The following is a 144,179-nucleotide window of genomic DNA, read 5'->3' as shown; positions in this document are numbered from 1 at the left end:
TTTTCATCGAGGATCAATGATGGAAAATGTTACCATGATGGTCTCTTGCAGGTTTTGTGCAGATATCAAATCTCTGATAATATAATATTACTCATATCATCAGCTTTAGTAATTTCTGTTATTTTAACCTCTTGACATGCTGTATCACTGTAGGTTAGACAATTTTGGTTATACATGTGGCGTCGGTACACAGAAGTACAGGACTGTTCACATGGTTTGTATACAGCATTTGCAGATTATGTTAACAACAGAAATATTTAGATACTTTAAAATAGTTTCAGGCTTCATTCGTACCATATCCTGAAAAACAAAGCAAAGACTGCAGAAAGGAATCGTTTAAAAGATCGTTAACATTTTTCAGGTAGATCAAATTATCTAATACTGGGAGTACTAGCTAAGAATGATGAATATAAAATTAAAAAATGTAAGAAGAAGTAGGTATTCTGCATCAAATTAATTAATTAATTGCAATTACCACTTCTTCATATGGACTGAATTATACAAGGAAGAAGAAAGAAAGCCGCTGTTTAATACGATTTAACACCAGATCCTCACAAAGCATGATTCAATTAGTAATGGCAACTATCGCGAATTTACAAAAAATTACGCTTATGTCAAAACTTTCTTCAACACTGTCAGTAATGTGTCATATTCATTATCTGTCTACCGCCTTTGCTAATTGTTGGCTGTCGTGTTACGGCTCATATGCTGATTCACGTTGTCATAATTTGTTAATTATACGTTTTAGCAAATTTCGCCATTTAATTAACCAATTTGTAAAATTTTGATTTCTATAACGATGTTATTCGGTGACCCTCCTGTGGGGCTTTCGAATGACAGCCTCATTACTGTGACTGAAGCGTACCATTCTAACCATATATTTTACTCTGTATTTATTAAGTACCTGAAGTTAGTTTACTGCTGGTTTTATAAGGGAGATTTTTTGATCAAAACAATCCGTTTGTGATATCTTTATCATCATTCGCACTGCGAAGAATTTCTAGGTTGTACAGTATTTTAGTATCCCAAGCCTTACTACGACAGTAAACATTATTTTACACATTAACAGTTGTTTGGCGAAATTCTAGAAAATCCTGTTGTAGACTGATCTCGTAATCTCTAGACTACGGATAGTATCGCCAAAGGCAAACTCTGCTTTGCTGCTCTACGCGACCAACTATTCAAGAAATGAGTATGCCTGGTATGTTCCACTGTTCCATCTTGAAATTTACTTACTGGTCTTATATTACGAATAGATTATCTATTAGTATGTAAATAAATGAACACGTTTGCCCCATAATTTTGTTAAGGAATGTAGTCAACTGAAAAAGGGCTAATAAATACTGTGCTATAATGTTTAGATGATGTTACTGCCGGTGCTTTATCTTTTAGAAGTGAGGGACTCTACCTCAACCTACGTAACGAATAGAGTAGAAATTCAGGGTTCCTTTATGCCTCCATTTGTCCTTGCCTAAGTGTTCAGGATTTGCTATTCCATCTCACTCTCAATGCCTCATTGCCGTTAACTAATTCAATATTTTTCTGTTTCTTCCTGCTCAGTCTCTAAATATTGCCGAAAAGGATCAATAATCATTTTCCAGTGCTTCTAATGGTTCCTTGTGCAGTGTCAAATTTCTTCGTTATTCACTTGTCAGAACATCTACTGTCTCGTATGGTCCCCTTTGATTTATAACTTATAATCTATTGTTAAGTGTTGGCATGTACATAAACACATTGGTGTGGCCACTGCTATTATTTAATTTTTTGTATTTCAATACATATGTTTCATTTTAGAGAGGTTACTGGTTATACTCTTTCGATTGCTTGCTTTTTTCTTCTATTGCGCATATTTGTTAATAATTTTCTTCTTAGATTTCTCCAGGAATTTTGAAGTAACTTGTTGCTATACTGGGCCAGTTCCCCTACTGAAGCATTCGTTTTTAGATTTTCAGTAGCCACAACGAACTTCATGTTCTAGCAAATGTTCTTAGGCTAACTGTAACTTTACCTCTCTAAAACTTTTATTGGATAACTAATTTAGTTACATTTTCCATAGGCTACATAAAACACTAGGCTGATAGTTAAAATTAGTTAAAATTTTTGAGGATTAATTGGATTTTTAACGTTCTGGACTCAACTGTACCTTATAATTCACACAATAATGGTGTTAATCCATGAGCCTACCTGAAACATGTTCTCCTCTAAATTTCGCATGAAGTGTGATATTTGTTTACTTGTCACTAGATGAGATGTACAAATTTCTTCTAAGACCAAATTCCAGTTTGAATTTCATATCGTCACGTTTAGAAAAGTAAAAATGATGACTCCAGTGTGTCTCTTTACCAATGATAATATCGGTTGATGACTAGTGTGGTCTGGAATATGTACGAGTGCAAGAAATTTTCAAATAAAATAAGATGCAGAGTGCTGGACAATAAATCATTTCGTATACGTTCCATTGGCTTCACACATAACGTTTTGCCATCAACAGTTAAGAGCTTATATTTCTAGAGTATAATTGATACCGACAGATGTGGAGGGTTAGGAATTCGTATCTGGCTAATTTATCCAACAACACTTTTCAGTGCCGATGTTAGGTCACTCTATCGACAGTAATCTTATGTATGTGCACTGTCGCAATGAGCCTGACAGCATTTAGGCCAGGAAATGTCATAGGATGTATCCATGGCGGTCACAACACCACAGGAACTGTTAAGCAAAGAGTCACTGCACAAATTCATTCTAACTGCCGAAGGGGTTTCCTAGAGGAAAATGTTACCCCTTAACTGGAATTATGTTCCCACCTAAGGGTTCCAAACTTGATTGATTGCTCCGGTCACCCTCTACAGCCCCTTCAAAGTTTATTGGCATCGGTTTGTTACACATGGTCTAACTTCAGTGTATGTGAACGCTGTTCACAGGAACCATTGTAGACATTTTGGTATGGTTTTCCATAATACATAGATTGATTCACGATGAGCGTTTGTATGTATCACTATAAATTACAAAGCTCTCGTCTGGCCGTAGATACAGAACACGGAAAGTGCTATAACACAATTTCCTGGGAACTTTGATCACTGGAAAGGAGGTCCAAATGCACGAACACGTGTTTGGATTATCCACAGGTACTCAGCTATTTCCGAGAAAATGACGCTCACAGTTTCTGAGGTACTTCATGTGCCTTTTAGAAAGTAAATGATTCATTCAAAGCAGGGGCATAGTGGCGGCTTCAAATGTTTGCGTCCCCTGTTAGAAACCCGATTACTTATTTTATTTTTGATTTCATTTATCTACCCACGTCCGTAAATGATTATTGCAGGTATGTTTTCAAATTTATGTTGAAGCAAAGTTGTCCTTATTTGTCTACTAGTTGTATATTTGCTGAATGAATTTGGGAAAAATAATAAACGAATGAGACAATTATTCGAAATTACTTCCTGTGAAATTGCTTTAGTTTATTTTGATTAATAATTAACTGCAAGTGCCAGTTTTCGCGAAAGTGAAACATTATGTGTGGTCACCCGTGAAATTCTTTGCAATGCATGAAATCTTCAGCAATTTTAGCGACGTTTCTTTCGCGGGAGAGAAATGTCACTGTGGCAAACCTGACTTCAAGCGATTCACGTGCTGTTCGGGATTTCGGTGTGTGACATGTTTCTACGATCGGCTTCATTCAAGGCAAAGCACCAAATCTTCCTGAAAAATAAACATAAGAATAAAATATAAGAATACAAAAACTGATATAAGAATGAAATATAAGAACATGAGAATTTAAAAAGATTGTAACCGCTGAAAATTTCACACACAAATATATTACATAATATTTATATGACTCTTATTGTGAAATCCATCAGCATTTTACAATTAATATAATTCCTTTGTATCCCCTAACATGATAAGAAACGTTCGTAGAGTAACATTGTTGCATGTTCGGAATTATGAAAAAAACAGGGGTAAGCAAACGAGTAGTATACAAGAGCTAAGAGGGAAAAATTAGAGAAGACGGAGAACCAAGTGCTCGGATTAAAAGGTACCTTAGGGGGCCACACTGCCCAAACAAAAAGTTCTTTGAAGGACTGTAAAATGCTGTTGGAAAATAGTACACACGAATAACGAAAAATAAAGACGCCATAAAAAAAGCTCAAAAATGAGGTAAATCGGAATGGAAATAGTTGGATGCTCGAATTAGCCTGTGGAAATGAAAATTCGTACTTTTGGACTTGCGTAGATAAACGAAAAAATTAAAAATAAAATAAAGCAGACAAACATGGAAATCGGGTTTCGAACACAGTGCCCAAAAGTGAGAAACCACAATGCTAGCCACTATGCCACCATTTCGACTGAGATTGTCGTACGCTAAAAAACAGATGCAGTACCTCAAAAAATTTCAGCGTCGTTTGCTCAGAAAAAGTCGAGGTTCTATGGAAAAGCGGAGATACGTGTTCACTTATTTTGACTCCTCACTCGGTATAATTGGGTTATTGTGCTTGCCATATTTTCGTCAAGAACGGTATGCGTCTGACGGTAGGGCGGACCGTTAGTCTCCATATGTATAAAACTGCCGCAGTTTCTGTTTGTTTGTTCGGGTTCATGGCAAAAATTACCTTAGCGATTATGATACGGTTTACCAATAGACTCATTCATAAGGAAGGTTTGTGTATATAATTTACAAACATTTCTGGCGAACTGACTGAACTATGATGAACTGAAGCCCCTGTGAAAACGATGCCATGACCATCTTGAGGTGAATATAAACTCTCATTAGAATTATCCACACGTGCTATAAATTGTAGTCGCCTACCACATCTTTTCCATCTGTATGTGAATGTTAATCGCTGGAAATACTGTAGAGGTTTTCATTCATAGCTGCGTTTGTGGGTACAGCAGGTAGCCTAAGACCTTGTGGGTGCAGCACAAGGCTAGTACTAGGTGAGCGTGAGCTCCCACCGACCTTCTAAAGAACCTGAATTGCAGGACGTATCAGACACTACGCTGATACGAATACCTTTCTTGATGTTTAAGGCATGTTTAGGGAAGAGTGGGAAATGCTCACAATGAATATGTAGATCACACCATATTGGTGCTGCAGTTAGGCAGCCGCCATGTGACCATAGCTCCCTCTGTAATGGTCCCTGAGTTGGGAGAATCGGGTAGTGTGGTAGCTTGCGGTTTCCATCACTGCCATACGACGTCATTCCAAACTTCAATTAAAAGCGGAACAGATATGCTGAGCACATTAAATTAAGTATGTTATACGGAGGAGACAATATTCAGTTACCTGATGTTGTTCTCTGAATTTTAATCATAACTTTACCCAGTGACCCGTGAAAAAAGTTACCTCTCCCAAGACATGTCGTTCGGCCGGACATACCCATATAGTGTAACCTGTACAAAGCTGGGCTGGGTCAATAGTATATAGTAATGTTTCTCTGTTTCGGTAACTTATTTTAAAGCACAATGACACATTCACATAATTAGAAATTTCTATGGATGGAACGTACTTAAGTAACAGTATATACTGCAGAATTTAATTTGGCTCCGTGACTCAATCTGTGAGAAGGGACTCTAATATACTCAAGAGCCAAAGAAGCAGGTAATCCTGCTTATTATCGTGTATCGTCCCCGCGAGCACGCAGAAGTGCCGCAACACGACATGGCATGGCCTCGAATAGTGTCTGAAGTAGTGCTGGAGGTAACTGAAATCATGAATCCTGGAAGCCTGTCCATAAACTCGTAAGAGTGCGACGTTGTGGAGATCACTTCTGAACAGTACATTGCAAGGCATCCCATACATGCTCAGTAATGTCCATGTCTGGGGAGTCTGGTGGTCAGCGGAAGCGTTTAAGCACAGAAGATTATTCCTGGATCCACTCTGCAGCAATTCTGGACGTTTGGGGGTGGCCCACTGCCCTGCTGGAGTTGCCCAATTCCTTCGGAATGCACAATTGATCGTGACCGGGCCAAATATCTCACGAAATAAGCGTCAAAAGAAAAAACTACAAAGAACGATACTGGTCTAGCTTGAACGGGGAAACCACTTGGCGCTGCCATAGGTCAACCGGATATCAACTGGATTTTTTGAAATAGGAACCCGATTTTTATTACGTATTCGTGTAGTACGTAAAGAAATATGAATGTCTTAGTTGGACCACTATTTTCGCTTTGTGATAGATGGCGCTGTAAGAGTCACCAACATATGGCTCACAATTTTAGACGAACAGTTCGTAATGGGTAGGTTTTTTAAATTAAAATACAGAACGTAGGTATGTTTGAACATTTTATTTCGGTTGTTCCAATGTGATACATGTCCCTTTGTGAACTTATCATTTCTGAGAACTCATGCTGTTACAGAGTGATTACCTGTAAATACCACATTAATGCTATAAATGCTCAAAATAATGTCCGCCAACCTCAACCTCTCTACAGCGAGTAGTTCGCCTACCGTAATTTTCGCACATGCATTGACAATGTGCTGACGCATGTTGTCAGGCATTTTCGGTGGATCACGATAGCAATTATCCTTCAACTTTCCCCACAGAAGGATATCCGGGGACGTCAGATCCGGTGAACGTGCGAGCCATGGTATGGTGCTTCGACGACCAATCCACCTGACATAAAATATGCTATTCATACTGGTTCATCTGCCGGACATCCATCATGTTGGAAGTACACTGACATTCTGTTATGCAGTGAAACATCTTGTGGTAACTTCGGTAGATCATTACGTAGGAAATCAGCATACATTGCAACTTTTAGATTGCCATCGATAAAATGGGGGCCAATTATCCTACCTCCCATAATGCCGCACCATACATTAACCCGTCAAGGTCGCTGATGTTCCACTTGTCACAGCCATCGTGGATTTTCCGTTGCCCAATAGTGCATATTATGCTGGTTTACGTTGCCGCTGTTGGTGAATGACGCATCGTCGCTAAATAGAACGCGTGCAAAAAATTTGTCATCGTCCCGTAATTTCTCTTGTGCCCATTGGCAGAACAGTACACGATGTTCAAAGTCGTCGCCATGCAATTCCTGGTGCACAGAAATATGCTACGGGTGCAATCGATGTTGATATAGCATTCTCAACACCAACGTTTTTGATATTCCCGATTCTCGCGCAATTTGTCTGCTACTGATGAGCGGATTAGCCGTGACAGCAGCTAAAACACCTACTTGGGCATCATCATTTGTTGCAGGTCGTGGTTGACGTTTCACATGTGGCTGAACACTTCCTGTTTCGTTAAATAACGTAACTATCCGGCGAACGTTCCGGACACTTGGATGATGTCGCCCAGGATACCGAGCAGCAATCATAGCACAAGCCCGTTGGGCATTTTGATCACAATAGCCATACATCAACACGATATCGACCTTTTCTGCAATTGGTAAACGGTCCATTTTAACACGGGTAATGTATCATGAAGCAAATACAGTCCGCACTCGTGGAATGTTACGTGATACCACGTACTTATACGTTAGTGACTATTACAGCGCCATCTATCACAAAGCGAAAAAAGTGGTCCAACTAAAACAGTCATATTTCTTTACGTACTATACGAAAATGTAATAGAAAATGAGGGTTCCTATTTAAAAAAACATACTTGATATCCGTTTGAGCCGGCCGCGGTGGTCTAGCGGTTCTAGGCGCTCAGACCGGATCCGCGCGACTGCTACGGTCGCAGGTTCGAATCCTGCCTCGGTCATGGATGTGTGTGATGTCCTTAGGTTAGTCAGGTTTAAGTAGTTCTAAGTTCTAGGGGACTGATGACCACAGATGTTAAGTCCCATAGTGCTCAGAGCCATTTGAACCATTTTTATCCGTTTGACCTATGGCAGCGCCATCTAGCGGGCCAACCATAGCGCAATCTGGTTTCCCCCTTCAAGCTAGACGAGTTTCGTTCTTTGTAGTTTTTTCGTTTGATGCTTATTTAGTGAGATATTTGGCCCAGTCACTATCAATGGACCACCCTGTAGAGAAATGGATGCAGGTGATCAGACATAATGCTTATGTTCGTGTCACCTGTCACCTGTCACCTGTCACCTGTCACTGCAATTGCACGTGCTCCACACCATTACAGAGCATCCACCAGCTGGAAAGGTCCCCTGCTGATATACAAGATCCATGCATTTATGAGATTGTCTCCATACCCGTACACGTCCTTCCACAAATATACAATTTGAAATGAGATTCGGCCGGCAAAGCAACACGTTCTCAGTCAGCAACAGTACAGTTTCGGTGTTGACGGCCCCAGGCGAGACGTAAAGCTTTGTGTCGTGCAGTCATCAAGAGTGCACGAGTGGGCCTTCGGCTCCGAAAGCCCACGTTAATGATATTTCACTGAATGGTACACGCGGTGACATTTGTTAATGGCCCAGCTTTGAAATCTGCAGAAGTTTGCCGAAGAATTGCACTTCTGTCACGTTGAAAGATTTTCTTCAGTCGTCGTTGGTCCCGTTTTTGCAGGACCTTTTCCTGGCCGCAGCGATGTCGGAGGTTGGATCTTTTACCGTATTCCTGATATTCACGGTACATTCGTGAAATGGTCGTACGGGAAAATATGCACTTTATCGCTACCTCGGAGATGCTGTGTCCCATAGCTCGTGCGAACTATAAGCCACGTTCAAATTCATTTAAATCCTGATAACCTGCCTTTGTAGCAGTAGTAACGGATCTAACATCTGCGCCAGACACTTGTTGTCTTACGTAGGCGTTGCCGAGCGCAGCGCCGTATTTTGCCTGTTTACGTATCTCTGTATTGGAATACGCATTCCTATATTAGTTTCTTTGGGGCTTCAGTGTAGGATCCCATTGTCGGCCGTCTGAATGTCTGTCTGTTTGCCGGTTCGACTGCTTGTAACCCTTTTTTTTCAGGAACTGGTAGACATTTAAATTTATGTCACGTTAACGTCTATTGTCCCGTGTCGGTGTAAGAGTTTTAAGCTTCTCACTCACTTCAGCTTAAAGATATGCCCTTTTATGTTACATATTTTGATACTCGAAAACTAACTCATCAGAACCTATAGAGTACGTCCCTTTGACTTTGAATCATGAAATTTGGTAACAAGCAAGGTTTTTAATTATGCCACACGAAAAAATTTTCTTCGTCATTTTTATCCATCTGTCTATCTGTTCGTCATTTAAGACCCATTTTCTCTGGAAACATTTGGCGTAGCAAACCCTAAATTATGTTACGTACTGAGGTCTACGGTCCCTTAGCGGCTTCTAAGTCAACGCAGACAGAAGTTACGGCCATTTATGTAACATATCTTGATACTCAAACATTACTGCATGAAAACATAGAATGTTAGTTATTGTCATGTCTTAGTAAAATGTTTTATTACATCTTCTCTCTCTGCAGCTATAAAGTGAAGTCCCCTGCTGATTTCTTTTTGTATGTCTGGTTTAGTCTGGGGAGCTACTTGGAATACCCGCCACCAGTATCTTGCCCGTATCGATATTAGTAACAGGCAAAAATTGTTGAGATAATAGGTTCCCAGGCTGTGTTAATAGTTTCTAAAGATGCGTCACTGCGCAAGTCCTTCATATACTTGGCCAATTACATTTTTTTAATTATCGTCTTATTCTTAGCACCCAGTTGCAAGACTTATGTGGATATATGATTAACAGAACAAATCAGTAAATCTATCATCACTTTAAGGTTATTGCCAAAACACAACAATAATAGAATACACTGATTTCTATCCACTACTAGTAAAATATTAAAGACTTTTTTCTGATTTCAACATTCATTTTTCATTTCAGTTTTTGTACACAATTAAATATTTCTGTAAACAATATGTGTAGTAACTGATCCTCAAGGACAGAAACATTGCGAGTCAGGAGGCATACTTTAAGGCAGGGATGACCAGGATTTCGGCGTGCGAACAGGGATCTGTTTAGCATACCATAGCTCCCATCCTTGATTGCATACCACACATAGCCACACCAAGTTGTCAAGGCACTTTGCAATAAAGCGTTACGCCTTCATACTTTTCGTTGAATGCCGTCGAAAGATGTTGGAAGCGATTTAAAAAAATTACTATTCCTACCACCAATTTCCTCACATGTTCCATGTCCACAGATTTAGCATAATGTTCTTCTTGATGTACAGACTAATAAATCCCGTTTCTCGATCGTTGTAATGTTTTGCTTCTTCATCGTCGAATAAACCCTTAAATTCTTGCTAAATCTTGTTGCAATATCGTTCCATAGTAAATTTGCGTACCAGCGATTACGGGAATGTACATCGCATAACACATGTAAAGAATTCTTAGCCTTCTCTTCTGCCATTCCCATTCATTTTTAAAGGCTTGTGACGACAGATCCCTACACTGCCTCGTTATGTGGAAACAGACACTTTATTGGTGAATTTTCTATACCATGAAAAAAGTGCGGAGCGCAAACGGCACTGACTGCACCACCTGCTGAAGTGAAGAAAGTTGTGCCGAACGAAAAATGACGCTCCGCAGTGCTAAATGAAGTGTCATTCTTAACCGACTACCTCCTAGAAGTACCGAACAAAGCCGAGACTGGACGAGCATCGACCTGCATGCGGTCCTCACATCGTGGCATCGTGGACTGAAACCAATGACGACATGATATATATTATTACTTATTAGGTCTGCAAACTTGTTCTCTCTCATCTTGCACTTCCTGTTGCACCACTATTAGAGACCCTTTCCACACACTTCACGTACAGAGCACAGTTTGATGACCGAATTCCTGTGTACACTCTGCAACGAGTCTGAACTAGTCTCCACTGTTCCTACAGGACCGATACTTTCGAGGCTGTAGTACATTTGCGGATCCCTCCATACCTGTTCTTAAAAGTTTGTACATGGGCGTCCGTGCATTGCATTGTATTGTAACCGGGGGCCTAGAAACGACGGAGAGGCTCCTTCCCCGCCGCAGCCGCAATGGTCCACTTCACCCCTCCACCGTCAAACACCGAACTCTGGGATATTGTGCGGTTCGGCCCCCGGTGGAGACCCCAGGGAACGGCTCACACCAGACGAGTGTAACCCCTATGTTTGCGTGGTAGAGTAATGGTGGTGTACACGTACGTGGAGAACTTATTTGCGCAGCAGTCGCCGACATAGTGTAGCTGTGGTGGAGTAAGGGGAACCAACCCGCAATCGCTGTGGCAGATGGAAAACTGCCTAAAAACCGTCCACAGACTGCCGGCTCACCGGACCCCGACACAAGTCGGCCGGGCGGATTCGTGCCGGGGACCAGACGCTCCTTCCCGCCTGGAAAGCCGTGCGTTAGACCGTACGGCTAACCGGGCGGGCTTTCGTGCATTAGTAAATATCTGCCATCAAGCATCTGTCAGTTCAGGTTTTACGTCATTTCTGTTTCGTTTATCCATGAGTGTAGCAAACGTGCGACATCTGCCTTTCTTGGTATACGTTCAATATCCTCTGTTAGTACTTTTCAGTAAGTGTCCCTCAGACTTAAACACTATTGTAGGATACGTCTCACGAGTGCTTCTTAACCACCCTCCTTCATTAACTGACGATATTTTCCCAATATTCTTCTTATGTGTGAGCGAATACACAATATTTCGCACAGCTCCACGACCTTAACACTCTTGTCGTAACAGAAAAAGAAAAACACTCGTTACGACCAAGCAAAATTCTATCGTTCACACAACATCACTAAGCTGCCATTTCTGTGTCCTTTTCAGAAGCAGGAACTCGACTCTGGCCTGAACTCTTTCACTATATCAGCAAAATGTAACATCTCCAATTACAAATGACAATTAATGATACAGTTACTGAAACAACAATGCCTTCTGCCTTTGTTACTTGCAAATCCGTTACGCCATTGTAACTAAGCACCATGTTTCGTGGCAGACCATCCTCGTTTCTCAAAGCCCCTCGCCGGCGTAGTCTATCAAAATTTCTCTGACTCAGAAGCTAGTACGTCAGAAAATATCAGTTTCTTATATCAATAAAATCATTTTGTATTATCTTCTGTTGCTATTGTTATTATTATTTGCGTTAAAAGCAGCAGGAGCAGTGGTACTAGTACTAAAGGTAATAGTTCTCAGTGACCGTATGAGGGTTACATACACTCGAATTTTGAGTTAAACCACTACTACACTGTCATGCAGTATCCCATCGGATTAGGGAAAGAAGTCGGCCGTGCCCTGTCGTAAGAACCATCCCGGCATTTGCCTGAACCAGACGTGGATTTGAACCGTAGTCCTCCCGAATGCGAATAGTGTGTCAACCACTGCGGCACCTCGCTCGGTGCCTTTACTTTCTCCCCAAGTCTGGTTACTACCTTCTCACTAGTTACGGTCAATCGACCTGATATTCAACATTCTTCTAGAAGACCACATTTTGAAAGGCGTATGTTCTCTTCTAGTCTGAACTGCTTATCGTCTAGGTTTCACATCAGTGCACGGTTATACTCCATAATATCATCAGAAAATACTTCTTAACACTAAAATTTATATTCAGTATTAACAGATTCCTCTTTTTTCAGAAATGTTTTCCTTGCTATAACAACTCTGCATTTTATAACCATTCTAATTCGGCCATCACCGGTTATTTTGCTGTAAAATATTAAAACTTATATACTTCCCTTAGTTTCTCATATCCTAGTCCAATTTTGGTCAACACCGTCTGATTTAATTCGCTTATATTCCATTACCTTTAAGTTACTTCTGTTGATCGTGATTTTATAACCTACTTTCAAGACACTATCCATTGCGTTCATCTGCTGTTACAAGTGTGGTGTCACCGCCAGACACCACACTTGCTAGGTGGTAGCCTTTAAATCGGCCGCGGTCCGTTAGTATACGTCGCACCCGCGTGTCACCACTATCAGTGATTGCAGACCGTCCCCAGGGGCTCAGCATTCATTTGCTGGGTACGGGCTTGGCGACCCCGGGGTTCCTGAGCTGGGGACTGGTAAGCGCCGCCAGTCCCCCGTCACCGTAAGCTCTGAGCATACTTCAGCGACCACCGTGCGGCGCGGCGGTGGAATGTTGTGTGTCTCAGGGAATAGGGATCTTGGCTTGACCGCCTGGATCGCGAGGATGGAATAAACCTCTATAAACAACCACTCAATCTCAAGGTGTGCTGCGCGCTGATGAGATGCATGGCTGTTGAGGTGGAACAGTCGTTAGCGGGCAACCTCTGGGGAACCTGCCGCACTCAGTTGTATAAGGCTTACCTAGGCACGCGGGGCTCTGTCTAGGTGGACTCCTAGTTCCCTAGCTGCTAGTGGAACCGAGATGGAACCATCGAACTTCTCTTCTACTCCTCCCAGCGGAAAGGGTGGGCCGCTGGTAGGTTTTAACACTCAATCTCACAAGAGGGCTCGTGTAGCCAGTCCTCCTGATTCAGGTAGTAGTAACAGAACGCATGCTGCTTCGCAGAATGTGTTTCTTATAATTAAAAGAAAAGATGGGAGTTTCGAAAAAGTTTCACCATTTTATATCCAGAACGGCTTAGAAGGTATTGCTGGCACATTAAAATCTGTAAAGCGCTTGCGAAATGGCACCTTGTTGGTTGAAACATCTAGCTTCCAGCAAGTCCAGAACCTTCAGAAGGCACAATTTCTTGGGGAGTTTGCGATAGAAACTGAATTTCACCACACCTTGAACTACAGCAAGGGTGTTGTGACTTGCAGAGATCTCGTTGACATTCCCCAGGACGAACTGAAGGCTGAATGGTCCCGGGAAGGAATTGTCGACGTGCAACACATTATGAAACGGGTGGATGGTGCTCTCATGAAATGTGACTCGTTTATCCTTACGTTTAACAGCACCAAATTGCCCGAGCATGTGAAGGCAGGTTTCCTACGTCTCAGTGTACGGCCTTATTACCCCAGCCCCATGCGGTGTTTTAAATGCCAACACTTTGGACACACTACTCTCGGCTGTAAAGGGGAAGCCACTTGCGGGAAACGTGGTAAAGCCGCCCATGAGGGAGTTGGTTGCTCCTCTCCTTCCAAGTGTGTCAACTGCTCTGGGGATCACCCTGTGTGGAGTAGGGAATGTAGAGTTTTCCTTGAGGAACGGAAGATCCAGGAACTTAAAACCACCAAACGCATCCCGTACGGTGAGGCAAAGAAAATTTACAAGTCCCTGCAGCCGCCCACGTTCGCGGCTTCCTTTTCTTCCGTTCTGAAACAGCCAGTCTTGAAAACCGATGCCGCTACACAAACGGAGGTTGCTACTGTCAGCACTAGCACCTGCGTTTGTCAATGTATGTATGCTGCTGCCGTTCCTGTGAAGCCTGCTGCTCCCCCCCCCCCCCCCCCGGCCTTCTGACCAGGCTGTGGTAGCTGACATCATGGAACTTCCTGCCCCTTCCCAGGTCCAGTCTTGTGCACTGCCCAGCGCTGCTACACCCACTACTGCTTCTGAGGTTTTGGCTCCAATGCCGCCTCAGGCCAGAAAATCGAAGCCAAAGCCAAAGGTGAAGACTCGCCCGCTAAAGGAGACTGAAGTTATACAGTCTGCTGATGTTGATGTCATTCTCTCTGACGTCTCTCTCGACTCCTCTTCAGAGGCGATGGAGGTTGATGTCAGACTGGGGCAATCATCTCGCCCCAAAACTGAGCCTACACCTGTTGTGGGCTCTCCTCCCCGACAGAAAGTGAGAATGAAGGTCCCCCCACACTGATAGATGGCTCCCATTATACAGTGGAACATGAATGGGTTCCGGGCACATGTGGACGAACTGAACCTCCTAGCACGGCAACACCCCCTGTGCTTGTGTTTACAGGAAACGCATTTAAAACCATCTGATGCTCCTGTACTAAGGGGCTATCTGTTGTATCGCAAAAGTGACCTGAATGGAGAAAGAGCCAAAGGCGGAGTCGCCGGTTTGTCAATAATGAACCATTTGCTCCCTTTATTTACCCCCTCTGGATGCAATGACCTTAGACGCTCTCACAGATCTTATCGACCAACTTCCCGCTCATTTCTCCTTCCAGGAGACTTCAATGCCCAACATGTCCTGTGGGGCTCAGCTTCTCTTTGCACTCGAGGTCGAATTTTGGAGAGCCTCCTAATATCTCAAGTGTTGTGCTTCCTCAACAGAGGTACTCCGACTCATTTCTCTACTGCTACTGGATTATTCTCAGCCATTGACCTATCTTTCTGCTCTCCAACCCTCATCGACTCTGTTCACTGGGAGGTCATTGACGACCTTCATTCCAGCGATCACTTCCCCATCCGCCTTCATCTCCTGGATGGTGTATTGCTGGAGCAGAGGCCGCCATCGTGGATGACTGGCAGGGCTAACTGGCCACTGTTCACTAGGTTGGCTGTCCTTGAACGCCACAACAGCGTACAGGAATGGGTGGATCACATCACACTTGTGATCCACCATGCTGCTGACCTGTCCATACCACAGTCTTCTGGCCCTCTTAAGCTGCGCCTTGTGCCTTGGTGGACAGAAGAGTGCCGTTCAGCCATCCGGGACAGGCGTGTGGCTCTTCGCCGATTTAAATGCCGCCCAACAGCGGTCAATCTTACCGCCTTTCGAATCGCGAGAGCCAGGGCACGCCGTGTCATTAAGGAGAGCAATAAAAGGTCATGGCAGGAGTTACTGGACTCCATCAACCATTCCACTTGTTCCACAAAAGTATGGGAAGCCATCCGGAGGATTTCCGGTAAACGCAGCCGTTTACCAATAGCTGCAGTCCTGAACCAGGGATGCCTCCAAACGACACCCAGAGCCATTGCTCAGACGCTGGCAGAGCATTTTGCACAAAGTACTGCCACTGCAACCCAGGATCCAGCGTTTCGTCGCTACCGTGCGACTGTCGAAAGTCGAACAGTTCTGAGGCCTACAACTCCCCTTTCTCCATGTGGGAACTTGAATCGACACATACTGAGACTTCTGACAATGCACCAGGTTACGACCGCATCCGGCACTCCATGCTTCGACATTTGCCAGCGGCGTCAAAGGAAACCCTCCTCGAATGTTTTAATCTCATATGGTAGACAGGAGTGTTCCCGACCTCGTGGAGGGAAGCGATCCTCATCCCTCTCCTGAAACCAGGAAAGGACCGCACATGTCCCAGTAGTTGTAGTATCGTCTTGACAAGCTGTGTCGGCAAGACCCTGGAACGGATGGTTAACCGTCGTCTGCTCTGGCTGTTAGAGACCAGAGAGCTCCTTAGCCGCTTTCAGTGTGGATTCCGAAAATTTCGGTCCACAGTCGACAACCTGACCCTCAGCAGGCTTTCCTCCGTCAGCATCACTGTATCGGTATCTTCTTTGATATCAGTAAGGCATATGATACTACTTGGAGACACTGTATTCTTGGACAACTGCATCAGTGGGGCTTTCGTGGCCGCCTCCCCATTTTCATTCGGTCTTTCCTGTCTCAGCGGTTTTTTCGGACCCGCGTTGGTAACACACTGATCGCTTTGAGCAAGAGAACGGTGACCCCCAGGGCAGTGTTTTAAGCGTTACCCTCTTTGCCATAGCAATAAACAGTATAACGTCTACAGTGAGGAGTCCAGTACAGTGCTTCTTGTTTGTGGACGACTTTGCTGTTTTCTGTTCCTCCTCCAGTGTTGCAACCGTGAGCCGTCAGTTGCAGCTCACAGTGCGGCGGTTAGAGGAGTGGGCTTCAAGGACGGGTTTTCGGTTTTCTGCAAGTGTCTTTGTGTTCATTTTAATCGTTCTCGTCGTCTTTTTACGTTGCCTGCCTTGCATATGGGGGATACTGTCCTACATTTTAGAGACACAGTGCGGTTTCTGGGCCTAGTTTTTGACTCCAGGTTGTCGTGGCTGCCACACCTACGTTACTTGAAATCCAGAACCCTGAAGGCACTGAACATCCTGAAGTGCCTCAGCCACAGGTCTTGGGGAGCGGACAGGGCGCGTCTCCTCCTTCAGTTTTACCGAGCTTTTGTGCGTTCACGGCTGGACTATGGGTGCACAGTGTATGGGTCAGCAAGGCCGTCTTATCTGCAGATCCTTGACGCTGTTCACCATGCTGGGATTCGACTGGCCACGGGTGCGTATCGGACCTGTCCCGTACCCAGCCTCTGTGCTGAGGCTGGCGAACCGCCACTTACCATCCGGCTGCAGCTCCTGCTGGTGCGCCAGGCTTGTAAGTTTCTTGCAGCTCCCAGCTCGCCTGCTCACCATCTTGTTGCCCATACACCTCTGGACCGCCTTATTTCCCGCCGTCGCCGGGCTACGTTGACGTTTGGGATCCGTGTGCAGCGTGTGCTAGAGTCCCTCGGTGTGGAATCTGTACAACCCCAAATCCAGGGTTTTAACCGCCTGCCACCCTGGTTACTGCAGAGGCCCAGTGTGATTTTAGATTTATTGCAGTACAAGAGAGATTGCACTCCTACCGCCGTTTTTAATGCAGCATTTTCTGCCATTTTATCTGAGCACCACGACTATGTAGCTGTTTTTACGGATGGGTCGAAACAAGGAGATTCCGTGGGTTGCTCAGTTGTTTCTCCAGATCGTGTCCTCAAGGTCCGACTGCCTCAGACTTTTACTGTCTTTGATGCAGAATTGTCTGCGATCTTGCGGGCAATGGAGCAGATGAGACATTCTTCCTCTCCTAAATTTCTTGTCTGTTCCGATTCACTCAGTGCCCTTCACTCATTGCAACGTTTGTATCCGGCAGACAAAATAGTCCAGACCATCCAGGATGCCCTCCTCCGACTACAGCGACTGGGGAAGGTTGTAGCTTTCTGCTGGGTTCCGGGGCATGTCGGCATTGCTGGGAATGAAAGGGCAGATCTCGCAGCCAAGGAGGCGTGTCTCGATCCACAAGTATCTCAGTGTGCTATTCCCCTGCACGCACTCACCTCGCTGTTGAGCTCACGAGTCATGCGTCGGTGGGAGGCTGAGTGGCTGGAAGTGACTGACAATCAGCTCCGTATCGTCAAGCCCACAACGCGTGTGTGGTGTACTTCCTTTCAGCCCCATAGACGAGACGAGGTTCTCCTCACTCGGCTTCGAATAGACCACAGCCCTATGACGCATGACTTCCTGCTCCGGCGAGAGGACCCTCCAATGTGTGGTGGTGCTTGCGGCGTCCAGGTCACTGTGCGCCACGTTTTATTGGATTGCGCTTTATTTTCTGACCAGCTGGCCGCGGCTGACTTGCCAGCGGACCTGCCATCTTTTAGGCAACACTCGGACAAATGTGGTTAAAGTTTTAAAGTTCTGTGCCATGTCCAATGTTTTTACGAAGATTTTAGGGAGACGATTTTAATTTGCCCACTGTGTGACAAGCTCGCCCATATTTTATGTAAGTGGCCAGCCAATGACAATTTCCTGGGGCATTCTTGTTGCTATGTTTTCCCTTTCCTTAGGTTTTCCTTTCTTGTGCAGCATTTTCCTTCTTTTCCTGCTTTCTTTGAGTGAGTGCTTCAGTTTTATTAGGTCTGTACACATTCGTTCCTTTTAATGTGTGTCAGGGCGCTGATGACCTCGATGTTGAGCGCCCATAAGCCACAACACGCACACAATTGCAGACCGAGCGCCGCTACGCGGCAGGTCTAGTCTAGAGAGACTCCCTAGCACTCGCCCCAGTTGTACAGCCGACTTTGCTAGCGATGGTTCACTGTCTACATACGCTCTTATTTGCCGAGACGACAGTTTAGCATAGCCTTCAGCTACGTCATTTGCTACGACCTAGCAAGGCGCCATATTCAGTTAATATAACTCTAAACAGATGATATTGTGAATCCTGTACCATCAAGAGCGAGTTTCATCATTAATGGATTAAAGTTAAGTATCAAACTATTTACGTCCGCTTTCTGAATTCTAATCCCTTGCCATGTTGCAGACCTCCCGTCAGTATAGTTCTTCCCTCCTCACGCCAGCCTGTGTGAGCTAAAACGCGTGCATTTCGGCCTCCTCTAGTAACACGGTGTTGGCTCTTCTGCCAACACAACAAGAAGTCCCTTGGCGTCTCTTACAGAGCTATACTGTAATCATTAAATCTCAGATTACCTTTTTTCTTCTATCTGAAGTTTAATTACTTCTCAAATTTTCCTTTGGCTGCCTTTGCTGTATACTCAGTGTGCAGATTCAGTAACATTGGATAAAATCAACAATCTAGTCTCTCTCTCTTCTCAACTCTCGTTGCTGTAAGGTTTCTGTTGAGGATGTGCATAAACTGTTTCACCATATGAGTTAAATAAAACACGTGCTCATGCCATTTCTTTCAAATGGCTCCAAGCATTATGGGACTTAATATCTGAGGTCATCAGTCCCCTAGACTTAGATATATTTAAACTTAAGTAACGTAAGGACATCACACACATCTATAACCGCGGCAGGATTCATACCTGCGACCGTAGCAGCAACGCGGTTCCAGATTGAAGGGCCTAGAGTCGTTCGGCCACAGCGGCCGGCTGTGCCATTTCGTATCTGTCAGTAGGCTGGCAGACGTATTTCTATTCGGTAATGGTTTCAATTTGTAACTCATAGACACTGCAATCATAGAATATTAGATCTTTTGATTACACAGCAGTAACTGAAATCCAAACAATCTTGGGCCACCATCCACTCCTCCCGGAGTCCAACGAGTTGCGCCGGGTCTAGACCACGGGGAGCCTCACCTCACCTGCGGCCGAAGAAGGCACCGACCAATCAGGACCGGGTAATTGCGCGTGTAATATTGATTGTCAACACGCCGCGGCGGCGCCACGCGGATGAAATATTCAGCCGCCCCACGGCCCGGTGTAGGGAACTCTCACGGCCGCCCACGACTGCTTCCATCAACCCAGTCTGTGGCGCGTCACAATAACCGCCTGCACGGAGACAGGCGTCGGACGCTTCTCACAGGCTGGTGCCAATACTGCCCAAGTCTTTTACTTCCTCAATTTCCTGTTAATGCGACTCAGGCTTACGGCAAGAAAAAGGAATAAGAGTGAGAGAGTATTAATACTTTCATCCTTCTTTACCTCTTCTGCATTACTGCAGATGACGTGTCACTGAGCACATTTGTACTGTGCATGCAATACACGTGAGGTGCCTAGTTGTTTCCAGTGCCCTGTGTGGAATACAGAAGTTCTTGTACATTTCACTAACCTGCTGTCTTCATGATGATGTACATCTACATCTTCTACTCCGCAAGCCACCTGACGGTGTATGGCGGAGGGTACCTTGAATACCTCTATCGGTTCTCCCCTCTATTCCAGTCTCGTATTGTTCGTGGACAGAAGGATTGTCGGTATGCTTCTCTTTGGGCTCTAATCTCTCTGATTTTATCCTCAAGGTCTCTTCGTGAGATATACGTAGGAGGGAGCAATATACTGCTTCATTCTTCGGTGAAGGTATGTTCTCGAAACTTCAACAAAAGCCCGTACTGAGCAACTGAGCGTCTCTCCTGCAGAGTCTTCCACTGGAGTTTATCTATCATCTCCGTAACGCTTTCAAGATTACTAAATGATCATGTAACGAAGCGCGGTGCTCTCCGTTGGATCTTCTCTATCTCTTCTATCAACCCTATCTGGTACGGATCCCACACTGCTGAGCAGTATTCAAGCAGTGGGCGAACAAGCGTACTGCAACCTACTTCCTTTGTTTTCGGATTGCATTTCCTTAGGATTCTTCCAATGAATCTCAGTCTGGCATGTGCTTTACCAACGATCAACTTTATATGATCATTCCATTTTAAATCACTCCTAATGCGTACTCCCAGACAATTTATGGAATTAACTGCTTCCAGTTGCTGACCGGCCGAAGTGGCCGTGCGGTTAAAGGCGCTGCAGTCTGGAACCGCAAGACCGCTACGGTCGCAGGTTCGAATCCTGCCTCGGGCATGGATGTTTGTGATGTCCTTAGGTTAGTTAGGTTTAACTAGTTCTAAGTTCTAGGGGACTAATGACCTCAGCAGTTGAGTCCCATAGTGCTCAGAGCCATTTTGAACCAGTTGCTGACCTGCTATTTTGTAGCTAAATGATAAGGGATCTATCTTTCTATGTATTCGCAGCACATTACACTTGTCTACATTGAGATTCAATTGCCATTCTCTGCACCATGCGTCAATTCGCATGATGATGATGATGATGATGATGATGACGACCCCAGCGCAGAAAACGTCACGCATGTCGTGGATTCTTTTTCTTGAGGCTGAAATTAGCTTCGCAATGAACTGCTGCTACCAATAAACTATAACTCATTTGGGATGCCACTCGCGTTTTTATTGATATAGACAAGAGAAACTATTCTTGGTTCAAATGGCTCTGAGCACTATGGGACTCAACTGCTGAGGTCATTAGTCCCCTAGAACTTAGAACTAGTTAAACCTAACTAACCTAAGGACATCACAAACATCCATGCCCGAGGCAGGATTCGAACATGCGACCGTAGCGGTCCCGCGGTTCCAGACTGCAGCGCCTTTAACCGCGGAACTATTCTTGATCACAACGTGTTGAACATATCTTTCCGCAGTCATTATATCTGGCTAAAATAACATGAGATACATCCTGCCACAGACAACACGTCTGTCTACTGGAACGGTCAGAACTGGAGAGCCGGACTGCCCGAGACACTTCGCGCGCCAAGCCAGCAACGTGTGACTCGAACGCCACCGAAGTGCATCGGCAGTAATATCGTGAGTCTTTTGTTTTAGTAATACTTCAATTTTAATACTGTTGAAATGACTGATTGATAGCTGGCTGTTGAGAGATGTTTATTAAAAAAATGAAGTAATTTGGATGACAGGTTTAATTAATAATAGCAACTTAAGTTTAACGTTTTGGCGCCCTACCGCCGAACACAGCAGACAGTCACAGAGCAGCAGCATCATGCAGGCGTTCTTTCTCACGGGAATGGTACCGAATCTAACATCTGTCACCGGTACCTCATCCGACATTGCGTCATCTGTATGCTTCTTTCATCTCCATTGCCCTGGGAATAGCTTCCTGGAACCAAATATGATGGCTGAATAAGCCAGAAATATTACAGGCTGAGGAGCTTCTGCCTGACATTCGTAAATCCTACTTTTCCACAGTGTCGCAAAGTAAGTAGAATATAGATTGATCAAAGAGTACATAGGTGACATAAATAAATGGACATGACACCTGATACTGTTGCAGCGTAAAAAACTTTAAATTTGAATCCCGAGCCATCGATAATGAACGCAACGGCATTTTTGTTGACTGTTGTCGGTGCGAGCAATGGACGGCCTACTCGGTTGGTTTGAATCGTTGCGATACGACAGGGGTCAGTACCGTATCATCGCCTTTCAGCTCGTACAGGGTGTTTCAAAAATGACCAGTATATTTGAAACGGTAATAAAAACTAAACGAGCAGCGATAGAAATACACCGTTTGTTGCAATATGCTTGGGACAACAGTACATCTTCAGGCAGACAAACTTTCGAAATTACAGTAGTTACAATTGTCAACAACAGATGGCGCTGCGGTCTGGGAAACTCTATAGTACGATATTTTCCACATATCCATCATGCGTAGCAATAATATGGCGTAGTCTCTGAATGAAATTACCCGAAACCTTTGACAACGTGTCTGGCGGAATGGCTTCACATGCAGATGAGATGTACTGCTTCAGCTGTTCAATTGTTTCTGGATTCTGGCGGTACACCTGGTCTTTCAAGTGTCCCCACAGAAAGAAGTCACAGGGGTTCATGTCTGGCGAATAGGGAGGCCAATCCACGCCGCCTCCTGTATGTTTCGGATAGCCCAAAGCAATCACACGATCATCGAAATATTCATTCAGGAAGTTAAAGACGTCGGCCGTGCGATGTGGCCGGGCACCATCTTGCATAAACCACGAGGTGTCGTCTAAGGCAGTTTGTACCGCCACAAATTCACGAAGAATGTCCAGATAGCGTGATGCAGTAATCGTTTCGGATCTGAAAAATGGGCCAATGATTCCTTTGGAAGAAATGGCGGCCCAGACCAGTACTTTTTGAGGATGCAGGGACGATGGGACTGCAACATGGGGCTTTTCGGTTCCCCATATGCGCCAGTTCTGTTTATTGACGAAGCCGTCCAGGTAAAAATAAGCTTCGTCAGTAAACCAAATGCTGCCCACATCCATATCGCCGTCATCAATCCTGTGCACTATATCGTTAGCGAATGTCTCTCGTGCAGCAATGGTAGCGGCGCTGAGGGGTTGCCGCGTTTGAATTTTGTATGGATAGAGGTGTAAACTATGGCGCATGAGACGATACGTGGACGTTGGCGTCATTTGGACCGCAGCTGCAACACGGCGAACGGAAACCCGAGGCCGCTGTTGGATCATCTGCTGCACTAGCTGCGCGTTGCCCTCTGTGGTTGCCGTACGCGGTCGCCCTACCTTTCCAGCACGTTCATCCGTCACGTTCCCAGTCCGTTGAAATTTTTCAAACAGCTCCTTTATTGTATCGCTTTTCGGTCCTTTGGTTACATTAAACCTCCGTTGAGGACTTCGTCTTGTTGCAACAACACTGTGTTCTAGGCGGTGGAATTCCAACACCAGAAAAATCCTCTGTTCTAAGGAATAAACCATGTTGTCCACAGCACACTTGCACGTTGTGAACAGCACACGCTTACAGCAGAAAGACGACGTACAGAATGGCGCACCCACAGACTGCGTTGTCTTCTATATCTTTCACATCACTTGCAGCGCCATCTGTTGTTGAAAATTGTAACTACTGTAATTTCGAAAGTTTGTCCGCCTGAAAATGTACTGTTGTCCCAAGCATATTGCAACAAACGGTGTATTTCTATCGCTGCTCGTTTAGTTTTTATTGCCGTTTCAAATATACCGGTCATTTTTGAAACACCCTGTACATTTAATACTGAATGAAACCTCGGGCGGCCGCGCCGTTTTCTATAACACTAGCGAGCGCGAGGAGTACTTGACACACAAGGTAAACATGTATGACGAAAATCACAGTTCAATCCTAGTTTAATTAAACAACGATACAATAAACTTACATTATGCGAGCTAAATGACTGTTTCATTGAGCAGTATTTAAATAAACATTCATAATATCGCTCTGTGGCCTCATACAAGTTGCACCCTACGGTAAAGACCGATTCGAAGCATTAAACAAGGCATTTGCTTCAGATTGCAGCCAACATCCTATTTAATTGGTAATTACCTTGCAGACAGCTGCCTCATTGTGGGATTGCGCTGCTAGCTCGGAATCTCAGTCATTTTCTTGCACGGATCGAAAAATTCTTCTCACCTAGCTCTCTGTTTATTTTGTATTACACCCACCTCTGCTCGCTTAGACGTCTGACAGCACAATTTATCAAAGTATTAGCTGGAGCAATAATCAAGGAATAGGTACAGGTTCGCAATTGTAAAACAACAATGGAACGGTAAAAAGCAATATTATTTGTGGTTGGTGCACTTTACATGCAGGTGTGCCAGCTCGAGTGTTAATCCTCAAACCTTCTAGGAGAACAACAAGTGAATCTCGGAAGGGGCGGTCGCCAAAAGTATTAAATAACTTTAGAAAATAATTTCGAAAAACGACTCGAACTCGTTCTAGAACGGTCACGCATCCATATGCTGGCTACGCCCGACAGCGCTTAACTTCGGTGATCCAACGGGAACCGGTGTTTCCACTGCGGCAGGGCCACTGCGTATGTCAAATGCAGATAGTGTAATACATATGTGAAGGTTCCAAAATAACACAGGCAGCTAAAGAACAGAAGAGAGAATGATACATTAAGGCATCACATAAGGAAGTAGCTTCTCACCGACGCTCTTTTAAATCTATACTGGAGCACTCAAAATAAAGAGAAAGAATGAAGTACACGAAATAAGCTGTCAACAGAGCGCTATGCTATAAGCATATGACGTACTATTAATACAGAGTAAGGAACCAAGCTTATAATAATCGGCGTATGTATCATACGAACGAAGGTGTATGTCGAAAGGTACTTTGAAACGTCATTCAGGATAACACAGGCACCGCAATATCGTATTTATCCACCGATATCGGGTAACCTATTTTAAAGTAAAATGTCTCACCTGTACGGAAATATATATAATGGATGTACGAGTACAGGGTGTACAGGTATTATTGGCGACATATGGAAGTTTGTTTCTGGCTGTGAGTCGTGTACGGATGGCCAGATGGTAAGGTGACCGCTTATTATAAGCGGGAAATCCGTGTTCAAGTCCAAGTCCTCCACAAATTTTCACTGCCGTCATTCCACTCTACAGCTGATGGTTGTCCATATTTACAATTGAGATCTCATATCGATTCCATATTCCTAGATTTCCAGAACGCTTTTGATATCGTTCCTCACAGGCGACTATTACTCAAATTGCGTGCATATGGACTATCGCCTCAGGTGTGTGACTGGATTCGTGATTTCCTCTCAGAGACGTTACAGTACGTAGTGATAGACGGTAAATCATCGAGAAGAACCGGTGATATCTGCCGTTCCGCAAGGTAGTGTCAAAGGCCCTCTGCTGTTCCTGACTTACATAAAAGATCTAGGTGATAATCTGAGCAGCCCCCTTAGATTGTTTGCAGATGACGCTGTCATTTACCGTCTAGTTAAATCATCAGACGATCAATTACAATTACAAAATGATCTAGACAGAATTTCTGTATGGTGCGAAAAGTGACAATTGGCACTAAACCAAGAAAAGTGCGAGGACATCCACATGGGTACTAAAAGAAATCCGATATATTTTGGGTATACGATAAATCTCACAAATCTAAGGGGTGTCAGTTCGACTAAATACCTAGGAATTACAATTACGAGCAACTTAAACTAGAAAGAGCACATAGATAATATTGTGGGGAAGGCGAAACAAAGCCTGCGCTTTGTTTGCAGACCACTTAGAAGATGCGACAAACCCACTAAAGAGACAGCGTACATTGCACTTGTGCGTCCTCTGCTGGAATAATGCTGCGCGGTGTGGGATCCTTACCAGGTAAGATTGACGGAGGACATCGAAAAAGTGCAAAGAAGGGCAGCTCGTTTCGTGTTATCGTGCAATAGGGGTGACCGTGTCACTGATATGATACGTGAGTTGGGGTGGCAGCCACTGAAACAAAGGCGGTTTTCTTTGCTGCTAGATCTATTTACGAAATTTCAATCACCAACTTTCTCTTCCGAATTCGTAAATATTTTTGACACTCACCTACATAGGTAGAAATGATTATCATAATAAAATAAGAGAAATCAGAGCTCGAACGGAAAGATTTAAGTTTTCCTTTTTCCCATGCGCCATTCGAGAGTGGAATGGTAGAGAAGTAGTATGAAAATCGTTCGATGAAACCTCTGCCAGGCACTTAAGTGTGATTTGCAGAGTAACCATGTAGTTGTAGATGCGAATACATTTAATGTATTTTATAATCACTGTAGTGGCCACAGTGAATGTTCCTTTGGACATGCATGCTCGTCCAAAGCAACAATACAGAATAACACAGGCACTGCAAAATCTCTTTTAGGAATAAGACAAGTTAGCGAAAATATACGAAATAAAAGAAAATGACTGGAAAATTACCATATGATTAAATATCTTGACGAAGCCAGAGGCTGTGTGTTAAAGAAGTTTCCGTATATGAGAATGATACCATAGAACCACATGAATTGCAGATTAAATGTAAAAAGCTATTACACAATTGTTAATTTGTGCATCTAGTGTGAAACACATAGTTATGCACTGAAAAATGTGCGAGAAAAGCTGATTTAACTGCACAAAACCTCGCAAAATTCAACAGCACGTTCAAAGTCCGAATGTGTACTACCACATTATAAATTGCGATCTACAGAGTTAGTTATCCTCAATAACCACTGCGGAAGGCCATCACACGCGAACATCAACTAAAGGTGTAATTACTGTTCACAGGTGCCTCAAATACCATAAACAAAATTAAATTTCATGTAGTCTTATGAAACCTGTCACCATAAATACGATCTAACATTTTCCAGTGGAAAGTTTGCCTGGAATTCCTGCTCCAGAGTTACTCAAAGTTCACTGAAATGCTACAGGATTTATTCCTCATGTCCATTTATATCTAAAGCTATCTGCACGTGTATATATATAGAATTTGTTAACGAAGTGCACGAATCGTGCATCCGTATGGCTTTATGTAAGATAAAACGCTAATTTTAACATAAATATATAAATACATATCAATAGTAATTTATGGTTACTCATCCACACGGAAAAGTAGGTAAGGATCTAGGAAACTAATGCTGTATTCGCTAGGGGGGAAATTGGGATGGAATGGACTACCGGTGCAGAACGGTTTCGGTGGTGTAACGTCGTCTTCAGGCACACGAGTGCACTGAGACTGACAAGTGTTTACCAAATCAATATCTATGATGGTTTAGTAAGGTTGCTACAGTTGTCGTGCGCCATTTACGTAGCGTCCCTATAGAAATGAGCGAATTCGCTGTTTTTTTATAACTTGCCGGACTGTTTTCAACTACGGTAAATCTGACAGTTTTTCCTCCATAATCAATGTTTAGTCCAACTAAATCACCATCTCATTAACTGTCTATATAAACAATTCAGTTGGGAAAAAATTTTTACGGTGCTCACAGAGTGTTTTGTCAATAGATGTATGTTTGGGGCGGAATGGTCTAATGCTGTAGTCCGTTTCGCTTCGGTCGTTTTACATTCTTCATTTGACGACATGTTTTGTCTCCCTCGTTTGCAGATGGTACGTCATTATGTAAAGAAAAGATACAAAATTGGTCCACGAAAAATAATTACTCGTCAATAACTCCATTGAGTCAAGCTTCCCTACTTTTAGCGAGGAAAATGTTAGAGCAATACCCACAGTTACACCACTACGGAAATGAGTGACAATAAAGAGAGGTAAAACCGCCACTCTCATACCATCTCCATACATGAATGCACTGCAACAAGCGGGCAAAATATCCCTGGAAGCTAAAGAAGCTAAAGAGAATACAGCAAACATCAGACTGCTAGCGGAGAAGTGACGAGGAAAATGAAAGGAAAAGGTTTCGGGGTTAGGGACACTTTCTTTGTTTATTGATGTAACATTCGAAGTACATTATTTTATTCTATTCTCGTTTAAAAATTGTGTTACAAAAATGTTTGAATAAACGGTTCCTAATTTTTCTAAAACATTTTTCATCTTTGAGACCTCCAAAGTTTGCTCCAGCCGTTGGACGGTCCGTTCCGCCCCGGTATTCTCTGCGTTTATCCATGGAATATTTATAATACTGGCACTTTTTCTTTTCAGTTTTTAATAAACACGTTTGTAAATATTTATACACACGTATGATTTGAAAACTACCTTGTGGTGCTTACTGATGTCGTCAGATTTCGTATGACTCATATGGTCAGATTGTTCCAGCTGTTTTGTTATCGCAAATTGTATACCATACCATACCAGCTATGGGTCCCGGGCTAATCTTCCGCGCTTTTATAGTTAAAAAGAACTTCGCGCTTTTATGCTTTTAAAAAATGACGTTATTTGGAATAAGTGTAGTTACTGTGAAAGCATAGTTGTGGGACTGAAAAGAAAACATCTATAGAAATGAACTGGAGCCATGAAATAATAATCAGGAATTTGTGATAAATCGTGGAATACAAGTTTCCATGCACATGATTTTGAATAACATTCTTTGTATATCATTACAATACATCGGTGTAAACTATATTCGACGTAATAATGTAATCTTCGTGTACTTTTTGTTGGTCACTTTCTTTAAGCGATACAACAACGTCACTTGACTAAGTTACCCTTTAAAAAAATTTAAAGAAATTGTCCGTGAATGAAGGCAGAATTTGTCCAATACAACCCAGCGTTTGTCCCTACGAAATATATAGCTTAGAACATAATAGTCACTTCTTATCTGGACTACTCCAGTGGTCCTCATGATTATTATCTAAGACAACGCTGCATAAAAATTATCCAGTTAGTAATTACATAAAAATGAAATGGTATTTGTAATAAGATAATATGAAGAGGGAGTCTCTTATTCGTTTTTCTTAAGTACGCATCGTAAAAATAGGTTCAAAATGGCTCTGAGCACTATGGGACTTAACATCTAAGGTCATCAGTCCCCTAGAACTTAGAACTAGTTAAACCTAACTAACCTAAGGACATCACACACATCCATTCCCGAGGCAGGATTCGAACCTGCAACCGTAGCAGTTGCGCTGTTCCGGACTGCGCGCCTAGAACCGCGAGACCACCGCTGTAAAAATAGGTATCAAGCAGAGTTTCCATGATGTCATATTGTCTATGATACTTAAGTCTCTTTTAATGAGTTATTAAACATTCGCAACAGTCCCTCACCATGCGAGCTGACTCCTCATAATATTACAGAGTGTTGTGTCATCATGAAGTACCTCAGACTTGTTTTAGCTACAAGGCACCGTGCATGTAAAATACTTTCTCATGGCAGGGCGACCAAAACTCGACTAAGAACAGGTTAAATGCTTAGGAACTTAGAGGGCATGGAGGAGGCGGAACAGCTTAGGAAAGGTTCATTACCCAGTGTGCGACGAGTCACAACGTCGACAACACAGCGACACAGTGCTTTGCATTCTCTGTTTCAGCAGATTCTGTTGAGTGAATATTATTGAGGGAGGGACAAGGCACATTCTGCACCTCAGAAAATTCCCTGGTGGTCCCAGTAGTTTGAAGGAATTGGCGTTTTATTTAATGGTGAATACACATGGTCGTCCCCGTGTGCTCGTTCAAGTCTTCATTAAAAACTTCGTAGTCCTCTGCGTAAGTTAAAAGTGACCGTAAGTTACTAACTTCATCATAGTAGAGACTTTTCTTTCACTCTTCTAATGGGTTGGACGTAGCCCAACCTCTTCATTTAAGAGTAGTTCTTGCACTCACGGGCCTTAACGATTTGTTGGATGTATTCCAGTTGTTTGGGGAGGACTAGAAGAAAAGGTTACGGGCGAATATGTGCTTGGGACAAGGAATGAGAGAGGAGAAAAAAAGGGCAGACAGTACGGGAAGTTTTCAGTTAGATTACATCATGGTCATACATATATTCCGAAATGAGATACTGGATTGCAAGGTGTGCCCAAGAGGGGATATAGACTCAGATCACAATATAGCAGTGATGAAGAGCTGGATGACTTTTAAGAGATTAGTCAGGAATAATCCATACTCAAAGAAGTTCAAACGAATGACGAAATACGCTTGAAGTTCTCAGAGGTCATACATGCAAAGCAATAGCTCAGTAGGTAGTACAGTTGAAGAGGACAACTTTAAAACGGGCAGTTATGGAAGTTGGAAAGAAATACATAGGTACAAAGAAAGTAGCTGCGAAGAAACCATGGGAACAGAACAAGTACTTCAGTTGAACAATGAAAGAAGGAAGCACAAAAATGTTCAATAAAATTCGGAAATACAAAAACACAAGTCGCAGAGGAATGAAATAAATAGAAAGTGCAGGGAAGCTATGACGAAATAGCTGCCTGAAAAATGTGAAGAAATCGAAAAAGAAATGATTGTCGGAAGGACTAACTCAGCATATAGGAAAGTCAAAATAACATTCGGTGAAATTAAATGCAAGGGTGGTAGCATTAAGAGTGTGGGGGAAAGTCCACTGTTAAATGCAGAGGAGAAAGCAGATAGGTGGAAAGAGTACATTGAAGGCGTCTTTGAGGAGGAAGATTTGTCTGATGTAAGAGAAGAAGAAACAGGAGTCGATTTAGAAGAGATAGAAGAGATGAGGAATTCAGTATTAAAATCAGATTTTAAGAAAGTTTTGGAGGACTTAAGATCAGATAAGGCAGAAGGGGTAGATAACAGTCCATAAGGCTTTCTAAAATCATTGGGGGAAGAAGCAACAAAACGAAACTTCACGATGGTGCGCAGAATGTATGAGTGTGTCGACATACCATCTGACTTTCGGAAAAATGTCATCTACACCATTCCGAAGACTGTGAGAGCTGAGAAGTGCGAGAATTATCGCACACTCCGCTTAACAGCTCATGCATGCAAGTTACTTAGAGGAATAATGTACAGAAGAATGGAAATGGGGATCGAGGATGCATTAGATGACGATCAGTTTGGCTTTATGGACCATAAAGGCACCAGAGAGGCATTTCTGATGCTGCGGTTGATAACTGAAAGAAGTCTAAAGAAAAATCAAGACACGTTATTAGGATTTTTCGACCTGGAAAAAGGGTTCACAATGTAAAATGGTCCAAGATGTTCGAAATACTGAGAAAAATAGAGCAAGCTATAGGGAGAGACGAGTAATGTACAAAATGTACAACAGCCAAGCGAGAATAATAAGAATGGATGAGCAGGAACGAAGAGCTCGGAATAAAGTGATGTAAGACAGATATGCTGTCTTTCACCCCTACAGTTCAGTCTGTATACCGAAGAAGCAATGGTGGAAATAAAATGAAGGTCCAGGTCCGGAATTAAAATTCAAGACCAAAGGATATCAATGATACGATTCGCTGGTAACATTGCTATCCTAAGAGAAAGTCAAGAAGAACTGCAAGAACTGTTACATGGAACGAGCAGTCTAAAGAGTACAAAATGTGGACTGAGAGCAAATCGAAGAAAGACGAATGTCTTAATAATTAACAGAAATGAGGACAGCGAGAAACTTATCACAGACTAGCACTGGCCAAAAGGGCATTCCTGGCCAACGGAAGTCTACTAGTGTCAAAGATAGGCCTTAATTTGAGGAAGAAATTTCTGAGAATACACTTTTGGAGCATACAGTTGTATGTCAATGAAACTTGGGACAGTGGGAACACCCGAACTGAAGAGAAATGTAGTATTGGAGATGTGGCGTTCCAGTCGAATGTTGAAAATTACTTGGACTGATAGGGTACGAAATGAGGATGTTCTACGCAAAATCGGAGAGGAAAAGAATATGTGGGAAACACTGACAAGGAAATTGGACAGGATGACAGTACATTTGTTAAGACATCAGGGAATGACTTCCATGGTACTAGAGGGAACTGTACAGAAAAAAACTGTAGAAGAAGACAAAGTTTGGAATACATACAGCAAATAATTGAGGACGAAAGTTGCAGATGGTATTCTGAGATGAAAATGTTGGTACGGGAAAGGAATTCGTGACGGCCCGCATCAAACCAGTCAGAAGAGGGATGACTAAGAAAATAGAAATTCCAGTCTCCGTCTGACTGTGCCGTTTCTACCCGCTACAGGTCTTTCATAGATGCGTGGTCGAGTTGTAGTGGCTTTCATTTGTAACACAAACATTCTCGGTACCGGTTTGAAAGCCAGCCATTACTTAAAATTTGGATAAAACGCATCAGAAATCGTGGCCGCAGACTCGCGGGACAAGGAGACATCTTCTTTACTCAACAGCATTACAGTACTGGACAGTGTTTCAGTGTGATCTCTTGCATTTGGGCTGGGAAGCTGCCCCCAGAAAGGTGGAAGAATCAGCACAATTAGAGGCACGATTATGCACAAGGCAATGTAGACATAAAATGTGTATCCACTGAAAGCGTAGTCTGTATCTCAAAATCATGCTCTCCAATGACAAAATATTCCTGATTAGTCACCCATTCGGTTCTTCGGGAGTGGACTGCCACGTGGGAGGTCACCCCGACAAAAATATGTAGAAACTAGTGTTTTGTGAAGTCGTGCAAGCAGTTCTGAAACACCGTGTATGCAATATAAAAGTAAACACAGTGTACATTGACCTAAAAGCCGCGGGCCGACATGGTTCAAATGTTCGAATGTTAATCATTCCTGCTAAACATACGAGGGCAGTTCAATAAGTAATGCAACACATTTTTTTCTCGGCCAATTTTGGTTGAAAAAACCGGAAATTTTTTGTGGAATATTAACAAACATTCCCGCTTCGTCTCGTATAGCTTCATTGACTTCCGACAGGTGGCAGCGCTGTACGGAGCTGTTAAAATGACGTCTGTAACGGATGAGCGTTGCAAACAACGGGCAGTGATCGAGTTTCTTTTGGCGGAAAACCAGGGCATCTCAGATATTCATAGGCGCTTGCAGAATGTCTACGGTGATCTGGCAGTGGACAAAAGCACGGTGAGTCGTTGGGCAAAGCGTGTGTCATCATCGCCGCAAGGTCAAGCAAGACTGTCTGATCTGTGTGCGGGCCTGCCGTGCACAGCTGTGACTCCTGCAATGGCGGAGCTTGCGAACACACTCGTTCGAGATGATCGACGGATCACCATCAAACAACTCAGTGCTCAACTTGACATCTCTGTTGGTAGTGCTGTCACAATTGTTCACCAGTTGGGATATTCAAAGGTTTGTTCCCGCTGGGTCCCTCGTTGTCTAACTGAACACCATAAAGAGAAAAGGAGAACCATCTGTGCGGAATTGCTTGCTCGTCATGTGGCTGAGGGTGACAATTTCTTGTCAAAGATTGTTACAGGCGATGAAACATGGGTTCATCACTTCGAACCTGAAACAAAACGGCAATCAATGGAGTGGCGCCACACCCACTCCCCTACCAAGAAAAAGTTTAAAGCCGCATCCTCAGCCTGTAAAGTCATGGTTACAGTCTTCTGGGACGCTGAAGGGGTTATTCTGTTCGATGTCCTTCCCCATGGTCAAACGATCAACTCTGAAGTGTATTGTGCTACTCTTCAGAAATTGAAGAAACGACTTTAGCGTGTTCGTAGGCACAAAAATCTGAACTAACTTCTCCTTCTTCATGACAATGGAAGACCTCACACAAGTCTTCGCCCCCGAGAGGAGCTCACAAAACTTCAGAGGACTGTTCTTCCTCATGCACCCTACAGCCCCGATCTCGCACCGTCGGATTTCCATATGTTTGGCCCAATGAAGGACGCAATCCGTGGGAGGCACTACGCGGATGATGAAGAAGTTATTGATGCAGTACGACGTTGGCTCCGACATCGACCAGTGGAATGGTACCGTGCAGGCATACAGGCCCTCATTTCAAGGTGGCGTAAGGCCGTAGCATTGAATGGAGATTACGTTGAAAAATAGTGTTGTGTAGCTAAAAGATTGGGGAATAACCTGGTGTATTTCAATGCTGAATAAAACAACCCCTGTTTCAGAAAAAAAATGTGTTGCATTACGTATTGAACTGCCCTCGTAATAACGTTACTAACGTACATGTCCTTTGTATATGAACTTCTTTCCTCAAGCCGTTCAATGTATTCTGTTTCTTTATGAACGTGAGTGTACATCATAATTCTCAACGGCAGTGGTTTATATACAATAAACATAATAAGGGAATAAGCACAGTGTGAATCAGTAGTTAGATTGCCAAACTTTTTAAATAAATGTCTACAATATGATCGTGGCTGGTCAACACATACTGCCCTTACATCGCGTTTTTGAACAACTAAAATTATGTATATAAACGTAGGCTTCCGCGGCCATCGACACATTCAACAAAATTTTTTCTGCGTTTGTGACCGCACTGTCAATATATATAAAACCATCGACGTGTCGGGCCCTATTGCAAGCGACCATGTTCAGGGTGTGTTGTAAATAAAAAAAAAGACACCCTGTAGAAGGTCGTCTTAAAAAGGGACCAAACCGTCGGTAGTTTTAATATATTGACAATGCGGTCACAAACAATGAAAAATGTTATTGGAAACGAAAACTATCATTCTTACACATTAGTTATCCAAAAGGATGATTCCATCATCATTGAATCGAAATACACAAAGACGTTAATTCGCTGATTTGTGCCTCAAAAAGATTTGGGTAGCACTCTAAGAGCGAATGTGACTAAGATGAGATACGTTAGGAGTTCAAAAATGTGTTTTTCCAAGGTCTTATAACTAAGGAGTCCTAAAAATTTACCGAGCGAGGTGGCGCAGCGGTTAGCACACTGGACTCGCTTTCGGGAGGACGACGGTTCAATCCCGCGTCCGGCGACCCTGATTTAGGTTTCCCGTGATTTTCCTAAATTGCTTCAGGCAAATTCTGGGATGGTTCCTTTGAACGGGCACGGCCGACTTCCTTCCCCATCCTTCCCTCATCCGATGAAATTGGAAATTTGTGGTAAGGTCTTATGGGAATAAACTGTTGAGGTCATCGGTCCCAAACCTTACATAAAACTTAGCCTTACTTAAACTAACTTACGCTAAGGTCGACACACACACCCATTCCCGAGGGAGGATTCGAACCTTAGACGGGGGGCGGGGGGGGGGGGGGGGACTGCGCGAACCGTCACAAGACGCCTAAGGCCACTGGTTATCCCGCGCGTCTCATCCGATGAGACCGATGACCTCGCTGTTTCGTCTCTTCACCCAGATCAACGCAACCCAACCTAAAAATTTTGTCCTCCACCCTAATTACTATTTTCTCATCCTCTGTGCAAGTTACCGATGCTCAGTAGCTACAGATGTTCAGATCTCAACAAGATGTTCAAAATGGCTTTGAGCACTATGGGACTTAACATCTCAGGTCATCAATCCCCTAGAACTTAGAACGACTTAAACCCAACTAACCTAAGGACATCACACACATCCAAGGCCGAGGCAGGATTCGAACCTGCGACCGTAGTAGTCTCGCGGTTCGAGACTGACGCGCTTAGAACCGCAAGGCCACACCGGCCGGCCAACAAGATGTGTCTTTGTTTTTAGACTGAGAGCATTTGTGGATAGTCTCCAAATAATATTTGTGAGAAGATTATTTGTATTGTCGCTCTTACTGTTTGTGAGTTTATACATAGAACTAGTGGCACCTGCACGAAGAACAGCCCGCATCTCGTGGTCGTGCGGTAGCGTTCTCGCTTCCCACGCCCGGGTTCCCGGGTTCGATTCCCGGCGGGGTCAGGGATTTTCTCTGCCTCGTGATGGCTGGGTGTTGTGTGCTGTCCTTAGGTTAGTTAGGTTTAAGTAGTTCTAAGTTCTAGGGGACTTATGACCACAGCAGTTGAGTCCCATAGTGCTCAGAGCCATTTTTGCACGAAGAACTCATACTGCTTGTTGTGTATTAGACGAAAGGTCGAATCGATTACATACCCTAAATCGCTTCAGGCAAATGCTGGGATGGTTCCTTTGACAGGACACGGTCGACTTCCTTGCCCATCCTTCCCTCATCCGATGAAATTGGAAATTTGTGGTTAGGTTTTATGGGACCAAATTGCTGATGTCATCGGTCCCTAACCTTACACACCGTTTAGTCTAACGTAAACTAAGTTACGCTACAGACGACACACTCACCCATGCGCGAGGGTGTACTCGGACCTTCGACGGGGGCAGCCGCGCGAACCGTGACAAAACGCCTAAGACCGCGCGGCTACCCTGCGATGAGACCGATGACCTCGCTGTTTCGTGTCTTAGACGAAAGGTCGAGTCGATTACATACTCCATATGACAAAAAATAGTGGACCTAAAACAGAGTATTGTGGAACCACACACGTGATTTAAGCAGGTATGTAATCTGGCTGGCGCGTGTGATTCCTGCTGTGAAGAAGATTTTCTATTAGCGCCGTATGCACGTCCAGTCCAGTACAGTTGTCGGAGGCTTTCTTCAGTTCCCGAAATAGCGGACAGGCCGCGGCTGCCGCACCCCTGGGATCAGCCGTCGGCCGCAGCAGTTTACAGCCGGAGGGCCGCGGGCCATCGGTCCGAGGAAACGGGGTCGCGTCCAGATTGAATCTCGCGATGGGCGTCCATAAAGTGCGGCCGGACGGCGACGCGCCCTCAGACTGATAGGGCGTCGCTGAGATCGGCGCCCGGCGCGAAGGCTGCATACAAACAGCCGACCCCCGCCCTTTTCATGCTGGCGGTGCAAGCGGTCACGTGGCAGAGGAGGAGAACCGTTCCTATTGAACAAGAGGAACCCACTGTTTCATATAAATTTGTTCGGTTTTGAGGTAGAAGAGACTTCCGATAGAGGTGTCATTTCCACACGGAATGAAAAGTAAATATAATGTTCTATACGTGGCCCGACAGGAAAGTGAAACACACCGAAATGGGGAAGGAAACGAAACGAAACATCACGTGTACAGAGGGTTGAGATGTTATTTCAGTAACTACAATATCGAGTCAAATTCAGAAATAACTAGGCAATGTGAGCCAGCTTACCAGAATATCGATGCATTCGACTTTTATGCATGGACTAACTCGATTCGGAAGGGTGTACTAAATCCGTTACATTCTCTTCCAAACAAACTCGCCACTTACTGTTGTAAATAGCTTTTCATATTCCGGATCGTGGCGCTCAGACGAAGTTGACGTCCGAGCTAGAACTATAGTTTTCTGACCGAGAAAGTTATAGGGATCTTCCTGGACGCAGGAGAATAATAAATAAAGAAGTCTCACAAAGACACATGCCTGTGTTGAAAAATAGCACCACGATACTGTCGCATTATATTCTTTACCGTATCAGTCCATTAGATTTTCAACATTCGTCTGTAGAATCAAGTCTCAAATGCTTCGATTCTCTTCTGTTCCAGGTTTCCTACGATCCATGCTTCACTACCATACATTTATGGGCTCCAAACGTACACACATCAAAAAAAGTTTTGCATCACCTCGGTTCAGAGAGTTCCGGAACCTGTACAGAAATGTTCAAATCTGTCTGAAATCTTATGGGACTTAACTGCTAATGTCATCAGTCCCTAAGCTTACACACTAATTAACCTAAAGTGTCCTAAGGACAAACACACACACCCCTTTTCCCGAGGGAGGACTCGAACCTCCGCCGGGATCAGCGCAGAAAATTGAATCACAAATCAACATAAACATCATTTCCGCCCTTTTTATATCTCACGAAAACCTCACGTTGCATGTTGTACCACCATGCAGCGAGATCTTCAGAAGTGGTGGTCCAGACTGCTGTACACACCGGCACCTCTGATATCCAGTAGTACGTCGTCTTCCGTTAATGCTTGCCTGTATTTGTCGCGGCACACTATCCACTAGTTCATCAAGGCACTGTTGGTCCTGATTGCCCAACTCCTCAACGTTCATTCGGCGTGGATCCCTCAGAGTGCTTGGTGGGACACGTCGTCCATAAACAGCCCTTTTACATCTATCCCAGGCACGTTCGATAGTGTTATTGTCTGGAGAACATGCTGGCCACTCTAGACGAGTGATGTCATAACCTGAAGCAAATCATTCACAAGATGTGCACGATGGGTGAGCGAATTGTCGTCCATGAACACGAATGCCTCGCTAATATGCTGCCGATATGGATTCACTATCGGTCGTAGGATGGCATTCACCTATCGTACATCCGTTAAGACGCCTTCCATGACAACCAGCGGCGTACGTAGGTCCCATATAATGCCACCCATTAGGGAACATCCACCTCGCTGCACTCGCTGGACAGTGTGTCTAAGGCGTTCAGCCTGACAGGATTGCCTCCAAACACGTCTCTGACGATTGTCTGGTTCAGGGCATATGGGAAATTCATCTGAGAAGAGAACGTGGTGTCAATTCTGAGCGGTCCATTCTGCATGTTGCTGCGCCCATCTCTACCACGCTGTATGGTGTCGTGGTTACAAAGATGGACCTCGCCATGGACGTCCTGTGGGTGCACGAAAAGCATTATTCAACATGGCGGCGTTGCTATTAGGGTTCCTCCGTGCCATAATCCTTATGTAGCGGTTATCCACTGCACTAATAGCCCTTCGGCGGACTGAGCGAGGCATGTCATCGACAGTTCCTGTTTCTCTGTAACTCCTCTATGTCAGAACAAAATCCCTTTGGTTCAAGCCGAGACGCCTGGTCACTTCCCTTGCTGAGAGCCCGTCCTGGTACAAAGTAACAATGTGGACGCGATCTAAACGCGGTATTGACCGTCTAGGCACGGTTGAACTACAGATAACACGAGCCGTGCACCCCTTTACCTCCTTCCTGGTGGAATGATTGGAGCTGATCGGTTGTCGGACCCCTCCGTCTAATAGGCGCCGCTCATGCAAGGTTGTTAACATATTCGGATGGGTTTAGTGACATTTCTGAACAGTCAAAGGAACTGTGTCTACGATACAATATCCACACTCAGCGTCTATCTTCAGGAGTTCTGGGAACCGCGATGATGCAAACCTTTGATGTGTGTATATTCTTAGAAATTTCTTTCTCAAATTGAGGTCTGTTTTTGATGTCCTCCTTACTCCTTCCGTCATTGGTCATTCTGCTGCCTCGGTAGCAGAATTCCTTAACTTCATCTGCTTCGTGGCCATCCTGATGTTAAGTTTCTCACTTTTCTCATTTCAGCGTCTTCTCTCTTCTTTCGTCTTCTTCGATTTGCTCTCAATCCGTATTGTGTACTCATTGACTTTTCCATTCCTTTCAGCAGATCATGTAATTCTTCTTCACTTGCACTGACAGCAATGTCATCAGTGAATAGTACCTATGATATTCTTCCGCCTTCAGTTTTATTTTCACTTCCGAACCTTTCTGTTATTTCCATCATTGCATCTTCGACGTATAGATTGAAGATTAGGGGCGAAGGGCTACATCCCTGTCTTTCACCTTTTTTAATCCGAGCACTCTTTTCTTGGTCTTCCACTATTTTTATTCTATATTGGCTCTTGTGCAAGTTGTATATTACCCTTCTTTCCCTATCGCTTACCCCTATTTTCCTCAGAATGATGAACATCTTGCTTCATTTGACAATGTCGAACTTTTTCCGTGATCGATAAATAATATGAACGTTTCTTGAATTTTCTTTAATATTGCTTCCATGATCAGTAGCACCTTCAGAATTGCTTTTCTGTGGCCTGCACCTTTCCTAAAGCCAAACTGATCGTCAATTAACACACCTTCAGTTTCCTTTCCATTCTTCTGTATCTTATTCTGGGCAGCAATTGGGATACATGGGCTGATGAGTGGATTGTGCGATAGTTCTCGCGCTTGTCAACTCTTGCAGTTGTCGGAATTTTGTGAATGATACTTTTCAGAATGTCAGATGGTATATCACCAGGCTCATACATTCTGCACCACCTTTACCCTTCCTTCAGTCGTGTCGCTCTTCAGCTTCTTGGAATACTTTATATTTGCAGGATTGAGTTCCATGGTTACCTAGTGAAGTTTACACTAGCGACAAACACTACGTCACCAGTTCCACGAAGGTGGTTCAAATATCTCCATTTTCCTGTTGATACATCCTAAAACATCATCTCACGTAATTCTTAATTTCCTGTCATTTTATTGAACTAAAATGGAGTCTTAGAATGATAAGATATATTAAAGTAACTTGAAGCAGCATTTTGTATTTCGAGGTTTTTAATAGATATTTTGTTGGTAATACAATATAAACGAACATGGTTAGGATATTTGTCTCGTGGCGGCATTAATATATCTAGACTGATCGATTGTTTTTAACCACTTTCGTTTCTGTTATGACAATACTTTCTTAGGTTCGCAAGGAAAACTGACACAAGGGCAAAACGTTTTTCTGTTTCCAGTTTCTTCTGAACGAGTCCTCACGTCAAGCCACAAATTCCTCAAAGCAAAACACGTATGGTAATAGCAGGGTGCCATTCTATTCTTTCAATCAGTCTACACAACAATAGAAAAGTTAACTCTGTTAATTACTTTTCTGTTCACTTTCTGTGAATTCACTTAGATAGCAGGAAGCATTATTTAACAGAATTGAAGTCAACGAGAGCCACATGTAATGACACCTTACTCAGTTTCTGGCAAAGACGTCAGAAAAGATACTAACGGTATTTCTATATTTAAAAAATTGACTTAATAATCTAAGAAACAATAAAATGGCGTTTCCATCAAAGTACCGTGTTGGGAGTTATACATAACTTGTTTACTTTATGGTTACAAAAAATAGTTCAAATGACTCTGAGCACTATGGGACTTCTCAGGTCATCAGTCCCCTAGAACTTAGAACTACTTAAACCTAAATAACCTAAGGACATCACACACATCCATGACCGAGGCAGGATTTGAACCTGCGACCGTAGCGGTCGCGCGATTCCAGACTGTAGCGCCTAGAACCGCTCGGCCACCCCGGCCGACTTTATGGTTACACAAAAGTGTGTTTTCCGCTAGAAAATACCCATTTGTCTATTATTTACAAGCCTATCACGACGACAGGAACACCTTCACAAAGACATTTTGTAAAACAAACATGATTCCTGGTACTAGAAAAATTACGGAATTACTATGAAAACATTAGACTTTATGTTACGTGACTAAGAGTGTACGACAAACTGATTAACTTTTACCGTAGAACGGAAATCCACACGTGTCATTCATTATTAATCACACGATTCCTGGTACTAGAAAAATTACGGAATTACTATGAAAACATTAGACTTTATGTTACGTGACTAAGAGTGTACGACAAACTGATTGAGTTTTACCATAGAACGGAAATCCAGATGTGTCATTCATTATTATGCATCTAATACGAATAGAGGTAGGTCTTATAAGCAAGGGAAACCAAAGAAAGGTATTGCTTATGAATTAATAAAGATTTATGGTAATTAAACGAGTGAAAACTTAAAAAAAAACGTGATTCGAAAGACAGAAGTAGGTAGAATTAACGCAATGGAATCCTTGCTTGCAAATGACGAAAAACTTCACAAAACATATAAGGGCTTACATTTGTTAAAATTATATACTTGGCTGGAGCAGCAGCCTTAGGATGAATTCTTCTTGTAGAAATAATAAATGGCAGTCTGCTGCAAAATGGAAGGTTTATTAAAACCACTTTACCATGGTGTCAATGTGATAAAAATGTCTTCCTCGGAAGAAAATATTGAGAACTAGATTACAGGTTGTGGCAGAGGTACGTTAAAATTTAGAAGCTAACATTTGTCTTGTTCTACCGAATGCAAGATGGTCCTGGCAGCTGTAATTGCAGTACAATGAAGGACGCATGCTCAGCTGTGAAAATGATTAGCATTTTAGTGCACCCCCACAAAGTAATCTAAATAACGAAAGATTACGCGGCGGCTTCTCATTCAGCAATCGTATTTAATTGTTGGATGGTTGTGAGAATATCGTGCACTGCATTTTGTAGGACTGGTGGGCCTCTACCAGCACGTGGCGGAATTCGACAACGGCAGGATATTAATCTTTGTAACGTTTCGCTATACCGTTTTGCTGGCAGCATTGGACAGAATCTCGGTGCCATATAGGACGTTACCAGCGGCACGTGACTAGCGCTTTAGAAGAAAGCGATGCAGAGATGCTGTTCGCTCTGAAAGGCGCCACCAAGGGCGACGTCACGTTTCCTGAGTAAGGAAATGATCACTACTAGAAAAGACTCCACACGGCCGATGTGACGACGTCTGAACGTCTGAAGCATGAAGGGTACCAGCGTGGAGGCCATTGTTGCGCCTTCCCTCGACGGGCCTGCGGAGGGAGGCATACTGACAGTACTAGTACCAACTACGACACTGGACGCAATGTTGTGTTTGTGTGGTCGATAATTTAGACAGTAGCCGTTGTATACAGGGTGTAACAGGTGTAAGCGCATATATTTTTATTGGTGACTGAATAACATCATATCACTATTTATGTCAGTTTGTTGTTGTTGTGGTCTCCAGTCCTGAGACTGGTTTGATGCAGTTCTCCATGCTACTCTATCCTGTGCAAGCTTCTTCATCTCCCAGTACCTACTGCAACCTACATCCTCCTGAATCTGCTTAGTGTATTCATCTCTTGGTCTCCCCCTACGATTTTTACCCTCCACGATGCCCTCCAATACTAAATTGGTGATCCCTTGATGCCTCAGAACATGTCCTACCAACCGATCCCTTCTTCTGGTCAAGTTGTGCCACAAACTCCTCTTCTCCCCAATCCTATTCAGTACCTCCTCATTAGTTATGTGATCTACCCATCTAATCTTCAGCATTCTTCTGTAGCACCACATTAAAGCTTCTATTCTCTTCTTGTCCAAACTATTTACCGTCCACGTTTCACTTCCATACATGGCTACACTCCATACAAATACTTTCAGAAATGACTTCCTGACACTTAAATCTATACTCGATGTTAATAAATTTCTCTTCTTCAGAAACGCTCTCCTTGCCATTGCCAGTCTACATTTTATATCCTCTCTACTTCGACCTTGCCGTTGGTGGGGAGGCTTGCGTGCCTCAGCGATACAGATAGCCGTACCGTAGGTACAACCACAACGGAGGGGTATCTGTTGAGAGGCCAGACAAACGTGTGGTTCCTGAAGAGGGGCAGCAGCCTTTTCAGTAGTTGCAAGGGCAACAGTCTGGATGATTGACTGATCTGGCCTTGTAACAATAACCAAAACGGCCTTGCTGTGCTGGTACTGCGAACGGCTGAAAGCAAGGGGAAACTACGGCCGTAATTTTTCCCGAGGGCATGCAGCTTTACTGTATGATTAAATGATGATGGCGTCCTCTTGGGTAAAATATTCCGGAGGTAAAATAGTCCCCCATCCGGATCTCCGGGCGGGGACTACTCAAGAGGATGTCGTTATCAGGAAAAAGAAAATTGGCGTTCTACGGATCGGAGCGTGGAATGTCAGATCCCTTAATCGGGCAGGTAGGTAAGAAAATTAAAAAAGGGAAATGGATAGGTTAAAGTCAGATATAGTGGGAATTAGTGAAGTTCGGTGGCAGGAGGAAAAAGACTTCTGGTCAGGTGACTACAGGTTTATCAACACAAAGTCAAATAGGGGTAATGCAGGAGTAGGTTTAATAATGAATAGGAAAATAGGAATGCGGGTAAGCTACTACAAACAGCATAGTGAACGCATTATTGTGGCCAAGATAGATACGAAGCCCACACCTACTACAGTAGTACAAGTTTATATGCCAACTAGCTCTGCAGATGACGAAGAAATTGAAGAAATGTATGATGAAATAAAAGAAATTATTCAGATAGTGAAGGGAGACGAAAATTTAATAGTCATAGGTGACTGGAATTCGAGTGTAGGCAAAGGGAGAGAAGGAAACGTAGTACGTGAATATGGATTGGGGCTAAGAAATGAAAGAGGAAGACGCCTGGTAGAATGTATGTCAGTTGCGGACTAATAATTATGGTCATAACAAGTCGTATGTTTTCAGGTTGGTTAGGAGCCCCAAGTACAGTGGCAACAGCAAATCATTCATGCTTATTTTTCCCAGGGCAGCAGATCAGATGCTGATGTGTAAACCCATAGAAGCAAACCGGTTGGTCTATACTGAGAGGCGTAGTCCCCTTAGTAGTGCCGTACTACCGTCCAGAAAATATCAGATAGTAAAATTTGTCACATGTTTGTGAGAAGACAATTTGATGCCGAGAAAAAATAACCAAAACACTCAGGTGTTTGCATAGCAATGAACCAATCCGCATTTATACCCGTTACACCTTGCCTACTGCTTGTTAAGCTTTGTCAAAGTCTTGCGACATATTTCAACAAGATAACACTAGATCTATATTACCTGTGCTATACAGAAGGTATTTGACTATTGCTGTGATCAGCACACACTGTAGATCTGTCCCCCCCCCTTCTCCCGCCCCCCCCTCGCGTCCCCCACCCACACACACACACGCACACATACACTGAAAATACGTCTTGACATTGAATGTCGAGAGACTGGCATAGTACCACCCACCAGCCGTTAGGATTGTAAGAGGTGGCATAGAATGCAGCACCAGGGACTGACGTAACCATATTATTGTCACCCAAGCTCCGTTAGACTGTATACGAAGCCGTAGTAGCCACCAGAGACGGCAACTCTATGTACAAAAATTTCGCATCTTGTGCAAGCTCGATTCACCTACAGATACAACGAGTAAAAGTTCGTAATGTGTTACAATTCCTGTAGAAATTGTAATGACCAGAACTGTATATATAACGCACGTTACCCAGAAGACAAAGAAAAACTTGTTAGAAACGAAATATCCAGTCAAACCAAACACTGTTTTTAAAGGCATCCTGTATGAATAAGTGTCAGCTTTCATTGCATAGGCTGTAAAATACGTCTTATCAAAAATGGTGATGCATCAGAAATGTAGTTTCATCAATTACAGTAAATCCTGAAACACATCTTTAAGTCCATAAAGCGATCTTGTTGCATGTTTCAATGCAAATGGACGAACGAATGTTGAGTGAAGGTAGAAGAAATTCGTTCCCTGATGCCCTTAAGATAGGCTCCACAGTTAACTCTTTGAACGTCGGCTACGTTAGGGAAATCTAGCATTGAAATGCCCGTACATCTCATAACCTTTCTGATCAGCTAACGTTACGCTGATGTAAAGTAGTTATAAGAGGACCACTAATTTTGTAACCTCCAGTAAGTATTATCCATTTATTTTTTAAGGGAATCAGAATAAGCTGCATTTACTATCATGACAGTGTGGTGCCAGCGAGTAGCTGTGCCATCCACGTCATATTTCACTACATCAGTCTACCATGCACTCAGATCCTACTTCATCTAGCCTATAAACTTTTAATACCCACGATAAATAAGTACCGAGTACGCCTCTTGCATTTTTAAAGTTGTGAGAGCTCCGCTCCAATAGCACGTGCCCGGCTGGAAATTAATCATTGAACTCCACTCTACACCAAATGCAGCATTTATCTCTTCAGTGGTCAGTCTTCCACTACTTTCATTTCACCTTCTGAAAATGTTTCTTCTTCCCTGCATAGATTAGTAACACTAGTCAACGAAAGAATATTTTAGATACTTTTTGGTTAGTTTGTAGCTGAAGCCTATGACTACTTTTTTAGCACTGAATTCACGTCAGACGTCAGTGATTTTTGTATCATTTACGGTTGTGTCAGAATAAGATCCCGTTATGAAGTAGAAAATTAGCAACCATATCCAGTTGGAACAGCAAGTAATTTAATCTTTAACTTTGTATTTTGGCTTTATTTATGAAGAAACTTGAACAACACATATTTCTCATATAATAACTATGGTTTAAATGACTTTTTATTCCTCTTGTCCATAAATTTTCGAATTTATCATCTACGAGTATTAAATGCCTGTCAAACGCCTCGGTGAAGTGACCAACGGTAGTCTCTCGTCATACTTGCAATCCAATACATCTGATACAGTCTTTCCATACTTTCGATGTCTTGATAACAGCGCTCGCCTTGTTCGCACTGACTTCATACAAATATTTTGGCAAATAGTCAAAATGACTGTTCGATAAGTGAATCATAATACTCATCAACAGAGTTTAACTTCTTCGCCTTATGCAGCATGTAGGCCGCAACAGAAATATAGTGTTGGTCCTTTTAGGTGCCTGAGAACTTTAGAAACCTCTGTCTTGTATTATAACCAAGGCTTATATTCCATCACAGTCATTTGTGTTCCGCAGATGGAATCGAATATCTCTTATACGAGGGCAGTTCAATAAGTAATGCCACACATTTTTTTCTGAAACAGGGGTTGTTTTATTCAGCATTGAAATACACCAGGTTATTCCCCAATCTTTTAGCTACACAACACTATTTTTCAACGTAATCTCCATTCAATGCTACGGCCTTACGCCACCTTGAAATGAGGGCCTGTATGCCTGCACGGTACCATTCCACTGGTCGATGTCGGAGCCAACGTCGTACTGCATCAATAACTTCTTCATCATCCGCGTAGTGCCTCCCACGGATTGCGTCCTTCATTGGGCCAAACATATGGAAATCCGACGGTGCGAGATCGGGGCTGTAGGGTGCATGAGGAAGAACAGTCCACTGAAGTTTTGTGAGCTCCTCTCGGGTGCGAAGACTTGTGTGAGTTCTTGCGTTGTCATGTAGAAGGAGAAGTTAGTTCAGATTTTTGTGCCTACGAACACGCTGAAGTCGTTTCTTCAATTTCTGAAGAGTAGCACAATACACTTCAGAGTTGATCGTTTGACCATGGGGAAGGACATCGAACAGAATAACCCCTTCAGCGTCCCAGAAGACTGTAACCATGACTTTACCGGCTGAGGGTATGGCTTTAAACTTTTTCTTGGTAGGGGAGTGGGTGTGGCGCCACTCCATTGATTGCCGTTTTGTTTCAGGTTCGAAGTGATGAACCCATGTTTCATCGCCTGTAACAATCTTTGACAAGAAATTGTCACCCTCAGCCACATGACTAGCAAGCAATTCCGCACAGATGGTTCTCCTTTGCTCTTTATGGTGTTCGGTTAGACGAGGGACCCAGCGGGAACAAACCTTTGAATATCCCAACTGGTGAACAATTGTGACAGCACTACCAACAGAGACGTCAAGTTGAGCACTGAGTTGTTTGATGGTGATCCGTCGATCATCTCGAACGAGTGTGTTCGCACGCTCCGCCATTGCAGGAGTCACAGCTGTGCACGGCAGGCCCGCACACAGATCAGACAGTCTTGCTTGACCTTGCGGCGATGATGACACACGCTTTGCCCAACGACTCACCGTGCTTTTGTCCACTGCCAGATCACCGTAGACATTCTGCAAGCGCCTATGAATATCTGAGATGCCCTGGTTTTCCGCCAAAAGAAACTCGATCACTGCCCGTTGTTTGCAACGCACATCCGTTACAGACGCCATTTTAACAGCTCCGTACAGCGCTGCCACCTGTCTGAAGTCAATGAAGCTACACGAGACGAAGCGGGAATGTTTGAAAATATTCCACAAGAAATTTCCGGTTTTTTCAACCAAAATTGGCTGAGAAAAAAAAATGTGTTGCATTACTTATTGAACTGCCCTCGTAGTATGTCAGGTACTACTAACAGGTTTCAATTTATCTTCTGGCGTACTTGTAACGTTTTCACTCTTAGGATAAGGCATTCACGAACTATTTAGTTAGGCCCATTTAATAAGTGGCGGTAGTTATACATCTTTTGTGTTCATGGGGCTCTTGCACAAGACGTTCAAGATTGAGTGTGTATGAATCTCGATTTCCATTCCTTCTTGGTGCTGGGACGTTAAGCACGTCAGCCCTATTGGGTATATGATGGCGCTGTTTTTCGTTTTCTTCCACAGCTCTCTCATCGCTATCACCAACAAAACACTGAATCTCCACAAGGGCTTCTCACAGTTACCTATGTTTAATACGCAAGCACGACCCAGACTCCACCGACAAGCTTCCAGTGGTAGTAATATGGAACAAAGCAAGAGAAAAAGTCTAGCAAACAGGGGCTGTAAAATGCATACCTTAAGAACTAAGAGCGTTTAGTCAGTAGAAGAGATACGTTCCACAGTAGCAAAGACGAACAATTTCTGATATACGTTTGGCACTTTAAAGCCTATGTTTACTGCACACTTTATTCTTGATTTGGTGCATATTAAAACCACGCAAAACATGGAAAGCAAAGTGTTTTCAATAGAAGAGGTGTATCTCACTGCAGAGAAGATGCAAAATTGCTCATAGGTGTTCGGGTATGCATTTTAGAGCACAAATTTACTACAAATTTTTTTCTTGTCTTCGTCTATATATCTCTGAAAGTTTGTCGGTGGAGCTCTGATTCACCCTATGTAACTGTTACACCTAATGAGGAAAAGGTGCCTTTGTTCGCAAAGAGAGAGAAGCCTTCCTAACGCAATGGAAGTTTCCCAAGAATCTACAAGTTATAAAATGATATATAATTCTTTCTCAAGCTTATTTTGTCCGGTTTGAGAGATGTTTCGTCCTGAATAGGAAACCTGTGTGTCCCGTTTTCACACTATTGAGTTTCAACACTTCGTTATTCCCGTTTCTGTTCATAAAATTCGTCTTCACCGTTCTAAATTTACCTTATAAATCAATAGGAGAACCGGCTTTGTCGTGAAATAGAATATCTGATGATTCTACACTACTGGCCATTAAAATGCTACACCAAGGAGAAATGCAGATGATAAACGGGTATTCATTGGAAAAATATATTATACGAGATTTGACATGTGATTACATTTTCACTCCATATGGGGGCATAGATCCTGAGAAATCAGTACCCATAACAACCACCTCTGGCCGTAATAACGGCCTAGATACGCTCGGGCATTGAGTCAAACAGAGCTTGGATGGCGTGTACAGGTACAGCTGCCCATGCAGCTTCAACACGATACCACAGTTCATCAAGAGTAGTGACTGGCGTATTGTGACGAGCCAGTTACTCGGCCACCATTGACCAGACGTTTTCAATTGGTGGGAGATCTAGAGAATGTGCTGGCCAGGGCAGCAGTCGAACATTTCCTGTATCCAGAAAGCCCGTACAGGGCCTGCAACATGCAGTCATGCATTATCCTGTTGAAATGTAGGGTTTCGCAGGGATCTTATGAAGGATAAGTCACGGGTCGTAACACATCTGAAATGTAACGTCCACTGTTAAAAGGGCCGTCAATGCGAACAATAGGTGATCGATACGTGTAATCAATGACACCCCATACCATCACGCCGGGTGATACGCCAGTATGGCGATGACGAATACACGCTTCCAATGTGCGTTCACCGCGATGTCGCCAAACACGGATACGACCATCATGATGCTGTAAAGAGAACCTGGATTCGTTCGAAAAAGTGACGTTTTGCCATTCGTTCTCCCAGGTTCGTTGTTGAGTACACCATCGCCGGTGCTGCTGTCTGTGATGCAGCGTCGAGGGTAATCGCAGCCATTGTCTCCGAGCTGATAGTCCATGCTGCAAACGTTGTCGAACTGTTCGTGCAGATGGTTGTTGTCTTGCAAATGTCCGAATCTGTTGACTCAGGGATCAAAACGTGACTGCATGATCCGATACAGCCATTCGGTTAAGATGCCTGTCATCTTGACTGCTAGTGATACGAGGCCGTTAGGATCCAGCACGGCGTTCCGTATTACCCTCCTGAACCCACCGATTCCATATTCTGCCAATAGTCATTGGATCTCGACCAACGCGAGCAGCAATGTCGCCATACGATAAACCGCAATCGCGATAGGCTACAGTCCAACCTTTATCCAAGTCGGAAAGGTGATGGTACGCATTTCTCCTCCTTAAACAAGGCATCACAACAACGTTTCACCAGGCAACGCCGGTTAACTGCTGTTTCTGTATGAGAAATCGGTTGGAAACTTTCCTCATGTCAGCACGTTGTAGGTGTCGCCAGCAGCGCCAACCTTGTGTGAATGCTCTGAAAAGCTAATCATTTGCATATTACAGCATCTTCTTCCTGTCGGTTAAATTTCGCGTCTGTAGCACGTCATCTTCGTGGTGTAGCAGTTTTAATGGCCAGTAGTGTAGAAATATTTTTCTTGTCTTGGTCTATACACCTTTGTAAGTTTGTCGGTCGAGCTCTGGTTCACCTATATAACTGTCACACCTTATGTAGAAAAGGTGCCTTTGTTCGCAAAGAGAGAGAAGCTTTCCATAACGCACTGGAACTTTCCCAAGGATCGCCAAGTAAACAATGCCACACGATTCTTTCTTGAGCTTAATTTGTCTGGTTTGAGGGATGTTGTTTGGTCCATAGTAGGAAACCTGTGTGTTCTCTGTTCACACTATTGAGTGTCAACACGTTGTTATTCCCGTTTCTGTTCATAAAATTCGTCTTCAGCGTTCTAAATTTACCGGATGAAACAACAGGAGAACAGGCTTTGTCGTGTCGTAGAATACCTGATGGTTCGATGTCCCAGTGAAGTGAAATATTGCACAAATGTCTAGGCGGGTTCAAAGAATTCATCTGATCGTTCTCCTCTCTCATTTGCAGACTTCTTCTGCCGCAGATTTACACCAGTGTTGACTACGCTAGATTTACGTCAAGCAAAAGATATCTTCATGAAAGACGCATTTTTTCAGTATTTGTAAAAGTAATAGCTTCCCGACAAGCGTTACCGAAGTCACCCAGGTGGCGACTCAAAGCAGGGACGTTGCTGGCCTTACCTTGAGCGGACGGAGGCCGGAGGACCCTGGCGCTCGTCAAACAAATCGCCCCACCTTCAGCTCCAGCCGGGCTCCTCCTCGCCTTCCTCGCAGAGAGAAACGAATTCATTTAAATTCAAATGAGACGAATTGCTTTCAATTCAAACATAGTGAATTTGGTAGGCTGTCTTCAGCTTCGACGTCACGGAACTCATTATGTCCTGCGGAATAATTCTTATCGACCACACGCGAACATTCTCTCGCTCTCCCTTTCTCGCCATGTGTGTGTGTGTGTGTGTGTGTGTGTGTGTGTGTGTGTGTATGTGTGTGTTTGTGTGTGTGTGTATATGTGTGTGTGTGCTAGTGCGGACTCGTGTACGTTTTGTTCTTGTTCCGCTCCGTTAGCGCCCTATGAATTTCATCCACTCATTACCGTCATTATCTGAATATCGACATATTCATCTTGTGTTCTCTGTAGCAGTTAAGCTACAGTAAACTTAATTTCCCTGACCGGAATCTACAGTACAACGTCGGAGGTGGTTTTCTGCAGGATAAGCAGAATGATGTGGTTTCCGATTCCTTCGCGACCGTGTATCCTATATTTGTTTTGAAAGATAACCTCACCAACCATTTCTGTTTGCGGTTAACTTGAATCGCATCTATATCCATCTATCGCCTAGTGAACTTAATCTGTTCAAAGTTCTCTGACTGATTGAATTCTGTTTTTCTGCCGTTAATCATTAGCCATGTGCAGATGTTAGCAACCACCTTGTAAGTTAGCTCATTTACAATACATCCCACATCTTTCATTCACGATAAAACTTCTCATTTCGAAAGGAAAAGAAAACTAATCAACTTTAATTTTTAGGACCCCTAGACCACTGAGTCCTGATTCGATACCCTGTCGGGTCGAAGATCTTTCTCGGCAGTGGACTGGGTGTTTCTATTGTCCTAATAATTTCAGTTGATCTTCATCATCGACGCTCAATTCGCCTTAATGGTGTCAAATAAAAAGACTTGCTTCCGGTGGCCGAACAGCGTCATATGAGCTGTTGCGGACAACAATGCTGTGCGATCATTCCGTTTCGATCAATTATTTGTAATGAATGCAGTGAGACAATCGTTCGTCAATTTGAACAGTGACTATGAGTCTCATTTCTTAATATAAGTTGTAAGTTTTTCATGCGACTGACTTTAAATATTTTGGAAACCCTATATGAGGTGGGGATGTAAGTTAGAGTTCGAAGAACCGGTTTTCGGTTATTTCTTTATTTTCTTTCACGACACTTTAACCAGACTGTTTAAACCTCTCAAAACAACCGGTTCCTGAAATAAAGGATTTTTGGTTTTTTTGTTCCTGTTATTTCTTGTTACAAACCTTGAACTCCCTCGGTTTCAAGATATATACGATCAAAGTACTGAATTAAACAAGCAATGAAAGAGAACGCTGTCCCTGTGAGTAGTTGAATATTACGAAAACCACCATTATTCTCTTACTGATGGTAATTTTTTGAAACTGTGCTTAAAAATCATGTTTTACTCCGAGATCATACCACTATTTTGGCATTAAAAATAGTGGTAAAGGGTGAAAATTTTTTAATGTGTCAGTTTTCAAGGACTATAAGCAGATAAAGAAATGTGGTGTAGCCACAGGCAGCAGAACACTTACTTCCTACTTCTGTTGTAAATTACGAATGGACTGTTGTTAAGATTTTACCAATTACTGTTACCATATTTTCCTTCCTGTTTTATTATTTGACAGAAATGGCAGACAAACGTTTAATCTTTTAAAAGAAGCAAAGAGTCGTACCTCCATGATCGGTCACTTTCGTGAAATATTTGCAGACGAGGGTCGGTGCCATTCTGATATTCATTGGACGTCGGGCGACAACAGTGAAAAACTACCGTACAGACCAGAAGAAGCAACTCTTGCATACTGTATGCTCATGAGTGCCATTCAATACGCCACGCATGGTAACGGCTACATTATTGTCTCATTGGTGCTGGAGCAGTTCTTATCCAAGTATTTGTTGCTCGTTTATGTTGCTATTATTATTAAAACAGCACTAATCAAAATATTTCAAAACAAAGCTAATTTCACGAATAAAAATTACTAGTTTTTTTAAAGGTTTATTTAAAAAAACTAAAGAAATTAGCACTGCTACTATGACTAATTGGTATTCGATTTTTACCGGGTTATTAATAAGAAATAAAAAGCGCTTGTTATAACCGACACCAAATAAATATTGAAAAAAATTCCAGTTATTCACAACTAAAATACCGGTATCTGTTTTAGCAGGTCGATTTTTCCAATCATTAATAATTTTCAGAACTAGGACTGTAACAGAAAGCACTAAAAACATCAGCTTCTTCGCAGAAATCAGAGAATTAGTCCACTATATCGTCAGTTCGAGTGGCTTATAATGATCAAAATTTCGTTCCACGGGATGATTGGGGCATTCCGCGACTCAAGAATGTGAATTTGTGTCCCGCAGAGCAGCTACGAACTAGTGCATCCCGTACGGTGCTACGAAAGCTAATGTATTGCATAAAGTGTGATTGATATGTTATACTTGTTTACGCCTCCTTCTCTAGTCGTGGGAAGTATGAATGTTGCGGAGCAGTCTATCTTTAGCAAACTGAAGAGGCACTATATTAATTAGGACTAGAGCTGAAGGACTCACTGGCAAGCATATAAACATTTCATATTCAGTGAAATTCTGGTTACGTAGTTGTGACTTATTTTCGAAGTGGTTAATGTGTTTTGTACCAACTTAATTGGACAATCGACACCAACTTGATAATGAATATTGCACTGTTTCAGACAGCTCTGTGTAACTACGACTGTTTCGACACTTCCTACCAAATGAAACGGTTTTAGTAGCTCATGTAATTAGAATTTTCTTGCACTTCCTAGTATGTGCAAGGCAGTGTATTTCAGAACTCACCATCTGTCTACCTCTCTCTCTCTCTCTCTTTGTGTGTGTGTGTGTGTGTGTGTGTGTGTGTGTGTGTGTATGTGTGTGAGTGAGAGGGAGAGAGACAGAGAGAGAGAGAGAGAGAGAGAGAGAGTAACCCCCCCCCCCTCTCCCACACACACACACACACACACACACACAAACAAGGAAGAAAATATTATTGTAAGGGTCAGTACGCTCTGATTTAAAATAATCTTCATCGGCCACTAAACACTGAACAGTGATAATTACAGTGTGCCTTTTTGTAACAGAAACTAAAGTGACCTAACAGACACACACACGTACAGTGAACAAAGCAAAACGAGGACACTGTTACGCACCGCCGTGTTCTGCCATTGATTCTGGATGTCCCCTGTCGATCGCTGTGCGCCGCGAACAGCCGTCCCACTTGGATCTATTTGTAATTTAGGAACTGAGTACGGATGACAGTTCGTCAATAGTATCAGTGCTAGATAATTGGTAGCGCATACCAAATGCCTCACTAATTAATGACCTGCGACGTAATTCAGGTTTGGCGGCATCTATACGCGGTAATTCATCTTGTCCACGGAGCCGGCGGTCATTTGCGAGGTACGGCAGCTATGCACCGCACTGCGACGGTCTGTTCGCAGCTCGGCTTCCTTGCCCACTCCGCGGCCGTTGGCAAAGGAAGAAATGCATGTGGTGCCCTTTTGCTCTAACTGAGCATGTATCTAATTAGTCCTTTTGCTGGACACATTAATTGTCGTAGTAATCGAGTCTTCATTTGATAGCAGACATTGGCTGTAAATACAGTTCCATATATCGTTGAATGCCATCAATAGTGGCTATTGTTGGCGACACCGAGACGGAGAAATAAAACCTGACAATAAATTTGACTGTAAAATCCGATCCAATAGAGTGTTCATTATCTCACTGTATTTATTTTTATTTATTGATTTATTGTTCCGTGGGACCAAATTAAGGAGAAGTCTCCATGGTCATGGAACGAGACAGTACATGAAATTATAACACGATAGTAGAAACAGATAAAATGAAAAATAAAAAAAAACATATTCAGGCGACAAGTCGTAAGTTTAAATAAAGAAAATCAACAATGTAACACTGGAATTTGCTTAACTTTTTAGCTCTTCCAGCAGCTCCTCGACAGAATAGAAGGAGTGAACCATGAGGAAACTCTTCAGTTTAGACTTAAAAGAGTTTGGGCTACTGCTACGATTTTTGAGTTCTTGTGGTAGCTTATTGAAAATGGATGCAGCAGAATACTGCACTCCTTTCTGCACAAGAGTCAAGGAAGTGCATTCCACATGCAGATTGGATTTCTGCCTAGTATTAACTGAGTGAAAGCTGCTAACTCTTGGGAATAGGCTAATATTGCTAACAACAAACGACATTACAGAAAATATATACTGTGAGGGCAATGACAGAATTCCCAGGCTACTGAATTTCTCACTTCACCGTCACACCGTCATAAGTTGGTATGCAAAGACCTTTACTGCGAATTCAACACATTAGAAACATGGATTTTCACATTCTCGCGGCGTAATGAATAGTCCATAAAATTTCGGTCATCAGCCGCGCAAATAAAACTTACTCCACTGATATTTTGGCAGCATATCGTCCAGCAATCCTGAGAGTGAGTCACAAGACTGACGACAAGATGCCAAGCGCGGCCTTATATGCTCCACCGCGGCGGTACTGCGCATGCGAGTCACAGAAATCGATCGTATGGCCACACGGGATGGATGAATTGCATAGATTTCTTGAGCATTTGAATTCTATCCAAGGTAGTAGCAAATTTACTATGTAAATAGAAAATTACGGCTGCCGCCTCTTTTTGGATGTTGTCGTTCGCAGTAAAGTTGATGGCACATTAGCACATACCTTATAACAGAAACGACACACACACACACGCAAATCTATATCGACATGCCAGTAGCTGCCATCAATCTTCACAGATCATAGGTGTCCTGAAGACCTTAGTGCATAGGGCGCACTGTACATACGATAAAGATAATTTGGAAGAAGAGCTCATATACCTCAAGTGCCCTTTTGAATCGAATGGATTTTCTCCGCAACAAATTCATAGAGTATTTAATACAAAATCTGGAATGCAGGTATGTCATGGGGAAGAAGACAGTAATTGCGTTAGATCAAGTGTGCTTTTGCCCTATGTGGGTGCTCTTTCGTCGAAGGTAGGCCATATTCTTGAGAAACACTGTGTTAAGGTGATCTTCCGTCCCCTCAGGAAGATTGCAGCTTTACTCGGCTCTGTGAAGGACGATTTACAGTTTCGTAAGGCGAGTGTGGATCAGATTTCTTGCGGAAATTGTGAGAAGTCGTACATTTGTCAAACAACACGCACCGTTCATGATGGATGTGTGGAGCATCGAAGGTACACACGCTTATTACAGCCAGACAAGACAGCTGTAGCCGAACATTGTATTGATACAGGGCATTCCATGAATAACAGTGACGTGGAGACCGTAACATTCTTTTGGGAACCTGTCTTCAAGGAAGCTATAGAGATCAGATTAGCTAATAATTTAATAAATAGAGATAATGGTTTTAATTTGGATAAAGCATGGAATCCGGCTCTTGGGGTAATTAAACTGCAGAGAAGTGGTCATGGAATCACCGGCGCCGGTCATACATCGATAAGCCAAGCAAATGTCTGCATACCTTCGCCACAGGCGGCGCATGTGTAAGCGTATTTCTCTGCCGCTGACCAGCATCTGTGACCAGCATGCGCAGTACCGCAACGGTGGCGCATACAAGGCCGCGCTTGGCATCTTGTCGTCAGTCTTGTGATTCACTCTGAGGATGGCCGGAAGATACGCGGCCTAAATATCAGTGGAGGAAATTTTATTTGCGCGGCTGCATGCCTGAAATTTAATGTATCATCAGAAAGATATTTCGGTTAGAGTTAAATTATGTGCGACATTAATTTCTATGTGAGACATTTTGGTCGAATTTACAGAGAACGACAGTGAACTAAGTAACTCCATCTCGTATGTGGCTGTGTGACGTGAAGTGAAATGTTTACGTCTGTCCTGTCACCTTTCTTGTGTAATGAGTAAACCCGTGCGCATCTCCAATGTTCTCGTAGTTTTTCTTTTTGTTAAATGTCCGTGATGATTTCCCAAAGATCATCAAATGTATTCGCCCCTTCGTCCCCCAGCAGTCTTATGAGTAGCTTGATGCAGCCCCACAACGAATACCTCTCTTGTACACACTTTACCTGTAAATAGTCCTTGCACACTACGTCCTCAATTATTTGTTGGATGTGTTCCAATGTGTCTCTTCCTCTACAGTTCTTCCCCTCTACAGCTCCCTCTAGTACTAAGGAAGTTATTCTCGGTTACCTTAACACTTGACGTATCAGCCAGTTCGCTCTTCCTGTTAGTGCTATTCATATGCTAATTTCCTTGGCAATTCTGGGGAAAACTCCCTCATTCCTTATCAGTCCACCTAATATTCAGCATCCTTCTATGGAAGTACATATCATTCGCTTCTTTTATCTAATGTCCTGGTTTTCCCACACTTCATTATTCACTATCTTACAATGCTGCGTTACAAATGCACATAATCAGAAATTCCTTCCTAGTGGACTCCTCTTGGTCAGAAACGCCCTCTTTGCCTTGCTAGTCTGCTTTTTATTTCCCCATTCCATCATATGTTATCTGGTGTCTAAGGGAGCAGAATTCCCTCACTTTGTCTAGTTCGTGGTTCTTTGTGTTCATAATTTTGTCACAACTCTCATTTCCAATAGCTCTCAATACTTTCACCTTATTTCAGTTTACTCTCAATCCATATTCTGTATTAATTACATGGTTCATTCCATTAAAAAAGTCGTGTAATTCTCCTTCGCTAGCACTGAGTGTGACAATGTCAACAGTGAATCTTATCATTGACATTCTTTCACCCTGAATTTTAATTCCACCCTTTCACTTTTCTTTTGTTTCCGTCATTTCGTCTTCGACAAATAATGCCGATTATACTCCCTTTTGTTTATCCGAGCACATCTTCCTGGTTTTCCGTTCTTAATGTTGCCTTTGGTTATGTACGTATTCTATATTATCCGTCTTTTTCCATAGGATACTCCCATTTTCAACCGAATCGCGAACAGCTTTACTTTATGGAACGCTTTTTCCAGATCGACAGATTGCTTGCATTATCAATCACGTCAGAACTGCCTCTCTGGTTCCATCACCTTACTGACAGCCAAATTGATCATCATCTCACAGGTCCAAAGTTTTATTTTCCTTTATTGTCAATATACTCTTCAATATTGCCGAAATGATGCCATATTTGCCAAACATCCAGTTGCTCTGTTGTATGTAACCAAACGTCTTGCATTTGTAGTGTTCCTACAGTGCATTTCAATCGAGTCCACTTCTTATTTCATGTGTCTTCCCTTTATGTTTGTCTTGGTTTCGTAAAACCCTTGACCACAGGTCGTACAATGACAGAAAACGCCTCCAGGATCACTTATTTTTAATTACTTTTTACGTGTTTCATTGATTCCCTTGCTTAACAGGGCTCGTATTTAATGACTAAACGCACGATGCCTTGGGAATATCTGAACATGTTTGGTGTCATAACGGGAAACAACGTCTGTATCACTATCTCGGTTTTTTATTACCACGAGGAAATAAGTATAATGATCCAGACGGGGATTTCTTTCAGCTTGAGTCAGTACGTTTGCAAAAATTCTGCAAATTTTCACTTCACACGAAGGCCCCTTTCTAGGTCACATAAAACTACAGTAGCGTGATTCGTATTAACAGCACTATCGCCTTTTAGTAGAAAGATGTTTGTCTTCCGTTTCCTAACAAGAGCTAAGATCTTCTATCACACAGTAGTCCTGTATGCAATTCGTATTGTCCCTGTGTTCGATGACTCCGATGTTACGCCACCGTAAGTGCAGCAGAAAGCACCTAACTTTCCTGCGACTTGCAGTACTTACTACCCTGAACGTAAACTACACTGTGGTTTACACTGTATGCATGTAGATGTTGACGTTTTTGAACACTGTCTTTGCCAAACCACAAAGAATGCCATCCGCGCTACCTCAATTAGAGCTCTTTGCAAAGAACGGGAAAGATCATGCGCAAAAGTCTTTTACATATAATTGTCTTATTTTTTACATAGTGACGGTTGGAATAAATAGAAGTAGTCTGCCAAACGTCTCTTTTACGATTAGGTGAATGGCTTAATGAACCAATTATGATTGCAGTTTCCAAGTTCATTCCAATTTCTGTCAATTAGTGAACCTACTTCGTAGTTTGATTTAGCTAAATGTGTTATTGGCTGTTTGTCCCGCGGACGTTATGTTCGTTAATGATTACATATTTGCGTTAATTAAACGTTAGTTGATCCAGTTGTTCAAACAGACTTTTAGCGGGATGACGTATTCACAGTTATGATGACTATATTAATGGCAGAGCGCTTTGACATTCGTTTGGGAGCTTATATTGGCACATTTATCGTCAGTATTCTTTGTTTTATTCGTTCATACTTGTACGTTTGTGAAGTGATTCTCTGTCCTCACGGCACTAAGATAAACTGGATAGGGTGTACGAACATCTCTTTCAGTAACCGTGTACAGAATCGTCCCAACAATTATTACGAGGGGCGTTCAGAAAGTAAGCTCCGATCGGTCGCGAAATGGAAACGACTATGAAAATCCGATAAAGCTTTGCACAGATGTGTTGGGTAGTGTCTCTAGTATAACCCCAGTTAGCATCACGTCGCTCTTCTCATTTCTGAGCTCGCAGTGAGTGCGTAAAGATGTCTAGAAAATAGTGTCTGCCGCCAAGTACGAGGGCCTGGTGAGAAATTTCGCCTGAAGCTATGCAGCTAACATTACATAACTGTCGTGCTGTTTCTTCTTCAAGACAATTCTCAGCCGCATTCTGCAGGGGCAATGAAGACGCTCCTGCATCGTTTTCAAATGGAAATGTGAGATTACCCACAATACAGTCCGCAATTGTCTCCCCCTGAGTTTCATCTCTGGTCACATGAGCCTCTGTCTCTGAAGACAACATTTTGACACAGACAACGAGGTGTAGGCCAGCGTGGAGGATTGGCGGAAAGCACTGGCGGCTGCCTTCTATGATGAGGCTATTGAAAAGTTGGTACAACGCTATGACAAAAGTCTAAGTCAGAACGGTGACTACGTAGAGAAGTAGCTGAAAGGTGTAGCTAATTGTTACAAGTAAAACATTTCTGATGTTCACTGTGGTTTCAATTTGGCAATCAATCGGAGCTTACTTTCTGAACAGGCCTCGTATAATGCTTGGAAAATCTAAGCAAAATGGTCAAATTGGGTCGCTGCCTACAGCTCTGAATAAGAGTCCAGTTTTCAACCTTTGCACGTTATTGCTACTAGCTCAGATGAAATGTAGCCATTTTTAAGAACTTTTGACTTGGCGGAGGAACTCAGCGATTATACATAATAAAGTAACGAAAAGCAATAATCGAGATCGACAATTTATGTTGGAAAGCGTTTTCTATCATTGCAACTATCTTCAGACCAACAGTTCCTATAAACTGTTTACAAAAGGCGAAAAGCAACCACCATCATGTTAAAATACTGCCATCTATCGAGTAACCAACCGAATGTTTCGCTAACTTGTACGACAGTAGGCAGTGTTCCAATATTCTGGAGGTATCAATGGTGTCAAGCTAATGTCAAAACGAGCAGGTGGATCATCTGAAAGATGCACATAGATTAACGCCCATAATGCAAACGTCAGATTGTTGTAGATTCACAAAACCCACCTCAAATACGAACCACTCGGCAAACAGAGAGCTTGTGAAACCAATCGTGCTGTGATCAATGATAACTAAAACGGTGTATACAATGGCCCCTAGCTACATGAAGACTTCTTTGAAGTCTGGAAAACATCCACCACTTTTACGCATCGTCGTTTAGGGAAAATATTATCGAATGACTGACGTGCTGTACGAAGGGATACAAGAATTCCTACTGTTATAAATCAGTTCGTCTTTCTTAGTAGTATGAAATCACTAAATGTAAAATTACTTCCGGAAGTGCAATAAGGGCTTGTTGTAGGACCGCTTCTTCTCGCGAAGTTAAATAAAATAAATGTATCAGCCGTCGAGAACGCCTTGCGGCTCTTCGTAGATGGTGTTGTACATATATAGGTGCAGGGAACTGAGTGAAGATCCAGAGGATTGACGGCTGGTAAAGGCTTGGCACTTGACCGTAAACGTAAATGAATGCTGCAAACAGTGTACAATTAGGCGTGTTGTTTTTTTGTTTGTTTTTTCTTTTTTTTGTGGTCCTCAGCTCAAATACTGGTTTGATGCTGCTCTCCTCGTAAGTCTGTAGTGTGAAAACCTCTTCATCTCCGAGTACCTACTGCAGCCTACTTCCAGCTGACCCTGTTTTCCCTGTTCATCCCTTGGTCTCCCCCTAGTATTTCTACCCCGCCCTCCCTCACCCATTCCCGACTCATGCAAGACACTTCCCATCAATATCAAATTAATTTCTTGATACATCAAAATGTGTCCTATCAATTGAGCCCCTCTTTTAGACAAATTGAACCATAAATTTCTTCTCTCCCAGTTATATTCGGTACCTCCATATTAGTTTCATCAATACTTAACTTTCAGCATTCCTCCACAGCACCATTATCAAAAAGATTCTATTCTGTTCATGTCTGAAATGCTTGTCGTCCACGTTTCACTTACGCCCTTCAGTCATATATCTTCAGGAAACACTTCTCAATCTCAAACTAATATTCGATGTTAACAGTTCCACTTCTTCATAAATTATTTCTTTGCTAAAGCCAGCCTGCATGCCAAATTTAAACGAACACAATATTTCCAAGATTAGCGATTTTTTACAGAAGCACGAAATTTAGGGCGGAATTCAGTGCGAGATATTTATAATAGCTTCCAAAATGAAACTTTATCTATAAATCTGGCGGAAAATCCTAAGAAATTTTGGTCGTATGTAAAGTATACTAGCGGCAAGACATAATCAACGCCTTCTCGGCGCGATGGCAGTGGGAATACTATCTAAGACAATGCTGCCAAAGCAGAGTTACTAAACACAGCCTACCGAAACTCCTTCACCATAGAATATGAAATAAATATTCCAGCATTGGATCAAGAATAGCTGCCAACATGAGTAACATAGAAGTAGATGTCCTCGGAGTGGTGAAGCAACTTAAAAGCAAGTCTTTCGATCCACACTGTATACCAATTAGATTCCTTTTACAGTATGCTGATGCAATCGCTTTATACTTAACAATCACATACACATGCTCCTCGAAGAAAGATCCGTATCCAAAGATTGGAAAGTTGCACAAGTCACGCAAATATCACGCCAACATTCAAGTAAGGTAGTAGGACTAATCCACTAAATTACAGGCCCATGTCATTAACGCTGATTGTCCTCGGAGGATTGCTTCCGCAGTCGAAGGCGAAACGTCAGGGCAGAGTCTTATGTATGGACCGCTGCATCTCAGCCCGGAAGTGTTAAGTAATAACAACACCTGCCGTGAAGGCTTTCATTCTATGAGAAAACTGGCAGAAAAACCCAAGAAGACAGCGTGGTATTACGGGCTGAAAGGATAGAAGCAATATTGGCACAAAGCAATCCTAAAACAAAATGCATAAAATATTCTTCATTGTATATCTCGTTGTCCGGTGGTGACGGAATGTGAATATTTACAAAGCGCTCAGTACTGTTTCTTGTCGACCTAAGCCTCCCAGCACATAGTCCTGATATAGGACATAGATAAAATCCAAGACAGGAGTGATACATTTCACGACTGGTCCGTTCAGTCATCACGGGGGCGTTTAGAAGAGCTCGTGAAACTCAAGTGACATAAGCCATAGACATTGATTTGGACGATATGGAGAGCATTATTAAAGGAATTCCGGGAGAGTACATTCCAAGGAATTCCGGGAGAGTACATTCCAAGAAGGAGAGCCCATGGTCTAGGGGTGGCGTCTTTGATTCATAATCAAAACGTCTTCGGTCCCGGGTTCGATCCCCGCCACTGCCTGAACTTTGATAAATAATCAGCATTGGCGGCCGAAGACTTCCGGCATAAGAAGTCAGCCTCATTCTGCCAACGGCCTTGTCAAAGAGGGCGGAGGAGCGGATAGAGGTTCAGGGCACTCTCTTGTCCTAGAGGTGAGAAATTGCCCCTAAAGGTGGAAGAATCATCAATGATCAACGACATGAACTGGCAGAAGGCAATGGAATCCACTGCATTAAAGACACGTAACGTGTATCCACAGGACATGTGGCCTGTAATTAAAGAAGTGTCACGATGATCTCTCCATTGGCAAAAGATTACGGAATAGTCCCCCATTCGGATCTCCGGGAGGGGACTGCCAAGGAGGAGGTTACCATGAGAAAAAGATTAAATAATCAACGAAAGGATAACGTTCTACTAGTCGGGGCGTGGAATGTCAGAAGCTTGAACGTGGTAGGGAAACTAGAAAATCTGAAAAGGGAAATGCAAAGGCTCAATCTAGATATACGTAGGGGTCAGTGAAGTGAAGGAAGACAAGGATTTCTGGTCAGATGAGTATCGGGTAATATCAACAGCAGCAGAAAATGGTATAACAGGTGTAGGATTCGTTATGAATAGGAAGGTAGCCAGAGGGTGTGTTACTGTGAACAGTTCAGCGACCGGGCTGTTCTAATCAGAACCGACAGCAGACCAACACCGACAAAGATAGTTCAGGTATACATGCCGACGTCGCAAGCTGAAGATGAACAGTTAGAGAAGGTGTATGAGGATATTGAAAGGGTAATGCAGTATGTAAAGGGGGACGAAAATCTAATAGTCATGGGTGACTGGAATGCAGTTGTAGGGGAAAGAGTAGAAGAAAAGGTTACAAGAGAATATGGGCTTGGGACGAGGAATGAAAGAGGAGAAAGACTAATTGAGTTCTGTAACAAGTTTCAGCTAGTAATAGGGAATACCCTGTTCAAGAATCACAAGAGGAGGAGGTATACTTGGAAAAGGTCGGGAGATACTGGAAGATTACAATTAGATTACATCATGGTTAGACAGAGAATCCGAAATCAGATACTGGATTGTAAGGCGTACCCAGGAGCAGATATAGACTCAGATCACAATATAGTAATGATGAAGAGTAGGCTGAACTTCAACACATTAGTCAGGAAGAATCAATACGCAAAGAAGTGGGATACGGAAGTACTAGGAATGACGAGATACGTTTGAAGTTCTCTAACGCTATAGATACATCAATAAGGAATAGCGCAGTAGGCATTACAGTTGAAGAGGAATGGACATCTCTAAAAAGGGCCATCACAGAATTTGGGAAGGAAAACTTAGGTACAAAGAAGGTAGCTGCGAAGAAACCATGGGTAACAGAAGAAATACTTCAGATGATTGATGAAAGGAGGAAGTACAAACATGTTCCGGGAAAATCAGGAATACAGAAATACAAGCCGCTGAGGAATGAAATAAATAGGAAGTGCAGGGAAGCTAAGACGAAATGGCTGCAGGAAAAATGTGAAGACATCGAAAAAGATATGATTGTTGGAAGGACAGACTCAGCGTACAGGAAAGTCTAAACAACCTTTGGTGACATTAAAAGCAACGGTACTAACATTAAGAGTGCAACAGGAATTCTACTGTTGAATGCAGAGGAGAGAGCAGATAGATGGAAAAAATACTTGAAAGCCTCTATGAGGATGAAGATTTGTCTGATGTGATAGAAGAAGAAACAGGAGTCGATTTAGAAGAGATAGGGGATCCAGTACTAGAATCGGAATTTAAAAGAGCTTTGGAGGACTTACGGTCAAATAAGGCAGAAGGGATAGATAACATTCCATCTGAATTTCTAAAATCATTGGGGGAAGTGGCAACAAAACGACTATTCACGTTGGTGTGTAGAATATATGAGTCTGGCGACATGCCATCTGACTTTCGGAAAAGCATAATCCACAAAATTCCGAAGAAGGCAAGAGCTGACAAGTGCGAGAATTATCGCACAATCAGCTTAACAGCTCATGCATCGAAGCTGCTTACAAGAATAATATACAGAAGAACGGGAAAGAAAATTGAGAATGCGCTAGGTCACGATCATTTTGGCTTTAGGAAAAGTAAAGGGACGTGAGAGGCAATTCTGACGTTACGGCTAATAATGGAAGCAAGGCTAAAGAAAAATCAAGACACTTTCATAGGATTTGTCGACCTGGAAAAAGCGTTCGACAATATCAAATGGTGCAAGCTGTTCGAGATTCTGAAAAAAGTATAGGTAAGCTATAGGGAGAGACGGGTCATATACAATATGTACAACAACCAAGAGGGAATAATAAGAGTGGACGATCAAGAACGAAGTGCTCGTATTAAGAAGGGTGTAAGACAAGGCTGTAGCCTTTCGCCCCAACTCTTCAATCAGTACATCGAGGAAGCAATGATGGAAATAAAAGAAAGGTTCAGGAGTGGAATTAAAATACAACGTGAAAGGATATCAATGATACGATTCGCTGATGACATTGCTATCCTGAGTGGAAGTGAAGAAGAATTAAATGATCTGCTGAACGGAATGAAAAGGCTAATGAGTACACAGTATGGTTTGAGAGTAAATCGGAGAAAGACGAAGGTAATGAGAAGTAGTAGAAATGAGAACAGCGAGAAACTTAACATCAGGATTGATGGTCACGAAGTCAATGAAGTTAAGTAATTCTGCTACCTAGGTAGTAAAATAACCAATGACTGACGGAGCAAGGAGGACATCAAAAGCAGACTCGCTATGGCAAGAAAGGCATTTCTGGCCAATAGAAGTCTACTAATATCAAATACCGGCCTTAATTTGAGGAAGAAATTTCTGAGGATGTACGTCTGGAGTACAGCATTGTATGGTAGTGAAACATGGACCGTGGGAAAACCGGAACAGAAGAGAATCGAAGCATTTGAGATGTGGTGCTATAGACGAATGTTGAAAATTAAGTGGACTGATAAGGTAAGGAATGAGGAGGTTCTATGCAGAATCGGAGAGGAAAGGAATATGTGGAAAACACTGATAAGGAGAAGGGACAGGATGATAGGACATCTGCTAAGACATGAGGGAATGACTTCCATGGTACTAGAGGGAGCTGTAGACGGCAAAAACTGTACAGGAAGACAGAGATTGGAATACGTCAAGCAAATAATTGAGGACGTAGTTTGCAAGTGCTACTCTGATATGTAGAGGTTAGCACAGGAAAGGAATTCGTGGCGGGCCACATCAAACCAGTCAGCAGACTGATGACCAAAAAAAAAAAAACATTCCAAGGTGAACCATGTAGCATACGTCTCGCGAGATTTGACCATTGTAATGATCGTGGTTGAATGACCGCTATGTTGAGTGATGGAACGACCGTTAGCGACAGGAATCCAGTAGTACGCCTCTATGGGCGGGGTATCTGTGGAGCGTTAATGGTAGTCGTACTACGTATCCGCGTGAGAACATCGTTGTTAGACCATTCATTCATTATTCAGCACACTACAACAATCGTGAAGACAACCAGAAAGCCAAGGTCTCCTGTATGCAAGCAGCAGGTGGCCTGCGAAATGGCGGTGAGGACTAGGGGTGTTGATAAAATACCAGTATTTCGATATGATTTCCAAGAAATACCGGTACATATCGGCGCTATTCTTACACCCGACATATCGATATCAAAACGACCATATCGATTGCTGACATTAATATTTTATACTGTATTTTTGACCCAATTCTTGGCAAATATATGAAGTTGTTCTTTGACCCAACAAGGTAAACGAGAGCGCTAATGCGGTGCTTCCTGGACTCGGGTAGGCGCGCCAGCCCTGAATCGAATCCGCCTGGCGGATTAACGACGAGGGCTGGTATTCCGGACAGCCTATACGTTTTTAGGCAGTTTTCCCCATCCTGCTAGGTGAATACCGGGCTGGTCCCCATGTTCCACCTCAATTAAACGACTCGCAGACATTCGAACACGTTCTAACTATTCCATCGCTTACACTAGAAGCAGACAGCTGGGGTACACTAATTCTGTCCTAGGGGGTGGGGTCCGCAGCTCGTGGTCTAGTGGCTAGCTTAGCTGCCTCTGGCTTACGGGATCCCACGTTCGATTCCCGGCCAGGTTGGGGATTTTCTCTGTCTGGGGACTGGGTGTTTGCATTTTCCTCATCATTTCATCATCATCATCATCATCATCATCATCATTAGTGACAGTGGCTTGACTGGACTGTGAACAAACTGGACTGTGGAAAAATTGGGAGTTTGTATGGGCATGATGATCACACAGTTGAGCGCCCAATAACCCAAATATCACCACACCCTCTGGGGAGTGGGAGGGGGGAGGGATTCGGGATGGCCGCAGAAAAGCCATCCGATGACCCGCTGCAACTGTTGTTGTTGTGGTCTTCAATCCTGAGACTGGTTTGATGCAGCTCTCCATGCTACCCTATCCTGTGCAAGCTTCTTCATCTCCCAGTACTTACTGCAACCCACATCCTTCTGAATCTGCTTAGAGTATTCATCTCTTGGTCTCTCTCTACGATTTTTCCCACCACGCTGCCCTCCAATGCTAAATTTGTGATCCCTTGAAGCCTCAGAACATGTCCTACTAACCGGTCCCTTCTTTTTGTTAAATTGTGCCACATACTCCACTTCTCCCCAATTCTATTCAATACTTCAGCAGTAGTTATGTGATCTACCCATCTAATCTTCAGCATTCTTCTATTCTCTTCTTGTCCAAATTATTTATCGTCCATGTTTCACTTCCATACATGGCTACACTCCATACAAATACTTTCAGAAACGACTTCCTGACACTTAAATCTATACTCGATGTTAACAAATTTATCTTCTTCAAAAACGCTCTCCTTGACATTGTCAGTCTACATATTATGTCCTCTCTACTTCGACCATCATCAGTTACTTTGCTCCCCAAATAGCAAAACTCCTTTACTACTTTAAGGATCTCATCCCCTTATCTAATTCCCTCAGCATCACCCGACTTAATTCGACTACATTCCATTATCCTCGTTTTGCTTTTGTTGATGTTCATCTTATATCCCCCTTTCAAGACACTGTCCATTCCGTTCAACTGCTCTTCCAAGTCCTTTGCTGTCTCTGACAGAATTACACTGTCATCGGCGAACTTCAAAGTTTTTATTTCTTCTCCATGGATTTTAATACATACTCCGAATTTTTCATTTGTTTCCTTTACTGCTTGCTCAATATACAGATTGAATAACATCGGGGAGAGCTTACAACCCTGTCTCACTCCCTTCCCAACCACTGCTTCCCTTTCATGCCCCTCGACTCTTATAACTGCCATCTGGTTTCTGTACATTCGCTCGCAGTATTTTACGCCTGCCACCTGTAGAATTTGAAAGAGAGTATTCCAGTCAACATTGTCAAAAGCTTTCTCTAAGTCTACAAATGACAGAAACGTAGGTTTGCCTTTCCTTAACTTTTCTTCTAAGATAAGTCGTAAGGTCAGTATGCCTCACGTGTTCCAACTTCTCTACGGAATCCAAACTGATCTTCCCCGAGGTCGGCATCTACCAGTTTTTCCATTCGTCTGTAAAGAGTTCGCGTTAGTATTTTGCAGCTGTGACTTATTAAACTGATAGTTCGGTAATTTTCACATCTGTCAACACCTGCTTTCTTTGGGATTGGAATTATTATATTCTTCTTGAAGTCTGAGGGTACTTCGCCGGTCTCATACATCTTGCTCGCCAGATGGTAGAGTTTTGTCAGGACTGGCTCTCCCAAGGCCTTCAGTAGTTCTAATGGAATGTTGTCTACTCCTGGAGCCTTGTTTGGACTCAGGTCTTTCAGTGCTCTGTCAAACTCTTCACACAGTATCGTATCTCCCATTTCATCTTCATCTACATCCTCTTCCATTTCCATAATGTTGTCCTCAAGTACACCGCCCTTGTATAGACCCTGTATATACTCCTTCCACTTTTCTGCTTTCCCTCCTTTGCTTAGAACTGAGCTCTTGATATTCATACAAGTGGTTCTCTTTTCTCCAAAGGTCTCTTTAATTTTCCTGTAGGCAGTATCTATCTTACCCCTAGTGAGATAAGCCTCTACATCCTTACATTTATCCTCTAGCCATCCCTGCTTAGTCATTTTGCACTTCCTGTCTATCTCATTTTTGGGACGTCTTTACTCCTTTTTGCCTGCTTCAGTTACTGCATTTTTATATTTTCTCCTTTCATCAATTAAATTCAATATTTCTTCTGTTACCCAAGGATTTCTACTAGCCCTCGTCTTTTTACCTACTTGATCCTCTGCTGCCTTCACTACTTCATCCCTCAAAGCTACCCATTCTTCTTCTACTGTATTTCTTTCCCCCATTCCTGTCAATTGTTCCCTTATGCTCTCCCAGAAACTCTCTACAACCTCTGGTTCTTTCAGTTTATCCAGGTCCCACCTCCTTAAAGTCCCACATTTTTGCAGTTTCTCCAGTTTAATCTACAGTTCATAACCAATAGATTGTGGTCAGAATCCACATCTGCCCCTGGAAATGTCTTACAATTTAAAACCTGGTTCCTAAATCTCTGTCTTACCATTATATAATCTATCTGATACCTTCTAGTATCTCCAGGATTCTTCCATGTATACAACCTTCTTTCATGATTATTGAACCAAGTGTTAGCTATGATTAAGTTATGCTCTGTGCAAAACTCTACCAGGCGGCTTCCTCTTTCATTTCTTAGCCCCAATCCATATTCACCTGCTATGTTTCCATCTCTCCCTTTTCCTAATCTCGAATTCCTGTCACCCATGACTATTAAATCTTCGTCTCCCTTCACTACCTGAATAATTTCTTTTATCTCCTCATACATTTCTTCAATTTCTTCTTCATCTGTAGAGCTAGTTCGCATATAAACTTGTACTATTGTAGTAGGTGTGGGCTTCGTATCTATCTTGGCCACAATAATTCGTTCACTATGCTGTTTGTAATAGCTTACCCGCATTCCTGTTTTCCTAATCATTATTAAACCTACTCCTGCATTACCCCTATTTGATTTTGTGTTTATAACCCTGTATTCACCTGACTAAAAGTCTTGTTCCTCTTGCCACCGAACTTCACTAATTCCCACTATATCTAACTTTAACCTATCCATTTCCCTTTTTAAATTTTCTAATCTACCTGCCCGGTTAAGGGATCTGACGTTCCACGCTCCGATCCGTAGAACGCCAGTTTTCTTTTTCCTGATAACGACGTCCTCTTGAGTAGTCCCCGCCCGGAGATCCGAATGGGGGACTATTTTACCTCCGGAATATTTTACCCAAGAGGACGCCATCATCATTTATCCATACAGTAAAGCTGCATGCCCTCGGGAAAAATTACGGCCGTAGTTTCCCCTAGCTTTCAGCCGTTCGCAGTACCAGCGCTGCAAGTCCGGTTTGGTTAATGTTGCAAGGCCAGGTCAGTCAATCATCCAGACTGTTGCCCATGCAACTACTGAAAAGGCTGCTGCCCCTCTTCAGGAACCACACGTTTGTCTGGCCTCTCAACAGATACCCCTCCGTTGTGGTTGCACCTACGGTACGGTCATCTGTATCGCTGAGGCACGCAAGCCTCCCCACCAACGGCAAGGTCCATGTTTCATGGGGGCAGGCCTCCACTGCAACTAACACTGCCAAATCCGTAATAACAAGGCCGACCCTGCGTTGGCACGGGACAAGGCCAACCGAAAGGAAGAAACATAATTTTACTTTCACTGTATGAATCTTTCCCTTTGATCGTGTGAAGCTAGTATATATGGCACAAAAGAAGTAGTCCGATCACATTGTTGGTGGGTGGTGGGGGGGGAAGTGGGGGAGGGGAGCGGGAGCTGGCGGCGGTGGTGTGAATGGAATAACAAGGTTCCTAATGTGAAGAAACAGCACACCAGTTGCATTGGAAAAACAATTTTTAACGCAACTAGTGTGCTATTTCTTCACATTGTCGTTCTTCAAAAGAGTTGCAAAAAATGATGCACTAAAATCTAAATGGCAAGACTGATCTTTGAGGTGGGCGGAGACGTTTGAGGTGAAATGCCGTCGGCCCTTTGCGCTACCAAAAGAAAATGCAATGTTTAGCTTCACCACGCAATTTTGACACTTCAACTGATAGGTTGCTGTCATTGGCGGAAAAAAAAGGGAAATTCGACATGAAGTGTTCTGGGCAAATCTGGTATATGACTAAACCAAACGACAGACCCATCGGAAACCTTTTATTGTGCAAGCTAAAATGCAGTTACCATTGTTAGCAAAGTGGTTATCACAAACCGTGTACGTGCATCGTTCTCCTTCTCGTTCTAAAGAAGATAGGCACAATGCTAGCTCGTTAATGTACAGAATATCTAATAATAAATCAATACGTAAATGTACAGGTCTAAAACCGTCAGTATATGTACAATTCGCAACCGATACTTTTATGGGCCGGTACGTAGATACATTTCCCTTCGAAATGTCGATGTATGGGAATGCTCTTACGATACATCAAAAGTCGATAATGTGAAATGATATACCTATACATCTGATAGCGATATTTCTAAAAATACCAACGGTGCTATCGTCGCATGTACGATGAAAGGACGACAGCTGCGACTGAAAAGGGTGCTGTCTCCAACATCTGACTGTAGCCCACATTGCAGCCTGAAGGCAGCCCAGCTGCACAAGACAGTGTACACAAAGGAGCACTGAATCACGCCACGGACCCAGCGTGGATGAAGTGACTCACGGCAGCATCAATGTCTGCCCGTAAGTGCAGAGACAATAGCAAGTAGTTTGGCCGCATCATCGATGGCGGTTGATCGTCTGCACGGCCCCGAGCTCGAACTGTAGACCTCCAAGGTAGGTTCAAATGGCTCTGAGCACTATGGGACTCAACTTCTGAGGTCATTAGTCCCCTAGAACTTAGAACTAGTTAAACCTAACTAACCTAAGGACATCACAAACATCCATGCCCGAGGCAGGATTCGAACCTGCGACCGTAGCGGTCTTGCGGTTCCAGACTGTAGCGCCTTTAACCGCACGGCCATTTCGGCCGGCTCCAAGGTAGGACACCGACAGCAGGTGAGGTGGCCCTGCAAGTAGTCCACCAAAAAGAGGGCACTAAGAGCACAGTATTGGTCTCAGGGTCAAGCACGGGTCGCGGCAGGGGCCGAAGGTGGAGAGTGGTTCATGGTGTGGGCCCATAGACCAGTGTGAAACCCCCTCGGTACTAGCGGCTAGCAGACTGCGATAACTTCCCTTAGAAATGACAAGTATTTAAACGGTGTTGCTAAAGCACCGTTTTATATCGCGCAAGCCACAAAAGAACCATAGCTCGGACATGAAGCAATCAGGTCGCCTATGCCACCGCAGCTCCGCCTTACTGCTGCGTCAATGCTATTACGCCTCTGGTCCATCCGCTTGGCTGCAGCACGTGACAGCTCTCTTGGCGCCTTGTATACAGTACTTACCATATCAGCAGACATCTACATCTACATATATACTCCGCTAGCCACCAAGCGGTGGTGGCGGAGGGCACAATTGGCGCCAAAGTCATATTACCCTCCCCCCCCCCCCCCCCTGTTCTACTCGCAGATCGTGCGAGGGAAGAACGCTGAACGCCTCAGTACAAGCTCTTATTTCGCTTATTTTGAATGATGATCATTACGCGATTTGAAAGTTGGTGGTAATAATATATGATCTACATCCTCGGCGAAGATTGTATTTCGGAATTTAGTGAGCACCCCCTCCGTTTAGCGTGTCGTCCATCTGCAAGTGTGTCCCTCTTCAAACTTTCTATGAGATTTGTAACGCTCTCGCGATGGCTAAATGTGCCAGTCACGAATCTTGCCGCTCTTCTTTGGACTTTCTCAATCTCTTGAATCAGACCCAACTGGTAAGGGTCCCATACAGACGAACAATAAGACTGGACAAACTAACGCATAGTAAGCTATTTCCTTTGTTGAAGGACTGCATCGCTTCAGGATTCTACCAATAAACCGCAATCTAGAGTTCGGCTTACCCGTTATTGTGTAATGTGATCATTCCATTTGAGATCATTTCGAATAGTCACACCCAGATACTTCACTGATGTTACCGCTTCCGAAGACTGATCATTTATTTTGTACTCAAACATTAATGGGGATTTTCGCCTTGTTCTACGCAGTAAGTTACACTTACTAATATTGAGAGATAACGGCCTGTCATTACACTACACACTTATTTTCTGCAAATCCTCATTGATTTGTTCACAACTTTCGTGTGATACTGCTTTCCTGTAGACTATAGCATCATCGGCTAACAGTCTAAGGCCGCTGTCAATACCATCAACCAGATAGTTTATGTAAATCGTAAAAAGGAGAGGACCTATTACGTTGCCCTGGGGCACACCCGAAGTTAGTCTTGTTTCTGTTGAAGTTACCCCGTTCAGGACGACATATTGCTCCCTTTCTGTTAGAAAACTTTCTATCCAACCGCATATGTCACTGGATAGACCGTAAGCGCGCACTTTTTGTAGCAAGCGACCTCTGTTTCAACTGCTTCCGCGGTTCCTTGCCTTAGCTGCAGCAGTTGTGGTGACGCTATAACATATGTTGAGGCTCACTAATTTGTGGCCGGCCGTTGTGGCCGATCGGTTCTAGGCGCTACAGTCTGGAACCGCGAAACCGCTACTGTCGCAGGTTCGAATCCTGCCTCGGGCATAGATGTGAGTGATGTCCTTAGGGTAGTTAGGTTTAAGTAGTTCTAAGTTCTAGCTGACTGATGACTTCAGCAGTTAAGTCCCATAGTGCTCAGAGCCATTTTTGAACTAACTTGTGTTCCTCCAGTACATCATTCATGAATAGGACAGAAAAGGATGAAAAACTATTTGTATGAGGATTAGTGTCTCACTGTAAGGTGGCTTCTTGAGAGTACAGGTAGGCGTAGAACACGAGGTATCCTAAGACTACCCATGGAACTATTTCTGCAGACAGCACTACAGTTTCTATTACTGGGGCTGAAATGTAGTGCTGACTCCGGGAACCAGAGAAGACTGGCTGGTTCAGTTAGATGCGTCCCTCTCACCGTAGCGGCAGTTGCTGACCGGAACACCTGTTTGGAACACGACCGCCGCGCGGACAAGGCAAACACGCCATCCGCTTCCGATATCGAGCACGCTCCGCTTGCAGGCTCTGTGTACACAGGCCGAATTGCGTTCTGCAAGAGCTGTGCATGAAACATACATGTTGAGTCAACATGTCCCAGCCTCGACGGAATCTTAAACTTGTTTAACAACACGCATTTCCGCCGGCCCTTCGTGTGGCAGTTCGGCAGATGTAGCATGCCACATACCAGTAATCAAAACGACAAAATACTTAGTGGAATGTTATTCAAGGATTGCGCTAATTTCTGTTACTGTAATACTCGATACCAATGTCTATAAAACCTCTCAGTACTAAATTACATCTTAATTATGTAGTACATATGATCCCATACCACTTATTATTTTATCTAGCGGGTGCTGTAGCTAATAAATGCGTTTCTTTTAAGTGGTAGTCTAGTACAATATACATATTTAAGCTGTAAAAAGAAAGATTCTTTACAGTAACATTTATTTAAAACCAGAGGAAGGTATTAAAAACAAAATGGTCAATAACAATCCAAATAACTCTTTATTTTTCGTTTCTACAGGTTACTAAAAAGTATTATGTAACCAATAAGTTCAAAAATTGTATTAAATATAGTTCATTGAAATTTGTAATTCACTTTTTAGTTATTAGTTTTCTGATTGTAATAGCGAGGTATTTTTACTAAACACACTTTATGTAATGAAATATGGAAAAATTACGATACCTACCAAGTATGTATTACCTAAAATTGGCACACAGGTTTAAGTCAGTTGTATTTTCCGTAACACACCTTAATGGAAACCTCCTTTCCTTGAGGTCTGAATGAGCAAGTTTTTTTCCAAATGTAATTAGTTTTAACTGTTATTAGTGATAAAAGCTTCAGTGTTCTAGAATATTTTTTTGTATTACTGAATAATATTTGAACAATAGAAATTTCTAAAAGTTTATATTTTTGTCAAAAATTATGAGTTACTGACACTAAAATGCTTTAGTTTCGACACGTTTCTCACGTGACGTGCGAGATTATACTGGTTGGGGCCAGTTCTCGGAGTTCGTGTTTAGCTTTTTACCTGTAAAGATACTATCCATTTGTCTCAGTTGACTGTAGAAGTAGTGTCGTTAAGAGCTGATCTGATGTTAATAAAATGACGAAATAGCGAGGCATTGTATAGCAAACCCCATCTTAGACTACGGGCTGGAAACAAGAGAGAAAGATACGTAAAACATGTTTTCAGTTATTATTGGTTTTCCGTTTTAACCTTGGTGCAGTTAAATGAAGAGTGGTTTACATCAGAAGCATTTCGCTTTTATTTACAAAGCATATTCTGGATCATTCTCTAAATATACACAAAAGTTGTATCTTGATTTTTGACGATTCAAAACAGTATTTCATTATAAATTTGGCGTACAGTTTGCTTACCATGCTTATGCCTCTTGTTTACACACTCCGCAAACCGCTGCTTTTTAAATCGTTCTTAGCCGAAATTGAGGTTAAAAGAAACTTGGTTGTACATTCACTCTTGGAAATGGTTCGTGGTTTTTGGAACCAATTTTCCTCCCACTCCATTGGTGTTATTTCCATTCAATTTGTTTTGCAGAAATTCACAATAGAAACAGAACTGCAGTTAAATGTGTGCGATTTTCCATTTAGATTATGAGTGTTGACAACCTGTGGAAACAGTTTTTCCTGTTCTCCTCACTCTCTCTCTCTCTCTCTCTCTCTCTCTCTCTCTCTCTCTCTCTCTATATATATATATATATATATATATATATATATATATATATATGTGTGTGTGTGTGTGTGTGTGTGTGTGTGTGTGTGTGAGGGGTGGGGCGGGTTGCAGAGAGAGACAGAGAGAAATTTGGGATCTCAGATTATATCTTATTTAATCTAGGTGAAATAGTTCATGATTTATGGTCTGAAGGATCATTTGGTGTAGGTTGTTCTAGACTAAGGTGCTGCTGTTTTAGGTAAGTCCATAAACTGTTTACATTGATCGGAATGCCCTGAATATAAACAAAAATTACCATCTTCTTTCGGTTACTATTCTTAGTCTATGCTGCTGAACGCTCATTTACGCTAGTAATATCAGTGAAACTAGAATTTAAACACAATTTTTGAAATGTGTAAGTAAATTTTGTCGAGCTATTGGTTTCACTATCTATTTTGTGTGTGTGTAATTTGGCTCAACGCTCAGCCATGACTTCATCCCCTGTGGTAACCTCTTCTTCTCAGACTCATCCAAACTGTGTTCTTCCTTTCAGTTTTAATGCTTTACAGCCCCTTTGGAAACCATGAAAGTTCTTCCCAGGTAACTGTCACATGAACAATATTTCTGCTTCCTCTCTTCAGAATTTCCTGTTAGTTCATTTCCGTCTTTTTTTTCAACTTCCTTCTATAACACCTCGTTTTCCTACAATCCATGATACACTTTCATACAGTGCGGCGCAGCAGATGAACATTCTCATAAATTTCGACTGTGATGAAAGACAATATTTGTTAATAGTAGGGTTGCCTTAGTGTAATGCACTGTTTATTGCTTAGCTGTTTCCTGTAATGTCCTTGCTTCGTCCGCCAGCCGTAATTTTGAATCCAACATATTATGATATTCCTCCAGTTTCGTCTGTTTTGTAGATCCTAATTTAGATATTTTGTTTATCGCTAAACTTAGTTTCCCTACTTCTCATATTTTCCTATTTGATTGGTCTACTTTCAATCATATTCTGTAATTAGACAGTTCATTTCACTCAACACCTCCTGTAACACCTCCTCACCTTAAACATCTATAGAAGAGTCATCAATGAATCTTGTCATTTATATCCATTCACCCTTTATTTCAATCACACTTATATACCTTCATTTCATTTCTGTCATTGCTTTTTAGTCGTGTGAATAGCAGTGCTGGAAAGCTATACCCATTTCTCATACCATTTCTAATCTGAACACTTCGTTTCGTTGTTGTTCTTTTTCCCTACGAGTTCTTGTACATATTTTATACTACCAGTTTCCCTAAGACCTTATACAAATGTTCCTGAGAATTTCGTACATCTTGACATCTTATACCATTTCAACGCTTTCTCTCGTTCGGCAAATTTGATGTATGTGTAGATTTTTTCTTAAGTCTTGTTTCTATTTAGAATGATAAGGCTTCACATAAATAGTGTGTTGACTAATAATGCCTCGAAGATTCTCTCCGACATTAGAATAGCAGAAACTGGCGCTAATGGCAAGGTTTTCATGAAAACAATATTGTCAGCACTTGATCAAAAATGCTGTAGGGTTTGGCTAATTGCACGCAATGTGAACCTCATGTAACACTCTGTGGTAGCGTACAAATTTGGTCTTGGCCAGTGAATTATTCAGGCCAGAGAACCGCTAATTATGGTTTAAATATTTCATCAACAGCTATCATTAACACGCAGGGCTTTGGTCCGATACGCACTCGCAATGTTTGTCACGTCATCAGACCAAAAAGACTCATTACATTTAAACGGTCCGGGATAATTCCACGTCATTGTGTTTTGTGACTAAATTGTCGCCATGATTTTAACACATCATTATCTTTCACACTCTAGGTTCCTCTATTAAAAAGTAGCAGTAAAACGGATACTCTATTATGTTCTTTACTCAGCGACAGACATCGTCCATAAATGAAACTGTATTGTGGCTAAGAGTTAGAGTAACTGCAGCAAAAACAATACTAGATTGTGAGTCCTCCATGGTTCAAAAGTTTTCAAAATGAGTGAATGTGGAGATTTATTTCCCCGTTGATCCTGTTCTCTCAGCGTAAAAGGTATGGAAAATAAAACTGGTGCATAAAATGTTTCGTGCACCTTAAGACAGAAAACCAAATTAAATCTCCCCCATCTACGGCGGATGATATAAGTTTTAAGTTGCCCACCTTGAGTTGCATGAAGTATTTAGCGGGTTAGTTTTATTTAGTCCACCCTGTACACACTCTACCAATTATTGTTGTCATTTATAGTATGTTGTTGATTTGGACATTAGTCATACGGTGCATTTATGCCGCTTTACATTTCCGTTGCTTGATGGCTACTCTCTTTAATTCGTCACAGCTTCGGCATCCCATGTCATCGACGATCAGTCTTATATAGTTTTGTTCACATCTTTGCTGACATTCTTTTTCTCCGCCTTTTCTTCAACTACAGTACTCGGTAACTACATCCCATTATTTGTTTGAGTCATCAATCTTCTGACTGATTTGATGGTATTCTAACCTCTGTCTTCCTCTACAGTTTGTCTCTCTAAAACGTCCTCTAGTATCATGGAGATTATTCTGAGATGTCTTAACACATGTCCTATCGACCTGTCACTTCTTCCTGTCTATGCTTTCCGTAAATCCTTCTTCTCGCCGATTATACGGAGAACCACCTCACTCCTTATCTTATCAGTCCAGCTAATTTTCAACATTCTTCTGTAACAGCAAGTCTCAAAGGCTCCAAATGTACATTCCTAGAAATTTCTTCCTGTAAATAAGGCCTATATTCAATATCACTAAATATCTATTGACCAGAAATTCTGCACTAGACCGCTTTTTACGTCCTTCTTGGTTCGTCTGTGGTGGTTATTTTGCTTCCAAAGTTGCAGAATTCCTTACCTTCCTCCACTTGGTAATCACCAATGCTGAAGTTAAGCTAGTTAGTCTCATTGCTGCTACTTTTCATTATTTTGGTGTTTTTCCTGTTTATTCTATATTCTGTACACTTTATACCGTTCATTCCATTCAACATAGCCCGTAGTTCTTCACATTTTCACTGAGGGCAACAGTGTCTTCAGCAAATCCCATCATTCATATCCTTTCACCCTGAATTTTGATCACATTCTGGAATCTTACTTTTATTTCCATCGTTGATTGTTCGATGCATGTATTGAATAGTTGGGATGAAAGACAGCATCCCTGATTTACACCCTACATAATCCGAAAACTCGTTCTAGGTCTTCCAGTCTTATTGTATCCTCTTTGTTGTGACCCCTTTCAAATGGTTCAAATGGCTCTGAGAACTATGGGACTTATCTGCTGAGGTCATCAGTCCCCTAGACCTTAGAACTACTTAAATCTCACTAACCTAAGGACATCACACACATACATGTCCGAGGCAGGATTCGAACCTGCGACCGTAGCGGTCGTAGTTGTACTCTGAAACGGGTTTTACATGAAACTTCCATGGCCCTAAGGATTTTACTTCCGGCTGTCGTCAACTGTTGCTTTATATGGCATAAATTTGGTATTGTTTAATCCTTGCTGGAAGTCTTTCTTGCAATGTGCAGAGCACAACCCGTACCAGTATCTTTTGTTTCTTTACTGTTTCGTTCGCGAATGGTTTTTGCTAAGACCAGCTACTGGGAAACCGCTATATCAGTTGCATTTTCCCTGACTGTCATTTCGCTTGATGTTTGCGGAAGTAATATATGGGCTCAATACTGTAACAGTAATTCTCTCCGTGGTGCACAACGCCTCTCTTGTAACGTCTGCCACCGGAGCGCCAGTTAAACGAACCCCAAACAAAACTTGCCGTTTCACTATGCACTTTCTCTATATACTCGCCTTTTTTGCGAGGGGAGGGGGAGGAGGGTACATAAAACTCGCTGTTGACTGTAGAAGATAGCCGGCAGCTGTGGTCGAGCGGTTCTAGGCGCTTCAGTCCGGAACCGCGCTGCTGCTACGGTCGCAGGTTCGAATCCTGTCTCGGGCATGGATGTGTGTGATGTCCTTAGGTTAGTTAGGTTTAAGTAGTTCTAAGTCTAGGGGACTGATGACCTCAGATGTTAAGTCCCATAGTGCTTAGAGCCATTTGAACCACTTTTTTGTAGAAGACATTTACTTCACAATTTGGGCTTTTGGGCCAATCTTCAAGAGGTACTTCAGAATTTCCCGATGTACAGACCTTCTCACTCGTCTGATGTCACCTTATTTCTACAGTGTCAACGCTTACTCTGTCAATTATATTATAGAGTTTTGAGGAATTTAAAGTGTAAATGCGCTGAGTCTGAATCGTTTTCAGTGTGATTTGAAAATAGCCCAAAGGATGAAACTGCAATCTTTTAATAAAAATTTCTACAGTCACTAGCGATTACGATGTTCTTTAAAAAAAATTCTATATGTCTGTGAACTCGAACCACGAGAAGCTAATCAGTTACTGTTGTTGTCGTTGTTGTTGTTATCTTTATTCCAGAAACCGGTTTGCTGCTAGTCTGTCCTGCCCAGGTTTCTTTATCTCTACATACTTACTGCAAATTACACTTATTTCAACCTGCTCACAGACTTCAGGCGTATATCCCACCCACAGGTTTTAACACATGGATACTTCTCTGCATCGACCAACTAACGGTCCCTTAGTGCCTCAAGGAGTCCCCTATCAGCCAATCCCTTCTTTTAGTTACGTTGTACTATAATTCTTTCTTTCTCGGACTCATTAATTACCCGATCTACCCATCCAATATTCAACATTATTCTGTACCACCGCAATTTAACAGCTTCTATTCTGTTCTTGTCTCAGCTGTTTATTGGCCACCTTTCACTTCAAAAATGGTTCAACCGGCTCTGAGCACTATGGGACTTAACTTCTGAGGTCATCAGTCCCCTGGAACTTACAACTTCTTAAACGTAACACATCCATGCCCGAGGCAGGATTCGAACCTGCGACCGTAGAGGTCGCAAGGTTCAAGACTGTAGCGCCTAGAATCGCTCGGCTACTCCCGCAGGCCCTTTCACTTCCGTACTCCAAACAACGACCAGAAATGATTCCTACGATTTAAATTTATATTCGCTGCTAACAGAAGGGCAGCTCGTTTTGTATGACCCGAAATAGAAGAGAGAGTGCCATGGATATGATAGACGAATTGGGGTAGCAGTCATTAAAACAAAGCCGTGTTTTTCCTTCTCATGGAATTTCAGTCACCAACATTCTCCTCAGAGTGGGAAAAATATTTTGTTGGCACACCCCTTCATAATGACAGATTACCATCATAATAAAACTGCAGATATCAGAACTCTAACGGAAAGATTTAAGTATTTGGTTTCCCGCGCGCTGTTCGATAGTTTCACGACAGAGAAGTTGCTTAAAGGAGGCTCGAGGAACTCTCTATCAGGCACTTAATTGAGACTAATCATGTAAATGTAGATGCTGATCTAACAAATTTCTCGGTTTCAAAAACCCTTTTTTTTGTTATTTCCAATCTGGCTTCCATATTCTTTTTCAGCCATCATCAGTAATTTTGCACTCAACTAGAAAAACACATCTACTACTTTCCGTGTCTCATTTACTAATCTGATTCCCTCGGCATCGCCTGATTTAAGTCGAATATCTTCCATTACATCAGTTTTGTTCGTGTTGCTGCTCGTCTAATAACCTCTTTTCAAAACATTTTCCCTATCATATACGAGGTGCGGCTAGAAAAAAACCGGACTGGTGCTGGAAAAAACATTTATTTACAATTATTTACAATTTCATGTTATCTCCTTCAATGTACTCTCCTCCTCGGTCTCTACACCGCTCCATCCGAATTTTCCACTGTTCATAGCAATGCTGCAGATCATTTTCGGTAAGTCCATACATTACTTCCGTCGCTTTTTCTTTTACTGCTTCAACAGTCTGAAATGTAATTCCTTTCAAAGCTGACTTGACTTTAGGGAAAAGAAAAAGTCACAGGGGGCCAAATAAGGTGAGTAGGGTGGATGATCTAAGATGGGAATGTTGTGTTTTGCCAAAAACGTCTTCACTGACAACGCACTGTGAGCTGGGGCATTGTCTTGGTGAAGGATCCATGACTTTTTTCTCCACAAATCGTTCCGTTTTCTCCGTACTCGCTCACGTAGGGTAGCCAGGACGCTAATGTAGTAATGCTGATTCACTGTTTGTCCCTCTGGTACCCAATCAATGTGCACAATCCCTTTGATGTCAAAAAAAAAAAAACAATCATCATTGCCTTGAATTTCGATTTTGACATTCGTGCTTTTTTTTGTCGTGGAGAACCAGGAGTATTCCAATGCATCGATTGGCGTTTAGTTTCGGGATCGTAAGTAAAAAACCACGATTCATCGCAAGTAATAACATTTTGTAAGAAGGTGGGATCACTTTCAATGTTTTCCAGGATGTCAGAACAAATCATTCTTCGGCGTTCCTTCTGTTCAATTGTGAGACACTTTGGAACCATTTTTGAACACACTTTGTTCATGTTGAAACTTTCATGAGGAATCTGCCTAACACTTTTCTTGTCAACTCATGTTAACTCAGACACTGCTCTGATTGTTAAACGGCGATCTTGTCGAACAAGTTTACCGATTTTTTCAATGTTTGCATCAGTTTTTGCTGACAATGGTCTGCCAGTGCGAGTGTCATCACTGGTGTCTTCGCTGCCATCTTTAAATCGTTTAAACCACTCAAACACTTGTGTTCGCGATAAACAATCATCGCCGTACACTTGTTGTAACATTACAAACGTTTCACTTGCAGATTTTCCTAGTTTGAAACAAAATTTGATGTTAACACGCTGTTCTTTCTGTACACTCAACATTTTCCGACGCACAGACGAAACGTCAACTACTTAAAACAGACGCCACTGGCAGACTGAGTGCAGGAGGCAGATGAAACTCGAGCAGTAGGCGCAGCGAGAGTCACGTGACAGGCCACACGACTTTCAGCCTTATTGCATTCGTTTTATTGTTTCACCAGTACTAGTCCGGTTTTTTTCTAGCCACACCTCGTAATCGTTGTTCATACAAGTCATTTGCTGTCTCTGGAAAATTTACAACGTAATCAGCAAACCTCAAAGTTTTTATATCTTCCTCCTTAACTTTAATCCCCTTACCAAATTTCTCCTTGGTTCACTTTAAAGCTTGCTCGAGGTACAATCTGAATAACTCTGCGGACAGGCTCCAACGCTGTGTCACTTCTTTATCAGTCACTGCATCCCTCTGATGTCCTTCGAGTCACATAGCTCCAGCCTGGTTTTTGTATAAACTGCTAACAGTCTTTCGAGCCCTTTATTTTGTCTTTGCTACTTTCAGAATTTCGATGATTCTGTTCCAGTCAAATAGCCAAAGACTCTCGCTAAATCTGCAAATGCTATAAATGCCGTTTTGCCTTTCTTTAAACTATATTCTAAGGAAGTCGTAGGGTGAGTATTGCCTGGCATATTCTGACACTTCTCCGAAACCCAAACTTCTCTACCCCGAGGAAGGCCGCTACCAGTTTTTCCTTTCCTCTGTGAGCGTTTTCCAACCATGACCTATGAAACAGGCAGTTCGATAATGTTCTCACGTGCTAGCGCCTCCATGTATTATAACTGGTAATATATTACTTCTGAAGTCTGAAGGTATTTCGGTTGTCTTATACATTTTACACACCAGGTGGAATAGTCGTGTCATGGCCGTGTCTGCGGAGGATTTCAACAATTATACGCCAGGCGCCTTGTTTCGACTACAGGCGATCAGCGCTCTGCCCAATTCTTCTCGCAGCATCATAGCTCCCATCTTTAATCACTGCCTCTCCTTTCTCTGATGTTGTCTGCAAGTTGATTTCCCATGTGTAGCCTTCTATGTATTACTTCGACCTTTCAGTTGTCTTCCTTGCGTAGTATAGGTTTGCCATCAGGACTCTTAATGTTCATAAATTTTTCTCATTTCTGCAAATGCCTCTCTAATGTTTCTACAGGCGACATCTATCTCTCGCCTTGTAATCCATGCTTCTGTAGCCTTGCATTTGTCCTCTAGGCATGCCTATTTATCCGTTTTGGACTTTCCGCCCAACCCACACTTTAGACGTACATACGTCGTATTACCCGCTTCTTTCACTTTTTTCAATCCACTAGTAATGGTTATAATATTGACTAAATTGGCAACGGTCTATGTAATACATCTTTCTAGTCGTTTAGTAACATAGATGTTAATATTTCATTAAAAATTTACTTTCGCTTTTTCCATTCAACTAGCAATGTCGGGCGACTTGTCTGACGTATCGGTATAAAACAACATAGCGCACAAATCTTCCTAGTGAATCAGTCTGACCTTTAAAACCATATTAGTATCCCTAGAGCAGTTCCAAATTTCACATACAGGCAGAAAAACACGGCTACATACTTTAATTTATAACTTCGTAGATATATATGTTGTATCCGAAAGTAGAGTGCATGTGAAATTAGATTTCAAATGTTACTATCGCTTAGCAGCTTTCAAATATATTATACTTTATCCATTTCCGTCTTCCCTACACTGCTATACTACTGTAGCAAAAAAAGCCCCTTACTACTGCAACATATTTGACACATAATAGCACACGATTTTACTTTTATAGCCTAATGTCACGACGAAGGTTTCTGTGCAGTTGAATTAAGTTTTGGCGGATTTGTTTCTTACCTGCTATAGTTACTGCGAACGGCAGTTGCTTGTTATCTAATGATTGCCAAACAAGCTGAACAGATAGAGTAATACACACATATTAGTGAAACGAAACACGATGTTCTTTTCACCCAGTAAAATGAAACGATTCTACCAAAAATGACGGTCTAATCCCCGAACATTATTAGTACAAGTAATGTTTAGTAGATCTGTATTATATATTCTGCTGCAGACTTCCTCCAGCTGCGGATCCCTAGGCACTGGTATGATCGTGTATCAGCATTTGTTGGATCTGAACTACAGCATCCGTGGAACGTTTTACTGTTATAGGAAACAAAATCCCCTAAGTAATGTAGCACATTTCTCACGTAATAAATACGACTAGCAAACGATTTTACTTTCACAACCTAATTTCATTACCAAGGTTTCTGTGTAGTTGTTACTGTCCATTTAGATAGATTGGTTTATTTTCCACTAGAGTGTTTGCGGACGTTAGTCAGTTGTTACCTGATGATTTCCTAACAAGCTGGAAACAGCTTAGCAATGTACACATGGTAATAAAACGAAACACTGTTATCTTTTCAACACGAAACATGAAACCATTCTACCAAAAATCACGGAATAATCCATAAAAAAAGTTGTTACAAGTAATTTTTAATAGGTTTGTATCCCATATTCTGCTTTAGACTTCTTCCAGTTGCTGGTTCGAACAAACTGGCACGATAGTGTACCAGCATTTGTTGGTACTTCGTTGTCCCTGTTTACTTGAGGAAGGACCCAAACTCCATACTCGTCACGAGGAATCAAAACTGCACCCTCATTGGCCAATAAAAGCAGTGAAAGATAAATAACTAAACAAATAGCTATGGCGTGATAAACAAATTCAGCATAAGAAACACCTATTACCTTATGATTACACTATTTCAAAACAATTCTTGGAAGCAGTTACTTCCGTAAAGTATCTAGGAGTATGGTTCAAATGGTTCAAATGGCTCTGAGCACTATGGGACACAACTGCTGTGGTCATTAGTCCCCTAGAACTTAGAACTACTTAAACCTAACTAACCTAAGGACATCACACACAGCCATGCCCGAGGCAGGATTCGAACCTGTGACCGTAGCAGTCGCACGGTTCCGGACTGCGCGCCTAGAACCGCGAGACCACCGCGGCCGGCTATCCAGGAGTATGAATACGGAACGAATTAAACTGTAAAGAGCACATAAAATAATGGCAGGTGAGGCAGAAGACAGACTGAGATGTATTGGACGAATACTCAGTAAATGTAGTTCATCAACAAAGAAGCTAGCTTACAAAACCGTCGCTCTACCAATACTTGCTTACTGGGCGCCAGTATGTGTTCCGCACACAGGACTGATAGAGGAAATAGGGAAGATCCAAAGAAGACTAGCGTGTTTAGTTACAGGTATGTTTAGTTGTTGTTGTTGTTGTTGTGGTCTTCAGTCCTGAGACTGGTTTGATGCACCTCTCCATGCTACTCTATCCTGTGGAATCTTCTTCATCTCCCAGTACTTACTGCAACCTACATCCTTGTGAAACTGTTTAGTGTATTCATCTCTTGGTCCCTCTCTAGGATTTTTACCCTACACGCTGCCCTCCAATGCTAAATTGGGGATCCCTTGAAGCCTCAGAACATGTCCTACCAACCGATCCCTTCTTCTTGTCAAGTTATGCCACGAACTACTCTTCTCCACAATTCTATTCAATACCTCCTCATTAGTTATGTGATCTACCCATCTAATCTTCAGCATTCTTCTGTAGAACCACATTTCGAAAGCTTCTATTCTCTTCTTGTCCAAACTGTTTATCGTCCATGTTTCACTTCCATACATGGCTACACTCCATACAAATACTCTCAGAAACGACTTCCTGACACTTAAATCTATACTCGATGTTAACACATTTCTCTTCTTCACAAACGCTTTCTTTGCCACTGCCGGTCTACATTTTATATCCTCTCTACTTCGACCATCATCAGTTATTTTGCTCGCCAAATAGCAAAACTCATCTACTACTTTAAGTGTCTCATTTCTTAATCTAATTCCCTCAGCATCACCCAAGTTTACCCGACTATATTCCATTATTCTCGTTTTGCTTTTGTTAATGTTCATCTTACATCTTCCTTTCAAGACATTGTCCATTCCGTCCAACTGCTCTTTCAAGTCCCTTGCTGTCTTTCACAGAATTACAATGTCATCGGCGAACCTTAAAGTTTTTATTTCTTCATGGATTTTAATACCTACTCCGAATTTTTCTATCCTTTCCTTTACTGTTTGCTCGATATACAGATTTTGTAAGATCGGGGAGAGGCTACAACCCTGTCTCACTCCCTTCCCAACCACTGCTTCCCTTTCATGCCCCTCGACTCTAACCACCATCTGGTTTCTGTACAAATTGTAAATAGCCTTTCGCTCCCTGTATTTTACCCATGCCACCTGTAGAATTTGAAAGAGAGTATTCCAGTCAACATTGTCAAAAGCTTACTCTAAGTCTACAAATACTAGAAACGTAGGTTTGCCTTTCCTTAACCTTTCTTCTAAGATACGTCGTAGGGTCAGTATCGCCTCACGTGTTCCAATATTTCTACTGAATTCAAGCTGATCTTCCCCGAGGTGGGCTTCCATCAGTTTCTCCATTCGTCTTTAAAGAATTCGTGTTAGTATTTTGCAGCTGTGACTTATTAAACTGATAGTTCGGTAATTTTCACATCTGTCAACACTTGCTTTCTTTGGGATTGGAATTATTATCTTCTTCTTGAAGTCTGAGGGTACTTCGCCGGTCTCATACATCTTGCTCGCCAGATGGTAGAGTTTTGTCAGGACTGGCTCTCCCACGGCCGTCACTAGTTCTAATGGAGTGTTGTCTATTCCTGCGGCCTTGCTTCGACTCAGGTCTTTCAGTGCTCTGTCGAACTCTTCACGCAGTATCGTATCTCCCATTTCACCTTCATCTACATCCTATTCCATTTCTATAATATTCTCCTAAAATACATCGCCCTTGTATAGACACTCTATATACTCCTTCCACCTTTCTGCTTTCCCTTCTTTGCTTATAAATTGGTTTCCATCTGAGTTCTTGATATGCATACAAGTGGTTCTCTTTTCTCCAAAGGTCTCTTTAATTTTCCTGTAGGCAGTATCTATCTTACCCCTAGTGAGATAAGCCTCTACAGCCTTACATTTGCCCTCTAGTCATCCCTGCTTAGCCATTTTACACTTCCTGTCGATCTCATTTTTGAGACGTTTGTATTCCTTTTTGCCTGCTTCATTTACTGCATTTTTATATTTTCTCCTTTCATCTATTAAATTGAATATTTCTTCTGTTACCCAAGCATTTCTAGTAGTCCTCGTCTTTTTTCCTACTTGATCCTCTGCTGCCTTCAGTACTTCATCCCTCAAAGCTACCCATTCTTCTTCTACTGTATTTCTTTCCCAATAGCCTGAAATTCAGTAGCACGAAAGCTTCACGGAGTTGACCAATCAGCTCCAGTAGTAGACGTTGTAATGGAGACGTTTTGAACCTCGGTGTGGTTTCCTGTAGACTTCCAGAGAGAGTACGTTCCCTGAAGATCCAACAGGTATTTTCCTTCCTCCTACGCATATCTGGCGAAAAGACTATGACGATAAAATTAGCTAAGTTGCGGCCCACGAGGGATCTTACCGGCAATTGTTCTTCCGTGAACCATCCGCGATTGGAACAGGAAAAAGGGGACGTACCCTCCCTCAGAAACCGTAAGGTGGCTTGCAGAGTATAGACATATAGATGTAGCAAAACTTTGAAAGACGTCTTATTGCCAACGACGAGTAGTTGGTTTACTACCATACTTAGCTTCTGATAGTTCTTCGACAGTCCGATAACTACTACTGGCTGATGCTTTTGTGATTACTCTCACAACAAAATGACAGAAACCCGTGATTGGTGGAACATGTGAAACTACGTTCTCAGAATGAGAAAAATGATTCCACGGGTTTTCTCTTTCTGTCAGCGCAGTTTGACATATTGCTCCCAAAAACATAGTCCACTTTGCGATTGTCATTGTGTGCCTCAACACGACTAAAAACATTCAGCATTCACAGTTTTACTGACATGACGCCACCGCCCCTCGGCGCTACCGACTAATTGACAACGGTTTTCTGAGAGGTACGTACTTGCTTTCGCTGCTGCTGCCTCCATTTCTAGTGTAGTGCCATTCGTAGCGGGACCATTGTTCTGATTTAATTAACGCAGTTTGGAGCGGGCCGCGAGGTCGTCTCAGAACGTGGAGGCGGGCTGTTCGTCTGGAGCGCAGCGGCCAACGGCGCACTTTATCTGGCGACTGGTTCGCTCGTTTCTTGCCGCCAGACGGGGGCTAACAATTCCGTCCCCCGTCTCCAGCTCATTAAACAACATCATTTATGCGTTGCATTACCGCGTCTCTCGGGGGAATAATATACTGTCTGAAATTAATTCCTACTTCGCCCCAGTAGCGGAGTACACGGTTGTTCGATAAATTAGTTGGAATGGGTGCTGGAGAGAGGACGAAAATAATTGTGATGAAGCTAATTACCAGATATCCTGCTTTGCTGCTTTGAGAAATCACCTTGTTCATTCTCGTGGGGAATCTGACGGTGTCATTTTATCCGAGTTTGCCTACACTTTTTTTTTCGTACTAATTATGCTGCTTGAATCGTGAACAATTTGACAATCAGTGCGCTTCATAAATGATAGTTACACATATCTTAAGTATGAGCAATCATGTCGTAGTTACGAGTAAACTACAAAAGTTTATCCTTCTACGAAGAAAGAGTGTGCATAAAACATTAGTTTTCATGTTACCTTTAGGCTTTCTTGTCTACCTACCATTTGTAGTGCGAATTATGGTATTTCCGTTTATGACGAAATGCCTCCGATACTTGAAATGAAAGATTAAAGAAAGGCAAACCTACGTTTCTAGCATTTGTAGATTTAGAGGAAGCTTTTGACAATGTTGACTGGAATACTCTCTTTCATATTCTGAAGGTGGCAGGGGTAAAATGCAGGGAGCGAAAAGCTATTTACAATTTGTACAGAAACCATATGGCAGTTATGAGAGTCGAGGGACATGAAATGGAAGCAGTGGTTGGGAAGCGAGTGAGACAGGCTTGTAGCCTCTCCCCGATGTTATTCAGTCTGTATATTGAGCAGTTTCCTGGATTTACGGGAGTCGCGATTTCTTCTTCTTCTTCTTAAATTGGCCCCGTTTATAATACGCAGCGTCTTAGATGAAACAATTCAGTATCGAAGCAGACTTTTCGCAGAAAACCTTGCCAGATACTTTTCTAATATACCATATTTCTTTTATCCGTTCCTCTACTTCATTTAACATCGTAGACCGGAAAAGAATATATAGACTTTAATCGAAAAGCTGTTCTTAGGAAGATTTTAAAACATTGGCAAACAAATTAGAAAAAGAATAAATTAATGCGTGATAAAAAATGGAAGTGAGTCTGTGGCGTCGTTGGCCGTAGGCCCCATTCGGGAAAGTTCTGCCGCCAAGTGCATTTCAGTCGACCCACATTGGGCGACTTGCGCGTTGTTGATGAGGATGAAATGATAATGAGGACAAGACAACACCCAGTCCCCGAGCGGAGAAAATCTCCAACCCGGCCAGGAATCGAAACCGGGCCCGCTTGCATGGGAGGCGAGGATATTTTACCACCCAGCTAAGCAAGCGAATAATAATTTCTTAACCGAAAGTTGGTATGTGGTATATAACAACTTTTCCAATAATTTCTCTACATTCTTTACCGGTGCACATTGTTAGATTATATAAGGTATATCCACCGATAGTTAACTTGGCTATTAATGGAGTAGAAGAGGAAAAGTTGTAACTGCTGTCGTTTGATTATAATATGTCAAACAATGTAATGTTTATTATAATAGCTATGTAAACGTCTAGAGAAAACGAGGATGATGACCCTAAGTAGTTCAAATACGTCCTGAGAAAGAACTGTAATTCAAATGGCTCTGAGCACAATTGGACTTAACATTTGAGGTCTTCAGGCCCCTAGAACTTAGAACTACTTAAACCTAACTAACCTAAGGACATCACACACATCCATGCCCGAGGCAGGATTCGAACCTGCGATCGTAGCAGTCGCGCGGTTCCGAACTGAAGCGCCTAGAACCGCTCGGCCACCGCGGCCTGCGAACTGTAATTCCTTAGCTTCGTTGCTCCTAAGTAAATTGTTGACCATATATCAAAATACTCTGTCCTTAATTGGTTCTTCGATTTTTTGGCACCCGATGTCAAAATTATCTCGAGAAACATCTTTTGTAGTAGAATAACGAAAGGTATAACACAGTTATGATTCCAGGTTGAACAATACATTAGCATAAAACTCTCTGGAGTGTGTGATCCTCAGAGCCAGAGAAGGTGAGAGTATACCTCAGACAGGTGGAACACTTCTTATAAAACACTGTTAATGGTCATATTGTTGATGATTACTTCATTCCAATGCGATTCGTGAATTCTGTTTTCTATTCAGGAGTGACTACTTTATTCTCTACTTGCATTATTTTCTCACCCATGTGGCCTACAATATGGACATAATGATTTTTTTGGACAGGACAAGTACTGAAGAAGCAGAAGACTGTTCATTGTGTATTAAAACGTAACAAAAAAATCGGATTTTGACACATTTAATAATTTTGTAATCAGTAGGATCTATGTAAGGAGATATTCTAAATAACAATAATTTAGTGTGGTTACCAGACTGTTGATAAGGGTATGGGCTCAGTTAATACCAGTTCGAGTGTGCGGTGCATTCCAAGAAACGCGAAACTACGTGATAAGATAAAGTTATAGCTCTGGGAATCTCCACACGATTAACGTTTCGATTACATTACAACTTCCTCGATGAGATACTACTGCATTTTTGATTCGGATTTACTGTTAACTATAACGAAATAATCGACGCCGCAGTATTCCTTCATTCGCCGACAAAAAACTTTACAGTATTTCACCTTAGACTAGAAGATAATACTTTCAAAGTCCCCTTGTGCAGCAGAAATCTGTTCACGATTAATCCAAATATAGCAGCTCATCGCGAGTTTAGTGACACAGTCTTTTTAAGTAATGTTTGCTCATCGAAGGGTATAGACGACATTTTTCTTTAATGCCCAGAAAGTTTTTGTTCAAAATCACGACATAATCATATAAGTGACGTGTCTTCGTATGTTCAATATGCCCTACTTGAGAATTGAATTGCCGATTTCACTATGGATATCTAGAGGATGGTAAATTATATTCAAGAGAAACGTAAGTAACTTCGAGAGCAGATGCATTGCTGCTGAAAGAGCAGGTTAATTTTTATGATTAGAGTGTAGTATCTTACGTTACTTGGGCGTTTCACTGTTGATGCTATTACTTGCGACAATTTATGTGATGCCAACAATTGTGTGGACACTCCAGTAGATATTCACTCGTATTTATCCAGGTAATCCTAAAAACGGATATGTGTGAATTCTAAAACAGGGTATTTAAAAACAAAAAAAATACGATTAAAAAGTCACACTCGGAGCTAATCATGTAACACATGTAGCGGGGAAAAAATTGTGTGTAGAGAGTCTAACATTCGAGAAACTGTGGAATAATAGTTTATTTATGAAAAACTTTAGTTATGAAACAATCGATACTGAAATACACTCCTGGAAATTGAAATAAGAACACCGTGAATTCATTGTCCCAGGAAGGGGAAACTTTATTGACACATTCCTGGGGTCAGATACATCACATGATCACACTGACAGAACCACAGGTACATAGACACAGGCAACAGAGCATGCACAATGTCGGCACTAGTACAGTGTATATCCACCTTTCGCAGCAATGCAGGCTGCTATTCTCCCATGGAGACGATCGTAGAGATGCTGGATGTAGTCCTGTGGAACGGCTTGCCATGCCATTTCCACCTGGCGCCTCAGTTGGACCAGCGTTCGTGCTGGACGTGCAGACCGCGTGAGACGACGCTTCATCCAGTCCCAAACATGCTCAATGGGGGACAGATCCGGAGATCTTGCTGACCAGGGTAGTTGACTTACACCTTCTCGAGCACGTTGGGTGGCACGGGATACATGCGGACGTGCATTGTCCTGTTGGAACAGCAAGTTCGCTTGCCGGTCTAGGAATGGTAGAACGATGGGTTCGAGACGGTTTGGATGTACCGTGCACTATTCAGTGTCCCCTCGACAATCACCAGTGGTGTACGGCCAGTGTAGGAGATCGCTCCCCACACCATGATGCCGGGTGTTGGCCCTGTGTGCCTCGGTCGTATGCAGTCCTGATTGTGGCGCTCACCTGCACGGCGCCAAACACGCATACGACCATCATTGGCACCAAGGCAGAAGCGACTCTCATCGCTGAAGACGACACGTCTCCATTCGTCCCTCCATTCACGCCTGTCGCGACACCACTGGAGGCGGGCTGCACGTTGTTGGGGCGTGAGCGGAAGACGGCCTAACGGTGTGCGGGACCGTAGCCCAGCTTCATGGAGACGGTTGCGAATGGTCCTCGCCGATACCCCAGGAGCAACAGTGTCCCTAATTTGCTGGGAAGTGGCGGTGCGGTCCCCTACGGCACTGCGTAGGATCCTACGGTCTTGGCGTGCATCCGTGCGTCGCTGCGGTCCGGTCCCAGGTCGACGGGCACGTGCACCTTCCGCCGACCACTGGCGACAACATCGATGTACTGTGGAGACCTCACGGCCCACGTGTTGAGCAATTCGGCGGTATGTCCACCCGGCCTCCCGCATGCCCACTATACGCCCTCGCTCAAAGTCCGTCAACTGCACATACGGTTCACGTCCACGCTGTCGCGGCATGCTACCAGTGTTAAAGACTGCGATGGAGCTCCGTATGCCACAGCAAACTGGCTGACACTGACGGCGGCGGTGCACAAATGCTGCGCAGCTAGCGCCGTTCGACGGCCAACACCGCGGTTCCTGGTGTGTCCGCTGTGCCGTGCGTGTGATCATTGCTTGTACAGCCCTCTCGCAGTGTCCGGAGCAAGTATGGTGGGTCTGACACACCGGTGTCAATGTGTTCTTTTTTCCATTTCCAGGAGTGTATTAGACAAGTTAGCTTCTTATAAGACTGGCCCCTGGTAACACCTGCGTTTGTATGTAAGGCGGCAGTCAGCGTAGTATAGGCACGTAGGAGCACAAATATGCAGTAAACTACAGCCGTAGGATCTTCGTAAAGGCTTCGATACACTACGTTTATTCGTGTTTGAAGTAACAGGACTGGAGGTGTGTAATGCTACTTGTCCACAGCTTCAACCTTGAATGAAATGTGAACAAATAACAGTATCTTGAACAAATGCAGCCCACAAAATATCTTCTATTGTCTGCACTAAAGCTATTTCCTAGGCAAATCATTTGAAAGTACCACAAAGGCTCAAATCTAGGTAAAGCTGGTGATACACTTCGTTTCATTGGTAAGATACTATCAATTGAGATTGTTGGTGAAACGCTAGTGCAACTCGTTGTAGAATATGCTTCAACCTAGAGTCTAGAACTAACAGGGGATGCGAGTCAAGGTTGCTCGAATGGTCACAGGTCTATCCGACCCACGGGAGAGCGTCTTGGAGAGACTGGGAAAGTTGAACTGGCAGATGGTTGATGATAGATACATACTATCCCGGTAGAGTATAAACACAAGGGGGTCAAGAGCGTGTTTTAACTTGCGTTTTAGGAATACACTACTGTGCTCAAGGTGTCGTCCCGGTAGCGGGACAAGATTAGCTTAATTACAGAACACACAAAAGCGTTGAAACAAACATTCGACCACCGCTCCATGCTTCAAGAGAACACGAGGAACTCCTAGTAACGGGTACAACCGGAAACACCTTCTTCCACGTCCTTCAACGTGATTTGCAGAGTATCGATGTACATGTGTTAATGTAATACTGTTGCTATAGTATGAAACGGTCGCAATAATTGCACGATGTAAGTAGTCTGGCATGCTGAGCGTGTCCTTTCTTTGTATTTCCGATAACATCAGCTACATTCAGGACATTCTGTTGAATTACTTTTATTGCAGTAGCATCTTATCAGCACATCAAGTCGAAAACAACTCCTAAAAGCATGTGTGAGACGTACAGTCATCTCAGAAATGATTGTAACACTGGTTTCCCTAGCAGTTATGTTTCAAAACTAATATTAAATGGTTTACCAACTTCCTTACAATGGGAACGACGCACAGCGAGAAACGATACAACAACACACTGAAAGAACTGGCAAAATGGATGGTGTATCTCTCCATTTGTATGAAATTTTGTAACTGACCTCTACGGCTTCATTCTTTCCTTTTCCTCTCTGTCTGAGTGAGGTGCTTTCAATATCACGAGCGCTACAAATAAAGATTTATCTGCCAGTGAAAGTGACCGGTTTTGGTGCAATGTCAGTTGCATCAAAAATGGTTACATCCAGGAAAAAATTTCTGAATGAATCCAAATTCCCAGAACCTACAAAAGAAGGTGAGCAATATTACAAAGATGTAGCCCTCTCTTATCTGACCAGAAATGCTGTGTTGTTGTTTTTTCATTGACAGACGTTTCAATGTGTGGAATCAGAACAACAATGTTCCTTTTCTCCATCAAACAGGGAAAATAAGCAAATGGAGCAAAATAATCACACTGATACGGATGGTTTTACCATACCCTAATATTTCTCCTCATACCGAACCTGTGTCTATGCGATGACTCGTCTGCGAAACAAGTGTCGTAGAATGGACATTGTAGAGAACGACCCCCGCTGGTACACACGGCTTTAGCAGCCCTTACAGCTTAATCTTCTGCCTCGATACTGCAGCATTGCGACGATTGTGGATCTGTCGGAGTCGACGATTTGGCCTGTTGTGGTACGACTCGGTAAATGTGCCACCATTGCATCGACCTCCACTGACGACTATAAAACGTTGTACTATGTTGATGTGCTAACAAGAAATCCAACAACCCCCTCCCCCCACCCCCTTCCCCAGAAGGAACACATTTAGTCTCCTTCAGACTGCGAAGAGTCCATACTATAATAGCGACAGAATTTCATTCATTATCGCGTGCAGTTACGCACTGAGAGGATTGCCGACAAGGATTTGATTTCTCTCCCGTTCCTGCCATCACGCGCAGACAAGGCACTGAGGGGGTCGTATGAATATTTGAAAGTACCACGGCGACCAATACCGTGAAGCCTACAACGTATGGGATCGATGCTGTTTTGGCTTTGGCTGCGGCTTGATATCTAACACAGAGTCAATAGCCTCAATCGCATCAGGGATGTTTTTGGATCTCGAGCTGATGACTTGTTCAAGAAACTACGTACATAGCAGCTTGGCGAAGTGCAATAAAATGCTGCAAGAATGTTCAGCCCTCCTTCTAAAGGTGACTGACCTCCACATTTGTTGCGATGTCACCCGTCGAAAATATTTGGAACTCTTTTGGTCGACAATTCCTACGCAGCTATCATTATCCTGTTGCATCTAGTAACAATACCATCAGCAGCAGCGTGTAAAACTAATACGCAAAGCTGATAGTGTTATTGTTGATACACATGAATCAAAACATTTCTTGTCCCATTATCCATTAAATGATAGACTTACAGAGCCTGTCATGCCCATCTACTACATCGATAATTTGTTCTTTATGATTACCCAGCAACTACTTCACCACCGCGAAGGAGATCCATCAGCAAAGTGTAACAGCTCAATATGATTTCATGCTCTGGTATTGAGACCTCTGGTTTGATAGCGCAGGGGTTACATACAACATGGAGTCAAAGGTTCTGAAGTGTGACGTTAAGGTGTACTGTTATAGATCTGATGGGTAGAGAGGATCATTTATGATGAGAAGAAAGATTAAGGAAAGGCAAACCTACGTTTCTAGCATTTGTGGACTTAGAGAAAGCTTTTGACAATGTTGACTGGAATACTCTCTTTCAAATTCTAAAGGTGGCAGGGGTAAAATACAGGGAGCGAAAGGCTATTTACAATTTGAACAGAAACCAGATGGCAGTTATAAGAGTCGAGGGACATGAAAAGGAAGCAGTGGTTGGGAAGGGAGTAAGACAGAGTTGTAGCCTCTCTCCGATGTTATTCAATCTGTATATTGAGCAAGCAGTAAAGGAAACAAAAGAAAAATTCGGAGTAGGTATTAAAATCCATGGAGAAGAAATAAAAACTTTTAGGTTCGCCGATGACATTGTAATTCTGTCAGAGACAGCAAAGGACTTGGAAGAGCAGTTGAACGGAATGGATGGTGTCTTGAAGGGAGGATATAAGATGAACATCAACAAAAGCAATACGAGGATAATGGAATGTAGTCGAATTAAGTCGGGTGATGTTGAGGGAATTAGATTAGGAAATGAGACACTTAAAGTAGTAAAGAAGTTTTGCTATTTGGGGAGCAAAATAACTGATGATGGTCGAAGTAGAGAGGATATAAAATGTAGACTGACAATGACAAGGAAAGCGTTTCTGAAGAAGAGAAATTTGTTAACATCGAGTATAGATTTAAGTGTCAGGAAGTCATTTCTGAAAGTATTTGTATGGAGTGTAGCCATGTATGGAAGTGAAATATGGACGGTAAATAGTTTGGACAAGAAGAGAATAGAAGCTTTCGAAATGTGGTGCTACAGAAGAATGCTGAAGATTAGATGGGTAGATCACATAACTAATAAGGAGGTACTGAATAGGATTGGGGAGAAGAGGAGTTTGTGGCACAACTTGACCAGAAGAAGGGATCGGTTGGTAGGACATGTTCTGAGGCATCAAGGGATCTCCAATTTAGTATTGGAGGGCAGCGTGGAGGGTAAAAATCGTAGGGGGAGACCAAGTAGGTACTGGGAGATGAAGAAGCTTGCACAGGATAGAGTAGCATGGAGAGCTGCATCAAACCAGTCTCAGGACTGAAGACCACAACAACAACAACTGAGTCGAATCGGTGGGAAAAGCGCTCTCCGCGGAACTCGATTGAAAGATAGACTAGGGTGAAAGGATACTTTCTAAGACATCAAGGAACTGTTGCTTTGGGAATGTTGGAGAGGGTAAATTTTACGGGGAACACCGAGGATGAATGTATTGAAAACTGTAGAGAGAGACAAAGATTTGAATACTTGAGTAGAAAGTAAGTTAAATAATACATACGCAGAGTTACACACAATACACTGGTATGCGGAGTCTGTAAGTCATAGCATTTATTGACATGTGCCAGAGATCCAAATAACTACATTAAGTAAGTCAGAAATGAGGGAGAATAACAGTGTGGAAATCAAGCAGTTAATCAGGAGCTTGTCATATCACAGCCTGCAAACACTTTGTATCTTCTGAATCAACACAATGGGTTAATACACCAAATACTTTACGGTATATTGATAATTTTTACTTATGGACCGTCTGACAGCAACTGAATAAAACACAATTTTAGTGCCATACTCGTTTCGCCTTTATTTTCTGCAAGGCATCATCATGAAAAACATTGCATTGAAACAAGCGTTCAGTTCATAGTGCTGTGGAATGGGAAAAAAACCGCAAATTGGCTTTTATAAGAAGAAGAACAACACCAAAAATGCAACTGTAGCGTAATATGTAAGAAATTGTCCACGCAACCTGCCACTGATGGTGCCTTGCAGAAAATAAAGGCGAAACGCGCATGGCACTAAAATTGTCTTTTATTCAGTTGTTGTCAGACGGTCCGTAAGTAAAAATTATCAATATACCGTAATATTACACGCAACTGAGGAAGACAGGACTACAAAAGTTGAAGATACCAAATACTTTGCTCTTAATGACTAAATCCTTACAGTTTTGTTTTCCAGTCGCAGACACTTTTACTTCCTCACGACTTTCCAGTTATGATCATCACTCCTCACCTTCAGACCCATGTACGTGAAGTAGAGTGCTATTATTGTTCTAGTAATCCACCAGACAGAAAGACTGTGACATTTGCACATAAAGAATGTTGAATGCTGCTTGATACGCGAGGTCCTCATGGTGATCTATGGAAGTCGAAACCTATCAGTTGTGAAAACATGAAAGTGATACTATAGCAATAAAGCTGTTACATCATACAGTTACGGACATATCGTTTGACAATTTGTTAAAACGTTTCTGCTTATTTATGTGAATATTCCTGCAGTTAGTCGGAATATGTTATAAAACGCCAATTATTACGGTCCTAGTAACCGACAGTGCGTGCAGTCACTGACAATATCAAGTAATCACAATGGATTCCAACTTACATTGCAACAGGGAGCATACACATAGGTTAAATGATAAGGAAACATGTTTGTCTTATGTCTGTATTACCACTTACCGGATATTTTAAATAAGTAGTTATATGAGAACTGATTGGACGATCAACTGATATTTCACACATAGTGTATCCGGACCGATAGCGGAATAAAGTTTAACCGTAACCGGCGTTCCTCCTTTCTGGAGGTGATGCTTAGCCTTAAAGCTTGAAACAAGTATTTTGTTTGCAGTACTAAATAAAAACAATCTCTTTTTCTTAAGTAAGATATGGAATTATTTGACACAGTAAACTGACATAATAAAAAAAGTGATAACAAATGTTTACAACGTTTTACTTCCTTCTTAAAACAGCATTGAACCAAATATGTCGCCAGACTTACCAGATGGTAATGTACTCGACTGGTAGAGCGAGGGACGTTCTCACATAATTTTGATACCAGAGAATCTTTTTCGTGTAATTTTCACAATAGAGCCACAGTGGTTCATTACAATATTTATACAGTCCCACCTCATTAACAGAACTTGCGTTAATGTAATTGACTGTGTAATGTTACAGTGACATGTATTTCCCGCACAGAAATCACCACATGTTACGGTATTGTATATTCGGTCACGAAAATAAAGAGTAGTTAGCAGAACAGAGTTACCATCGTTCGACATTTATGGCTTGTTGTAATTTAATCTGAAAATGCTCCAGAGCTTGTTATGCATGCACAAAACTCTCGACACACCATTTAACAATGCATGCTGTTCTGTACGTTTCTGAAAAAGTTTCATCGAGGTAATATAATGGACGTCGGAGTAGCGGTTATTGTGGTTTGTACTGACAGGAAAACAGCAACGAGCGCCCTGTTTTCCCCGAAGAGCAGTTGTACCATCGCCACGGTGTGATTTGAACAAACATATCGTCAGGCCCTTCAAATGAAATGTTTGTTGTTTATTAAGAGCTAACAAGTCGTGTTTAACAAGCGCAGTGACGATCCGTGGTAGAGAAAGTGAACTTCAACGTACAAAATGACATTGTGTATATGGCATTTTAGAAGAATCTGTAAATATTGAAGGAAGGAAACTTCTGATGAAAATACATATGGTTTCTTGCATGATAGTGTTGATGTCTAATGACATTTCGGATGTTCACTAGGAAATATAAGCTTATAATAATTGTACTTAAAAGTATGTAGCGGAGCTGAGGTCCCGTAAACTACCTCGTTCATTTTCCAATAGCGCCATAAATGTTCACTCTTCAGACCAACATTACATCGAAATTCAATACATTGCATTGCTTTTCAGTAAACAATTCACATCGTGGGATCAACGTCGAGCTAACTAAAAGTGAAATGGATAAACTTCATAACCGTCTCTCTGTTTCCCCTTATTCGTACTTACATTAGTTAACGGGAGGTTCAAGTATATGTTGTAGCGAATAATCTCCCAATCACAACCATTTTTTTTCCATTTAGGAAATTTGATTTTCTCAATTTCGTTGTATCCTTTTCTGTCACTGAGTTATTATCAGAAAACGTATGTCCGTAAAAAGTATGTTACTGCCGACATACACTTCAACGAAGAATAGTTTAGTTACTGTATTTCCCGCATGAACTTACTCCGTTAGCAACTTATTGTAACATCGCTCTAAATATTTTCCTAATGGTCTGTATTACTATGTTTTCTATCTAAATTCAGTCTTACCATCTACCTATACAAGGTTCCTTCTTGGCCTTTGCATAAGTTCCCGTTCTCTGATTTGGGCCTTTGCCTCTAAAGCAACAAACGTACTATATGTTAAGCGCCCTATCTCCTCCTAGTTCATGGTAATATTTTCCTCTAAGAATATTTACGATGTTCATATTTCTAGACCTATAAAGCTAACCTAGTTCTATTGCATCATTTATCCTCTCTACAGGAACTTCCATGTGAAATCTGTTATTCTGCATGCTTTAGTAAGTCTTAGCATGCATGTTCGATTAACTTGGCCATTCGTCTGATGTTTTCTACAATGTTATTTCGCCATCTGTTGATTCTAGTGCACTTTAACTACACTTTAATGTAGTCCTTCATCCGCTGCGTTAATTTATGTCATTGTTCCGTAGCACCAGTTTTAAAACATTTGCAGTTGTATGTTTGACTTTTATACAAATCAATGCTCCGCAGGTACAACCTGAGTTTCGTCTATCATAATTTAAGGCCAGCAAACGTTCTTTGATGAAGACAGCATTCTACGCCTACGGAAATAAAATTTTGACATCTCACATCCTTCGAGAATTTGATTTAATCTCCTAGTACAGACATTATTTCTGCTTCATTTACTATGAAACTTCCCCATTTTGGTGATAGGGTATTTTGGTAATAGGCTGAGAGAGAATTGTGCTATATATTCCCAATGTATTCTTACTCAACTTCTGTGATTTCCTATTGATTTATTTTTGTAAATAACATTCAGTAACCGAGATAGTATAAATTCCTCTACTAATTTATTCACTTCTTTACAGACATACCACGTAAGAGACCACTGTGTAACTGACCATTTCACTCTGTTCTATATGCCGATTTCTTCAGGGATCTTGATTCATCATTACATCGTCTCTTCATGTTAAGGGAACATTGTACATGATTTTTGTTGAAATTTATCATTTTCTGTTTTCAACTCCATAATGTATTTTGGAGTTTCCTGAATATTTTGGTACATTATACATTACAACCAGACTATTATGAGACCTTCAAATTGTATTTGGAATGTTGACCTGTGACTGTCAAATTTTCGGGGCTATGCAAATACTTCACAGTAGAGCAGTCATATCTTGGGAACTACAGTCCAGAAGGCTGAGAATAGCTTTGTTTTGTACCTACGGCTAAGTCTCAGAATTTGGCATTACGAATAAGCAAATCAGTCCTTTGTTTCTGATACTAGTTTTCGTTGAAAGTTTTGTGATTATCGGCTAACTTCTATTGCTTTTTTGCGTAAATAAAATGACTAAGCGTAAAAGTAACTTCAAGAAACGCAGATTTGCGGGTAACAGATATGTGAGACTTGCATTTTCTTCTCAAGTACTTGAAAACACGAAAATCAACCTATTAAAAGCCATTTCATGCTTTGTGTGCACCTCCTCCAAACGCTTGGTTTACATATAGGCAGGCTGAATTTTCCGGCACCCTGAGTGATTTTACACTTAAACATTCTCTTCCTTTGGCAGTAATGGAGGCAACTAAATCTATTTCCAGAGATTTGGCAAATCCTGAGCTTTTAAAGAAGTGTTTACATGGGAAGAGCCAGAATGTGAATGAGTCCTTCAACAAAGTTGTGTGGTGCTGTGTGCCTAAAAATGTATGTTTCGCCTTATGACACCAAAGTTAGCAGTGTCTGATGCAGTAATAACTTTTAATTGGGGAACTATAAAAAACATAACGTTCTAGTGAGGTTAATGGTATGATTTGGACAGAACACAGCCAAAGGACTGCGACAACGGGATGAGGGACAGACACTGACGAAGACACAGACTATTGGCCAGAGCAGTTCTAGTGCATAAAAGAGGCAGAAATGTAAGTGTATATAAGAATTTGTAATAAAAAAGTTTTAAATCTCTATATATCTCAACCACATATTTTGCAATAAATGAACAGTTTTCTAGAAAAGTGCTGATGGTAGAGTCATGAAATTTTACAGCATGCCAAGTCTGATATTCAACACATATGAAACCAGAATACTTAAAATATCCCGAGTTGTTTTGTTTTTATGTTCATTTATTTACAAAATTCTGCCAAAAAACTGAGTGTTCGAAAAGAAAACGAAGATAACATGCCTCACAATACAATTTTAGTGATAATTCTATTTCAGTGTATCTAGAATGGTGCATTCAATAACTATGGAAGATTGTAAGTTGGTGTCTTAAAAAGTTTCCAAGATAATGGGTCACAAAATTCGGTAATTTAACATTGGTTGCATAGAACATACAATGTCCCCTTAAGTAATGCCACACCATTTAGGCTTCTCTCCGTCTACCCCAGCCATGCCAGTTTCGTATAACAGCGAAACTGTACCGCTTACAAAAAGAATAGCGTAGCTAAGTGTTTATCTGTGTGTGTGTGTGTGTTTATATGTGAGTATGTGCTTGTGTTTGCTCTCTGAAGACGCACTTGTGCAGCTGATCAGAAGTACATTGACGAGGCAGAACACTACAACTACTTTCTACCGCCATATCCAGAGCGAGGTGGCGCAGTGGTTATCACACTGGATTCGCATTCGGGAGGGCGACGGTTCAAAGCCGTGGCCGGCCTTCCCGATTTAGGTTTTCCTTGATTACCCTACATCGCTTCATGCAAATATCGGGCTGGTTCCTTTGAAAGGACTCCTGTTATCCAAGAAGTAAAGTACATCACGTGAAAAGCAAGGGTGACATAAAAAAACCTAATTATCACACGCAAAGAGAGCATTTCTGGCCAAGAGAAGTCTGTCAGTATCAAACATCGATCTTAAGTTGAGAAAAAAATTTCAGAGAATATACGTTTGGAGTACGAAATTGTAAGGTAATGAGCCACGGACAGTAGGAAAACCAGAAAGAGATGAATCGAAGCGTTTGAGCTGTGGTGTTATAGAAAGATATAGGACACTGGGTGGGATGATATGGAGTGTGAAGGTTCTCCACAGAATCGGCAAGAAAATAATATCTGGAAAACACTGAGAAGAAGAATATACAGGGGGATAGAACATGTGCGAGGAGATAACGGAATATGTTCCACCCTACTAGAGGCATCTATAGAAGGTAAAAAATATAGGGAAAGACAGCAGATAACTGAGTACCTAGGGTGCAAGTGCTACCCTGGTTTCAATAGGTTGGAGCGAGAGAGGAATTCGTGACTTATCGTATCAAACCACTCAGTAGGCTGATGACTCGGAAAAGAAATAAAAGGGACCAAATCTATCATGTTTCCTTCGATTACTGCCGCAGGTCCCGTGAAATCTCAGGTATAATACTGCAAAAACCAGCTTTTGCCCATGATGCGGTGAGTCTGAGGAGCAGTGGTTCACCTAGATGACGTATCTGGATGCGATCATTGACTTATGTCTAATAAGAAAGGTGATTCATCCAAAGAAGTGACACTTTCCCGTTGATCCGACTTCCTTCGCCATCCTTCCCTAATCCGATGTGGCCGATGACCTCGCTGGTTCCTTGTTTCCCCGCCATATGGGCTGCCGTGTGCTGGCGTTGTGGTCACTTTAAGCAGTAAGTACGCAAGCGGAGTAAAGATGAAACGGAAAAATTCTAGCGATGTTGTATGTTTTAAGTGGGGTAATCAGCTGACGTAAGCGACTGTAAGGAAAGACTGATGGTTAAGATCGAAAACGGCGAAGCTGGTCGTCTGTCCGCGCGGCACTGACATGAGGATCTGTGGAAAGTGGTTGAAGGACGGCCAAACCACGAGTAGAAGACGATGACTTATTCAAACTCTGTTCGGAAGCAAAGTTTTGAACATGGCTGCTTGGTTCAGTGACCGTTTAGAAATTAAAATTGAAACAAATGAGCCCTCGGTCACAATTTCTAAGTCTTATTAACCAGGTTTAAACATTTGTAAGAGTGCCTTCATGAGAATTTAGTTATTTAAAGTGGTCTATAACGTAATTACAAATTTACGGGAAGAAAAATTTTTTATGTAAAAATGTGTAAGAACTGACTAACAATACAAGGCAGGCAGTACTTACATGCCACAAAGGCTTTAGTCACAAAATATTTTAAATACTTTGTGACTAAAGCCATTCTGGAGTATTATTTATTTTATATGTGGCATGCAAGTACTGTCTCTTTCTTGTATTGTTAGCCAGTACTTACACCTTTTTATATAAAATTTTTTTTCCTCCCATGAATTTGTAATTATGTTATAGACCACTTTCAAAGTCTCAATTCTAATGAAGGCAGTGTTAGAAATGTTGAAACCTAGTTAATAAGACTAAAAAATTGTGACCGAGGACTCATCTGTTTCAATTTTAATTCTGTTCGGAAGCTTTCCCGCTCCGTAAACAGAATAGGGCGATCTCTTATAGATCTAACGACAGAGTATGCAGCTGATGCGAGCGAAAGTCCAAAGCACACTGTACAGCGAACATTGTTGAATAGAATGTCCCATAGTAAATGACCGCTGTGTGATCCCATGTATACCCAACGACGTTTATTTATTTATTTACACGTCAAGTTCCGTAGGACCAAATTGAGGAGCAATTCTCCAAAGTCATGGAACGTGTCAGTGCCTGAAATTACAACATACAAGTAATAATAGATGAAAATAAAATGTTTATGAAGCCGAAAAAAGTCAATCCAATTGTTTAAGTACACGCAATCAACAGTACAAGAAGAATCAGCTTTATTCCTCAGGGTTGACTTCTGCCGAGTATTAACTGAATGAAAGTTTCTTACTCTTGGGAATAAGCCAATATTGTCAACAACAAATTACAATAAGGAATATGTATATCGAGAGGCCAATGTCAAAATACCCAGACTCGTGAACAGGGTTCGACAAGAGGTTCGTGAACTTACCCCACTTATTGCCCGAACCGCCCGTTTCTGAGCCAAAAATATCCTTTCATAATGGGAAGAGTTACCCCAAAATATAATACCATACGACATAAGCGAATGAAAATAAACAAAGTAGACTAATTTTCGTGTCGGACGATCACTCACTTCAGATACCGTCCGAACAATAAAATAGGCAGCGTTAAGTCTTTGAACAAGCTCCTGAACGTGGGCTTTCCACGACTATCTATCTGAACACCATGAAATTTGAGCTGTTCAGTTTCACTAATCTTATGCCCATTCTCTGAAATTAAGACGTCAGGTTTTGTTGAATTGTGTGTTAGAAACTTACTGTGATTTAGCGTTAGTTTATTTTCTACAAACCATGAACTGCACTATTTGAAACCGAGCCAACGTTTCACACAAGCTAGTGTCGTCAGTTTACAGAAATATTGCGTTAGCAGTAATAATAGACGGCGGATCTTTTATGTAAATAAGGAACAAGAGTGGCTCCAACACTGAACTTTGGGGCATCCCCCACTTGCCCGTACTCCACTGAGACCCCACATCAAAGCCATTCTCAACGTTGTGAATAATGATTTTTTGCTGTCTGGTGCTAAAGTAAGAGGTGAACCAGTTGTGAGCTGCTCCCCGTTTTCCGTACTGGTCCAACCCCTGGAGCAATATTTTTTGATCAACACAATCAAATGATTTAGTTAAATCAAAAAATATGCCTAGCGTTCGAAACCTTCTGTTTAACCAGAGAAAAGAGAGTATAGCATTTTCAGTTGTTAAACGAATTCTAAAGCCGAACAGTACATCTGATAGCAAATCGTGTAATATAAAATGACCACTTATCCTTACATACATGGCCTTTTCACAAATTTAGCAAAAACTGATGGATTACAAATAGGTCTAAAGTTGTCTACATTATCCCTTCCTCCCTTTTCATAAAGCGGTTTTACTACTGAGTACTTCAATCGTTCAGAAAACTGACCATTCCTAATGGAAAAATTACAAATTCGGCTAATTACATGGGTGACATGTGCAGCAAAGTACTTTAATTTTCTGCTAGGCACTCCAGTCTTCAGTGATTTAATTATGGACTCAATCTCCCCTTGTCTATATCACAGAGGAGTATTTCAGACATCAACTCAGAAGGGCATTTGCCAAGAAAGTTATATGATTCCCTGTAGAATCTCAACTTTTATTTAATTCACCAGCAGTGCTCAGAAAATGATTGTAAATGCTGTACATATATCTGATTTATCGGTAACAGAAATATTTTTACTACGAACTAACTTCATATCGTCGACCTTGTGCTGCCGACCAGACACTTCCTTCACAACTGTCTATACGGTTTTAATTTTATCTTGTGAACTAGCTATTCTATTTGCACACCACATACGTCGTCATTTACGGTTGCAGTAGCAATGGGGTAGTCGAGATTTGACCGTGGATCAACGGGAAAGTGTCACTTCTTTGGATGAATCACCTTTCTTATTAGACGTAAGTCAATGATCGCATCCAGATACGTCGTCATCTAGGTGAACCACTGCTCCTCAGACTCACCGCATCATGGGCAAAAGCTGGTTTTTGCAGTATTATACCTGAGATTTCACGGGACCTGCGGCAGTAATCGAAGGAAACATGATAGATTTGGTCCCTTTTATTTCTTTTCCGAGTCATCAGCCTACTGAGTGGTTTGATACGATAAGTCACGAATTCCTCACTCGCTCCAACCTATTGACACCAGGGTAGCACTTGCACCCTAGGTACTCAGTTATCTGCTGTCTTTCCCTATATTTTTTACCTTCTATAGATGCCTCTAGTAGGGTGGAACATATTCCGTTATCTCCTCGCACATCTTCTATCCCCCTGTATATTCTTCTTCTTAGTGTTTTCCAGATATTATTTTCTTCCCGATTCTGTGGAGAACCTTCACACTCCATATCATCCCACCCAGTGTCCTATATCTTTCTATAACACCACAGCTCAAACGCTTCGATTCATCTCTTTCTGGTTTTCCTACTGTCCGTGGCTCATTACCTTACAATTTCGTACTCCAAACGTATATTCTCTGAAATTTTTTTCTCAACTTAAGATCGATGTTCGATACTGACAGACTTCTCTTGACCAGAAATGCTCTCTTTGCGTGTGATAATTAGGTTTTTTTTATGTCACCCTTGCTTTTCACGTGATGTACTTTACTTCTTGGATAACAGAATTCCTTATTTTAGTTTACTTTGTGGTCATAAATTTTGATACCCCTAGGTTTATTCCACATTACATTCGTCTACCTTCGGTTCACTCTCAATCCATATTCCGTAGTGGAGAGGGTTGTACTTATAGGTTGGTTGTAACAGACCAACACTAATTAACTACTATCACAGGGAAACATATTCGTATTTGTCTTGTGCACTTGTATGAAGGTTTTGATCGAACAGTTTAATTTAAATTTCAAGTTATGAACAAATATGCCATTGTATATTGCTGTATTTGTAGCAACAAAAATTAGCAGAAGAAAGTGAATGAGAGTGAAAATGTAAAAGTTGATTTGTTATTTCACCCTGATCAGGACCGACAGTTATATACCTTTGAATCTGGCAAGTACACATGACGTGGAGGGCGCGAAAAGTTTGCGTGCAGATCAGAAATTTCAGAGAGACATAGGTATAGTCTGAATCAGGCAGTCAGTAAAGTCAGACGTAGTGAGCATGGTCGGTCTTCGCTGTCAAAACCTGGAGTTTATAACAGTCAGGACATTCAAAATTTTGCATGAGGTGAGTCATATTTAGCCATCAAAAGACTGAGCAGCGTTTTGCGATAATTCATTTGCGTGTAAAGTCAATTACAGAAGGTGCAGTAAGAAGAATCTTAGACCACATATATTGACGAAAAAAATTGCGGCAATCCAGAGTAATGAAATTTCTGGAATACATTTGTCTAGGTATCATATTTACGTGATTAACATCGCAGGATCACATGTTAATATAAGCGCAAGGTAAGACATTGCAAATATGAAATTCACATACATTAATAATTGGTGTAGCCGCTAGAATGTTGACTGCAAACATGCAAACGAGCATGTATTGTGTTGTAAAGGTACCGCACGTCGGTTTGTGGGCTAGAGTTCCATGCCTGTGGCACTTGCTTGGTCAATACAGGGATGGTTACTGCTGTTTGTGGATGACGCTGTACTTGTCATCAGATGATGACCCATACGTGCTCGATTGGAGACAGATCTGGTGATCGAGCAGACACGTCGACACTCAGTTGAGCATGGTGGGTTACAACAGCGATACTTGGGTGGGTGATATCCTGATGCAAGGAAAAAAATAATGGTACACCGTTCATGAATGGTAGTACAACAGGTCGAATCACCAAACTGACGTACAGATTTGTAATCAGGATGCATGGGGCAATCACGAGTGTGTTACTGCTGTCGTACGAAGTCGCAGCCCACACTATAACTCCAAGGTTAGGTCCACAGCGTCCAGCACGCAGACCCGTTCGTTGCAGGCACTCAACTGACCCCCTTATAACTAATACACACCCATCACTGGCGCCGAAGTAGAACCAGATTTTGGCTGAAAACACAACAGATCTTCTCACTGCCCTCCAATGAACTCTCTCTTGACAGCAATGTAGTCGCATATGGTGGTGGTCTGGGTCACTGGAATGCACGCTCCAGGGTGTCATCTCGTAGCTGTCCAAGTAACAGATTTGTAGCAGTAGATTCTCGTGACCACTGCTGCCAGTATTCATGTACAATGGCTACATTACTGCCAAAAATATTTCAGCTGTATCGCGGAAGAAATATCTTGCTTCTCGTAGCCCTGTTACATGAAGTCATTCAAAGTCACTGAGATGTTGGTAATCGCGTCTTTGGCGCCTTAAAGACATTCCTGACTAGCATAAAATCGCCGCGTCCAGTCTCAAAGGTAACTAATGCTCACGACCTCTGCAGTGCATATTTAAAGCAAATCCATTTGCACTTTCATAGCGGCGCTGCTAGCGCCATTCTTACGCGACTTGGGCGAAACTGGAATAGACATCATCTTTCGGATGTAGGAACATGCCTACCAACTTTCATTTAAGTCACATAACTCCTTCTGATATTTTTGTCTGTCAGTGTATATTGTGGTGTACTTTGTAGAAGAAACAACTGCCAACACGGTCGTAATTAATTGGCTTCTGTCGTATAGGCTAATACTAGGAAAAATTGTACCTTCATTGTAGGATCATCAGAAAAAGGCGGAAATTACTGAATTGAGCTCTTCATGTAGTAAATATAACAAGTTAATAAAGTGCTAATTGCAGCAGATATTTTTCTGTAAAGTTATCAGACTTGATGATTATTACCTTACACATCAAGATCTGGCTGTAAGTCAGTATGTTACGTTAGATAACTTCTGATGTCATAAAGACTGATTTAAATGTGAAGTGTGTGAAAAAGCTGCTCGTGTAACAGTATGACAAATAACAATTCTCTATTCTTAGACAGATTTCGCAGCTTATTCTTGGTCCCACAACTTCCCCTAGGCTGTAAAATTTCTTTCTCAGCATACCTCCACAGGTGCTGTCATTATGGATTCCATAAAATTTCGTTATTGGTTTCAGTACTCTCACATGTCCCCTGGGCTTCTATTTCTCATATTTTAATCTAACTGTAATTTATATGTCTTGATAAATTGTAGTTGTACCTTAATCGTGGAATGCATACCTATAGTTTATTTTTCAGCACTATCACATGTATTTTCAGCACGTAATTTAATGCCTAATTCTTTCAGAAAATACCTGTAATTCTGTTGGAAAATAATATTTAAAAGCCATTTCAACACTCTCTGACGTCTCCAGTACGACAAAACGGTCGTTCTTTCCAAAATATCTTGGAGCTCCTCGATTTACACCGTGACAAAAATCAGGATCGCTGTGATGAATACTGTACTTGCTCACTTGATGCGCAGTAGACTGCTTGTTTATGACTTCAAAAGTTCCACAAGATGCGACATGGTCGCAAATTGCACAGTGACCGGAATATAGAATGCATTTCCTTCACTTCACGTTTATGGCCGAAAATATATCTTGTCATCGGGCAGCCACTATGGCTCCAGTATGTTAGGACATGTTTTTATAAGACAGATCTGAAGATGGTCATTAGAGACCGAAACCAGTAGTCCGATGAGAAAATATATTTTATTTATTTTTCGAGTCCAGGACATAAAATAATTACATTAAGTAATAAGTATTGATTCACATAACAAATTTGCAAAATTAAATATGTACAGTAGTATTTGTGACACAGATTCAATAATATATACAAACAAGCATCAGATAAACAAGCAGCAAGATGATTATATTTTTTGACGGGCCCAGTATTCGGCGGTTATCACAGCAGTTTCACTGGCTGCAGCAAGATCACAGATAGTGCATGCAGTCGGTAGGTTTCTGCAGACTAGCAGATGTTCGTCCTGTCCGTCACCACACTGACAAGTTTCCTCCCCAATACTGAAGCCCCAGTTCCTGATGTTCGCTTTGCACCTTGACACCCCAACTCGCAGTCTGTTCAGTCTTCCAGGTCACGTATGACAGGTGTGGACCTTCGGCTATTTCCTCCTTGACCGTTATGTGATTGTCTTCAGCTAGGGAGTCTCGCCAAAGCTCCTCTCTGCAAGTTCTGTGAGATGAACGAATTGCCATAGATTTCTTTTTCTTGACCTCAGTCTTGGCTGTTGAGGGTCATGTCCGAACAAAGGCTGTCTAGGGTCGATTTCTTGTTTTTTCTTCTCCACTTCTGTTGCAGGTCGCCTTCGAATGCGTGACGGTGCTAAACCCATAATTTGGTACAGCTTATTGACAGGAGTAGGTCGTAAGCAGCCTGTAACAATACGTCCTATCTCGTTCAGGGATGTATCTACATGTTTAGCATGTGCAGAGTTTTGCCAGTCGGGTGTTGTGTATTCTGCGGCGGAGAAACAGTGCCAAGGCTGGTGCTCCAAGCATTTTTGGCTGGGAACCCCAAGTGGTTCCTGTATACTTGCGGATGATCTGCACTTTTACTTTGAGGCTCGTTTCTTCACAGTTGGCTTTGAATGTGAGGGAACGGTCCATCTTCACCCCAATGTATTTAGGAGTTTCGCAGTGGAGTAGTTGTTCTCCTCTACAAGTGATGTTCAGTTTCCTTTTGGCTCCCCTATACAAGGAAGGAGCCTCCACCAAGAATGTGCAAGGGTCATTATTGACAAAGTGAGGATGAGTTTTAGCACGATCGGGCTTACCCTGGGCGTTAGGAAGAATCCTAGTGGCGAATTCTTCCACCACCAGGACCAAAAAGAACACAATATATTTTTCAGCATAGACGTCAAGTAAAGGAAATTCACTTCAAAAGTTATTAAACAGATCTACAGTGTTCATCACTGAGTGTAGTTAATTATGACGACTTCAAAAACAGTGATCAGATACCGTGAATAAATTATTTTGAATCATGAAATAGCAACATGCAGCCAAATTCCTTAATGCTCCACGACATTCACGGGTTACTATTAACCGCAATGAAAAGTAAACACAAGTTCTCTCTGTATCAGTTACTATACATTAATTCCGATTACTCTGCCGGTGACGTTGAGGTGATTCAAGTTGTACGGGACAGCGGTCGGGCAAGTGCGGTTTTTTTCTCTTAACACACATGCTCACAACTTTTTCCTGTTTTACAGATGCGTAGAGAGCTTCTTTTTCTTTTGTAATTTTCTTGATCTTGACTTCTAGCTTACATATGTGTCAACCACTACAACTTTTTTTTTCTACAGACGAATAAAAGTTACATCTGACCGTCTTCGCGCATACACTTCATAGCGCACTTTACTAACGTAACCCCACCCATCCCCGCCAAAGAAGAAGGTGATGTGTGTGTGAGAAATCCGCCGTCTGTATTTGGGGAGGAACTGGCAGGAATCGCTGAGTGATTCCGTGACTTTATCTCGAGTTTCACACTATGCCAGTTTCCTGAAGTGCAGGAAATAGAGTCTGGTGAAGCACTCAACCTTGTAATCCACTTTGATGTCCACGCGATTGTCTTTATCTCTTTATATGGGTCTATACTAATACATGTAATTTGATAGCTAGCCACTAGTTCGTATTAAAAATATCTGATTCAGCCATTTAATTTACCTCAATGCCAGTCTTTCCTCATAGAATGACCGTCTTGTGCTATAGGCATGGCTTCTGCGCCATGTGCACACCTGGTTTTATATCCAAGAACTGAGATGAAGGCACTTGGAAACCAAGGCTCAAGAACAATCATAAAATATTTATTCTGCGTTTCTCACTGTGTTTGTACTGAAAGAGGGTGTGGTTAACATCAGCAATCGTCACGTCACCACAGAGACAGCAAGTTGTGTCCAACATGCCGATTTTATGCAGATGGGCCGAGAAATATCCACGACTGAAGGGCTTTCTCACAACGGATGCTATAATTATCCTTGGCTTTCTGGACTTTGTAAATCCTACTTGTCCGTAAACTTCCTTAGCTTTTACTTTACGATTTTTGCATGTACAGTCCAGTCTTTCGGTCTTATTTGTCAAGTGAGATTGCCTGCAACCTGACAATATTTTCCCCCGACAGTGCAATACATATCACTATTTTCTGCAAGCTCGACTGGTATAAAAACAGCTCCATGAAGAAATCAGTTCCAAGAAGCTTATTAATGTTTTGTCAATCAGTGGCTATATCCTCTTTACGCACGATAACAGGAGCACCACTAAAAACTCCATATAAGGATTCTTGTTCCCACCTATCGCCACATTGTCTTGATGGTCCCGGTGTTATGGTGTGGAGTCGTGACGTTACATGAGGGTACCGACCCCAAATCTTTTAATACGGCTCACTCAACACCCAACGTTATTTTGATACTGTCCTCCTCCCCCCTCCATGTACGCCTCTCCAAGCGTGCATACGGACCTGTCTTTACTTCTATGGATGACAGTGCGCGACCTCATCGAAGAATCCCACCGAGCACCTGTGGGATGTGTTGTGGAGACATGTCGCTGCCCGTCTACATGCACCAAATACCATCCAGCGGTCATCAACCGCACTGGGGCACTAATGGAACGCCGTATCACACCATCTCCCTCGCAGCCCTGTGGCCAGTTTGTGTGCGTGTTGCAGAAGATGCACTGCCGTCCGCAGTGATCACACACCCTACTGAGAACAATGACCATATCCCCACTTTTTGTAATGTCCTTAGAACCATCGTAAATCGTGGTGATTTTAGTGTGATTTTCGTCTTTGAATAAAAGTGTTATTTCTGTTCGTCTCCTTGCTTATTTCTGTATCATACAGCAGCACTTCTCCTTGCTTATTTCTGTACTATACAGCAGCAGTTGTTTCGATACGTGGTCCAAGCTTCATTGAGCTACGTCACCTGGTAGTTGAACATTAAGCGAAAGCTACTTTCATCCTTAAGTTTTGCAAACCACTGTACACTGGCTGCAGCCATCCGTTTCTCTATTTAATCCCACTGTTAATTCATGCAGAAACTTATATTTCAGAGTTCCGAGATCCGCGCTCTTGGAACTTCCCTTGGACACTAGTGGACAAGGAATAAAAGACTGTACAGTAAATTACACTCTAAGGACTCCAGCAGATAAATTCTTCTGTTTAGGAGTGAAGACAGACTCTGATGGACCAATTCTTTCAAGGCGAGTAAATTAGAAGTGGCCCGGCAACCCAGTTAAGTGGTCTGCTCTGGATGAGGGTGATGTTGAGTTGCCCATCTTAAAATGCACGTAATATTTTTAGACCGCTTTTATTCTGACCAACCTGTATGTATCAGACTTCGTATTAAATATAGGTTGTTTGCGTCATTGATCACTAACTAAAAAGCTTAACAACCAATGAAATTCAGTTTAAGAGAAGCCTAAAGGATTTATTGGTGGCCAACTCCTTCTACTCCATTGATGAATTTCTCAGTAGAACCAACTGATTTGTTTGTGTGTATATATGTAAGTACAATATAACTTCTGCACAATTTCAGTGCGGTAATGTGTTCATTGCAAATAAGTGTGTATGTGTGTGTGTGTGTGTGTGTGTGTGTGTGTGTGTGTGTATGTATGTGTGTAATTACAATCTAACTTCTGCACCATTTCTGTGAAGTAATCTGTTCATTGTAAATAAATATTATAGTTGTTGTATTTCACGTTTATTACTTTATAAATAAAACAAAAATATTTTAAATTCAGTGCATTAGTATTTGTAAAATGATTCTTTCATATAGTGTTCATTAAAAAATGACGATCATTCCACTTGGGACCTGTGGAATGGTACATTAGCTTATTTGTTTGAGTTGTAAATATTTGTCATGTATTGTTGTTTTTCTGACATGTTCCACATCCTAGAGGACATCCTCACTACAGATCAATAGGAAAGAAAGTTAATCTAACCTAATCTATTTTGGCAATGACATGCAACCTAAAACGAAACTACGGATTCTACGGTGCTATATGGGAAACACCCATGAAAAAATTAAATCCGGGAAGCTCGTAACATACTTTGTCGACCACCCTCCCTATTTCAGTCCCTACGACAGAGCCACTAATAACAGTCATGCTTATCCATATCTCGCGTAATTCCTTGTCCTATAAATGAACAAATGTCGTAGCCTAACGGGCATAGTTTATTGAAATATTTCGTGGCTTCAGACGCGCCAATGGTCGTTCCCTCGTACATTGACGGACAAGGACTTTCGTACAGTAAGTTTCATGGAAAGGATTCCGCCATATAAATGAGTGAAGGAAGACCCTACGCCCCTCTTCATATATCAGGCTTCACATTAGCCATTCGTGGTTGTAACTATTGTGTCGCTGCCCACGGTTTTTCATTTGGGCGCTGTCACCCGCGGCGTCTGCAGAGCGCTCGAAAGACAGTCAGGCGTTGACGTACTGGTTTAATTTGCGCTCTGCACTCCCTTTGTGCGCAAACGGGTCTCCCGGCTGGGGCTCATACGCAGGTCGCACCGCACGCGTGTTAGCAGTGACGAGCGGTCGGTGCACTGCCGCCAACGCGCGCCGGCAATTAACTCCCATTCTGGCGTGCCAGCTGCTAGCTGCACCGGTTAATGTGTCACCGCGGCCGGCGGGTTGGCAGCACTGCCTCCCCACTCCGCCAACGTTCGGGATGCCGGGGGTTCCCCTGCCGTTGTGTTTGCGGCTGCAGCGCGCGCGCCACTGTGCGAAGGGATGCCCGCGCCGGGCTCGCAATTGCAGACGCCGCCCGCTACTTCACGTGATTTACAGCGGCGGAGAAATGCCGGCAGGCAGTCGGGATGGCGTCGCTGCGAGGCGGCAACCCACCTGCCGCCACCCCGTGCCCGCAAGACTGATGGCAGCCGCGCGCTCCTTGACGGCCGCGTAACTGCACAGTAAAGGCGCCAGGCAGCGCCGTCGCTTTCCCGGACGACCTGCGGAATTCTTGAAAACGCGACCCCTCCGAGCGTGCGCTTCCTTTTGTTTACGAGCTTCACAGTTGCAGCTAAGCGCCGTCGCCCTGAGGAAACGACACCACAGCACTTCAAGTTTCCCTGTGCCGCACTCGTAACCTGTTTACGTTTCAATCTTACGCCCCAGAATAGCACCTACAGCAGTTTCAAGTCTTCGCCATAAGAAAGAAGCGGTGTGATGAGTCAGCGAACGAAGCTGGAAATACTCGATTTTTTAGCACTGTTATGCGTAAGATCAATTCTGTCTTGAACTGCAAACATGGAACATGAAGGAAACAGCAAAAAGTAGGGTGCGACAAACGAACTGAAGAATTTTCAAAATTCACTGGTAAATTGCTAAACATTACGTAATGCATGACACATTACATGAAAGATAGACGCTCGAAAATTTTTTTCTGAATGAGGTCCGCACATCAGAGGGGCCACCGACCGTAGCCGCTGGAAATGGCGCCGAACCAGGCGGAGAAAGCGTTTAATGTGCTACAGTTGGCCAGATAGAGGACAATGTGATGGATGTGATGCTGCGAGGTGTCACAAAGTCTACCTATGGAGCTAGTGGTGCTCTGAAAGCCTCTTGGGCAACACTGTGAGAAATCCTTTGTATGTGTTAGAGAGTGAAGCCGGAAAAATTGCAAGCCATACTCCATGAAGTCAAACAACGCCATGTGCATTGATATGTAGAAGTAAACTCAAAATGACGACTTTTCAAGGTAATTGCCACAACTTCAATTACCTAAATCGGATGTTCCCACTTCACTGGGTACGCTATGTTGTTGCTACTGATGTGGCACACTCAAATGGCCATCATGTTTGCTGAACTCGTGGTGTTACATCAAGGATAGTGTTTGTGTTCCACCTGTATAATAGAACCTCAAAGACTTGCAGTGGTGCATCCCAGAATATGTTCTCACCACCGCTCCTGGTATGCTAGGTCAGGTAGATGCGAAGTAGGATTACAGGTTAGGTATGTGTCATGTGACAAAAGTGGACACATAAAACACGCATAAGCATTGTAATAAACTTTGTTAGTCTGTCTTGAACATACTGTATTGTTTCTTACACTGTACTTGGCCATTTACTGTACCGGTTTTTTTTTTTTTTTTTTTAGATGTTTCATGGACTTCATAATTAAGTTGTAATTTAGGAAACAGAGAGATGTATTGAAAATGTAAATTAAGTCAAAGGTGGTGTTAAGTAGATATAACATGAGGTACCAATAAAGGAAGACATTCAGTAAATGAGATTAAAACTATTAGAGTATGTAAAGAGATTCATGAGAAGATTACTCCAGGAGGTGGAGGTGTGTGAGATGAAGGTGAAGGACAAGAGACTAAGGAGAAGACTGTGGGACAAGTGGGTAAACAGAGTAGTGACGGAGAGGGTGGAGGACCAGAGAAGATGGACAGGCTTGAATCTGCTAGTGGCATTAAACTGTACAAGGTAATCAAGGTTATGACAATGGATATTAATTTAGATGTATGTGATGGCTATGCATTTTGGACATTTTTATACAGTGAGCATTTACCATCTACACTCATAGCCAGTCGTGGAAGTTCGTGGTGGCAAAATATGACATAGACGGAAGTTTGCCACATCTTGTGGTCGTTAATTTTTATCTTTACATTGCATGTGGAGTTTACCTCAGTTGGCCTAGTTGCAATCTATTTCAGAGTGCCACTAACGCGTTTTACAAATCTTTTTCACTGAGGAATGATGGCACTGGAATTTGCTTACGCAGAAATAGTGCAGACTGTTCTGAGTGATCAGGTACAGTGTTAGAATGAATTATACACTGTGCTCCAAAACATCGTTAACTTTGGATGAAAATTAAACGCGAATATATTCTTGAACTTCGTTGGCACTGGCATGTTAGACAATGATAATAATTCTAATTGAATCCTCTCCTAAACTGTTCAGTAAGCAACTCCTCGAAACCCTAAACTTAAATGTATCTTATCCCGAGTACACCTAAAATATGTGTCTGATATTCTGGTCCATGCATTTGCAAGGTGAGCTTAAGATCTGTCTCTAATGAACTGATGTTCTTTAGGTGTTTAAAGCTAAATTCAACTTATTTAATTACATGTCCACTATGTATACACTTCATTATGATTTATATGAGTACTCTGAAAAAAAAAGGAAAACAAATGACTGATGGAAGAATGTGTCAGTTTAGTTGAGGGGCAAAGCTACTTCTGATGTTTCCTCATCTTGTCCTGATCTATTTACTACCCCTTTTACACCAGCGCATCATAGCTAATGTTAATGATGTGAATATTCTCCTTATTACTAATGTTCGACATCTTACTTTTATCTTGGCTTACGTGTGACTGATTCTCTAGGCTACGAATTGTGTCAGTTCTACAGTTCAGCTTTTTTCTCTTCCATATTTTCTGTCAGAATACATTTGTAAACTATGAATCATAGTAATGTATTGCATTGCACCAGCCCTACAACTAAGAAGACGGAAAATTAAATATTGGAAAACATCAGCAGACAATCCAAGTGGTGTGTATTACTACAAAATCTTTACAACTATGTATGTACTGCAAAGCATTTCTCATGGTACTCTATGAGTTATAAAAATTCGTTATAAAAACGAAGGAAAATAAAACGTAGGTAGTGCTCAGGTTTTGGGACAGCAGGCAGATGAAATCCTGACTGGAAAATCAGCACCATAGTGTTAATGAAGTGCCTTCCTTCAGCTACGTTTGCAGTTTGTCTGATTACAGCTGCAAATTAAAAAAAAGAGAAAATCAATTTCTTCTTCATATTACCAGTTAATAATTAATTGCGTAGTAATATTAGGGAATTCACCTAACAGGGATAATATATAGAGACCTATTATACGAATTCCTCCTAGAGTTATTTTCAGAACATTGTACAGAAACCTCATTAAAGCCCTGGCATTTTGGTTGCAGTTGACAGTACTGCACTCATTAAAGTTATATGCCAATTCAAATAATTATCTTTCCTCAGGATATGTACATAAAACGAATAACATCCACATGATGTAAAACATTTCGATTAGTATTTGTACTGGTAGCCATCTACATCTACATTGACGTGATTACTCTGCGATTCACAATAAGTGGCCGGGCACAGGGTTTAGTGAACCACCTTCAAGCGGTTTCTCTACCGTTCCACTCTTGATCGGCACCCAGGAACAACGAGCACTTAAATTTTTGTGTGCGAGCCCTGATTTCCCTTATTTTATCGTCATGATCGTTTCTCCTTATGTAGGTGGGTGCCAACAGAAAGTTATTTTATAGCAATGTTTGTCTTTTTCTGTGACCAAAAAGGAACTGTTGTCTATCTTTCCTTTGGCCTCAGGGTGAAATTTGTTAGTCGGATAGTTTTCTTTACTCTGGCAATGTTACTTTTATAGTATGGCCTCCATATTATCTTTTTTGGGATTAGTTACTATGGATTTCCGATTTTTAAGGTTACTATTTAATAACTTACTTTAATGAGAAGTTTTGCTTGACTATGTTTTCTAGCAATTCTCATTCGAAAGCTTCTAGAATAACTACAATACTCATATGTTTACATTTATTCAAATTAGTGATGTCACGAGCGAAGTTTTATTAAATAAGATATCGTCCATGATGGGCTGACCACTGCACTCTTCTTCAAAAACTACGTTTCCGTTTTAGAGATTACAATGATACAATGCATGCATATCTGAACAGTATTGAAGGTCTCTTCTATATAACCTGCCTTCGAGATTTCAAACTTTTATCCTATGCCTACTTAATTTAGAGTCTTTTTTTTCATTCTCGCTACATTGCATACTATTTCTACGACACGAGAACATCGTACTGACATTAAAATACTTCCAAATAATAAGTGGAATTTTCATAGTTTTTGTTTGAGCAGTTGCTTCTCCCTAAACGCATGTCTAATTTCATTTTTAAACCATACGAGATCAGATATTCATTTAACAATTCTCATTATTATTATTTTTAATGTTAATGGTGGCCCAGGCCCTTCGCTTAAACATATTTTGATGATAGAAATTTTTTCATTTTGATATTATGTCCACCTTTGAAAAAAAGTTGTGTGTTGTGATGTATTAAGAGATTTATGGGGCCACTTTTGGCATTACTGTCCATCATCTGCAGCGAGAGCATTTAAAGGCAGTATCTACAAAAACATTACCACTGTAGGTTCTTATTATAACTTCTTCAACAATCTATTCATTTTATCGTTAAATTTTAGTAAAGAGTGTTACAGGAGACAAATAAAAATACAGGGGAAACTTATTAGTTCCATTATATCAGCAATAATCTACTGATTTCACAGACGTGGGATTCTGGTCTTAGAAAATATGTATATGAAGGAAGAAAATTTGGGTAAAGTGCAGTAAAATAAAAAGACTTAATATTAGTTACATTGTAATCTATGCATCAAATCTTAGTTTTTAAGGGGATACTCTTCTTTGAAGTAGTGGTAGTTTCATACATTCACTCAATGTAACGTGCTATTCACAGGCATTTAATACACTGTGTTAAGTTGTTGAATTTGGCGGTATAGTACGTTTTTCTCAGAAAATTATTTTGAATAATTACTGAGCCCATTCGAAGCGTAAATAGCTGCGAAAGCATACTTGACCTCTTAGCAACAAATAATCCTGGGCAAATAGTGAGTATCGTGACGAATACAGGGAGTAGCCACCACACGGCAGTTGCTGCTTGGCTGAATGCCGTAACATCTACAACCACCAAAAAGAAACGCAAAGTACATCTATTTAGAAAAAGGTGATAAAAATGCTTTTAACGTCATTTTAAGAGACAGCCTTCATTCCTTACGATCTGATAACGTAAGAGTTGAAAAGTTGTGTAATAATTTCAGAGAGATAGTATCGGCAGCAATTGAGAGATATATACCACATAAATTAATAAGTGTGGTACTGATCCCCCAAGGTACACAAAATGGGTCAGATTGCTGTTGCAGAAGCAGCGAAAAAAGCACGCCAAATTTAAAAGAACGCAAAATCCCCAAGACTGGCAAAGTTTTACAGAAGTTCGAAATATAGCACGTAATTCAATGCGAGATGCTTTTAATAATTTCTATAACAAAACTCTGTCTCGAAATTTGGAGGAAACCCAAAGAGGTTCTGATCATACATAAAGCACAACAGTGGAAGACGCAGTCTATACCTACAATGCGCGCTAACAACGGTGAAGTCATTGATGGCAGTGCCACCAGAGCATAGTTATTAAACACAGTTTTCCGAAACTCCTTCACCAAAGAAAACGAAGTAAATATTCCTCAATTCCAATCAAGAACTGCTAAGGTGAGAAATATAGAAGTAGATATCCTCGGTGTCGCAAACCAGCTTAAATCACTTAATAAAGCCAAGGCTTATTGCCCAGATTGTATACCAGTCAGCTTCCTCTCAGAGTATTCTGATACAATATCTCCATATTTAGCAATAATATACAACCGCTCGCTCACAGAAAGATCCGCACCTAAAGACCGGGAAATTGCTCAGGTCACACCAATACCCAAAAAGAGATGAAGGAATAATCCGCTGAATTACAGGCCCATATCACTAACATCGATTTCCATTAGGGTTTTGGAACGTATACTCTATTAGAACATTATGAAGTACCTGGAAGAAAACGATTTATTGACACATAATCAGCACGGATTCAGAAAATATCGTTCTTGCGAAAAACAACTAGCTCTTTATACTCATGAAGTAATGAATACTACCGGCAGGGTATGTCAAAGTGATTCCACATTCTTCGTTTTCCAGAAGGCTTTCGACACCGTTCCTCGCGAGCGTCTTCTAACCAAATTGCGTGACTATGGAATATCGCCTCAGTTGTGCTACTGGATTCGTGATTTCCTGTCAGAAAGGTCACAGTTCGTAGTAATAGACGGAAAGTCATCGAGTTAAACAGAAGTTATGTCGTGCGGTCCTCAAGGAAGTTTTATAGGTCTTCTGTTGTTTCTGATCTATATTAACGATAAAGGAGACAATCTTAGTAGACGTCTTAGATTGTTTGCAGATGGTGCTGTAATTTACCGTCTTGTAAAGTCATCAGATGACCAAAACGAACTGCAAAATGATTTAGATAAGATATCTCTGTGATAAGAAAAGTGGAAAATGACCCAGAATAACGAAAAGTGTGAAGTTATTCACATGAGTACTAAAAGAAATCCACTAAATTTCGATTACGCGATGAGTCACACTAATATGAAGGCTGTAAAGTCCACTAAATACTAATGGATTATAATTACGAATAACCTAAATTGGAACGATCATATCGATAATGTTGTGGGTAGAGCAAACCAAAGACTGCGATTCATTGGCAGAACACTTAGAAGGTGCAACAGGTCTACTAAAGAGACTGCTTACACCACGCTTGTCAGGTCTATTCTGGAGTATTGCTGTGCGGTGTGGGATCCGCATCAGGTGGGACTACCGGATGACATCGAAAAAGTACAAAAAAGGGCGGCTTCTTTTGTATTATCGCGAAATAGGGGAGATACTGCAACAGACTTGATACGTGAATTAGAGTGGCAATCATTAACACAAAGGCGTTTTCCGTTGCGACTGGATCTTCTCATGAAATTTCAATGACCAATTCTCCAGATAGACAACAGATACTTTTTGGTCACAGAAGAAGACAAACATTAGTATAAAATAACGTTTCCAAAATTTCATGAATTGCATTCACAAATAAAACGGCATTAGACAGAAAAATTGATGCAGCCAGTTGTGAACGATATATCATACTCTAACGGTGCAAGTTCAATAAAAAAATGCAATAAGAAATTGATACTGGCTTTTACATACAAAAATGTAATATGAGAAATTGCTATGAATTTGGTTAAGAAGCGGAGGATTTTGTGATCCTAATGTTCATAGGGATAACTGATTTATATAGCAAGATTCCAGTAACGAAGGTGGTCAAAATATTGCATCTTGTCTATTTTAAATTTCACGAAATAATATTTTGTCATAAAGACGGTCTAGCTACTGGGAATGTCCTAGTATAAACATTTGCTAACATTAACTTCACATGATATGTATATGCTCCCATCTGTGAGGTAAGTGACCAATCAGAGTTGGATCTTACTGAGTTGTGGATCTGACGTGTTTTGGTGCATCATCATAGGCATCAATAAATTAAACTGCGACCAAGGCTTTTCACAGTTCACTGAGACACAAATAATAAAGCAGTCTCTCCTAGCATGTTACGGATCTACTCAAGCAAAACCAAGGTGGTCAAAATATTACAACTCGTCTATTTTAAATTTCACGAAATAATATTTTGTTATAAAGACGGTCTAGCTACTGGGAACGTCCTAGAACCGTTGTGGCCGTGCGGTTCTAGGCGCTTCAGTCTGGAAACGCGTGACCGCTCCGGTCGCAGGTTCGAATCCTGCCTCGGGCATGGATGTGTATGATGTCCTTAGGTTAGTTAGGTTTAAGTAGTTCTAAGTTCTAGGGGACTGATGACCACTGATGTTAAGTCCCATAGGGCTCAGAGCCATTTTTTTCTTGTTCTTAGAGTACACAAAATAAGGAGCGAAACCTGTGACACGCGATGTACATGTAGAATAATTTGGCTGACATTTTACAAGCTATTTTGAAGAACGCACCTATTCAAATAAAAATACTTCACTTGGCACACATTGAATTACCAAACACGTAGTCGGAGATATTCAAGAAAGGCCCGACATGTTGCGCGAACTTCTTGTCTACCAAACCGCTAGATGACTTCGAAGTTTACTGTCTTAGGCAAAGGTATTCTGAAAAACTGCTCAATGAGTCTTGTATTGCTACTTTGATATCATTCTAGACTGGCGATGCGTATATACATGGCAGGCAGGTGCTGGTAGCTGGCTGCGGGCTGTCGCCTGCAGACAACACTAAAATGAAGACAAAGCCACAGCCAACTTTTAAGAAAAGCAAGCTTCTCAAGTTGATACTGTGCTCAATCTATAGCACAGACTGAGAAAATAGATTTAAGTTAATAAAGCATAAAAAATTAAAATTATGTAGATATGTATGCTTAAATTAATTTTGGACCATAGTACTTGGTTCAGCTAGTGTCTCCCTTGGTTTAATAAGAATGAGTAATGATGCGTTATTGTCACAATTTTACTTTTCGGGTACTTTTCTTGTCCTTATAGACGCAAAAACTTAACTACCACATACTATAATTTTTAATGAAATTCGTGTGTTTGTCATACAACAGTTTTCTTTAGAAATATATCCCTCAGTATACCAGATATTACGAACAATTTCTCTGACGGTGTAAAGATGTCAATACCATCGATCCACAGTACTTATAAATTGCGACGTGTGCGTGATGTACACAAAATCTTACGACTGTATACATATTATATCGGGCATTCTGAAGAATTAGTAAGTTTGTATATCGTACCTACAATACTTACGTTGTAATGCAACTGTGAATTGCAGCTTATCTTTCGCATTTTCTATAGCAGGTATGAAGATTTCTAAGTGACCGTCGTCACATATACCAAAGTTGCAAACAACCCAAGCTTCAAAGGAACCTGCTGTATTCTTTCCTGTACTGGCACATGTTAAACCAATGATTTGTTTCTCGCAGGCTGTTAGTACAATTTTTTTTGCTACTAAGTCGACAGCCGAGTTGCAAATCTGCGTTAGGTTACAGCCACTTGTTACAATAAAATTCGCTTGTTCCGGTGCCTGAATGAAAATTCGGTGTGCTTTTGGTGTTGGTGTCGATAATTATAATGACTATCTTCAGTATTACGATATGAAACTGGTGGTCTATAGTTTTCTTGTCTGTCAGCTTTCTTTTGAAACACATTACTTCTGTTGCCAGTTCTGTAAATTTCGCATCATTCACATGCACTTTACAGTTCTTTATATTTCGAACTGCTCTGTATGCTTCACCTGATATTACCTTCGAGCTTTCATGATTTTTAGGATCAGCTACCTGTGTTTGCGATTTGTCCGCTAAATGAACATCTCCGTTGACCGTTGGGGCACGAAACACGTCTATAGCTATACGTTTCCTGTATTCCAACACTACGAAATAGAAACACGTCCATAGCTACACGTAGCCTGTGTTCCACCCATATCAAATACCTCGAAGCAGGCAGTCTACTGATACAAAACCAGCCCGAATTCTAAAAATATTGTTCTTTTGACACACAAGGAGGTAAGTATATCATTTGAGATGCCTCCTGCTTTTTGTAGAATGTTCATTTTCTCTTTGAGCTTATTAAGCATTTACATCTGCTACTGCCATTTGTTCTGCAATATTGCATTCTCTTTTAACATCATCATAATCAACGTAGTCTGAAAATTTGCCTGTTTGCATCGCTTCGAATGGCAGGACAACCCATTTATAATGATATACGTTTTATTGGGCTTCCGAAAATTTCTAATTTATGTTTTTCATTGTACACTGTCTAGTCAAATAAGGTGACAACCTACGAAAACCCTAAATAACCCCCTTTCACGGCGAATGAAATTACAAGTTAATTCCATATGTCTAAATCTTCAGATGGCTTTTGTCACTGTTGCTCACAAGCAGCGTCTAATGAAATCCGTATAGAAATCCGTATATATGGAGTATCGTCTCAGTTGTGCCACATGACTCGTTATTACCCTTCAGAATGTACATTATTGCCGGTAATTGAAGAGAATGCATCTAATGGAATCTAACTGATATTTGGGGTTTCCTACGAAGGCTTCAGGGGCCCTCTACTCCTATTAATCAATTGAACTATTTACGAGCTAACCTGAACAGCCCTCTTAGACTGTTTGAAGATGATACTATCATTTGTCCTCCTCCAAAATCGTTAGGAGGCGAAACGTATTGCAATATAATTTAGACGTCTGGATGGTGCGAAAAGAGGCACTTGATCTTAAACAATAAAACTTCTTAGGTCCGCCAAGGGAGTACTAAAATTATCCGTCAAATTTCGCTTACACGACAAATAACAGAAAGTAACAAATCATATAATCACTTAGAACTGCAACAGCAATGAACTAGAGCTGAAACCATCACACAGGAAATCTTGTGGTGAATATGAGACAAAGACTGCAGTTTATTGGCAGAACGCTTAGTCAGTGCAACAAATGTGCTATTGGGACTAGTCAATACGAATACCCGTCCTCTTATGGAGAACTGTACCGCAGTATAGGATCCTGATCGCATAGGACATATGAAGGACGTCGAAAAATTTCAGAGAATGGCAGCACGCTTTTTATTATCGTTTATTGGAGGCGGGAATGTTACGGATAGGATAAACAAGTTGGTCTGGCAGGCATTAAAAAAATGGCGTATTTCGTTGCGGCAAGATCTTTTCAAGAAATTTCACTCAGCATCTTTCTCCCCCAAATGCAAAAATATTTTGTTCACTCACAACCAAACAAAGAGAAATTAACGTGGTGAGCAACTTAATCAGAGATCGCACAGAAAGCTATAGGAGTCCAGTTTTACAAGTGTTGTTCGAGAGTGGAACTGTCGAGATATTGAAAATTGTTCAATCAGACTTCTGCCAAACACTTAATTGTGCTTTTCATGGTGATCACGTAGATGTCGATACATTACGTTTACAACCAATTCATCGTCTGATGCGATGATCCGAGTGCAGCGTAAAGACTCTTGGCCGAAATTTTGTATTGTGTTACAGACGGTCTGTTTAGACAAGTAGTCACGTTCGTGTGGCAGATGTACTCGTTCTCTTTAATGAAACCGTTTAGTACGGCCTCTGCCGGACACGTGGAATGTCCTCCAAGGCACCTTAGATAAACAGTATCTGTTACTACACGCAGGATATTGCACTCAACAGTCAGGAATTTACTCTGAATTCGGATACGTGTTATCTGGAATGATATTTATGAACGTCATTCGAAGGCTGTTTGATAGGGAGCCACGGGTTGTACACGCTGTTATCGCAACGCGAGGCTGCTTCTCGGAATCCTACTGATATTACGTGTGTGAAGATTTTTTATTGCCCTCCGCGTGTAATTGTTTCCTTGTAACGACAGAACTACTTTCTGGACACTTATCATAACCATTCCTCCAAAACGATGCTATTTACAAAACTTGTAGTAAGAAACTAAGCTTAAGATTTAAAGTCCAGTCATTAGTGACGCGGTCACAACCCGGAATGAGAAGGGGTGGAGAAGAAAATAGACCGCAGGAATTTAGAAAAGTTTTAGAAACCTAACCTAGGCTCGCAGGAAGAAACTTAGAATAGGTATCTTTTCGAATGTCTAATGTCTTAACTGTCGCTCTAGATAATTCCGTAAACCCCTGTGATCCCTGCCATTTCATACGAAAAGATTCAGTTTCATCGAATTGTTTCTAAATATTGTCCATGCACTAACTTCCTGGTTTGACGCAAATGCAGTTCAGCGTATCCCTAAAAAAGGGTCAAAGTATTTTGATCATCAGCTGCTATTTCGTTACATCGCTTTAAACATTATTAAAACGCTGAGACAAGCTTTGTATCTATTACTACTCGCTGCCAATGTAAGGAGAAACGAGCGAAATCGGCCACCTTTGGTATAAACATTGACGCATGGTGTCTGCGTTGTGACGTACAAGATTCTCGCAACTCTATCCTGTCGCGGCTCCCTCGGTTAAGGACTTCCCTCTCCAGTTCTTGTGAACTAAGAGGGCTTCTCCAAATGTCGACGTCAGACGGTGTGTTGCGACAGACGGTGATCCCGTCTTTGCATGGCGCCCCTTACTCGCGCGGAAATTGCTCGTGCACTTTCTTTTGGGTGAATGACGTAAGGCAGGCTTTGATAAGGGGGATTACCGAGTCAGCTTTTTATCCCAACTGAGGGTAAACATATGTCCCAATACTCATCTGACGTAAAGTACTGAGCTCAAGAATTCATTGAGCAAACAGTTCCTCAGTTTTAGCATTGAAATACGTGCACTTACACCAAATTTTTTCCTGGTATAAATATTTGGAACTGATCATTCCTTCATGCGAGAGTCGTTCAGTAAATGATGCAGCCCTTTTTTTCTGAAAGCACGTTGGTTTTAGTCAGGATTCGAGTACACCATATTATTTCACACTCTTTTGACTAAAAACCATATTTTTGAGCATAATCGCCGTTCAATACGAAGGCCTTAAGCCATCTAACTGTGAGGGTCTGTATGTCAGCATGGTACCATTCTACTGGTCGACGTTTGATCCAGCATCTTGCTGTATCAATAACTTGCTGCTACCCACGGAGTACACTTTTCATTGGGCCAACCAGAAGGAAGTCGAAACGTTGAAGATCCGAGCTGCAGGGTGCATGGTGGATGAGGGCGAACAGTCTAATGAAGTTTTGTGAGCTCCTCTTGGGCGCGCAGAGTTGGTGTAGGGCTTTCGTTGTCATGGGGAAGGAGAAGTTCGTTTCAATTTCCCTGGCTACGAACATGCTGAAGTCGTTTCTTCAGTTTACTGGGGGTAGCACGATGCTCGTTAGAGTTGGTCGTTGCAACATGTGAGAGAACATCAAGCGGCTGAATCCCTTCAGAGTGCCACAAGACCCCGACATTATTTCACTGGCCGAAGGTGTGGCTTTCATGATTTTCTTCGGAGGAGAAGTGGTATGACGCCACTAAGAGGACTGCAGTTTAGCTTACGGTTTCAAGTTATGTTCCATCACCTGTGTCTGTGTCACAATCAGCTCAGCAACGTGTAAGAATTCCGCCCAGATGCTCCTTCGTTGCTCTTTATTATCTGTTACTAGGCTGCGAGGAAACCGCTGATACAGATCTTTGAGTACTCCAACCATGTGGGCGAGTGTGTCAGTACTACCGACAAAGACGGCCAGTTGAGCAAAAAGATGCTTGAGTTTGGTCCGCCGATCTCCTCGAATGAGACTGTCCACACGTTCCAACATTCCTGGGGTTGCAGCTGTATGCGGGCGCCCGGCGTGCGGGACATCGGACAGGTTTGCACGACTTTGCTGCGATAATTACAGACGCCCCGCCGAGTGACTCACCATGCTTCTGTCCATTTCCATGTCTCCGTAGACATCCTGCAAGCACCTATGATTATCTGCGATGCTCTGGTGTTCCGCCAAAACAAACGCTCTATTTTGGAACGCAGATCCGTTACAGATGCCGTTCTGAAGGCTACGTATAGCGCCTCTACCTGTCGGAATTTCAATAAACTACAGAGGCTGAAGTGGGAATTGTGGCCGGAATCGACTGCTGAGTTCTGTGCTGTTGATTTAATTTTCTTGGCCGTCCGTTGCTACTCGTACTGAGTCTGTCCTCGTTGTTGTTGTTGTTGTGGTCTTCAGTCCAGAGACTGGTTTGATGCAGCTCTCCATGCTGCTCCATCCTGTGCAGGGTTCTTCATCTCCCAGTACCTACTGCAACCTACATCCTTCTGAATTTGTTTAGAGTTCATTTCTTGGTCTCCCTCTGCGATTTTTACCCTCCACGCTGCCCGCTAATACTAAATTGGTGATCCCTTGATGCCTCAGAATATGTCCTATCAACCGATCCCTTCTTCTAGTCAACTTGTGCCACAAATTTCTCTTCTCTCCAATTCTATTCACTACTTCCTAATTAGCTATGTGATCTACCCATCTAATCTTCAGAATTATTCTGTAGCATCACATTTCGAAAGCTTCTATTCTCACCTGTCCAAACTACTTATCGTCCACGTTTCACTTCCATACATGGCTAAACTCCATACAAATACTTTCAGAAACGACTTCCTGACACTTAAATCTATACTCGATGTCAAAAAATTTCTCTTCTTCAGAAATGCTTTCCTTGCCATTGCCAGTCTACATTTTATATCCACTCTACTTCGACCATTATCAATTACTTTGCTCCCCAAATAGGAAAACTCATTTACTACTTTAAGCATCTCATTTCCTAATCTGTTACCTGTAGCATCACCCGATTTAATTCGTCTACATCCAATTATTCTCGTTTTGCTTCTGTTGATGTTCAAATTATATCCTCCTTTCAAGACCCTGTCCATTCCGTTCAGCTGTTCTTCCAACTTCTTTGCTGTGTCTGATAGGATACGTACAATTTCATCGGCGAACCTCGAAGTTTTTATGTCTTCTCCATGGATTTTAATACCTACTCTAAATTTTTCCTCTGTTTCCTTTACTGCTTGCTCAATATACAGACTGAATAACGTCGGGGAGAGGCTACCACCCTGTCTCACTCCCTTCCCAACCACTGTTTCTCTTTCTTGCCCCTCGACTCTTATAACTGTCATCTGTTTTCTGTCCAAATTGTAAATAGCCTTACTCCCTGTATTTTACCCCTGCTACCTTCAGAATTTGAAAGAGAGTATTCCAGTCAACATTGTCAAAAGCTTTCTCCGAGTCTACAAATACTAGAAACGTAGGTTTGCCTTTCCTTAATCTATTTTTTAAGGTAAGTTGTAGGGTCAGTATTGTTTCACGTGTTCCAACATTTCTACGGAATCCAAACTGATCTTCCCCGAGGTCTGCTTCTAACAGTTTTTCCATTCGTCTGTAAAGAATTCGTGTTAATATTTTGCAACAGTGCCTTATTAAACCGATAGTTCGGTAATTTTCACATCTGTCAACATTTGCTTTCTTTGGGATTGGAATTATTATATTCTTCTAGAAGTCTGAGGGTATTTCGCCTGTCTCATACATCTTGCTCAGTAGATGTGAAGTTTGTTGAATCCCATCGGGTCCCTTGGTCACATGAAATTTTATATTTTATATTCTACATTGTAGGGTACCTGCCACTTAAGTAACGTGGTTGTGTGCCATGGTATCTGATTTGTTGTTGTCTGTACTGTGAATTACTTTGGTAATAACAATCTCTGCAGTAACGAAAGACTGCATTTCCCCATTAAATTTTAGTAGATTGTTCTTCAGGTTGAGCATAGTTTTTGAGTAAGTAAATTTTAACTCATTTTACTAAATATGTAATAGACCGTAAGTGCCGTGGTTTATGAATGTTTAAATTTTGAAGTAACCTGCTCTCACCTAAATCGTAATTTTAAAAATGTGTTGATGGTTTTATTTGTTATTTGTCTAGTTCAAATGTGCCAAACAATGGTTCAGTGATTGCCTGATGTGTCACCTGGTCGAGTCCTACCACCCCACAGCCTATTGTGCTGAGCTGTGTCGTTGTGTAAAAGGCGGAATTCCATGCTGTGCTGACTGGAAAAAAGTCTCATAACAGACTGAACACATCTACTGTTACACACATAACCAGTTCAAAAATTGAGTCTTAGCATCACACATAATGAAAACGGAAGACTTATTCACAAACATAGATCGCAAAGTACTCCGTACCTTCCACAAATCAAATACACTGGAATTAACAGAGAAATTAAAAAAGAAAATTTTCTTCGCCACAAAAAGAAGGAGAATTATTTATTAACCTAATAACAATTTAATTAGGGAACTGATAAATTTCCCCAATTACTTCTCTTGTATCTATAAATGTGATCAACAGCTCACATGTTTCTCTCAGTATTTGGAACAAAATAGTATAAAATGGAATGCAAATCGTTGTTCTTACAGTCACTGTTGTCATTCATAGCAGTTGTAAGTGAGAGTTAAATCTAAACACAAAGGTACAAATTTTACAACTCCTCTGAAGATATCCATACTTTTGATAACCAAATCTTTCTCAATATTTTTATACCAGTTTATGATTTTAACTAAAACAAACTGTGTAAGTGGTGGCTAGCTTATTTAAGAACTTCTGTACAATGAAGGATGTGCAATACCTACAAGTACATACACAAAAATTTTTATTTTCTACATTAGCTTCCAATATTTAACATAGTTCGATTGTAGTAAAGCCATAGGAAGACAAATAAGGAAAGATAAGCAGAAATGTACACACGCAAACATCACACACACTTTTAATGTAGAATTCCGTAGTTCTAGAAAAAGACAATAAATCCAGAACAGGAGTTGTGCTACGCATGAAAAAACGTAATTGGTGCAGTATTTGTTACTTACATCATAACAGTTTACAAAATGAACACCGACAAAAGTAAAACAAGAGTAACAGAATGTAGTCGAGATACATCAGGTGACGGTAATGAGAATTAGTTTAGGAAATGAGGTATTACAGGTAGTAGATGATGTTTTCTATATGGATTCCAAAATAACTCATGATGGCAGAAGTGGAGAGAATATAACATGCAGACTGAAAATAACGTGAAAAGTGTTTATGAAACGGATTAAGTTCTATAAGCATTAGGAATCTAATTTCTAATTGGATCTGGAGATCGAATAACGAGTGAAGAGATACTGAACAGAATTGGAAAAAAAAAAGAAATTATGTCGTAAAATGACTAAAAGAAGTTATTGCTTGGTACGACACATGGCGAGGCATCAACGAATCCTCGCTGGGTAGTAGCGGGAGACGAAGCCTTGAATTCCGTAATCTGTTTCAGATGGATATATGTTAAGTAGTTGTACAGGGATGAATAGGCTTACTAATGATAGACCTCCGTGGAGAGATGCATCAAACCAGTCTTAGAACTTCAGACCACAACAACAAGAAACATACAAGATTTCTACTACATATATATCTGAATAACGTTTGAAGTGAAGAATGCAAGCGACGTGGAGTGGCCGCGTGGTTTGAGGCGCCATGTCACGGACAGCACGGGCGCTCCCGCCGGAGGTTCGAGTCCTCCCTCGGGCGTGGGTATGTGTGTTGTTCTTGGCATAAGTTCGTTTAAGTAGTATGTAAGCCTAGGGACCGATGAACTCTGCAGTTTGATCCCTTAAGAACTCACACGCATTTGAATATACTGAAGAATGCAAGCCTGTGCAATAAAAGTCAAGTGCAAGGATAAGTGTGTGTGTTTGTGTGTGTGTGTGTGTGTGTGTGTGTGTCTGAAAGGGGAGGTGAGAGGGAGATTACGGTATCATTTTCACTGACATCATAGCACTCTGAACGCAAAAATAAATAGTGATTGCTGCCAAGAAAATTTTCCGTCACATTTAAGCAAGAATGACGTTTTCGGTAGGGGAATAAAAAAATTGTTGGAAAAATACGGTCAATTTCTTATAACCTGTAGGTATAAAAACGTAGCCGCCGATAACACATACAGACCAATGTTCATGCCACAGCATATCTGTAGGCGAAGTTAAATGCAGTATAAGTTCACACACAAGATAAGTGAATCACAAACTTTTTCCACATTCTCAGAATACATTTCTTATTGCTCCCGGATGTTACAACTACGTGAAGTACTATTACTATAAATTTATTTTTTCGGTTTACTCTATGAATAAATCTAAATATAAATGTACTTATCACTATGATTATGGAAATTATTTGTTGTTCAGCTAACAAGGAAGATTACATTAAATCAAAGTTTCCCTGTCTTTGCATTTCGTTTGTATATTTGGCTTTGTAATACAAAATAGGAAATCGCTATTCCAAGTTACAGAATTGATATTTCGCATTAATGTAATTTAGATTGTACTGGTCTCTCTCTCTCTCTCTGTCTCTGTCTCTCTCTCTCTGTCACTCTCTCTCTCTCTCTGTGTCGCTCTAAAATCTCTAACAATCTTACATTTACTCAACTATGTAAGGATCATTCCAAATCTAATATGTACATGGCTCCTATTATTTGCAAGAAAACTAAGACTGATGTGGAAAGCAAAATAACAAAGTTGAAAAGACACGATTTCAGCTACATACCGTAACTTTTCCACGTAGTCACCACCATTCGTTATTCGCTTTTGCCAACGATGCAAAAGACCCTATTTATCACGGTCGTAATATTCTGGACCATCTGAGGCCACCGACTCACAACTCTGATGACAGTCTCTGAGTCTCGAAGAAATTGGTCACGTAGTTCATCTTTCGCTGGTCCATAGAGATTAACATCTAGAGGTAGTAAATGAGGACTGTATGGTGAAAGTGGTAGGACATTACAGCTAAATTTCCCAATGAAATCCATGATCACTGTATTGTAGTGAGGTCTGACATGCGGAAATTTGTCTGGCCTCGAAATTTTGGCTTTCCGCCTTTTAGGTGTCGTTGTGCAGTGTTCTGAATTGACGATTGTTTCAGGCTTTGGTACTGTTGCCGTAAGTCCTCCCCCCCCCCCCCCCCCCGCCAACCGCCAATCACTACTTTCATTGTTCGAGAAGTGCCACGTCGATTCTCCATGAGTTGTCTTTTCGATATCCGCCTTTATGGCAATAAGTGCCATCTCCTGTAACGCTCGTGGTCAGAAAACTAACATTGCAGAACCCATGTTCCACAAACAGTGCAATAAGCGATGTTGCATAAAATTTTTTCTAAGGCATTACTTCCGTCATTCAGCTGTGTACACGATTCCTTGGTCGCGACCCGCCAATCTCTAAGGATGAGTCGATCGAGACGTTATACGTAGTGACCGATGACAGCTGAACAAGATCGACCAGGGCGTCGATGCACAAGATCATATCACATTACTCATGTCTACTGTATTTTCTCTCTACATCTTTTGCAAACTTCGATGGTTTCCAAATGGTGCAGTTTGACCGTTCCTGACCTACCCAATCAGATAAATTTTTTAAGTTTTATGCGTACCTCAGTGTCAGACGCCGTTTTGGGAGGCTACCCTGTAACTGCTATAGCTGCAGGACTACGAAACCAATAACACTTGGCTTCATTCTGCATTCGAAAGTGACGTAGCGGGAAGATGAAAATACTGGTACGAGACCAATGTAATGTGTGACTCATAGTCAGCAACAGGAAATAGGTTTTAGTTTCGGAATGACACTCACGTATTTTTAAGGTCAGTTATTTTTCATTACGTTGCCATATGACATAATCAGCCGCAATGGCAATCATTCTGCCATAAATTACGCTGTCTTACAGTTATCAAATTTAACTCGAAGCTCGATGTATTTTCCTTTTCAATGTGCACCTTTGCACAGGACAACCTGAAAGTAAGGTATATTAAATGTAATGGTAACTCGTGTGATGGAAACTGATCGCAAAATGAATTCAGTTATGTGCGGTTGTGAGATACGCTATGGAAATGCTTCGACCGATAAGTATATAAGGCAACTATGCCAAGTAGTGTTGCTGTAATTCGCTGCGCTGAGGCAACCATGTAAGAGAGCAGAGTCGCTTGAATAACGAGACTGTACAATTGTGCCATTAGGAAACTTGGTCCCACTGCGTGATATATACGTTCCGCTTTAATTGAATCTTGTACACCAGAGAGATTACAAGTTCGCTTACAGCCTGTTATGGGCTAATTTAAGTTCCTCGCTAAAAGCTAACAAATTAGTAACTCGGCGACTTGCAGATAAATTCGGCGAGCGTTTTGTTTCTGCTCAGAGGCGTAGTATGTGGACGTCCCTGTTAAATTTATGCTAATTAAATTGATGCTATGTAGATCAGGCCTCCCCATCGCGCTCTTCCATCCCCCCCTCATTGTTCCTGCCTCTGCTTTGCGGTAACTAAGATCTTTGTTTAACAGAGTGAGAAGTTTACACTTTTCGGGACATATGCGTCTGTGTTATTTCTGGAAACGTAAAAGGTAGAAGACACCTCCAACTTAATGTTCATTGGGAAGAATCGTGTACAAGATAAGCTGGGTATGCGATAAATGTATTTTAAGCACAATATTACAGTATTTATCGACATGCTTTGCGGTTGTACTGTCTATCGTGTCTTGGCTTCCTTGTATGAGTTTCTATGACAGTAATTGATTACGACATTGCATTCTTTCTCGAATGGATTTTTTACGTCTATACAAATAAAAATACCGTAGATATAGTGATAAAAATTCTTGGATGGAAAACCTCTGTCTTTCTGTTATTAATTATTGCTAAGGAATTTTTAAGGCGAAAGAAACAGTTTTAAGTTGCAGCATGCGGATACTGCTCGTGGTTCTTTCTGTGCTTGCTTTCATTCTGCATTCTAAAGAGATGTAAGTGATTAAAATATGGAATAGCTTGACCGGCTTTTATAATATTGTTTCTCGTCCGCACATCAATAATTAAATACGAAAAGGAAGGTAGACTAGATTTTTGTTATATCGAGTGAGAGCTCATTAGAAGCAGAACACAAACATGGTTAGCACAAGGATATAGAACGAAATTTCCCGTTTCCCTTTCGCACGAGAGGACTGATTTCTTCTTATCGGTTTAGAGAAGCCATTGAAAACCCTAATCTGGATGAGTGGATAGGCATCTGATATCATTTCTTTAGTCATTTAAGTCTGGACCCTTAATTGCTAAGGCAGTCACACTAGGTAGTGCGCTCTGTAGAAAAATAAAATGTATTTCACCTCATATTTGAACTACGGTAGGGCGTTAAAAAGTAAACGTGCGAAAGAGAAAACAACTGAGGGCACAATCATAAAAATAATAACTGAAAAACGGCAGCAACTCAATCCCAGAAACAATTAAATTCCACGAGTAAAAATCGGTTGATTCTACAGTCTAATTGGAGTGTGGGGAAGAAAACTCTGGATCGTTATGCCTGTTACAAGAAGTCTGGATATACTGCTACAAATGTTCATTCAGAACTTGGTCTGCACATCAGTCATGACGAAACTTCAAGCTCGTTCCATATCTAATTATTCTTTAATCCTCAGGAATTCTGGTTTCGTACCTCACATAATATTCTATGTTTCAGTCGAAGTTTCGGCCTCAATGTGTTTATAAGCGTCTAGTATTTTTAGTAGTCTCGAGTCATTGCCTCCATATACTTAGGTCTTAAAAAATTAGAAGGCTTTAATATTCCAGAAACTAGATGCTTGGATTCGTACCTTAGCCTTCCTCCTTCCTTGTAAATGATTTATACCGATAGGGGTGGAGCGCAACAGTTTCTTTCCAAATATAGAGATTATTTGCAGTTGTCAAAATATTTGTAACTGACGGAAAGAACGTTACGATAGGCTGATAATCGATCTCCGGAACTTTTCATTTGTACGTCCCGCTTTGTACCTCAGAAACCAAATCAAGAGCATCAGTAATTGCGATGAGTTCGTTTCATTTATGCTGGAGATAAATATATTACCACATCGTCTTACCAGTTAACCATCACTCCCCTGAGTACTATTTAAGATCAAACAATTCCTGGTTTCATCCGCCAAGAAATTTCTTCGTTGTCTAATATTGCTTCTTCTGTGTTTCGACTTCTGAGTTTAGCAACATCTTTGATATTTTGTCTCTATCTATTCTTTTGGCAATTTCCTTGATATTTAGAGTGTAGTTTACAGAGCCGTCGTTATCATTAAGTCTGATTAGTTTCCCTCCCATTTAGCCACTTGTTTTCGTATTCAGTAAAATTTAGCCCGCTGCGCTTCTATGAAATCTCATTCAATGTATTCTGCACTACGGTCTGTTGTTTCATCAACGTCAACCACATCCTTTAATAAGATGATCTTGGCACTGTCATTATTTTCAAAAACTTCAGGTCAGTCTCGTCATTTATTCAGAAATGTCCACTAGTTTGTGCCAGGCGGAACAGATATATTCTGTAGATTTGAGGTAATATCATGAAGAGTTTTATAGGTTACCTCGCAACCTAAACATAAGAGCTTCTTGATCCTTTCTACGTTTATTTTGTTAATAACTATCATGGTATTGAATGACGGACTTCCTCTGAAGGCCATCACTTTGTTCTGTTTTGTAAAGATATTCAAATTATATTCCCAGCTACTTTCGTAATAATATGCAGCTATAGACGGAGATCATTAAAACATTTAAGCCATTTAAAATCAGTTTTCACCCGCAAAGTGTTCAAAGGAGTGTCCTCAGTTTCAAAATGGACGGCTATTTTCCTATATCACATGTTCATAACAGCGTCAATATAACTATCGAAACTGTTAAGGAGGACATTTTTCTAAGACATCAGGTTATATCATTTTTTGCTTGCCCATCTAATAGTCTGATATATTTTCTGTCGTACATACATTTAGTCATCCTCATTAATTATCGTCAGAGTCCCTTATTCAATAATACTTATAACGGCTTTACCTTTCGTGCTCTAAACCATGATAGAATCATATGAAGCAACTGCTCATGAACTAACTGACTCTATGAGTGCCTGACAGAAACGCTACATTATATCGGACGTCAGAAAGGAATGTAATGTTGGATGTGGACGAAGAAACCACAAGAGGACCTCTCATTCTTTCAGTATACACTGAAGCACCAAAGAAACTGGTAGAGACATGCGTATTCAAATACAGATATATGTAAAGAGGCAGAATACGACGCTGCTATCGGCAATGCCTATATAAGACAACAAGTGTCTGGCGCAGGTGTTAGATCGGTTATTGCTGCTACAATGGCACGTTATTAAGAATTAAGTGAGTTTTAACGTGGTGTTATAGTCGGCGCACGAGAGATGGGTGCGTGGTCGGATGAGTCTTGTATCGGTAGGATGCACCTCATGAATCCATGGACCATGCATGTCAACGAGAGACTCTTCAAGCTGGTGGAGGCTCTGTAACGGTGTGGGGCGTGTGCAGTAGGAGTGATATGGGGGGACCTCTGATGCGTCTAGATACGACTCCGCCAGGTGACACGTAAGTAAGCATCCTGTCTGATCACCTGCATCCACTCATGTCCATTGTGCATTCCGACGGACTTGGGGAATAGCAGAAGAACAATGAGACACCCCACACGTCCAGAATTGCTACAGAGTGGCAGACAGTAACATTATTGTCATATCTATGCAGATGATAGCGAAACTTGCAGTTTGCGCAGTTGTATTTGACCACGAACGGCTCCTGTGCAACGTCCACAGTACGTTGCAAGAATTAGTGATCACAACAGTGCTCTGTGTATTGGTGACTGCATTATGTCAGAGCTAAGTGAATTGGAACCTAGGTGTATATGCGTTCCTCTTATGATGAGTGCCTCCTTAATCAAAGTAGCCGAAGTATTTGATGTTTCAAGAGGTGTCGTATCTAAGATTTATACTGCAATCAGCCAAAGCGGAAGAAAACATCATCCGCTAATCACAACACGGACGAAAGTGTGCGTTGAGTGATCATGCCAGACGGTCGATAAAGAGGACTGTGGCGGAAAGGAAAGGGACGACAGCTGCAAAAGTCACTGTCATGGGTATTCAAATACAGAGGTATGTAAACAGGCAACATATGGCGCAGCTGTCGGTAACACCTATATAAGAAAACAAGTGTCTGTCACGGTGTTAGATCGGTTACTGCTCTTACAATGACAGGTTATCAATATTTAAGTGAGTCTGAACATGGTATTATACTCGACGCACGATCAATGGGTCACAACATCTCTGGAGTAGCGATAAAGTGGGGATTTTCCCGTACGATCATTTCACGAGTTTACCGTGAATATGAGGAATCCGGTGAAACCTAAAATCTCTGACATCGTTGTAGCCGGAAAAAGATCCTGCAAGAACGGGTCCAACGACGATTCAAGAGAACCGTTCAGCCTGGCGGAAGTGCAATCCTTCCTCAAATTGCTGCAGATTTCGATGCTAGGACATCAACAAGTGTCAGCGTCCGAACCATTCAATGAAACATCATCGATAAAGGCTTTCGGAGCCGAAGGCTTACTCGTGCACCCTTGCCTCACCTGAGCCAGTCAACACCAACATAGGACTGTTGATGACTGGAAACATGTTGCCTGGTCGGACGAGTCTCGTTTCGAATGGTATCGAGGGATGGACGTGTACGGGTATGGTGGAGCTTCTGTAATGTTGTGGGGCGTGTGAAGTTGAAGTGAAATGGGACCCCTGATGCGTCTAGATACGTCTCTGACAGGTGACAGGTACGTAAGCATCCTGTGTGATCACCTGAATCCATTCATGTCCACTGTGCATTCCGACGGACTTGGGTAATTCCAGCAGGACAATGAGACACCCCACCCGTCCAGAATTGCTACAGAGTGGCTCCAGGAACATTCTTCAGAGTTTTAACACTTCCGCTGGCTACCAGACTCAACAGATATGAACATTATTGGGCATATCTGGGGCGTCTTGCTAAGTGCTGTTCAGAAGAGATCTTCATCCCCTCGTACTCTTACGGATTTATGGACAGCGCTGCAGGTATTCTGGTGTCAGTTACCTCCAACACTACTTCAGACATTACTCGAGTCACGCCATGTCGTGTTGCGACACTTCTCGGAGTGCGCGTCGGTCCTACACGATATTAGGCAGGTGTGCCAATTTCAATGGCTCTTCTGTGTAAATGTCACACTCTAGAACCTAGGCAGCACCAAAAGAATACGAAGGAAACTAAATAACAGGGAACTGCAGGGTGAGTTGGAGTTGTAGAATCACACAAAAGTGATGCAAATAGCCATACAAGGAGAACGTAGTGCCACAGCTATAAAACCTACGCAATGGACCAATGAAATGACCTTGTTTGGTCGGATGAGTCTTGTTTCATTATTTCCAACTTCTGGCTTGGTGTAGGTCCCGAGGGTGAAACAAGGTGGCTGTTCGGTGATGATTTGGGCAGCCAAATCTACGTAATACACGGGTACCCTGGGCCCTACGCAAGGTCGCATATCTGGACTACGTTACCATGTTGGCTGTTCAGCTCCATCTCATGTTACAATGTTTGTTCCCCAATGGTGATGCTGTATCCCAAGACGTCCGGTCCTATAATCACACCACTAGCATCGTCCAGGCCTAGTGTGGTGCGGTGTACTTTAAACAGAAAGCTGCCTGATCACTACCCACCTCCACCATCATTACCTGAGCTTGGGTTTATTTTGATGGAAGAATTGTGAAAGACTCCTTTGAAAAATCGTACTGGATCTACGGACCCATTTATACGAGGTGCATTCGAGTTCTAAGGCCTCCGATTTTTTTTCTCCGGACTGGAAAGAGATAGAAACATGCACATTGTTTTAAAATGAGGCCGCGTTCATTGTCAATACGTCCCAGAGATGGCAGCACCGTATGGCAGATGGAATTTTACCGCCAGCGACGAGAATGAGAACTGTTTTAAATACTTAAAATGGCGACGTTTTCCTTACTTGAACAGCGTGCAGTCATTCGTTTTCTGAATTTGCGGGGTGTGAAACCAATTGAAATTCATCGACAGTTGAAGGAGACATGTGGTGATGGAGTTATGGATGTGTCGAAAGTGCGTTCGTGGGTGCGACAGTTTAATGAAGGCAGAACATCGTGTGACAACAAACCGAAACAACCTCGGGCTCGGACAAGCCGGTCTGACGACATGATCGAGAAAGTGGAGAGAATTGTTTTGGTGGATCGCCGAATGACTGTTGAACAGATCGCCTCCAGAGTTGGCATTTCTGTGGGTTCTATGCACACAATCCTGCATGACGACCTGAAAATGCGAAAAGTGTCATCTAGGTGGGCACTACAGTAACAGGTGCATCCTACGAAAATGTTTTGAAGAACAAATTCCTTCCTGCACTGCAACAAAAACGTCCGGGAAGGGCTGCACGTGTGCTGTTTCGCCAAGACAAAGCACCCGCACATCGAGCTAACGTTACGCAACAGTTTCTTCGTGATAACAACTTTGAAGTGATTCCTCATGCTCCCTACTCACCTGACCTGGCTCCTAGTGACTTTTGGCTTTTTCCAACAATGAAGGACACTCTCCGTGGCCGCACATTCACCAGCCGTGCTGCTATTGCCTCAGCGATTTTCCAGTGGTCAAAACAGACTCCTGAAGAAGCCTTCGCCGCTGCCATGGAATCATGGCGTCAGCGTTGTGAAAAATGTGTACGTCTGCAGGGCGATTACGTCGAGATGTAACGCCAGTTTCACCGATTTCGGGTGAGTAGTTAAGTAGAAAAAAAAAAATCGGAGGCCTTAGAACTTGAATGCACCTAGTACGTTCTGAGACGGCTGGAAGCTGGTTTGAATGGTAACGGGTTTCCCACACCGTATTTGGCAAGATAATGTGCTGTGTTTTTGGCGTTTCAATATATATGTCAAGCCCCAGTATCATCGTTGGAAGAAATTTGGTAACTTGTGGTAAGTTCCAATGGGACCGACACAAAACACACACCCATGCCCGAGGGAGGACTTAAACATCCGACTGGGGGATCCGCGCGAACTGTGACCAGGCGGCTCTCCCGTTGGAATGGCCGCAGAAATATTTGCACACTTTTTCCACTGGCTGTAATGAATGGCATCACTCTTTAAATGTCGATAAAGGTGAAATAATGGTTATGACAAAGACAATGAACCTGATAAATCCGATTTGCAATAAAAATGGTTGGCATAAACAGTATGCCACATCTTATTATTTAGGGATAACACCAGGAAGTTGTACGAAACAGGACGGTCATGTATAATCGGTATCAAGGAAGGGGAATGAACAACTTAGATTTGTTGAAGGGTTCTGGGAAAATGTAGCTCTTCTGTGAAGGGAAATCCCATACGAGACGCTATTACTGCCATTTCTAAAGTATTGTTTCAGTCTATGGCGTCCTTAACAAGTAGGTATAAGAACAAAAATGGTTCAAATGGCTCTGAGCACTATGGGATTTAACTTCTGAGGTCATCAGTCACCTAGAACGTAGAACTACTTAAACCTAAGTAACGTAAGGACATCATACACATCCATGCCCGAGGCAGGATTCGAACCTGCGATCTTAGCGGTCGCGCGGTTCCAGACTGTAGAGCCTAGAACCGCTCGGTCACTCCGGTCGGCAGGTATAAGAACAGACATGGAACGATCTGAGAGGCGTGCTTGCGGGATCATGACAGTTCGGTGTACTTACCATGTAAGTGCAACTGAAGCGACCGGAAATCTTAAATGTAAATACATGGAGGTAAGACGCCACAGTTCTCTCGAAATCCTGTCGTCAAAGCTATTCGAAAGTGACTGTGCGACCATTATGCTGCCACCATTGCACTCCTACTTAATAGGACAGAGGGTATATGACGGATAAGGCCAGGCACCTATGCACATAGACTGTAAGTTTTCCATCGATCAGTATGCGAATGGGACAATAAATCGATTATAGTGGTAGTAAGTACACTCTGCTACAAACGGTACAGTTGCTTGTGAAATACGTATGTAGAGGCAGTTATTTGCCCTGTCGAACGCTTTTTCATAAAAGTCATATTCACAGTGGTGCTTTGTTAATTGTGTTACTGTAGGTACTTAGCCTGTGCACACGCTACGTTTGAAAGCGATTATGAGTGTATGAGAGTCATCGTGTCTGCAATGCAAAGTGTATGCATTTCAGTTGTTAATACTTTTTTTACTATAGGTTTTCTTTACTTAACTACTTCGTCTATGTGGATGTTTAGACCAACAGTCAACGTATCAAAAGCTACTGCCTTTATGAACTTTTCGCTTATTTGACATTTTGAGTTTGTTTTGATGTTTGAAATAGTTCCAACTTTTGTCTTGAAGTCCTCCTGCTTTTAGAGATGCCCTATTCAGAAAACGAAAGGAAATCGGCCGGGCTATTTCGAAAGAACCATCACGGCATTTGCCTGAAGCGGTTTAGGGAAATCACGGAAACCGTAAATCAGGATGGCCGGAGGCGGAATTGAACCGTCGTCACCCGAATGCGAGAGCAGTGCGCTAACCACTGGGCCACCTGCTATAGTATTGCCCCATGTGAAAGCGCACGAAAGCTTTCTAAATGTTTTCGAAAGTGTGATACGAGACTTGGTTATCAACCCGGAATCCTTCTATTTGCATGTGGAGAAACCAGGTAAGAAAAAAAAGGAAAAAAAAAGAACCACCTATAGGCCGATCTGTACACCGACCCGCGTCGCTAATTAGACGCACGGATTCGCTCAAGGGCCGACGCACTGCCCTTTGTTCCACAAACCGGCACAGTAACGCACGCTGTTATCCAGACCGGTCCCAAATCATCCCTTGTATTAGCATCATACACTACTTTCCGCCAAATTCTGAGTTACGTTAACTTTTCGTTCCGGAGACGTCAAATAAAAAGCATACAAAGCCGACTAAATTAGAAACTTGAAGAACTTGTATTTATGGACACGTGCAAAAATCAACTAGTGTGACTTCATGAATTTTGGATACAAGCATTTTGACGACGTACTCACAAGGAAAACTACCCAGTGCGCAACGCGCCCTCCCCTCCCCTCCCCTCCCCACCTCCACAGATTCTGTGGTAAGATGTCCCAGTGGATATCCCGTCAAAATCTAAACACAGATCAAACATGAAAACAGTAAGGAAGTGTGCCGAACTGTGAAAAATGAAGGAAAATCGCAACAGTGAACGATCTAAGTCCGACACGTGTAACATTAATCAGGAGATCCGTGTTCAAATCTCCCTCGTGCCCCTTTTTTTTTCCTTTTTCACAGTGAACTGTCCGTCCGCTCATTGACGTGTCTGTTCGCTGTATTCAAATATGTGTCTGAGTCGTCGGGAAACGTCAGTTTGCCACAACGAAGTGTTAGGAATTGGCATCCAGACGTAAGTACCTGTAGTTTTTCCTACATAAGCGCCGCATGTTATGACTCTTGCGTTCCATATTGGAAGTTTTCACTCTTGGATTCCTGTTTACATCCGTTCGTTGTTTTCCTATCTGTGAGAGGTCTATGGGCATTTCGCCTGCTCTAGACTATTCAGCACATTTACTTGTGACGATTATTTATTCTTACCAGACATCTCATATTCTGCAACCAATGTACAGTCTGACAACTGCCAAGACTACAAAAGGGAAAAAGACAGATTAAGAGCCGGACGGATCTCTTCCTACGCACTCTTAATACAAACACGAGGTCGTAGTACATCTGGTAAGGACCCCAGACAGCACAGCATTAGCCTATCAGGGGACGAAAAAGCATCGGTAGTCTCTTTAGTAGAAGCGTTGCATTTTCTAAGTGTTCTGCCATAAAACCTGGGCTTTGCTTTGCCTTCCCTACAATATTCTCTACACCGTAGTTCCAACTTAAGTTATTTCTTAACGTAATTCCTATGTATTAAGTTGAATTGACAGCCTTTAGATTTGTATGATTTAT

The sequence above is a fragment of the Schistocerca nitens genome, chromosome 1, assembly GCF_023898315.1.
Source record: "Schistocerca nitens isolate TAMUIC-IGC-003100 chromosome 1, iqSchNite1.1, whole genome shotgun sequence".
NCBI classification, from domain to species: Eukaryota; Metazoa; Arthropoda; class Insecta; order Orthoptera; family Acrididae; genus Schistocerca; species Schistocerca nitens.
This window is presented reverse-complemented; position numbering follows the sequence as displayed.